This window comes from Micrasema longulum, unplaced genomic scaffold, assembly GCF_059751315.1.
Source record: "Micrasema longulum isolate JH-2025_06_02 unplaced genomic scaffold, ASM5975131v1 h1tg000409l, whole genome shotgun sequence".
Taxonomy (NCBI): Eukaryota; Metazoa; Arthropoda; class Insecta; order Trichoptera; family Brachycentridae; genus Micrasema; species Micrasema longulum.
Window position 1 is genome coordinate 8,333 of NW_028277609.1, and position 140,042 is coordinate 148,374.

The following is a 140,042-nucleotide window of genomic DNA, read 5'->3' on the forward strand; positions in this document are numbered from 1 at the left end:
AAATGTCTGTTGGCATATTATTTGGAGTATCGCGCATTTCAGTGCGTGAAGTCTCCCCAGAGGCAATTATAAGCGTAAACTGTAATCCTTGTATGGTGAAGCTAACTGACAGAACTGTCATCAACTAAAATGAAAACATAATCTTCTGTCTCATAACATTATTGTGACACAACGCCAACACGTCACGTAGATATTTTCTAATATGATGGAATTACATATTTTCGTGTTAAGCCTACTAAGTATTTATTACTTTAGACGTTACTTTTCCCCGTTGACTTGTACAAATACATCACGATTTATACACAGCAATTTTCATGATATGTTACTCCTCCAAACCTAATCTAAACTACATGATAAGAAAAGCAATTAAATGGATGCAAATAATACAAAACACGATTCTTTAAATTAACTCTTGGGAGAAGATAGAATGAAATGGGAGCCGTCAGAGCGTCATATTGGCAAACGAGCCATCTAAATTTAATAACCTTAGTACAAGAATTCCTCAGGGTAGTGTACTATCTCCACTTCTATTCTCCACTTCTATTCTCCATCTTTATAAACTCAATATCTTCACATTGAGACCGTTTGTTTCATCTCTATGCCAATGATCTTCAGATTTATGTGCATACTGAAATAAAAAATATCAGCAAGGCTAATAAAACGCTAAACTTTAATCTTAATTCGATTTATTGTAGGTCCAAAGATAACGGCTTACTGGTCAATCCGAAAAAATCTCAGACGATTATAATTGGTAGCCATAGACAAATCTCCTTTCGAAATTTCTCAACCTTTCCGAACTTAGCAATTGACCAAAAAGCCATTCCTTTAACAAAAAAAGTTGAAAATCTTGACATTATTATACCAACACTTAACGTGGCAAGAACGGATGAGGAAAATGAGAACTCTTCCTACCTATGACAATATTCCCATGTCAAAAATTTAAAAAATAGGGCAATTTCTTTTCTGCCTTTTCAGGCATATAATGCTTGGAACAAAATATATTTATCACGCGATACTAGCAAAATAAAAAATTGTTTTTCAAAATTTTTATTTAATTTCAATAATAATGTATGAACTTTTCTCTCAGGACGTCCTCCACGGGTGTTACACGAGTGTCCCATGTTTGACGCTAAAAGGTAAAACTGCATCAATTATGCGCACAATATAACCTCATTTTTGAAAACCTAGAGGGCGAAATAAAAATGAAGTCACCGCGGGAAGATATAATATACTAAATACTTTCTAAAAACCTAAGTAATAAATGATTTAGATAAAATTATAAATAAAATTACAAATATAACTTCTTGGTTTAGTTTTACAAACAATTTACCAGTCCTGAAGATGCCTCTTTAGGCGAAAGCGCTAGTTAGCATTAAACAAAAGTGATACTAAATCTAAAAGTTTTACCGACAATTTTATTTATAATATTATCTTAATCATTAACAATAAAGTTTTCAATAGAAATATCTACAAAAAACATCTAAAAAAAAAATAATGAAAGAAGGAAGGAAACCTATAAAAAATAACGGCTGTACAAAACATATTTAGTATGCATATACTGGAAAAAAGCTTTGTATGCATAAGCAAAGTAATAAATAACCGAAACAACAGAAAAAAAACACAGAGTTTTTGAAAATAATAAAAAAACTATGGTTCTACAAAATAACCACCAAAACAATAAACCGTAGCTCTTTGTATCCAGGCGAAGCGAACAATATAATACCTCTGTGCGTAAATTGTGAGTATTAAAAAACAATTATTTTATTTTTTTTAAGAAAAAAAAAAGAAACACTCGAGTTCTTATTATTTACTCAAATATTTAAATATTCAGACCATTTCCAGGAAAAATAGAAATCGAGTTGTGGCAGAGTGGGATTAAAACGAATATTTACCGATACTCCCCAAGGGGTGAAATCCAGTATTTTGTTTACAAACATTTGGATAAACTCAAAATATTGTAATAAACCAACTGGCCCAAGAAAAAATATAAAAAATTGAAAATCGTTATAAGGCTTTGTAATACTAGGGTATGTGAGATGATTTGATCAGAAGAATCTCTTCACAACAATTAAGGTTTCAGCTCTTTAACTTCAACAAAAAATCAACAGATGGAAGAATTGAAGAAATATGGATGTTCAAACATAGGCAAAATGGTGAATGTTACACAGTGTGTAAATTGGCCACCCAATGATCATGAGCCCTGTAAATGCCTAGACTTCCATATTTCCTTCCATATGTTCTCCATCCCTGTTGTACGAGTAATTTGTTAACTTACCGATAAGTTATTTGGTATCAGTAAGGCGGCAAATATGTTTTCAAGAGTTAGTTTGTTAGTGCTTTGTTACATGTTTATAAAAATATTTTAGTGTATGGAGGAAGTACAGTGGTTTTTTTAAAAAGTAAACTAATCGAAAATTAAATTTTTTTTTTTAAGCGCTACGATTTTTTGTATTTCCGAAATGACTCCGCGTGTGACGTCAGAGGATCTTTTCCGTTAATTCTCGATCAGTTCTTTTCATTGGTCCATCCACAGCAAACTGGAAGTCTTTCATAACTCTCATATCATAGGTTGATTTCTAGGAACTAGTGACGTCAATCAAACTTCGTTTATATTAAAATGTTTTTCATTATTTTTTCGTACATTTTCAGAAAACTTTGCCGTATAATTTATTGCTCTAAAATTATCTTTATCTCTGTTGTAACATGTTATTTTATATATATACCGGAATCAAACGTGGAACACATTTGCATTAGGCAAGCGTCTTAGCCACAATGAGTCGTTTTTAACCAAAACGGTTTCCTGTTACGTTTATTTTTAAAATATGCTTCCAAATCTTCCATCATTGCGGGTAGTAATTCTCTTCATCAAACGTATGAATATTAAATGATGGATTTAAATAATGTCGGCCTCGTGGTTGAATAGTCAGCACGTTTCAAGAGGTCTCGGGTTCGATTCCCGACATGATTGACGTGAAATATTTTTTTAAAAGGGTGTTTTCACACTAGAATAATTCATAGTCCCTGGACTGGTACCTGAAGCGTAAGACTGATCATCTTACCTTTATGTAACAAAAATTATCAAGATACGCTGCAATTGGTGGACCAATGCAGTGCCCTATGCACCATTAGATGCGGAAAGGAAATAATGATGATGACATCAAATAAAATAGTGTTACACAGTATATAAAGTGGCCACTTTAATCAGACAATGACATGTCATAAGCCCTGTAGATGCCTAGAATTATATATTAACTTCTCTTAAATGTTCTCCATCTTTGTTGTAATATGTAAATATTAACAGCTTCCCAGGGAGTTGAATCCAGTCCTTGTCTACAAAAATTTAGACAAATACAAAATATTGTTGATAAATCCACCTGGTCCATTAAGAAGTATAGAAATTGAAAAAATACAATTTTCAGGCGTTGCCTAGTATGTAGGAGTAATAATTTTACTACACGAATCTCACCCGCATAAATAAAGGTTTTAGCTCTTTAACTTCACGAACATCAACAGATGAGAGAATTGAAGGGATATAGATGTTCAAATACGGGCAAAATGATTAATGTTTCAGTGTGTAAAGTGGCCACTTAAACCAGCCAATGGCATTTCATAAAGCTTGTAGATGCCTAGACTTCTATATTTCCGTCTCTAAAATGTTCTTCATCTCTGTGGCAATATGTTAAAAATAAATGTGTTTAAAATAAACATTTTGCTGTAACCCTTTTATGCATTACAAAGAAGAATGCATCATCAGAAATTCAATCCATTAAGCGATGCCTAGAAAGGAAGCAGCTGCAAAATATGGAAACTGAAGATAGATCGATGTTGATAGGATCCGAAATAGAGAACGACGGAAGAGAGAGGTGTTGTGTTGTCTCACGTACTGCCTCAAACATATTAGTATGTATTGGATATTAGAGAAAACAGTTACATCTGCCTTTATAACTATGCAAATAATGTTAAATATTGAAGGAATTATTTTAAACACTCATCATCATCATTCCCTACCCGCACCTAATGGTGCATAGGGCACTGCATTGGTGCACCAATCGCAGCATATCTTGATCATTTTTGTTACATGAAAGTAAAATGATCAGTCTTACGCTTCAGGTACCGGTCAAGGAACTATGAAATATTTTATTGTGAAAACACCCTTATTAAATAAATATTTCATATTAACCCTGAGACCTCTTGCATGGTAGGCAAATGCGCTGACCATTACACCACGAGACCGACGTTAAATATTGAAGGATTTATTATAAACGCTGCATAACTTAAATTGGAATATTTTCCCACTAACGGTAATTTTTTTGGATTTTATACAAACATTCTAATTTCAGTGATAGAGTTTTCGTAAAGAAATATCGATTGTCCTTGCTTGGTAAATGAAAAAAACATTCAGATCCCATTTAAGACCAACGGACTCAGATGTATTTTCCACACAAAATCCTTTCAAACCGGCTATTCCCAGTTCTCTCGATTAGCGCGGTTTCATCTAAATGCGAACGAATTTAACGATCTCTTTGATATAGTCAAAAATGAGCCAAGGACAATATAATTAGTACTCAGCAAAAACAGTGTTTTATTAATAAGTCACTCATTTATCAGGCAGTGTACTTTTGTTGGTTTATTAATTTTTATTTATTGAAAATGTTTTATAAACAGAAACGTAAAAAAATTAGACTTTTTAGACGAAAAGTAAAAATGAAAAAAAAAAACGAAAAGAAACAATTGTTCATACTCAAAATGTTTTGTGGATATATGCATATGTAATATTTCAATTTCAATTATTTCAACTATCCAACGAAACAAAAATAAATATTTACAAAAAAATATGAAATTATAATTTTTTTTTAATTATTAATAAAACATATAATACAATTACATATTATACTCCCAGGAGTTATTAGAAACTCATTTGGGACCGTACATAAGAAAAAACATTTTTTTGACAATACATAATATCATACAAATTAATACAGCTGAAATAAAAAGAAAACATTATTGTATAAGAAACATAAAACACTGTCTTATTTAAACTACATTAATAATTATCAATATCAAAACGATTTAAGAAATATTTTTTAATTCCGACACTTCTGGATTTTTTATTCAGTTTTTTGTGTCTTAGCTCATCAGGCAGTTTATTATATTCGGAATGGCCAATATTTTCCAAGGACCTACTGCCAAACTTTGTTGAGCGAAACTTAGACACATGAAGATTCCTTGAATAACGCGTATTGTAATTATGAATATCATGACCAAATGTGTGTTTTAAATTTGAGTGAGCAGAAAAGTCGATGATATTTAAAATAGTATTGGTTATGTCATGCAGTGGCATTACCTTGAAAAGAAGTATATTTGTTTGTCGGTAGATATCCTTGACATGGGAATCCCGTTTAAGTCCCGTTTAAGTAATACATGACATTTAATGATTAAGATAAAATTATAAATGAAAATATGAATGAAACTTATTGGTTTGGCTTAACTTTTATTTAATTTTGACTAACAAGCGCTTTCGCCTAAGAAAGCATCTTCAGGACTAGTAAATTGTCTGTGAAACTCCGGTCCAGTCCTGAAGACGCCTTCTTAGGCGAATGCGCTCGTTGGTCAAAATTTAATAAAAGTCAAACTAAACCAAAACGGTTTGTTGATAATTTTACTTATAATTTCATCTAAATCATTAACTATCAAGTGAAATCTACCAAAAATAAGAATTTAGCTACTCTACTGGCCTATAGACACATTCTAGAGTATCGGGGTATTATTTGAAGTCCTTTCACATCAATTATAGTTATAGTTTAATATAAAGGCAATTAAAAGAGATCAAAAAATTATTTTTTTATAATACGTACACAAATAAAAATATAAAAGAAATAATCTAAATACATGTATATTTTTTCCTTTATTTTGAACTTTTACCGATTCATGATAACATCGGCCTGCGATAAGTTAAATACGTTTACAAATTACGATCATATTTTCTTCTTCTACTTTTTCCGCTCCTACCGGAGGTTGGCGATCATCATTCTGAATTTATTACGATCTTGGGCCAGTCTAATCAGCGATGTTGCATCCGGCACACCGAACCACAGTCTAAGATTTCTGGCCATGATGCTCTTTTCTGTCCCATACCCCGCCTGCCTTCTATCTTTCCTTCCATAATAAGTTAGAGAAGCGCATACTTATCATTGTGGCCAAAGTATAAGGCTTTTTTTTCTTTTGAGAGTGGTCAGTAACTGACTGATGAGCGTATAAACAACAAAAGCAGATAGAAAACATAAAAAAAATGTGAATGTACAAAAGTATTATATTATAGTCTAAAAAATTATACCAAAATGTATCATAATTTTGATCTAATATTAATGATGAATTTGGACGAATTTAAAGAACAAATCCAAGGGAACATTAGCAAAGTTCTTATATCTCTTAAAACTAAAAAAATAGAAAGAATTTATTTTTTTAAATATGGAAAATATATTTTTTTTTTGTAAAACCCCTCTGGGCATTAAAATGAAATATTTTACTTAAATTATTTATCGACTATTTTTGATGGAATAACATTGTAATGATGTAATAACTTATATTTAAATATAAGTTATTAATTTTAAAATACTTGGTACACTTCCACTCACTTATTTGACCAATTAGCGCTTTCACCCTCTCTATGTAAATATAAGTGATTACATCATTAAAATAAAACAAGTTATCTAAAACATTTAAGTTTGTAAGTGAAAATTCTTGATGGAAGTTTATTGTAATTTATTATATAAATAAAAGACGAGTGACCAGTCTCGACGATGTCGCGAAAGCGATGAAACCGGTCACTGGATTTTACAAATTTGTGGATTAAAGTATCACTCGTCTTTTATTTATATAATAAAAATAAGTTACTGCAAAATATTGAAGAAAATTACAATAAGAAAAAGCACGAAACTTTATATTGTAGATAGTCTCGCATCTGAATTCTTTAAATTTCAAATTAAATGCATCGAAATAATCATGTTATGTAGTATTTATTACAGAAAAAAATTGACTCTAAAATTTGGCTGCGTACAAATTGTGTTTTATTTAATAATACAATAATTATTGCGGCACCTTACTAGAAAATAAGCTTTTTTTGTTTTTTGTGAATAGATGCCTCAGATTAACCCTGCCTGTACTGTGGTTTGATCTAGCAAAGTATAAGGAAATGAAACAACGGGCACAAATAGCATCTGAAGACAACCACCACCAAGCGGAGGTGAAGCAATGCCATTTAATTATTGTTTAAATAGACATTACAGCATGACATCCAAAATTTATTAAGCCATCCAAAATAAAAATAATGTATTTTTAATGTTTCTACCTTAGTTGACATTGAACATAAATTTTAGTCATATAATAAAACCTTTATGTAGGCACTACATTATTGTACATATATATATTTATTTGTAACATTGTCTCATTCATAATAGATGAAAGTTATTGAATATAAATATTAAATTCATTTAATTCATAATTCAATAAAACACAAAAGCAGAGTAGAGTTTTATATATTTTTCAAAATAAATCATTATGAATTTATTTATTTATTTATTATTTCACGTTTTACATTTAAAAAAAAAATATGAATACCTCACTGGACACAACCCGTGTCGAGGCATTCATTTACATGATTTAATATATTATACTTATAGTGTCATACAATATATATATAAAATACATATAAAACATATTCACATTTAAATCCACACAGATACATATATAATAGTAAGAGGAAAAAAATAAAAAGAAAGAAAAAGAAAACAACATTATATGATTAGTACAGCTCAAACATGAAATCAATATTAAAATATTTTTATTATATTAATTCTAAAACAGCACTCCTACAAATATTTTGAAAATTGCAAGGTTTTCCCAATAGAACCATAATAAACGTACTAAGTACATATTATATCCTAACTGATTTTTAATTTCGTTGTTGTTATCAGTCGATATAAAAATCCTTATTACTTGTTAAATCCCCCAATAAATTATTAACACTATTTATACAAGTATAACATTAAACGGCAATTATTGTGAGTATATAAAGAAACTTTGTGGGGTGGCGATTATAATTTTGTATGGATATTTTTTTTATTTTTTTATTTTTATTTTATTTTATTTATTTGGATAACCAACAGCTATAATTATATCATATTTATATAACAAAACAAATAACAAATAAGCCAATTACAGGTTTTCACAAGTAGCATCACAGTAAGTTAAAAAAGATTCTCGAACATAAAATGAATAGTAATTAAATGTAAATTTAAAAGAAAAGAAAAAAAATACTACGAGTTATTTTGAAAGCAAACGCCGCACGTTATTAAGATTATTTTCAAATAAATCTATGTTAAATGATTTATTTAGTACATTAAAATTATTAAAAGTTCGCCATAAATATGAATTTTGCCTATAATTAGATGAAACAAGAGGTATGTGAAGAAGAGGGTTATTTCTTAAAACTTTGGAAGGAACATTGATAGAAAGTTTGCAAAGTAGTTCAGGACAGTCAATTGAACCAGAGGCAATTTTAAGTAAATAAATTATATCCGCTATTTCACGACGTTTTTGCAGAGGCAGTAGGTGATGTTTTTTACATATATGAATATACTGGTCAGATTTAAACTCAAGTTTCAACCGGAAACACATGAACTTTACGAATTTTTTTTGAATATTTTCAATGCGTGATATCTGCACATTGTACATAGGATTCCATATTTGTGATGCATATTCTAAGTTGCTTCGCACTAATGTACAGTAAAGGATTTTAAGTGTCTTTGCCATAGTGAACGACGTAGAGCTACGCATAACAAAGCCAAGCGCACGCGATGACCTTTTTATGATGCTGTCAACATGGGCGTCAAAAAGTAATTTACTATCATGGAAGACACCTAGATCCTTTACACATAATGAGCGTTGGAGGTTTTGACCCTTAAGCACATAGTTAGTACGTAAAAATTTTACTTTGCGACTAAATGTAATAACTGAACACTTAGAAGGATTAAGGTCCAAGCAGTTGGAGTTGCAGTAATCCTCTAGACGGTCGAGATCTGACTGCAGATCAAAGACGTCAGCTGGGGTCTTGATTGTTGCAAAAATTTTCATGTCGTCAGCAAAACAAAGCAAACGCGAAGAGGTAAAGCATTTATCAATGTCGTTAACAAAAATTATGAAGAGCAAAGGTCCCAGAAGAGACCCTTGAGGCACCCCGCTGGGGACCCGTACCCAACTAGAAATAAAATTATTAACCACTACCGCTTGCGACCTGTTGTCTATATAAGATGAAAACCATCTGAAGAGGTCACCTCTAATACCGATTTTAGTTAATTTTTTTAATAGTAATTTGTGATCGATTCGGTCGAAGCATTTACTGTAATCGGTGTAAATAACGTCTACCTGATGACCACCGTCCATTGAATCAGTAAGGTAATCATTAAGTAAGATTAAATTTGAAACGGTAGATCTCCCTTTTAGAAAGCCATGTTGAGATGGACTCAGTGAGTTTTTAATGGCGGAATATAGTTGGTTATAGATTATTCTTTCAAATACTTTAGACACTATACACAGTTTAGAAATTGGTCTATAATTGGCAATATCGGTTTTAGGCCCTTTCTTGTGGACTGGTGTTATAAAAGCGGATTTCCAAATATGTGGGATTGTGCATTCTTTGAGAGATCTTTTGAATAGCAAAGTGATTGGTACACATATAGTACTAGCAGAATTTATGAGAAAACATGCGGGAAGGTGATCAGGTCCAGCTGATTTTGATGTATCTAGCTTTAAGAGTAGATTTTTTACATAGTCTGTGGTAATCACTATGGAATTAATATCTGAGGTATACACATGAGACGAAGTAGATGAGGGATTAGTGGAATTTCTCGATTGGATACTAGCTGGATTTAGAAAAGTGGAGTGAAAATATTCAGAAAATGCGTTGCAAATTTCTATACCAGTGTTTACTCGCATATTACCTAATACAAGACTATTAGGAATACAGTTAGATTTGGATTTGGACTTCACATACGACCAGAAATTTTTAGGTGAGTCCTCGATGGACTTTTCCACGAAGGCAATGTAAGAATCGTGACAATCCTTTTCAAGATGTTTGATTCTATCACGTAATAATTTAAAAGTTATTAGATTGGAGTGATTGCCGTAAGTCTTATATTTTCTTAAGTATTTATCCTTTTCTTTAATTGCTTTTATTAGCGCGGGGGAGTACCATATAGGATATGAACTATTCAAAGTCTTAACAGCGGGTACAAATTTATCTCTCAGATTTGTAAAAGTATTGTAAAAAAAGTTTACGGATTCGTCAAATGATCTAATTGAGAATTCAGTATGCCAGTCGATGTCAGAGATTGTACTATTTATTGAATCAAAGTTTGCTTTATTAAACAAATATTTAGTTAGCGGTGCAGGCTTTAGGTAAGTAAGTTCAATAAATTGTGCATTAATGAAGAGAGCATTATGATGCGGGTCAATAGGTACCAATGGGTCCATACATTCACTAACATTAACAATGTCATTAGAAATTACCAAATCTAGGATCCGTCCGTGTTTATTAAAAATTCCATTAAATTGCGACAAGTTATGTGTATCCAATTCATCGATAAGTAGGTACTCATCGTGACTTTGAGCATTAGAAGGCAAGTATGAAACATTATCAGTTGAAAGCCACTTAATACCGCTCAAGTTGAAATCACCTATTATCAAATATTTGTCAAGCGGGTTATTAGAAATTGTCGTATTTAACTTAGAGAAAAAATTTATCAATTGGTCGGAAAAGGAATTGCCTGATTTTTGTTTACATAGGTATAGAACACATAAGTGTAGTTTGGTGCGCGTACGGGTACCTGCGAGATTAAGAGATAGTGTTTATTATTATTTATTATTTTACTGAATCCGTTGATCTGTGTTAAAATTTGCGGGGAAATAAGAGATGGGTTGCGCGGAGATGGAAAATGCGGAATCGAACAGTATGCGGCTAAACGAACAACAGTAGACAAAAATCCTACCTTTAGGAAGACAGGAAAGGGAATCAGGGACAGAAATCCGGATGTTCTCTCCAAGTCCTGGCTTCTGGGTAATATTTTCCCTTTTGATGAAAACGGCACTTCCACTGAAGTTATTTGCAAAATATAACGATAAATGTGGCGGAGCGGCGGTCAGATGATGTTAAAATGTTCAGATGCGGGCAGATGATTATAGGATGAGCAGATGCGGGCAGATAAAATGCGGAAGTTGGCAGAAAACAGCAAGAAGAGAAAAATGTGTAATTGTTTATGTTGGTTGCTATGGATATGGAAAATTGTTACCACAGCAACCTAGCTGCCCATAGCCAAAGAGACGAGGAGAATTATAAACATTGAAAGTTGGGAGATCACAGGATGGGTATGATAGGTGGACTTTCATTAACTGGTGGTCCATCCAGCCACAAACCACTCAATCCCATCAACCATTTTGAAAATATTTAAGTTTGTTTGTTAGTCCAAGCCACTGCAGGGTGGATCCATTCACCGTTGTTCGAGTGATGGCGCGATATGCTAAGACCACCATAAGTGCTGCAAATATAAAATTTTATTGTATGTTTATATTTATTGTATGTTTATATTCATGTTTATTGTCATATTGATGTTTGTTGTTATATTTTTGTTTATATTTATGTTTATGGTTATGTTTATAATTATGTTCATGTTTATATGGTAGAATTGGCTATGCACTTTATGGCGATTTTACGGGAATAAAATAAAATAATAATTATAATAATAATGTTCTTACAAGACAAAACGAGTGAAATATATTTTTTTTAAATAAAAGTAAAATTAAATCCGATAAAAGTATTTTATTTTAGATACCTTATCAAATTTTAATCTAGAAGTCTACCAATTATCTGCATACAAAATAAATAAGCACGATGTACATTCATTTATTAGACACAAAAATATTTTTCCTGAGGAAGACAATTTTTTGTTAAAATATATATAAATATATATGTATATTTAAAAATGGCTGGAGGCCTTTTATCTAACAACTCGCGAATAACGTGTGAGGCACTTACGTTCTATCATAGGTTGATCGATTATCCTTCAAATTCAATTTGAAAACAATGCTGAATAATACATATTTGATAAGTTCATGAAAATGTATATTTTTCAAAAGCCATGTTGAAAAATAAAATAATGTGAGATATTTTTAAAGGAAATATGCATGAATATCAATTAATTAATTCAAAATATGGCATTAATCATTCGATTGCTTCAGTGCTAATGGCATGGTCCTAATTTTATTATATTATAAATTAAAACGTGGCATTTTTAAATCTACAAAAATATTCAAGAATGAGAAAAATACTTAAACCCACGAATTAGTAATAACCAATGAACGATTTCATCATCGATATCTTTGCCTTTTAAATAAAGATACATCTGGTATCTTTATTTTGAAGGTATATGTTTAAAAATTTAATATCAACTTTTTTAAAATTTTGAATTCTTTTTATTTACTTACTTTGTATAAATATATATCATCGTCATCATCATTCCTTTTTCGCACCCAATGGCTCATAGGGCACTGCATTGGTACACCAATTTCAACGTATCTTGATTATTTTTGTAGGTCAGGGAGTATGAAATATTCTAGTGTAAAAACACCCTTTTATATAAATATTTCATATCAACATGTCGGGAATCGAACCCAAAATCTCTTCCGTGGTGGGCAAATGCGTTGACCATTACACCACGAGGCCGGCAAAATACATTTGATTTTATAAAATACATATCTGTTTCAAAAATGCCGCATTTTTACCAAAATCCTAGTAATTATTTTTTATACTTTTTTGAGAAACTACACCGTACAATTAAATTCTTTAATTAAAACCGCGTGTAAGAAAACATTTTTTATATCCGATTTCCCGTAGCTCTTAACATACTCATTAAAAGGTTTTTTTTTTATTTATGGAAAAAAATGTTAATGCAATAACAATATACTCTTGATCGGGTTTTTTTTTTTTCAAAGAATCTAAATAATACGAACCAATAACGAAAGGACAAAAAGTCTTCTAGTTTCGGTAATATTTTTTTGAAAGTATGTATTGATAATAACATTGTATAAAAAATCAAACCAAGTCATTTTTAATTTTACATCCTCTCTCCTCCCTTTATAGTAAAGTATAGATTTATGGCCAATTTTCGTTTGAAATTTTGTAAAAAATTATAAGATTCTGTAATACCTAGAATATTTCCATTGGCTTAATGTCCACGCACTTGTTATTTTCTCAAACTGAACGGCTTGGGTAGGTAGGAAAAAATTACATTAAGGCAATATGCCCGCCCTTATTTGGATATAAATTGTATATCTATGTAAATAAATAAAATAAATAAATGCACGTATCGACATAAATATAGAGGCGGCTTTGCAATACTAAAATAGATAGACGTGAACGAAAAGTTAACAGTCATATAAAAATCATAATTGCGATTTATTTAAATTTTAAATATTTTTTAAAGTGGCTGCTTTTTAACGCAAATATACAGTAAAAATGCCGCTTCGATATGTATTGTTAAAAACAGCGTTTGTGGTTACGTTATGGGTGGAATATTGATTTTAATTTAGTGATTAACGAAGTTTTTCTTAAAAAAAACAAGACCCTCTCTTTGCAAAATTTATTTCGGTTGATTACAAAATAATATGAATATTAAAAATAACGCTCGCATAGGTAAGCTAGCTTTTGCGGAGAATGAAAAAGCATAAAGTAACTTCACATATTGCACATTTCATAAAAGCGCTGATGTTTATTTGCCCGCCTTGGATACAACGCCAATGCCTTAAGTAACAAGCAGACCATGAAAGCAATGGTACACGTGACAGCTAGAAAACAAGCAGGGGGGAGGTTTTTTTGTATATTTTCCACTGCCGTCGAACGATGTTGCTCTAGTTATAGTGAAAAGCAAAAGGGAGACGTGATAACATTATTTATTTTTAAAAGCTCATTGGTTCCGTGCAGCTGAAAGAAGAAATGAAAAAAGCTTAACGTATTTTCTTGGCAACTGTTGATTTTACACAGTCAGCTCAATACAAGTACATAATAGGTACGTACACTACGTACGTGTATTTATTTGCATTTTCTATTTAGGTGATTCCCTTCAAGTATTTCACATTACGTTGTTTGTTTTATTTTTATTTACTGTAGAAGTTAAACTTATAATGGCACATATTAAAATGTTGAACTAAAAGTAGCAGCTGTTAAAATAAAAATTTTACTTTGAAAAGTAATTGTTTGTGAATCATAAAAATCAGAAATGTTGATTTTTCTTCGGCCAATTTTTTGGCGGAATCGCTTTTATTTATTTGTTTATTGACCGACTTATTCAGTCCATTCTAACAATAGTAAAAACAACTTCTTAAAATAAATACAAGTACTAATCAAACAAAAAAAATCTGAATATAATTAAAGATCAGAAAAAAATAAAAAATTATTGTAATTTTATTACGGATTTGAACTATTTTTGTTTTTATTTTATTTTTTATAATTATAATTTTAACTTTTTGTTTTTTTTTTTTGCGGTACACATAAGAAGTAAAACAGAGTATTCAAAAAATAAATAATTACATAGCAATGAAATACATATTAAGGTACAAGAAATGTTAATGAATTTTTTGCTCCTATAATAAATTGACAGGTATAATATTTTTGCTACGTTGAATTGTTGTAATAATAATTGAACATTAAAAAGTGATATATCAAGATGCTTATAAGCAACATTATAAAAAAAATAAGGATTACTCATTTTATCTCTTATTATGTAATGATGTAATAACTTATATTTACATATAAGTAACTAATTAAAATACTCGGTACACTTCCACTTATTTGTTCGACTAATTAGCGCTTTCACCCTTTAATGTGCATTTTCAGACTGGTAAATATTATACAATGTAAGGATAATTGACATAAAACTAAATATTATCTTTAGTGTAGGTACATTTAAAAATAAGTTGAAAGAGATACAATATATATATATATTTCAAAGAAACAGAGAGGGACAAATTATTGAAACATGTGTAGGCGGTGTACTGTAAGAGATGATTCTATTCTAGGAAAGTTTTATTTCAATGTACAATGTTACCATGTACTTGAATGTGGATATAAGTGTTACATCATTACAATGGAATTCCATCAAGAATTACGAATAAATAATTTAAATCTTATCATGTAGTTTACATTAATTAGTAGAGTGATCTTAATCTCAGTAGTAGTAGTCAAGGGTCGGTAAAGTGTCATAGAAAAATCATGATATTTCAAACAGTTCTTGAAAAAGATTGAGGTCAATGTGATTGTTAAAATTAATAAAATGCATACTGAAAGTTATTTATTTATATTTTTTAATAGTTTATAGTTATTTTCATGGTAAGAGAGCTTTGAAAAAGTGAGAATGGTATTGACTTGTATTAAAAACTATTTTTGTCATTTAATGTTCTATTCGTCCTTATGATTAAAAATGCGTGTAGATGTTTTTAGTCACATTTAACAAAATGTACAGGTAACAAGATATGTGATTGTGCGATTTCCGAAACATTTGATCCATATGAATTATTTTTTTATTGATATTTTCATTTATTTAGGTAAAACAACAGTTGTTTTATAAGAATATAAAAAATGGTATATACATCCAGTTAAAGTTTACTTCAATCTATAAAGAACTTTCAATGTTTGAGTTTACTGTTTACCATATAGATGTGCCATATATCTGTTTTAAATAAAATATATTTGTGTGTCTAATCCAATTTTGTTGGTGATATACTCATGTGTCTGTGCCAAGAAATTGCTCGTCCCAACTCAACACAAGACTTTTAGTCCCATAGAGTTGGAACCTGTGAGTCAAATAATGTGTAACAATTCTATTTTTTTTGCCTCCTTTTTCACAGTAGTAGTCGCTCGATTGTGGAATAATCTACCCACTAATGTTAGAGACGCCCCTTCTTAATTTACATTGAAGTCAAGATTAAAATGTCACTATCTAAATATTTAAATTGTTCCTTTATCCTTCTTCTTTCCTTCCCATCCCCTCTCCGTTCCTCTCTTCATAGAATAGTGTTATTTTTTTTAAATATATTTTTATTTTGTTAATCTTTGTTTTTAATTTTTGTATAAAATTGTAAGATTCAATATGCCCCTGTATTTATAATTTTCTCAAACTGAACGGTTTGGATAGGTAGGAAGAAGTTGCCTTAAGGCAATATGCCCGCTCTTATATGTAGGTATATATATATATTGAATAAGTATATAAAGTGTCAAATAAATAAACAGGGATGGAGAATACCTTAAAAAAGGGAATGTGGAAGTCCAGGCATTTACAGGGCTCATGACCTGTCTTTGGCTGGTTGAAGTGGCCACTTAACACACTGTGTAACATTCACCATTTTGCTTATGTTTGAACATCCGTATTTAATATTTTTAATAAAAAATCGGAATTTAAAAATTCATCACTAATTTCAAGTTAAAAATTAATGTACTTCAAATTTTTTTTTCGGACTCTTTCCAGAGAATTTCGTTACCATGTTACCAAAGTCAATGTCGCTACCGATTACATTTATGAAGTAAATTAACTTGGTTTTTATTCCATTCTGTCGAGTGGTTTTATTCGTGAATACGAAAAAATGGATAGTGCTAGTTCACTGCTGTAACCAAATATTAGAATGTAGGGGAAAGGGCTGTAAAGCGGATACTTTTTAAGTCTTTTAACAGACATATCGAAAAAAAAACTCAATATGGAAAAGCCGTTTTGTACAACATACATTTTTGTAAAAGTTGCTTGACAAATGAATGGGAAATAAAGTTCTTTCTTAATATGATTCAATATTGGTGAATTAAAAAAAAAACTGCATCAGCGGACCTTTTTTTAAAGACTTACAGTAGCGAAACTAAAAAAAAATTAATGTATATTTTACGCATGTATTCCAAGGTCCAGTTGCACCAAAAATGATGTAAAATGTTAAAATAGTTAAAACCTAAATGAATTATTGCATTTTACCGAAAATTGACAAAATAAGCCGCATAAAAAAATAGTCGAAACAACCCATTTTTTTTATTTTGACATTGATGGATTTTAAAAAAAAAAAATTCTTAGTTTATCTGTTGACACTTACCTGGGCGTGTATTTCTATAAAAAGTTAACAAAGTTATCTTCGACTGTTTATAAAGCAAAATTAAAATTGATGTACGTAAATGTGTATATTTGTGTGAAAATTTGAAGTGGGACTTGTGAAGATCTATTGTGAAGGGTGAGCTACGTAGAATCAAAAGATATTTCAAAAACGAAAACATAAGTTTGGACAATTACAGGTCTTGTGACCTGGCATTGTAAATGTTGTGTCATTACCAAAATGTCTATTTTTTATAAAGTTGTAAACCAAACTCATCGAGAGATCCAGTACCTATTGCTTTCATATATTTGGATACACTAGACAGAGTATTGTTATGCAGAATATGTTAATCAATAGCACTAGCAATTAGTCGATAATCCTGTCAAGAGACAAAAAATACAACGTCAGTTTCAATGTACGTCCATTTTAAAAACGTTCTCCCCTACATATTCTGTGCAGTCTGTAAAGCCACTCTTTCGACGTTATATCTGAAGCATTCGTTTCATATCGCAATGCAAAATATTTCCAATACAGTTTCCGCTTGTTATTTTCTCTATGCATTTGTGTATGACGGGCGGTAATGATGTTGGTTGAGATTATTATCGGCCACAGATGTCACAAGAATCGAACTTCCAATTGCTCCATACAAGTCCTCGTTTCCCGCCATATTTCTATTCAGGCAGCAGAGATTTTGACACCCACTAATGATATGGACTTTGTGGTTCAAGGAAAAAAGGCGATTTGTTTAGATTTGAGAACAATAAATTGGTTTTTAACAAAAAAATAATAATTAAGGTTCGTGAAGAGCTATTTATCTAAATAGGTGCAAAGGTTTTTACGGTCACTGTTATCAATACGTTTCTTTTATGGGTGATACCGGGTGTATTGGATTTTTTCCGACGTTTCAGCTACCATTGCAGGAGCCATCTTCAAGATAAAGTGTTTTAAGTGTTTTGTAGAAAAAATTGTGTGTTTAAGTACTAGTAAGTTTACCCTGAAGACGTAATGGTACCCAATAGTAGCCGAAACGTCGGAACACCGGAACACACACGGTATTACCCCAAAAAAAAAACACATTAATTGTTTATCTATTATTATTATAAAGAAATCAATTAATACATTAGATTTGATAAAATTCACATGAAAATATTTCCGTTTTAATTTTTTTTAGTCGCTTTGAAAAAGTAAAAATGCAAATAGTAAAAAGTGGTATTTATAAGCGCAAAACTGTTTTGACATCGTTATTTTACCAAAAAAAAATTTCTACCTAAAATCGTTGTAAAATAAAAAATACATACAAAAACGACTTGGTGTAAAATCTCGAAAATAAATTCAGTTGATCAAAGAAAACAATAAACAAAATTAAACAGTAGCACATCTTTAAGATATCTAAATAATTTGAAACTAGCTGAAAACAGTCGGTTGTCGCCGACTGACATGATGAAAAATTCGACCGTTCGGGTCTCGTTTCATGAATCGATCAGTTGATCGGCCCTTTGGGCCTCTAAATTTATTTTTTTGCTCGTCGGAGCACTTATGTCATAAATAAGAATCTGTTACTGGAAATAATGCTACCAAAACGACACAAACGTAACAGATAGGTATATTAAACATCTACGCAAAATGTTTGATTAGTATGCCATTAAAATTCAATAGTGAATAATCAGTCAATTAAAATAATAACAGTCAGCTATCTCTACTATTGCATGCTACTAAATTTGGCCTATCGGGCCTCATTTAATCGACCATACGGGCCTTGATAAATCTGTTTTCTTGGCCTAAGAAAATCACCCCTAGGGGCCTTCCATTACAATATTTATGATAACAAAAGACATGTTTTATTTAGAATAAAACTTGATATGATAACTTCAGCGATTCGAAAAATTATCAATGTAATCTATTCTTCCGAGTCATTGAAATTTTGAAAGAAATAATTAACATTCCTTAAATATTACTAAAATGGCAAAAGTGCCATAGATGCGTTATCCACTATAATGATAATAGTAAAAAATAAGGAAACCGCTCTTTCATGACATTGGTCGTAGGGAGTCAGAGAGTTTGATGCATGCCGCGGATTCATACTGGAGGTTGAAAATAAAACATGAAAAGAAAGAATAATTTAAAAAAAAATACAAATTGCAATCATGAAGTATCGCACATATTAAATAAATTGTCTTTCTTTTATGTATGTATGTAAGTGTATGCGCACGGGTATATATATATATATATATATGTGTGTATGTGTACGTAAGTGCGTATGTATAAATGTATGTATATATGCGTATATATATATATGTATATGTATCAAAATTTGTATACGAGTAAATTTTTATTTAATTTGTCTGTTCTTTCTATTAACTTGTAAATTATTATTATTAATTAAAATGTATTTACCTAGCTTGAAACGGGGTATGCACCCTTGTTAGCTAGACAAAATGAACAAAAATTGTATATATGATAAAATGTATAAATAGATTCGGCCCTTCGGGTCTCATGTTTTTCATTATATGTGCACTGCGACATCACCAGATGGGTCTCTGATTTAGATTAATAAAATAAAAATAGATTACCGAAATCTACACTTAACAATTCCAATTACATATATTTGGGCATGAAAAACTTTGATAACCTCCCTACATAAATCAAGGTAATAAATAACAAATAAATTTTAAAAAAAACAACGTTATCTACAAGGGACAATAAAAATATATCAGTAATTTATTTTTTAACTAGATGAATTCCAATTATATAAGAATTGATAATTTAGTATAAGTCCCTTTCCTTTTTGGAGAGCGACAACATAGAAATATAATGCTTATAGTCCTTAAAATATAGCTTTATTAGAATGACAGCTGTCAAACTAATTTCATAAGTGATGGGAAATTACTGATCAATGATCAAATCAATTTTGTCAGTTATTTCATGCAATTATGAAACTCTGTTTCCGAAAATTGTTTCCACAATTATTCACCAAAAAATGAGACATTTATGCTTTTTTCATGAACAACATCAAATCAATTATTTTTTTATTCGATCAATTTACATTGATCAATTTGTCCCATCTCTAACGTTTTTGCAAAGTAATGTTACCTTGTAAGAACGTCGTTAATAATTCGATTTATTTTAGTTTTAAAGCTGATTTTATATATTAATGTTGATTTATATTTCAAGCATTGTGTTAAAAAAATTAATTAACACGCCAGATACAAATGATTCTTCGTGTGTCAATTAACTCAACTCTCAACTCCTTTGACGTTACTACAAAGTTATGTCGTCACTTTTTCTGACAACTCTCATTCTGATCATGTAACATTTTAAGGACTATAAATATGTACTGTAAATATTGAAACTGAAAATGTAATACATGCATTTTCCATTTATCAGCCCGTTGGTCTCCACCGCGGCATTTTCTCCAGGGCCAATCCTATTTTTTTCACGTCTCTCTGTCCCGGGGACTCTGTTTCCACCCATGGCCATCGAGTTCAACGATGTCATTAGTTCATCTCCTCCGTAGTCTCTTTTCGTAGGATTTCCAGTTGGTAACATTAGATTTCCAATTAAATGTATAAAAGACAAACATCTTCCACTGATGCTTTGACTGGTGTAAGATAAGGTCAACCATTTTCGGCTATTCAGAATAAAACAGTAACGCGTAAAATAGCAATAAAAATACAGTCAAATAGCTAAGCACATTAAATAACATTTTTCAGCAAGCCGAAACTTTGAATGTGTCACGTTGCCATGCAGGCATACGGTAAACGATGATTAATTGTGAATTCTCTCCCTTGTTCAGTGAATAAATGGCGCAAGTTAAACCTAGTTTACATCCTCTGTGTAAAATGTAATTCATTATAAAACGCTGAACTCATTTTTTCAAAACGAAAACTGTAACATGTGAAATCTCTCACACACCTGTGAATGGTATAAATATATGGCGGTACTTACATACTACTGGCTCAGGGCAGGGGCGAGACGTGTTTGTGGGTTAAAAAACGGACTAAAAATTAGGTGAGACTTTCCATGCGATTTTTTAATAATATGCGAATTAACCAAATCTTTATTGCGTAAATTATATATTTATATACGTATACAGTATACAAACGTATTCTCAAATAATAAATATACGACGTATGCACACGTTAAAAAAATATAATGCTTGGATTTAAAACACGTGATTTCGATTAAATTTTTTACTCACGAAATTATGCGCGCGCCTAAAAATAAATCATAATGATCGGAAAAACGGCTGCCATGACACATTTGTAAAATATTGGATTCTAATGAAAACGGTTTTCATAACATTAGAGCAAGTTTTTTTTAGAAATGTGTTTCTCTGGATGTCGTTAATTATTAACCGATTTCTAAAAGTGTAACTTAAAACACGAAATAACAAATAAAATCATATAAGTACCAGGTAATAATACTAGGTTACGTATCATCAATCAAGTGTTAATACTCTAATGAGAAAGTATCAACTGTAATACAACAGACGTTCGTTTTTTTGGGTTTCAGCGTTTATTTGAATAAAAAGTAGGTAATAAATACAGACAAAAATGATATATTTTTTTTTAATGTTATATATGTAAAATGAGTTTTACTCTTCTGTTTCGAATTGATTTTTTTCATCATCTTTTTTTTTTCTTTTTCTGAGAAAGCTGAGAGCAGCTTTCTCAGAAAAAAACGCACGCCTCTGGGTATCTCTTCTATCCCTTGACTCCCTTGGAAATTTTATATTAGAATACTTTTAGTAGAATAGTTCAGGTTGTAAACAAATTGAATATTTAGAAAAAGTGTTTCTGTTCCCCATCTGAGTCTTCCAGTACGTTGATGAAATTTTATGGCAAAATGCCGCAAATATTATCACCATAAGAATAAGAACTACGCCATTTTGAAAAAGTAATGTCCGTTTTTTGGCAACTTCCTGGTTCTATAGGCATATTCTAATATTTTTTAAGTAGGCATGATAGCTTTAACATTGGTAGAATTCGACCGATATTTGTGATGGGTTATTAAATTATTGTTTATTTGCAAATTTGTATAAACCACTTTAAATTTAAAGTTATGCGTCAATCAGTTTCGAGGTTACTTCCTTATCATCAACGCGGGTAATTCTAAGTTAATTCAAGTCTCTAAAGTTAAAATAATTAAACAAATTTATAAACAAATACGCGTGAAATGTCATTCCACAAAGTAAAAAATGTTTTCAATATCAAAAAAGGTTATTTTATCACCTGTATGTATAAAGGTGTGAGTGTAGTATGTAATTAGTTTATTTCATTTGTAAAAACAACATTACAGAAAGCCTTCACGTATTATTATTATTATTACTCGTATATATAAAATTATATAAACTCTTGTAAATAAATAACTACAACAGTGTAAGTCACTCGCCAAGCACAAGAGTTTGTCTCTTTATTTGGAAAGCAGTGATAACTTGTACTAGATGTATAAAAGTAGATCTGTATAGAATTTTAAAAAACATGTTCTTTTTATAAAATTTTCATGTAAACTAAAAAAAAATGCATTACAATTTTAAGGGTCATTTATAGTTTTCTACTTATGGACGTATTTTTTTAAACAAAGTGTAAATTATAAAAACTAGGAATTTAGCACAAAAAAAAAAAAAAAAAACGGAAACAAAAAAATTTAAGCAATAGTTTGCATATTTTAGCTACCTACACGTATATTATAGTGTGTAAAGTATACGTTAGCAAAAAAGTCACTATATCAAAATATTGGAAAATTAAAATACAAAATTACATTTCAATAAACAATAAAAAAAACATCATATAATACATGCATTGCGATTGTCAATGTAGGTTCTTATATACTCGTATTAGCTAAAAAATACTGATATAAATGTATTTTGTAGATATTTCTCGATAAAACTCCATAGTTAATGATTTAGAACAAATTTGTAAATAATTTACCAGTCCTGAAGATGCCTCCTTAGGCGAAAGCGCTCGTTGGGCAAAATTGAATAAATGTGAAACTAGACCGAGAAGTTTTATCGATAATTTTATTATAAAAAAATCTAATAGGCATTTATAAGTTACATTATAAAAAAATTGTAAAATTATAAAACAAAGATAATATACAACATTGGGACTACCAATGAACAAAATGACTCGCCTACAGTCTCTAGTAAATGCTGCAGCGAGACTTATTTTCGAAATCTCTAAGTTCAGTCATATCACTCCACTACTTCGAGAATTACACTGGCTACGTTTTCCACAGAGGGTGGAATACAAACTCTGTTGGCTTATGTATAAATCACTGCACAACTCTGCGCCCGAATATCTAAGGGAACTATGCATTCCAGATGAACTAGCTGACGTCTTACGCTTAGATCAGCTACGTCTACGGTGAGAGGAAACGTTATTATACCTCTACGCAAACAGCGCACTAAGTTTAGTGAACGCGCATTAGCGGTCGCAGGCACTATGACATGGAATGCTTTTCCAGCAGAGGTGTGAGGCTGTGAAAGTGAAGTGATGTTTCGGAAAAAAACTTAAAAACCACTTGTTCTCTAAATCATTTGAATAAATCCACAGCATGTGATAGCAAAATAAATCGTTTTAATTTAATTACAAATTTAAAAGATTTAATTTATTTATTTATCTATAGAATCACTATGTAAAGCACCCTTGAGGTATTATATTACCGAAATGGCGCTATTTAAGTTATACATAATAATAATAATGCATTGAGATTTTCAATGTAGGTTTTAGCAGTGCATCAGTATATGTTTGTACTGACACAAAATACATTAATATTGACAAAGACTTGATTATAAAAGTATAGCATTCTCGGGATTGCCACATATTTATTATTTCTCATACTAATAAATATAAATATCGCAACATATTTTTTGCGTACTATTTATTTTTATAAAACACTTATATATCTGAAGTATTTGGCCATGAAGAAATTGCGTCCAGCTTCACAATGCTCCAATTTTTATAAATATTTTCGTAAGTTATTTACTTCAAATTAACAACTAATTGGCCGTCGCGCCGCTTCACGTATTTACTGCAGTTACTAGATAAATACTTTCATCTTTTTTATTTTAGCTTAACATATGAGCAGATCGAGAGTTAAATAGGAGAGCACATAAGTTATATCAAAACAGTAATTATTAAGAGATATGCAGATTTCAAAAAAGTACATATAGCAAATAAATGTTTTAATATTTGTTCAAATTTGTTTGCGCAATACTGTTCGTCAGGCGTTCATCGACTTGTGTATTGCTTTAATACTGAAAGGGTGTTTTACCGAAAGTAATGAAGATAAAGAAGATAAATGACTGAAATAAGGCTGTAGACTCCCTTAAACCAAACGTCTTTATCCGCGGCAGATGCTTAACAACTGGCTCAAAACATTTCATCTCAATCAACTTTACTTGCGCGAGAACGTCTTTCTGTAGGTACTATAAATTAATTCAGTCGTTCCTTTCGGATCTTAATTATACTCCCAATGGTTATAATTGACTAGCCGCAAACGATTTCTTTACGTTCATTTGGAATTTGTTCAAACTTTAATAAGTTTACTTAACTTTGCGAAGATTGGTATCATTTAACTAAGCCTAATAGGATTACAGAGAGCTTAATTATTATTATTATAGATAACTTACATAGCGCCATTTTTCTAATGTAATACCTCAAAGGCGCTTTACAAAAAAAAATTACGAATATCAATTTAATTAGGCGAAACAATTTATTTTATCTTCACATGCTACGGATTTATTAAAATGATTTAGAGAACAGGTGAGTTTTAAGTTTCATTTGAAACACAACTTCACCTTCAAAGTTTCGCACCTCTGCGGAAAAAGCTTTCCATGCCATAGTGCTTGCCACCGCGGATTTAGTTCGCTGGTTGCGTACAGGTAGAATAATTTTTCCTTTTGCCGAAGATGTAGCTGGTTTAAGCGTTTAAGACGTCCTAAGACGTCTGTTATCAAGATTAGAAATATGACAATAATTGAAAAGATCTTCCACATCTAATTGTGATTTTTTAAGTGGCATTACGTCGCTTCAGTTCGTATAAACGACATAAGTCCAACAGAGCAAAACACAAATCTGCAGAAACAGAGCTTTACAGTGATCTTTACGATACAGGAATACATAATGACCACAATTAAGACTAAATTCGCTACAAAACCCCTTGAACAATTTTCAAAAATACTTTCTTTCATCTAAATTTCATAAATAAAGGTTTTCTCAGAACTCGTGCACACTTAAATCGATTTCGTTAAAAATAGTCTGTTGGACAAAAACGAACTAAAGCGACGATGAACTTTATGGCTTTCGGAACAACGCTGCGCTCCAAAGATGTATTGAGTAAATCTTTTCATAATGAAGTAAATATGTTTTTTTTAAGGCCATGTTGGAATCGGATCTAATATGCATGGTTTGTTGAGTAATGCCGAACTATCATTTTAACCATAAACATGTAGATTTTTTTTATATATATTAGCAATTAATATATATAAACATGTACATATATAAGAGAAACAATAATTATTTCTGTAGTTTTTATTTACATTCACAATTAACTTCCCAACTAGTAGAGAAACTGTTTTAAGGTTAACAAATAGAGGATTTACTGGTTACAGAATTAATGGAACATATCCATGTAGGTATTTAAAGATAATATATATATAATTTGTTAATTGCGTAACTTAAGTCTTGACCTTTTTGTAGTCCTGTGAAGCAAACTATTTGGCTATATTGACCTTGAACGTATTGGAACTGTCCTGGAATCTAAATATGAAAGTGTTCCGTGATAAAATATATACTGTTTTGTACTGTTTGTTTTTTTTAATTTATTTATTAATCATAAAATTCCATATATAATACAAATGAATTATATTCCCAGGAGTTATTACACATATAAATAAACAAATAGCTAAAAGTACGACTAATCGATGATAGATAAATGATCACCAACAGCAGGCCTTTGTTGCTTCGCATATTTAGACGACCGTGTATATTTCTGATTCGCGGCGAAGTAAAAATACAGATATGAAAAATTGAAAGCAGTATTCAATTTCTAGCGATATTTTTATGACTTCGCTTTGCATAAGAAATGGATGCCGAGCATTAATTTGAATAGGATTGGAAAAGAAAAAGCGACTCCGCGAAGAAAGAAAATTAAACAAGATTTAATCAAGAGCAAAATGTGTTACGGAAAGATCGCGATTGTTAACTGCCAACAAACGGACTTATGATGAAAGAAACTAAAATTGGCGAGTAAGCCGGAATAACTTTAACTCCCCACCAATTTTACACGGTGACTCGGAAAAGAGCACATAATCATCACCGGTTGCGCCGATATTATATACTTATTCATTTGTATTTATAATTTAATATATATTTATTTTACCCACGTCAACATTAATATTCTCACCCGCACCTGTATCTATGCACTTATCCGCCCAGTAGTTTAGTTAAGAATTGACCACCGAGTCGTCTTGATCACCGCCGCTTACCGCTCCGCACCGCGTAACCGCTCCGCTACCGCATAACGCAGAACCATCAAGAATTATGTGAGAAGTGAAGTGTCCCAGAGCCATCTCCAGCCTCCAATAAAACCACAAGATAGATCCGGAAGGGAAGAGATTCTTACAACTTTCTGCTGGGATCTAAGCCCGTTTCCATAGTTCCTTTCACCGCACCGCTCTGCATGAACACATGGCCCCTCCAATCACTGATTACAAATGTTTGAATCATGTGAAATTGCAGAAACCACCATCACCATTCATACCAACATTATACATACGAAAGGGTGTTTGTTTGTGTTTCCTTCGCGTATCAACGGAGCGACCGCTTGACATCATTTTTTGCATAGGGATAGTTGGAGAGGTGAGAAGTAAAACACTTATTTTTCATCCCGAATTTAAAGCAACATTATTTGAAAATGGGTCGGCGGTAAGGATGTCAAAACTAATCAATTTAAAAATAATTCTTTCGATTTCTTTTATTTACTTGCTTTAGCTTTGGTTAGTTGAGTTTTTTTTTATTTTGGTTTCGTAGTAGGATTTTGAATTTGTAAACATAATGACTATGCAACTTCGCCATCAACTAACGGACCGTCGTATTTTTTTCATGGCGATAATTAGAGAACCGGAAATCGAGACAAGCTACTTTTAGTCCCGAAAAAATACATTATTCCATCGGAAAAATCTTATTGCTAAATGGCATAGCAAATTAATTACCCAACCTGAGCGAAGCTGTGGGTAAAAGCTAGTATCTCATAAAGTATTCAAATAAAGGTGCTGATCACGCATAGACGTTTGCTATCATTTTCTTATTTTTGTTGTCGTCTTTGCCTCAAGAAATAGGAACCTGACCAATCAAGCGATACCAATCTTGGAGGTTTTGCGTTCTTTCGGATATCCTAGATAATACTTTGCGCTTTTTACACTTTACCTGGTGCGACAGTAAAGTTGATTATCTAATTCAATTTAGCACAATTTTCAGTGCATTCTATGCAAAATACCAAAGGGTAAATCAGTCCATAATATTGAAACATTATTGAAAAAACATTTAAATGCTTACTTCATGGTCGACCTTTTTGGAAACGTTACCCAGGGCCCCGATTACAACAGGAGGTTAACATTTATCTTCAATTTTATCTACAAAGTAAAAAGTTTTCAGTAGGAAAAGCAAAATATGCGTACATTTTTTTCTTTTAAACATGTTCAATTATAGGTTACCGAAGAAGATACTTTAAATGTTTATGCAAATATACTAATTTTCGTATACATCGATTTTTCTTTATAGTAGGTCGAAGATAACTCTGTTAACTTCCCACTGTAATCGAGGCCCTGGACCTCATACGTGGTATCCAAAGGCCAACTGTGAAATGTAGTATTACTGAATGTGAATGTGTGTATGTGAATGTAGCATCGTGCTGTAGCACAATGTATTAATAATAAATAACTAATTAAATTTCAAATAACTATCTAAGCTTACCACGTGGCATAATGACTAGTGGGTACAATAATGTAACCTCTTAAATCAAAAGCGCACCTTATTGTCCACGTTCGAATCACGGTGGAAATATCATGATTTGATTTCATGATTTCTCTTTTCTCTTCTCCATTTCCTACTGTTACTCCTTCTTCTCATAGTAATATTTTTGTAAAACCACACTTTTTGGGTAGGTAGTAGAAACAGTTTTAATAAAAAAAATGTTTTCTTTTATTGAGGAAACATACAGTAAAATTATATAGTTTTAAAGTACATAAAAATAAGACTTAACTTTAATGGCTCAGTAAAGTTTCCATAGTATATTACATGCAAAGTTTATCAATTAACTATTTTTATTTTTTGAAGTACTATTGTTGTTGCGGAAGGTGTTGACCTCGCTCTTCCATGACATTGGTCGTAGGAAGTCAGAAAGGCTGATGCATGCTGTGAATTGGAGATGCTTACTGAATGTTAAAAATAAAATATAAACAAGGAGTAATTTTTCAATTATATATATAAAAATGGGAATCATGAAGTTTTGCATTATATATTAAATAATTTGTCTATGTTTTATGAATGTATATATGTGTATGCGCATGGGTAAATGTACATGTGTTTGTATGTATGTGTGAATATGTATATATATATAAATGTGTATATATGTATATGTGTGTATGTGTATGTATCAAAATGTGTGTACGAGTAAGTTTATATTTTATTAGTCTGTGATTTATATTAACTTGTAAACCATTTCATGTATTAAAATGTAATTGCCTAGCTTGGAACAGGGTATGAACCCTTGTTAGCTGAGCAAAGTGAACAAAAAGCATAATTATGATAAAATGTATAAATAAATAAATAAAAATAAATAAATTTGAAGTAATCAAACAGAAACGAATATTGTTTTTCTTTCTTAAATTAAAAAAATATGTATACCTGTCTATTTATTAAAGGAGCAAAAGATTCATAAACCTTTTTTGTATACCCACGAACAGATCATGCTTTTGTGGTTTTTTGTTTACTATTGATTTGTATTTCATTGCTATGAAATTATCCTTTTTTCGAAAACTCTGTTTTACCCCTTATTATTGAAAAAAAAAACAAAAAAATATAATTAAAAAAATAGGGACTGTAAATATTTTAATGTTCTCCAGTCTCGGACATCATATCTTGCTTCCCCCTTTCTAGTAATGCTCTTTTTTTTCTCTATTGTTATTTGCTGTCAGAAGCCCGATCTCTACATTGTAAACCCCCGCCATACTTACACCGTTTTTCAGCCAATGGGAATAATAGGAACCAGGTATTCAGATCGCACGGGTTGATCTACCCCGATACGGGATTTGTAAATATTTTTAAACATCTTTGTGATCGCAGAGAGGGTAGATTTCCTACAAACTTATAAATCTCGAATATATTATACAAAAAAGACCGCTTTTTAAAAAGTAAAATGTAAGTCTCAGTATAATTTCTTCTAGGTTTAGTAATTTTGTGGACTCTGAAATAGAGTCCAACTAGTACAAACAGATTTTTTTTCTACTCAACTCCTATGAGTAAACTATTTTATCCTGAAGATGGCTACTGCAACGGTAGCCGAAACGTCGAAACGATTACAACTTAAACTGGATCACCCAAAAAAGACGATAGATAAAGAGAAATAATTTTGGCAAAGGATTGAGCCCTCAGAAGATCAAGGAAGCCTTCAGAAAAACAATTATTGTTTGACAAATTACAACAGGTATGGAGAATACCTTAAATAAGGGAATATGGAAGTCAAGGCATGTACAGGGGCTTATGACCTGTCATTAGCTGGTTTAAGTGGCCACTTTACACACTGTGTAACATTCACCATTTTGCTTATGTTTGAACATCCATATTTCTTCAATTCTTCCATCTGTTGATTTGAGTGAAGTTGAAGAGCTGAAACCTTTATTGTTGTGAAGAGATTCATCTGACTGAATTATTTCACATACTAGGCAACGCCTGAAAACCATTTTTTAATTTTTAAACTTTTTCTTGGACCAGTTGGTTTCATTACAATATTTGAGTTTGTCCAAATGTTCATAGACAAAATACTGGATTTCACCCCCTCGGGGGTCATTAAGATTAACAAATTACAACAGGGATGTAATTTGGATTGGAATTTGACAGGATTGTAATTTGTTAATCTTAATGACCCCTGAGGGGGTGAAATCCAGTCTTTTGTCTATGAAAATTTGGACAAACTCAAATATTGTAATTATTGTTTGGTTTATTTAAAAGAGGTAAATTGGAACCATGAATCTAAACAACGCTTAAAAAGCTTTTGATAATTAATTTGTCTATTTTTTAGGCTCAGCAGACGTATATTTTTTTAAGGTATTTTATTAGATCCTAATTTTCGAGCGCTAAACAATTGAAAGCAGTCACATCTACGAGTATTAACACGTATGGACAAATTTGAAACACCGTGTACATTGGCTAGTGGTAGGGCTCCAATGGGAAATTACGTAAAAGGGCGTACAATCCAACCGAGTATCCTCATTAGCGGAGCACCTAACACTGTCCCCCCTATACCCCTTCCCACTTATCAGCCCCTGGGAAATTGTTCGGATGACCGAACTGCGTGAAGATATTCAAGGCAGAAATGTTCATGCTTATTTGTGCTACGTTTACTCGGAGCCGAGTACAATACAATCCTAATTGACTTGCAAAGATAGAAGGTAGTGCTGTTTGCTTTCTTAACGCGCTGTTTATCTGAGTGGGTTGGCCGTAGCGTTGGGCTGCGGACTAAGCAATGGCGTGGTTACCCCCAATTTTGAATTCACGTACATTATCGGAGATGTATTTCAATGCGGTGGAAATGTGTTGATCTTTATATTTACATCTCCACCGGCAAACATGGCAATGAGAACGGCACTCATGGATATTTATATGTGTGTATATGTTTGTTCATGTGTGTGTATGTGTATATGTGTATGTATGGATATGTATGTGTGCATGTACGGGTATATATATATATATGTGGATATGGATAAGGATATGATATAGATATAGACTTGGATATAGATATGGATATGTTAAGAACTAATGTTTTTAATAAAATGCTTTGTGCCTATTAAATATGTACACACTTCTGTTTTAAATTTTGGTACTCCGGTTTTTGTAGTTATTTTTTATCTTATAATTGCGATATCGTTTAAAACATAACTTATATGTACTTTTTTTCGCTCCTTATATTTAAGTTAGTAGTAATTATTATTATACAACTATGTAGTGTTATCATATGATTATATGTAAAGGATCTTTAACGACAAGCCATATTAATTGGCTTGGTGAGTCCTGTAAATAAAAATAAAAAATGTTTTAAAAAAATAGTAAAATGTTATATTGTATGCAAATAATAAATAAAAAAAAAATAAAAAAAACTTAGTTAAAATGATTACCAATTCCAATGGAATGATATAAGGCATAACGACTTTAAAAGTAGACAAGGACTGGATTCAACTCCCTGGGGAGCTGTTAACATTAACATATTACAACAAAGAGGAAGAACATATTAGAGAAGGTAATATAGAAGTCTAGGCATCTACAGGGCTTATGACCAGTCATTGGCTGGTTTAAGTAGCCACTTTACACACTGTGTAACATACACCATTCTGCCCATATTTGAAAATCTATATTCCTTCAATTCTTTCATCTGTTGATAAATCCACCTGGTCCATGAAAAAGTATAGAAACTGAAAAAAATATACATTTTCAGGCGTTGCCTAGTATGTAGGTGAAATAATTCAATTAGATGAATCTCACCCGTATAAATAAAGGTTTCAGCTCTTAAACATCACAAACATCAACAGATGAAAAAATTGAAGGAATATAGATGTTCAAATATTGGCAGAATGGTGAATGTTACACAGTGTGTAAAGTGGCCACTTTTTATTTCTTTTCACATAGATATTCTTCTAAACATTTTTTTTTAATTCCCGCCAAACTGCATAAGCAGTTTTTTGCAGAGATTTCTCTCTTTAAACATTTTGGTAACACAATATAATAATGTTTACATAAAATATTAAAAAATCTTAAATATATCAATAAAATAAAAAATCTTAAATATATCAATAAAAGTTTAAAAAAATTAAATACTTAAACCAGCCAATGACAGGTCATAAGCCCTGTAGATGCCTAGACGTCTATATTACCTTCTCTACAATGTTCTTCATCTTTGTTGTAATATGTTGACATTAAAAGTCTTTTCTTTATACCTGTTTTATTCATTAGAATCATAGCGGCCTTATTAAATGCAGTAATATAACACAATAAACAGTTTAGTAATCCCTACAGCAGAACATACTGTGCACTGGATTTAAGGGAGTGGAATAGCGGCAAATGTGAATGATAGGGGTTTTGATACAAATGAAGAGAGTGCAAACCTTACGTTTTAAGGTGGATCATTCCACAGTCTTACCTGTAGAGAGAATGAATCGTATGGATCGAATATTTTTTTACAACTGCCAGATTTAATTCAGGGTTCAGAGGGTTAACAGTCCACTGCGAACGCCTGTTAACCAGCTAAGTGAATCCGGGACACAACATTCGTAATATACGTTGGTCACTACTTAACTTTTCACGGAAGAATTCATTAAATTTTAATTGTTCCCAATTTGGGCGAAATTTGTTAAGACGATGTTTTAGGGTTCATTACAGAATTTAATCAAATTTAGATTGGATTCAGTGAGCTTAGCTCCTAAAATAAAATTTTTTTGATAATAAGATTATCACGCAACATTTCAAATTTCCTAACCACTATTATTATTATTTTATTACGTTCATAAATATAAATGAGAAAAAGTATTAGTCATAAACTTTTAACTGTTTTATGATCTGTCGTTATAACTACACTGTAGGTATTATACTGTGAAACGGAAACATTTCCCTTAAAAAGATGAGTTTTTCGTATGAATTTATTCACAAATTATAATAATATGTACAGACACAAAGTAAATTTTATTTATCGTGCAACTCCAAATATGTATATTTTTTGTAATAAGGGAACTCTACATTCTATGCATAGTTTCTTCACAAATCCTTTCACCAATTAGACTCCGTTGGGATTTCAACTCTAGGTGTCCATCGGGAACCTCGGGTCCTATGTCAAACTCAACTCCCGCGACTTAAAAAATTGTACCTGAAAAGCGTTAATATATATTTTTTCAATATTACCTGTTTTTTTTTAATTTTATTATTTAGGATATTTTTTCGAGAGACAGTAGTGGGTTTTTTAATGTATTGCATGTTTTATTATTGAAATTGACGGGTTTTTCTGAAGGAAACGCCACCCCGTAACATAAAATATTTTAAATATAATTTTAAAAGACTTGAGGGATTTGTGATTTTATTTATAGATCATCAATTTTTGTACCAACTAAAGTCAATATTTAACAAATTACAACAGGGATAAATAAAGGAACTTAAATAATGGCCACTTAAACCAGCCAATGACAGGTCATATTCCCTTATTTAAGGTATTCTCCATCCCTGTTGATTACAACAAATTATTGTTAATCTTAATGACTCCCGAGGGAGTGAAATCCAGTCTTTTGTCTACGAATATTTGGACAAACTCAAATATTGTAATAAAGTCAATGAAATTTGCTTTACTCGAATTTGGGTACGTAACTCAAATATTTATTTTAAAAATAAATATCAAATACATATTTTTTGCGGTATTATACTTTTTTGTTTGTCTATTGACAAAAGTATGCAATAAAAACGGGTGGGGTCTGATAAAAAATAAATAAAAAGCTGGTGTAATTTTCTCTTATGCAGAAATTTCTGCATAAAAACTATATTTCATCATTCTCTGATATACATAGGTAGTAACAGTGCACATCAAAATATCGGAGACTTATTACATTATATCATTGAATATTTTAAAAATTAAAATAATCATGAGAGACGACTTAAACTATTACGGTATATAATATTATATCTCATATTGGTCGTCTTATCTGTTTGAAACATAATGTCGAGTTATAAAGTTGCTAAAAACATCACACAACATAATATGAAAATCTAATACATACATACGTTTGCGCGATGATAAAATAAAATGATTCAAGAAATAACGACATAGAAACTTAAGTTACAAGGTTCAAAAAAATAACCTGTTTTATTTATTGTAAAAAGGTACAAAATTATTTATAAATTTAATAGTAAGATATTAAAAGTATAACTATAATATAGAAATGTGAGTAAAGATAGTTCTAGTTAATATTATATAGCTCGCTATGTCGAGTTATATACGAGTGTGAATCTACAGGTCAAATTATAAGAATCATTTGGCATAGTCTTTTACAATGTTCATTTTTTTTAAAGTCTCGATATAACAGTTTTTTTTTATATAACCTGAAATTTACATTTAAAAACACATTACAAATATTAAATTTGAGATTCTAAATAATATATTTTTATCATAGGCAGTCTAAGATACTAGCGAATCCGTATTTTTTATTTAAGTCAAGTTTTATAATGTTAAAATGATAATTGCTTTTTTTTAAAGTTGATAAGAGTGATTTTTTTACAGAAAATAAAGCACCGTAAAATAGTTTTTTATACATAAAAAATTTAAATGTATGATTTATTGCGTTCATTTTTATCCAAATATGCCACATTGCACAAACTTTCTTTAAAACAGCACATAAAACTTCAATTCATATAGATTTTATAATTATAAAAACAACATTTATGTGTAAAGTAAAAAAATCCATACAGGCAAGCTCACGAAAGGACAAGTAAAATAATTTTATAATTTTACCCGAAAGTTGAAATTCTCAGAAAATGCATGTATTACAGTCGAGTTAACCCTTCATTTTTTAAAAACTAAATTGATTCTAATAACATTTTATTTTATCTAAATGGACAGTCAATACACTAACTCATGCAAGTTCGGGTTTAGATTAGGATAGCAGGGCGTACTCAAAACATAAATCATCGAATCCAAGAATTCTCACCTTCAATTATCTACACAATAAAAAATATTTTTATTAACATTCATCGATCCTTATGATATTTTCCCGATATGCACTTACACGTAAATAGTAACGCCGAACATCCTATCAATACGTTATTAATTCATAGCAGTCACTACTCAAACAATACGTTAAAATGTGTACAAACGGTAATAATTGATAACTCGCTCATTTCTACCTATCTCCCCGCGTATAATTTGTTCTATAAAACATTAGACGACAATTACAAATAATCACAATTATATTTCTTATAATATGATCTCGCTTTTTTATTCATATACTTGTTATATCGATAAATTATGTTACATTAAAATACACGCTTATCTGTTATGCTCCGTGGCGAAGCGCGGACCTCGCTTCGAAAGTACATATTTACATTTCTTACACCAGCGCCAGCGGCCTATTAATCCCTCGAAAACACGTTGGACTATATAGAAAGCTACCCATATTGCGCACGACGCAATTGAGAAGAATATCCCACAATTACTCGACAATTTTTCTTTTCGTTTCACTAAAAACACTTTCCTAAGTATCGTAATGCCGAATTCAAATCAGGCGCGGCAAAACAGAAAGGATATCGGAATGCTCAACGAGAATCATAATCATTTATTATTAATTAAGGAAGTGTATAATAACTATAAATAGATTATTTCATTTAAGCATAAAACAGATTTTTATGAAGGAACCTAGCCATTTCACATTTTTATTCTATTTGATGATTGTGAAAATATGTTGAAAGATGATGTGAATTATGTACACCACTGTGCGTCACACTTTCAAGTTTGGACTTGAAACTCATGCTTTGATCAATTTAGCAAATAAAGCGTTGCATGTATGAAAATAAAATAAAAAAATAAACATCCACAATTAAAGACAAAAATATATACCTACAAGTTAAACATTCTAAAAAATCAATACTGGACGCTAAAAAAATAATTGCACATTAAATCACCCAAAAACAAAGAAAAAACATAAAAATGGACGATACCCAAATTGCATTACTTGGATTATGGCAGGTACCTAAGAGTTGAATGAAAATTGAACAAGTCTAAAAGAGGTTTTGTAATTTAGGATATCATTTCTCATAAATTAACAACTGAATCGTTAAACATTTACAGTTTTGGACATCAATTCCAATATGCAGAAATGAAATAAATCGAATTATTTAACACGAGAACTTCAAACGCGGCTATGTAATCTAATTAAAAATATATAAACTATGTTATAGGTACACAGCACAATCTACCTAAAAGGTAAACGTAGGACAAGCTCCAGACGACAATTAAAAAAATATATGGCAAATAACGATCATTACATATTGCATTCTCTGTATATCCCTTCATAAATTGTCAATAATTATTTAGCTATCAGAAATACCACGAATCACTCTAATAAATGTATTTTTGTAACAACTTCGAATGTTGAATGAAAATATTATCTAAGTCAGACAGTACATAGTAAAGTTCACCGATAATTTACAAGCTTAATATGACGCTATTAAATGAATCGTAGGCACTACTTTAATAATTGTTTTCACTTCACACAACTGTTCAGTCCTTAGAGGAACGCACTAATTTGTTTTCCAACTCAGTAAGCTGCATCCGGATGCGCCGGCAAGACGAAGTGACCAACGGGTTGGCGCTGTTTAGGCTGCAATCTTTCGACCGACACGTTTTAAGTACAAAGGCAAGGTTCGTCGATCGGTTCACCCTTTTCATCACATGATTACACTACTGTAACGAACGTAAAGCGGATAAGTGCGGTCGATAACAAGAATAGCCAGTCAAAACCGACCTACATCGAAAAGCGAGCTAAAGCTAAATAATAATTATAAGAATCCATATAAAATCTCAATAGTTGCTTAAAAATAATCACAATCAATTATAGTTAACGTCGCATTTATCGTATTGATACCTGCGAAAAAAAAACATTAGAAATTAAATTTTTATCGGAAAAAAACTCCGCTAAAGGTTTCACAACAGTAAAAGCGATAAATGCGACGTTTTAACATAGCTGTACGCGTATCTTTATTTATCTTAGAGGAAATTCTCTTAGGAATGTAACGTTCGAGGAAAGGCGAATATAGAAGATAAAATCTCAGCCGGAGCATGGAGCGAAAGGTGGAGGACGTGTGATGACGGGTCAGCGGCGGTCAGATTAGACCAGCCTATCTCAAGGGTGTTGTCAGTTGGCGTAGTGATCGAATGATCCTAAATATTCTAGGGCGGCACGATAGCAGAACTGGTATTGGTCCTAGAGAATATCAAAATAAAATAATGTAAGCATACAATTACTAACCTCGAAAGAGATAAATTGCGAAATTTTTTCGGCATATTTGACATAAAACGATTTAATATAATCTAAATCACACTCACCTCAGTCTGCACCATTGCCGGCCTTTGCGTGCGAAGAACTCTGACGGCTTGGAATACATCAACAACTCCTTCGTATTGCATCCTTTCCAACACAAGAGACAGGGTAATAAACACCCCAGTGCGACCAACGCCGGCACTAAATAAAAGAAGAAAAATTAAAGTTTAAAATACCCGAAACACATAGAAGGTAGGCTGAACAGTTCGTAGGCCTACACTTAGATGGCATTACTAGAATTAAATCCATTAGATTTTTAGTTACCAACCCTGAAAAAATACGTGTATAAATTTGACAGCTGTCGGACAATTGGTTCGTGCGATATAGCATTGTGAGTTAACCAATTTTGTTATTGTGAGAAAAATGGATAAAGAAGAATTTCGTATGTTAATGAAGCATTGCTTTTTGGCGAAAAAAAAATACTGACGAAGCCAAGACTTGGGTTGATAAACATTATTCGAACTCTGTTCCAGGAAATTCAACCGTTGAAAAGTGGTTTGCTAAATATAAACGAGGCGAAATGAGTTTTGAAGATGATGCACGCAGTGGACGACCGAAAGAGGCTGTTTCTGACTAAAACATCAAAAAAGTCCATAAAATAATTTTGAATGATCGTAAAGTGAAGTTGATCGAGATAGCTGAGACTCTAAAAATATTGACGAAATGTGTCGGACATATCGTGCACGAATATTTGGACATGCGAAAACTGTGTGCAAAGTGGGTTCCGCGTGTGCTCACAATCGATCAAAAGCAACAACGTGTTGATGATTCGGAGCAATGTTTAGCGATATTCAATCGTAATAAAGACGAATTTTTCCGTCGACATATTACAATTGATAAAACATGGCTCCAGTACTACACTCCAGAGTACAATCGACCGTCAGCCGAGCGGACTGCACGCGATGAACCGAATCCAAAGCTTGGAAAGATGCAACAGTCGGCTGGCAAGGTTATGGCATCAGTATTCTGGGATGCGCATAGTATAATATTCATCGATTATCTCGAAAAGAGCCAAACCATCAACAGCAATTATAACATAGCGTTATTAGAGCGTTTGAAGGATGAAATCACGAAAAATCGGCTCCATTTGAAGAAAAAAACAATGAAATTGTGTCCCAAATCAATGAAAACGATGGCAAAATTGCACGAATTGCTTCCCTATCCACCGTATTCTTCAGATCTGGTCCCCAGTGACTTTTTTCTGTTTGCAGACCTCAAAAAAATGCTCGTCGGGAAGACATTCAGTACTGATAAAGAGGTTATCGCCGAAACTGAGGCTTATAGAGAAATCGTACTATAAAAATGGTATCGAAAAATTGTATGACCCGTATAATCGTATTATGTGAGCCTACGAACTTTTTAGCCAAACTGTTAAATGTACCTAAAATAAAAAAAAAAGAAAACCAAAGCTACCTGCAGTGAACAGTAATAGGACCATCTTGTCCAAATTGTTCTTTCGTTTTGTGTACTTGTCCCAAGAAGTCGATGAAACCTTCTCCGCTTTTAGGAACGCCTTGTTCTGGCCAATCTGTAAATTGGAATTGACGAACGGTTCTCGACGAGCCGTCTCTGGCATCAGTTACCTGTAATTCAAATTATAAATATTAATGAAAAAATAAACAAGAGGACTTCAAATACACCCATAAAAAATATAAATAAATGTTGACTAAAAATACCTTGAACTCTCTCAGAATATATTGAGGCATATTGTATTCAGCAATTGGATCAACAACGAAACATTGATATCGCACAGATCTATCGGAAGGCCAATATTGATGACATTTTTCCTAAAATGCGAAATATTCGTAAGTACATTGAATATTGAAGTATTATAGAAAACAGCATTAAAAAGAAAACGTCTTACCCGACCCATTTCCTTGAGTTTGGTTAGCATCACAACGATTGTGGAATTGTGTTCCCACAGCATTCTCCAAAAATCATCAGTAGTATCCACAAGAGGTCCTTGAGTAGCGATATAGGCGTTTCTGTACCGGTAACCATCGACAAAACTTGCGTTGATATAATCTGATCCCTCGATATTTCGTACGGGGGCAAGGCATACACGAGAAGATTCAAATGGTAAAATGTGAACTAGGCGATTTTTATGTTTGTTACAGGGCATATTTGCCGACATGAAACGCGTAGAATCTGCTTTGATGTTGGAGAGTTTTTTGAATTCTAGTTCCATGCCAGATATATTTTCACCCGGTTCATTTTGCATTAACTTTTGGATGTGCGAATGTAAATTTCTTGCTGCTACTTCGGTACTTCCACAAATGACGGCTTCCAAAAGAGCATCGTGAATGAAAATATATTGGTCCTCTGTTTGCACCATGTAATTGCGTTGCGCTCGCAAACATGTAACATGACCGTAAATATCAATCATCTTCTCGTGTCTCATTCGTTCAAGCATAGAATCAATGACAATGAAACAACCAGTTCGCCCAACTCCAGCAGAACAGTGAACGACCATAGGGCCAGCGTCCGAGGGGTTTAAATTGCGTACACGGCGAAGAAACTGTAAAAATGGTGCAGGATGATCTGGAACTCCGTGGTCCGGCCAAGCAGTGAACTGCAACTGTTTAACTTCCCTTCTTTCAGGATGTCCAGCGCGGGACACTTGGAATGTTCTGATACAATAAGTAGCGAGTTCTTGAACTTCTGATATAGTGATAGTCATTTGTCCGTATGTGTCTGTTCCTCTTGTTGGCCAATATTGATCACATTTTATCCGAGTTCTTTCTTCTAGTTTAGTCATCATTACAATAGTTGCAGTACGAAGTTCCCAGCACATTCTCCAGAAATCAGCAAATGTATCCTGTAATGGTCCTTGCGTGGCGACATAGGCATTATGTTTTCGGTATCCGTCGCAATAATTAGCGTTTATGTAATCTCCTCCAAGAATACCATCTTGCGGTTGGAGAATGACCCTGCTATGGTCGTATGCAATGACGTTAGCGTATCGGTTTTTTGGTTTATTTACTTCCATATTCGAATGATCCCATGTGAATTGTTGTCCGGGTTCTATGCTCTCATATTCTTGAGAAAATTTAAGATTGTCATTTGTCTTCAGTCTTTCGATATGATTGGATAATTCTGTGATAGGTATTGGGGGATGAGAAATCATACCAGGAGTTTGGAAATTCAAACGGCGCATTTCCACAGGGTCAGTTGGAGCAGAGCTCATACCAATATCTGCTGCCATAAGTGGTCGGGTAACGGCAGCCTGATCTGGCGCTTTACAGGGTTGTCTACGTTTTTTAATAATAAAGAAGCAAACGAAACAAATCGACAAAAAGAGTGCAGCAATTATTGGCCCGATTACCCAAAGCATGCCAGCTTCTTCAGTATTTTTGTTAACAGAGACATCTGGGTCGTTCGGAACATTTGAATTTGGTCGCCTTGGGGGATCGCCAGGGGGAACTTCTCTCATATCTAATGAAAGATATTCTGAAAATGGACTTGAAGTGTACAAGTGTTTTTGAGGTGTGTCGACGACTGCTCTGACAAATATTCTATATCTTTTTGTGGGATCTAATTTTCTATTCGTAAAACCTTCATAAACTTCGCCACTTCCTAAATGAAAAGTGTACGGGATGTTCCGTTGGGGAAATTTCGCTGTAATATAAGGAGCATTTTCTTTTTCAGTTTTTCCATTTCCATTAATCATATCGTCTGTTAAAAATTGGTCCGGATTTTTATTGATGTTTGCTTTGTCTTCGGGAACGATGAATAAATAATAATGAGATATTGGGCCATATTCTTCGGACGCCTGTGGTAAAATGACTAATATTTCTTCACCGTTTACGACCCCGTAAAAATCGGGCTTAACCATTGGTTGAGGAGCAGCCATTTGCGTTGTAACTGAAATTTTTGTTGGAGGACGATATTGATGATCGCTAGGAACTGCACTTACATTGACTGAATAAGTAGTAAAAGGAGAAAGTTCATTAATAGTATGAGATTTTATGTGTTGTTTTAGAATTATTTCTCTTCTGGGAATGGATTGCATTTGAGTCATACCTTGGGAATCAACGAATTCTTTTACAGCATCAAAATATATTTTGTAACTTATTGGATTAAGTCTGATAGGCGGAGACCACGACAGAGTCATAGAATGCGTGGAAATATCGTGGGCACGTAAATCTAAAGGCACATCTTCTGGTTTGACTTTGACGGTAACTTTATCAGATAGTCGTCCGAAGCCTGATGCTGTTCTACTTGCGACAGCAATAGCATACTGAGCAAATTTTTCTAAGTTGACAAGGTCAGCCGATTCAGTAACTGCCACTAATTTTTGTTGCCACTCATCAAGATCTTCTACAGGCATCATCGTATAAAATATTACATAGCCTATAATCTTAATTCTAGAGGGAACAGGTTCCCACCAAACTTCTACACTCGAGTCGGATGTAGCTACCGCGCGTACCGACATTGGAGCTCTACCGATATCCCTTTCGGTATGGACAGATTGCTTTTCACTAAACTGACCAGCACCCTGGTTTGTAAAGGCCTTAATTTGGTACACATAGTCTGTGTTTTCTTCTAGGTGAGTAAATACCGATTTTGTTATATTCGTGGTACGTTCGATCATTGAGGATTGATCATTCCTTTTCATAAACTGAATATCATATTTTGTTATTTGACCGTTTCTATGTTCCCTGATAGGAGAAGACCATGTAACGCATACAATATCAGGTGTTTGAAAGTTATGGGATATATTAGTTGGTGGTCCAGTAGGAGGACCTTCTGGAGTTAGCCAGTATTTTATTGTTTCTTGTCCAATTCCAATGTGATTTTTTCCAGCAACTCTAAACTCATATTCAACTCCTCTTTCAAGGTCATTGATTCTATGTGAAGTTATTTTAATACCGGGTAAATTTTCTTCTTTCAGAGGTTGATCTTTGACACCGTACCGTAATCTATACCCTTGTAATTCACCGTAAGTTTGAGTTGGTCTAGCCCATTCAAGTTCGATAGAAACTATTGGTTCTCTTTCCAAAACCCTGAAAATCATAATATATCAACAGTGTGCACCCAGATACTCTATTTTCATAATTCAATTACGCTAAGCATTCATTTTTCACTACTTACTTGAGGTTAACCGTAGGTCTATTTGGAACACCACCTGGAGTGCGAGCAGGAACAGGAGCACTACGGTCACCATCGCCTTTGCGAGTGAGAGCTGCCACTTGTACACTGTACCGCGTGTCCGGTTGTAGACCGGTAACGTTAAGCTCGAGAGACATTGAATCCACAACATCGAAGCGCATCGGTTCGTTTAAAAGACTTTTGCTCTAAAAAAAGGTTACGAAATTGAAATGATTCGTATTTCCAACTGTATAAAAAAAGCACGTGCATGAAAACAAACCTCTTCTTTCGTTTCTTGTACATGCACATGGTATCCTCTAATTATCCCGTTTCTGTCTTTTTCCTGGGGAGGTTTCCAACTAACATGGAGAGCAGTAGAGTTGATAGGATTTACCCTAACGTCTTGAGGTTCTCCAGGCACTGTAATATATAATCAGATTAGAATGAGGACTGAGAAAACATGCGCACATACACGCACGAGAGCACACTAACGCACGCACGCACAGCATACACACTTACGTACGACTTACTACACAACAAGGCACCGCTTGAAGATGCTCGGTAATGTCCCGTCACAACACGAATTTCGAAAATTTGACATTTGAATACCAACACATCGACAAGTTATTTTATGAAGTGAATATACTGATCAAACTGCCCTAGCGGCAGTCTTCAGTGGTCATCATTTTACCAACAGCTATGATAATAGTTACCTGCTTGGTCCATGTTATGACAAATGTACAGAGAATTGCTTCAATATTTACAAATCGTTAATAGTATTAGTATACATAATAGTAATCAAAATAAACATTCTATGAAAGTTTAAAGAAACAACCCGATAATTAGGTTAATAAAACAATGCCCAAATCCAACTATGTATTATCCGTGTGGAAAAATGATTTCAAGAATAATCTTTGTATTAGCAGGTAGGGCATTATTTTATTTAGGCGATATTTATGAGTATTGCAAAAATGTTAGGCATCAGGCGGAATCAAGTACAAGGGAAAAACACATGTTATCAATACTTATTATTATTACTATTGAGCATATTTACACACTACAAGCAACACTTAAAAAATATGAAATGTATACTTACTCTTGACGGCTGTACCGTAGTTACCCAGCGAGCCAAATAAAGTCAGAGAGAGAAAAAAGAAAAAATCGCATTGAAGTAATTGGCGACAACGGTATCGGAGTGATATGAATCTCAGGGGCGCCTATCATATAGAGCCAATTTGGGACATCACTCACACATGTATTGATTCTGGCAGTAGCCCGAGGACCGTTATCAGAGAGCGCAGACGCGAGGATCGGTGGATGGATCAACATATAGACCATCAAACGGTTCTACAAAACAAAATGGACGAAGATCTGTAGGCTGTAGTGTGTGAACGTTATCTTACGGCGGCCGAGTGGTCAGTTAGTGGTGGCATGGTGGGCGGGTGTGATGAGGCGGCCCTTCCATCCTCCGTGTGGATCTTTATTTACAACGGTGACTTTGTATGTACAATTTTATTCTAGGACATGCAGTAACAGGATCAAAAGATAACAAGAAGGGGGAAGAAGGCGATAGGTCGAAAGAGCGAAAGATCGAAGGAGATAGTTGACAAACAAAAGAAAATTTACACAGACAGGTGGAAGAGAGTATAATGTAAAATATAAAGTTCTAGAATAGAAGAGAGTAATAGTGAATACATCGAGCCGAGCCAGTTCACAACTGAGGTGTGTGAGTCGCGACCGACGCGACAGTCTAATACTGAGTATTAGAAGTACTGTACTGTATGCAATATTCCACTAGACAGGTAAGTGTGGGTCTAGTCCGGTTATGTGTGTTGTGCTCAGTTATGAATTGACTGATATGTACAAAAGAGTAAGTGGTACGTACGTCAGGTAATAGCGGCGCGGACTAAGACTGCCAGTCCGCCCGCTCGAGGTGTTCCTATTGCGGGTATTGGTATTCAAATGTGATTCCAACGTACTAGACGAATCGTGTTAATTTTGTTAGACCGCCGTATTGGTGAGATAGTGTGGTGTGGGCACTAGCCCCTTGCCTGCATACCCAAGCATCCGTCTCCACGCGCTCGGCCTTGTGCATAATGTACATCACACAGTGCGAGTGCTAGTTCAACCAACAAGTGCGGCAATACCCTACTAGTGCCAGGGGTGGTGCTGTGGGGAAAACCGATACGGGAGGGGAGAACAAAATAAAGCATGCAAACATCCGAAGTCTAAATACTTAAAAACGGTGCGTCAACTCAAGAAAAACGGTGCCGTCGACAATCCAATAATACGGTGCATAAAAAATTGCATTTCAGTGAGTGCCAATACATAATGTATTAAAATGAGCCGATTAAAAAGACTCGAAATAAATCATTACATGTGATCGTGAGTGGAATTAAACTAAACATATATATGATTTAAATCAACATGAAAACAAATTATAAAACGATTGTTTTAATTTTAAAAAAACATATTTTAATATACTTTAGAGCGGAGTGGCCCGCATTATTTCTAGTGCAACTTACAAGAAAATATTTTAATAACAAAAACCTCTCCTCTTAAACATTTCCTGCTATAGCTTCGTAAACAGAAGAAAAACATTTGTAGATTAGTACAAAAGTTGATGCCGTTCTTCGATGTCGATATTGTTGAAATAAATCAACCAAGATAGATATACATAAATAAACAATTAGAATCAAAATTAAATAGGTAAGGGAAGGTGGTTATTTCTGGAGACACGAGACAATACTGCCAAGTGATAAAATGCTTTTATTTCTTAGGGTAAAGAGATCGAAGAAGGAATTATTACAAATGCAGAGTAAAAGATATTTAAATTTATTTGATCATTTCAAATGGTGTGTATATTTAATTTTAATTTTTAAAACATGAAAATTTACAAAAAATCTTTCACCAAATCAATTACAACATCATCATAGAAATCCCAATCACCTTAGTGGTAAAACATAAGCATTGCAATTAGAAAGTGTATCCCTTGAGTTAGCAGAACAAAAAACAGTATAATTAGTATGTTGTATTTTCAAACAATCAAATAGTAATTAATTTATTATAAATGCAAATATTAAAAATGTTAAGGATTAATAAGTGTTAAGAGTTACAAATATGGTAGATATACCAGGAAAAGTAGAAAATGGTCAGTTAAATGTCTTAGAAGGTAATAAAAAAAATACCAAGCCCGTTTTGGTTACCAGTAAATATTACAACTTACAGATACCCTATAATACAATATAATTTTTATGGAAATCGAAGTTTGCGGGGCTTGATAAATTTTGAAATAAATATCCAAGTGCCTCATTATTATGTTTAAAAAGGTAAAATAATATAAATTGAAGGGGTATAAACTTAGAGACATACATCAAATGTGTTTAAATTATTTTATTTTCAAAAGCACATGATTGCACATGCTCATCATGTGCAAAACTGTCATAGAGTTCGCCGTCCCGGTACAAACTATTTTCCTTTGTAGCACTTTTATACTGTGATTTAAAAATAAACTTGTTTTGATATTTTAATTAAAACTTTTTATAAAATAAACCATGCTTTCGATTGTTAAATGACCACGGTGTAAGTTTCTCTGATTATTTAAGTTTATTATGATAAGCAAAAAAAAAAACAATAATAGTGAATGTACAAAGAAAAAATTGTTGTACTTTGTGATCAGGAAAAAAAAAGCAGTTCAGATATAAAAGAAACACTTGCTCGTCTGACTACGCGGTACTAACCCTAGTTAAACTGGCAATGATAAAATAAAACAATACATAGATTTAATACATAAATGTCCTATTTACCTGTATTTATGCATGATTATCTGGGGGTTTGTTTTTTGTGAACTTTGTAAACAAATAAATATTCTTAAAACTATTTTTTGTTAAAATTTTTAAATAATAATTGAGTACCTGGTTTTTGGTTTGTTTTTTCAATTTTTTTACTAGAAAATTGTTTATAACCCCTGGATATGGAAAAGCTATTTGAGCGTTAATAACAAAATAAATATCGCCTGAAAGTGATGAAGAAAAAAATGACATAAATACGTTTGTGATTACAAAATGGCTGAAGAGATTAATTTGCAATATACTTGTTTTCACATCGTAATACAAAGAAGTATAATTTCTAGGGATGGAAAAATAAAAAAAGCAAAAAGCCCTGCAAATATTGTTTGTTTGCAAAATCCTAAAGCAAGTTATTAAAAATAAAAAAAACAAATAAAATTAACGTTGTGTACTACATTCAAATTAAAAGAAAGGTGGCTTGGATATTTATTTATGTAATTTTCAGTAAAAAAAATTCCGTGAATAAATATCTTAAAAACTCAATTTTGAACATGATCATTTTTTAATATAACCTCCTGAGATATTTAAAAAACCCCACCAGATATAAAGTGGAAATTGAAATGGATTTCTATGTTTTGTCTTTGAAAAAATATCAATACCATCATGATTATACCTACCGAAAGATTTAAAAAAAAAATTGGATGAGATTTGCATTCCTAATTTCAAGAGTTTACGGTATGTACCCCTAAGTGGAGCAGAATAATATTTTTTAAAAAAAAACACAAATCAACAAAAAAAGGACGTTTTATTTAGAATTTATTAACATTAAGCTTAAAATAACGAGTTTACGATTAGTTTTTTTGCTGTATTCACTGATTTCTTTATTTACGTAGGTACGTACTGCGTATTTATTTATGTTTATAATAAAATGATTATTTTACAGCAAGTGAAGAAATAAAGTAAAAAAATCTATCAAAAATACGAGTTTAAAAAAATATTTGCGTATGTATGTATGACCGATAAATATTTCCAAATGAATATGAACATGACCAAAACTAAATCTGCAGTGTTATGGCAAAAGGGTATTTCACTTTTTCCAAAATATAGATTTTTGCACAAAACATACTAAAATCTAATGCTTTCTTTTCATGAAAAACGATGTATCTCTATAGTTTCTTTCAAAACGGCCATATTGAAATATGGGGTCATCTGTTCTTTCATACTTTAAGCTATGTGCGAAATGAATGATTTGTTTGTCCTGAACAGTTTAGAAAATGACAGATTTACCTACTTTTGCTACCGCATTACCGAAATATGAGTGATGTTTAAGTCGCAAGTCTGTGTTATTGTTATGTATTTCAATTCAATATTTCAAATATACAAGAATAAATACATTACAAAAAAAATGAAGAAAAATTTTCTTACATAATTAACGTTAATTGTATTTGGAAAATAACATGTTTATATGTGCCTGTGTATATAAAAAAATATTTTTAGTTTTATATTATCTCAATTCATTTAATTGTTTATTTATTTATTCGTTTTTATTTGTCACGCATTTTTGTTTATTTTTTATATTAATTTGTATACTTGCCAAATACAAGAGCCAGACTCTTTTTTGGCAAGTTCAACCTAAAGAGTTCTAGTCCTTCTTTTGTGTATTGTTTTCATGCTAATGAAGGTTTACTAATAATATTTAAAAAAAAGTATTCTTGCATTTACATAAAAAAATATACTTAGTTTATAAGATTTCTTCCGTAAACTAATATTTTTTTCGATTACGTATCTATCTACTGATGATAAACTGCAGTCGGAACACATTTCTCAGAAAAAAAGATAATCAAAGACAAAACACAGTGGTCCAAAACAGCCACCGATGGCGAAATAAGTGTAACGTTTTTCTAGCAAGAACTTACCGTCTTCGTGCGTGCGCACGGTGATGGGGTAGCTGGGCGGGCCGTCTCCCACGCTGGTGCCGGCCAGCACCCACACGCGGTACTCGGTCCAGCGCTTTAGCTCGTCCAGCACGATGGTGGTGTCGTTCAGGCGGATGGTGGCCGCCTCGCTGTCGCTGCGCCCGGCCTCGACCAGGTGCAGCTTGTAGTACACGATGCGGCCGTTGCTGCGCTCCGCGGGCGGGGGCAGCCACGACACGCGCACGGTGGTGGGCGACAGCGACTCGCCGGTCACGTTGCGCGGCGGCGCGCCCGGCACTGCTCATACAGCGCGCCGTTAGCTCGAGCCGGACCTCAACCTCGTCCGAGCCTCGCCCATCGCTTACTTATCGCTCATTATTGACTACCCTTTCGTTAAGTTACTCGATTTTTATTTAAAAAAATCATTTTAAAAAGAAAAGATCCTCGGTCCTTAACTCTTAAAAGACTGCGCTAATAATACCTTCGGTAATGGCACTGTAATATCGTGTTACATTAAGAAAAAGACAAGATATTTAGAAATACGGGTATTCATAAACAGTTTAACACAGGTTCGACAATCCATATTCTAAAATTTATAAAAATTTAGGCTCTTACGAGCTAAATACGACTTCATATTTTTTTTTAAAGTTCGATTATAAACGCTCTCGTGGGGGTAGAAAAAGCGTTGCTAGCAGCTATTATCTGTGTTTTAACCATTTTGTTAATACACACGATACGCAACGAGTACCTCTATCACTATTTCTATTTTCGGACCTTCCATCTTCATATGATTATTATAAGCAATCGAATAAAACAAGAATTCTTAGTTTTTCATAAGAGTTGAAATACGTAATTATCATTGGATAGCTAAATATTTTTTTCGTTGGGTTTTAGACCCGCGGTAGTGAAAAGTAAAGCGAACTCCGAATCAGCGATCCGAGGTTCGCCCTCCGGTAGAAAAGCACTAATTCTATTTTCTAACGGTTATTTATGAGACTTTTTATTTTATATTAAGTTATAAAATAAAATATTTGGTTCGCTCCTACTAATTTATTTGACCACTAAGCGCTTTCAACCCCCAAGGGGCGTCTCCAGATTTGTCCTGGTTCACCAGTATGAAGATTCTCGTCAGAGGCGGAGAGCGCTAATTGGTCAAATAAATCAGTGGAAGTGTACCAGTAAATCAGTGGAAGTATTTTAATTTATAAATTGTATGAAAATATCAGTTATTATTAAAAAACAATTGAATTGTATCAAGAACCGTCAGTAATAACGCCAATCTTAATGTAAATATATTAAAAAGATATACCTTAACGACGTACGCCAAAAGAAAATGATAAAATGTAACAATCTAATAAAATGAGCGAGGCATGGAGGAAGTTGAGGGAAACCGGGTTATTTGCAGGTCACATAAACTTATATGACCACCATCTACATATATATTTATATGGTTCGACTTTACCATTTAAAACATCCTTATCACCCACCGGTAGGAACTGCAGCATGTATATTTTATAACAAGAAACAACATAATCCAACCATAATATTCGACAAAGATTTATATATATTTTTTTAATATATGTATTCTGGAAGAGAATTATAAATTTATTTCTGCATAGTGCATCCACTGAATGCACAAAATAAAATTGTGCTGATAAAACAAAACCATAACAAATAAAATGTGCAGTGCGTTCAACGGATATCAGTCATTTTCCATATATAAAAGAATAATTAAATTACACAAATTACACATTCCTTTTAATAATTAATTACCTAGAGTATTGAATAAAAAACATGCAAATAAAATGAAATCTCATATCTTTCACTCAACTTACATCCAGCACCTAAATATGTTGTGTGTGTTAACAAACATGGCCTAAAACTTTGGTTTTATGGGTGTACAGTTCCGAAAAGCAATCGTATAAATTTCTTCGTGGAACTCGGATTGTTCCCTTAACGACTCTAAAATGCGTAGAAACCTGTCACCGAGTGTGAACTTTTATTTATACACAAAGGAGATGGCCTAATGTATCGCTATCTATGGAATCCAATTTATTGCCCTAACGACTTCAGAACGTTTTCTAGTCTCTCTCTAGTATTTAAGAGGTTCCAAATGGCTTCTGGTTCACCCTTTTGAATATAATCAATTTCAGATAGTGGAAATATCAGTGGAAATATCATAATATAAACAGCGACAAAGCTAGCGGCGCATTTCTTATGATCAAAAATTACAAAACTAGCATGAAATACATCTGTGTCGATTACCTTGGCGAAATTTAGTATTGTTATCAAAAAACAAAGTAAATGATTTATTTTGAATGCATACAACATACAGACAAGATAAATTGTATTTTAAAAACATATTTGTCGAAATATCGCCACGGTAATCACAAAAATCATTTACAAATATTTTCGAAAAATACTCAAAGTGAAGAGCAAATCGTTGAGTTAATTTTGAAAATAATTTAAAATAGATAACAAAAGTCACGATTTAAGTAAACGCGTTTTATTTAAAAAACAGAATTGCTTAAAGTCTCACCGATTCGCCCATTCGTTACAATGCTTGACAAGTGAACATGGATAAACTGTGTGTATTTGGAAGGATTGTGCAGATCTATGTATTACACGGTGCTGGGTGCGGGACGATCACAAAAATACATAAGTCTTGATTACCTACCACAATGTGTATGGTATGTTGTGTACCTATCGTGTCCTATTTTTCCCGAACCCCTCTTAGCGATTTCATTATTTAAATCGTGTCCCGTCACAATAAACTTTCCAAGAAGTTTTAAGAAAACATGTTGCCCAAAGCCGGTGATAATATTCCGTTTCTTTGAATTCGAAAAAAATAAACTTACAGAAGCCCCCATTCCTAAACTGAGGATACGAGTTGCGAAAAATATAAATGGGCGAAAAGTTTCGTCGTGAAAAGGGCCTAGTTAAATAAAAGTTGGGAAACAAAGGTTACGACGGAGGCCTTAAACGATGGAATGGTAATTCGTACGATCAAAAACCAAGCAAAATGATATATTCTGTCATATTTCACTCGCATACAACTAAACGTAATTAAACTATGTATCTTATGTGCGCGCATTTAAACTTATATTTTCGTAAAAAAACCTAAGGGATAAATATTTGCAATTAAAATATAATAAAATATATGAAATGATCCTATTATAGTGAATCGGGAGTTGCGTGTAACAGAATCACATAAAAATGAAAACATGTAGTAAGTATCGATCAAAATCCAACATTTTTGTGAACGAATTTTCTTTACTCGACGTTTGGAAAAATACATTTTCCTCACCATTTGCTGATGTATTCGGAAACGCAGTGGTAACGAACGTTTAATAATATATCAAAAGGAACATTATAAAGTAAAAAAAACCATAAACAAACAGACGATGTTTAAAATGAAAACGATTTACTATATAATTTAGAAACGTCTAAATAAACAGATAAAAATATTTTAAAATTAATTACATCACTCAGAACCATAAGACTTAATGGTGAATACTTTAACAACGCTACATTGTTTTTAGTTGAAAAAATCCTCTTTTTAAATAGTTGCGTTCTTATGATTTATCCAAATATTTTAACTTAGGGGCCCATTTTCAACGAGTCGAAAATAACTCACTATCAGAAAATTAGAATCAGTTGTGGTAGAGTGGAATTCGAACCTCAAACATCTGATCCGCGAGTCTGCGGGAATACACCCCGGTTCGTTTCGTAAGAGATAAAAAAAGTAAAAAAGCCCTTGAGGTGATTTTCACAAAAATGGCGCTATATAAATTATCCAAAATTATTATTATTATTAAATAGCCTTTTAATTGATTTACTTTAAAGCTTCTACTTTGACAAAATAAAAAATCACTGAATAATTGAAAAAAAAATCGACACGTCAGTTATAATTTGACTGGTATTTTCCTCATCGACGAGACGACACTGAAGACTTTTCTCATTCGTGAAACTGTCACCACGTCAGTAGCTCGTGATGCTGTCACGGGGGATTCACGACCATGCCCTTATACGTCCGTCTCATTCTTCCCGCTGCCAAATAATAATGGGAAGAAGAAGATGGGATAAGTAAGCACGTGGTGTATAGATAGATTCGAACAGGAAAATTGAATAGATCGGATGGAATAGAATATGGAATAGCAATGCGGCCTTCGGTATTATTTACCTCGCTGTATTCCGAGGATATACATTATATTTACCGAAAAAAACAAAGAACGAAGAACAATGTTTCTCGTAAACAATTCGAAATACGTGGGATATTTCAGTTTTAAAATTTCACTGAATTATGTATGGTGTGAAAAATGTTGCGCGAAATACTACCGAGTGTGAAAGACAGTCGAGGCGCTGTGATCGATCAGGGTAATTCGTATGTTCCCGAATCGACAAATCGGTCAATTCGCAATCGCGAAAGCGTTTGCAGTTTTATTCAAATCAGAAGCTAAAGAAAATATTGGCCATTAGATGACAATTTGGCTGCACGTTAAATCCGGTTGGGTATAGAGACATGGTAATTAACTGAATATAAATACTGTTATTTTAATTAACAGCAAACTGTATTCGAAGTGTTTTAACGTTCTTATAATTTGCAATTAAAATACGAATAAGTATGATTTTTAGATTAAGTTGACCCTAGAAATAACAAATTCAAATTTGATACAGTATATGAAATAACAATTTACTGATAGTAAACATTGATTTGATATTTAAAGCAGAGTAAAATATAGCACAGAAAGCATCATAATTATGTATGTTTAACACGAGTACTCACAAGACAACGACTTTAGGCAACATCGAAATTAGAAAATAAAGTTATTATAACGAAAAGAGGAATTAAAGAAAGTTATCGAAAAATCGCTTAGAGGAGAAAATGCTAGGAATATTTTACTACCTCACGCAAATGATGATTTAGTCATTTATTTATACGTTTAATTTATTGGATAAAAGTAAACTCCAGCGTGAAATCATCCTACACGTGAGGGTAGAATAGTCCGATGCCGATTAAAATAAGGCAGTATTAGGTCTGGCGAGATGCGACGTCACAAAGAGTGGAAGATCAGGCCCATGTCAATGGCGGGAAGCTTTCCAATCGGAATTCCCAAGCGTACGCGGGACGGGCGGATGGAGTTTGCTTTGCATTTGGGGATACTACACGTACTTGAAACCTATATTATTCCCTGACAGAGACATACTGTCTGTCAGGAGACAAACAACGCCATACTGATTCGATACGTACCGACTCGAATAAAAAGTAGAAGAATAACATTTAAAGCGACCCAGAATAAAAACAAACTCAACCTAAAGACGTCCCAAATAATTTATTAAACGTAACTTTTTTTATGGAATTCTGTTATTAGGTTAAAAATAATTAGACTCGATTACGATTCGGTAGAAAAAAAAAACATTTGACCAATGTGCGCAGCACTGTCGCGGAGTCAAGAATTTCAACCCTTTGGACATGAAGTAAGCGAGATCTCTAGACCTGAAGGTGTTTCGTGTCAGTGTGGTGATGTGTGTAAGTGGCTCGGATAGTCGCCGAGAGCAGGTGGTGTCGATCCTTACCGTACTGCTTGGTGCGCACCGGCACTGGGGGCGTGTTAGCGCCCTCGCCCCTCTGCGAGCGCGCCGCGAGCCACACGTAGTACAGTGTGTTGGGGTAAAGGCCGCTTAGGGTGTAACTCTCCGAGATCGGGATGCGTCTAATGAGGGAAGAAATGTATTGTGGGGAAAAATACACATATGTATGGTATATAGTGTAGTTTCTTTGCAACATAACAGACCAAAAGGACTATTGTGGTGAAAAATAGTACCGTTTAGAATTAGGGCTTAAGCGTCATTTTTTATAAAGCGGCATCATTTGACATCGTAATGGTGGGCTCAAAACACTTACTGTGCAACATTAAGATTTTAGCACGATAGGAATGTATTTGACTCGTTTTAATTTGTAGAATACTACAGTAAAACACTAATATAAACAGAATGATAAAGACTTCCTAAAAAATTTTTTTTTTTTTTATTTTAAAGAGGGAGTTTGAAAATGTCAATTGAAGACTAAAAGCATAACATAAAAATGTGAAAAAAAAATACTTTGAAACTTGTAACAGACTATGTATAATCTTTAAATAAACAGTATTTTCATTTGATCTTATTATCTAGATATCTGAAAATTAATTTTAAACCTATTATACACAAAGATTTCGAGATTAGCGGTAGTCAAAGTTAAGGCTAAGATGTTTGTCTCATGCCAAGGGAGTTCCGGGTACGATCCCCAGTGAAACAGATCACAATTAATACATTGAGACTTTACAAACTTGGATGTTTACCGCGTTCACCACTGTGATAGGGTCTTTTGGCCTGTTGTGGCGCACAGATAAAAATATATAAGGTATGGGAATTATTAAAGAAAATGAAAAAGCTCCCATAAAATATACACTGACCTGTGGTGTTTCTCCTTCGCGTAAGTATCGTTCCAGTAGAGTTCGTAACTGACAATATTCTCTCCGGAGTGAGTCGGCTTGCTCCATTGCAGAGTGACTGACGTTTCGCCAATATCTGTCGTTCTGAGGTTCGAGGGTTGCGAAGGAACGCCTGAAATCAAAACATTTCAAGCAATCACGAAATCCGAATAAAACAGAATCGTGTAATTTCACAATGAGGAAGTTCAGTACTACGGGAAAGCGGATATAACAAATTTATGTTTTCTTGCGCGGTAAAAATTAGAGCGTTAAATTGTTCGGCGAAGTTTCTTGAAAATGAATGGTAAAAATAATTATTTATTTATTTAACTTTTTGTACATAATGATTATTTGTACATTGGCGGGCTTATTGCCAAATGGCAATTTCTTCCAACCAACCAATAAAAAAAAGTTTAATTTTTATAATTCAAGTTACAGTACATATTCAATAGAAAAAAAAGATTAAAAATTTAAATATATATAAAAATAGAAATAAACGCATTTGTTTATAAATTACCTTAAATCGAAACTATTACTCAATGGGAAAAAGGAAAAAAGAGGAAAGAGGAAAGAGGAAAAAGGAAAGGAGGAGAGATTAAGGAAGAGAAAGGAGATGTTTCTTCAGACGTGATTTAAACAGAGATAATGTAGTAACATCTTTGATGGTGGATGGGAGATGATTCCACAGTCGAGCCGCATGGACACTATATGAGTTAGAGAAGAAAGAGGAATTGTGTATGGGTATTAAGAGAGTGCCTTGAGAATGAGAACGAAGAGGTAAACCATGAACTGATAAGCGTTGAAATTTTTCACACAGGTATATAGGAGCGTTAGGACTATGAAGTACATTGAACAGAAGTGAGAGGGAGTGATAGTCTCTCCGCTGTCTAATTTTGAGCCATTTCAGTTGCCTACGATAATCAGAAATGTGGTCATATTTCCTAAGACCAAAAATGTACCTTATGCATGTATTCTGAAGTCGTTCAAGTTTATCGAGTTGCTCACAGCTTAAATCAGTCATGGAAACATCAGCGTAATCTAGAATGGGTAGTAGTAATGCTTGTACAAGAGTGCATTTAGTACTAATGGGTAAGAATTTTTGCAACCTTCTAAGTGAGTGTAGACTGAAAAATATTTTGCGGCTTAATTCATTAGTATGAGCTCGCCAGCAGAGATGTTGATCCATTAGTACTCCTAGATTTTTTACGGATTTCCTGTACTGAATATTGGTACCATTGACAATAAGAGGATTAAGTGAAGGTATGTCTAGCTTACAGAGCAATCTTTGACTACCTGCAAACATAATTTGTGTTTTAGACGGGTTTATTAGTAAACCATACTCTTTTGTCCATGTTGACACGCAATTTAGTGTTTTAGACATCGATTCTATTGCTTTGCTGGTGTTTTCAGGTCTGCAATGAAGGTATAATTGTAAATCATCTGCATAGAGATGATATGAACAATTGAGACAATCTGCAATCGGATTAATAAACAGGGAAAATAGTAATGGTGATAAAACTCCACCTTGAGGTACTCCAGCGGCAATATCGACCCATTCCGATTGATGATCTGGTGTTTTGATGCACTGTTGTCTAGCTCGTAAATACGATCCGAACCATTTTATAACCGGTTGTGTCATATTTAGTGTTTTAAGTCTAGCCAACAAAAGATCGAAATCCACAGAGTTGAAAGCGCTACTGAAGTCGAGTAATGTTTCAAGGTTATCATTTTGTTATTCATTGCGTATCTAATGTCATCTGTAACCTTGATTAAAGCGGTAGTTGTACTATGGCCCGCACGAAAACCTGATTGATTGGGATCAAGAAGATTATTTGACAATAGATAATTATTTAGCTGATTATATACAACTCGTTCAATGACTTTGGAAAAAATTGGAAGAATAGATATGGGTCTGTAATCTTTGACAGAAACTGGTAAAGAAATTTTGGGAAGTGGTATAATAAATGCTTTTTTCCAAGCTTCAGGAAAATCTCCAGTATTTAAAGAAAAGTTTATAATGTGAGTAATAACCGGTAAGATAATAGGAAAAATAAAGTGTATCAATCTCATACTCAGCTGATCACTGCCCATAGATTTGGTTTTTATAGAAAGTAAAATACGTTGTATATCAGTTTCTTGAACGGAAGAAAATAAAAACGGTGGATAATTGTAAGAAGCTGCCATACTTAAACGTCGGAGAGTGTCGGATTTAGTGCTGACATCCAGTATTAGTGGAGGTGTAGCAAAGTGAGTATTGAGATCGTCTAGTTTGACAGTTGAAGATAATGTTATCTTAGGTTTACCGGCGCCAAGAGATTTTAAAAACGACCAGGATTTACTAGTAGAGTTTTGTGATTTATGATTTTAATAAAAACTAACTATTCAGAACGACGTCACCGATTCTTCCGAATCAACCAATCAGTAGAACTCACCGAAGAGAACTTGTGACGTCACACGCGGAGCAATTTTAAAATTAACTTTAAAAAATCATAGCGCTGATAGTCGATAACGACGATTTTAGTATATAAACAAATAATAAATCAATATTTTTAAAACCGACTGAACTTCCTCATTGAAATAATATTTTTTTACCTTGCTGAGTTTTGACCTGAACGGGAGCGGACAAAGGTCCAGGCCCGACAGAGGTAAAAGCTTGTACGCGAATTGTGTACACAGTTAGTGGGGTCAATTCACTTATAGTTGTTAGCTGGTTGTTATCGACCTGAAAAATAAAATACATTCGAAATAACATCACACACGTCAGTTTTGTATTTTAAATAGTGTGAATAAATTGCCGTGATTTTAAAACCTACCATTTGCGAGTTCCAGGATTGCATTTGCTGTGTTGGGTTTGTCGTGTAATAAACTTTATAGCCCTGAAAAAAAAACATAATGAAATATGTGAACAAATGCTGTAGTGTTATTTAGTTTACCGCAGAATATGGCTTTGCAAAACGTAAATCATTCGAATGGGGAAAATGAAACGCGTTCCATACGGGGATAAAACCCGGAAAAGGCACACTCAAACTTGCTTGCCACCGCTAGTTTGTTAACTTTAGCAATTATTTCAAATTCTTTTGTTACGAACTATCATCAGTTTCCGGGTGTAATCCGGGATTTTAATTGGTCAAGAACGGGGCGAAAATGAGATGAATTGTTTAACTTCAGGTTGCGCAGATATTTCGGGGTGAAAAAAGGGGATATTTTAACTCGCGCTTACCGTAACTTGACCGTTAGGAGTTTCCGGTTCATCCCATTGAATAACCATGGTGCTCGAACTCAATGGTCTTACTTGGACGTTTCTTGGTGCAGTTCCGGGCTCTGCGGAACATAATTTATAATTTAATACAGGGTTAACAACATTAAAATGAATCGTAAGATCCGTATGCGAGAGGTAAAATACAGTATCTCTAAAAATCCTACTTTCAGGAGAGACAAATTAGTTTTTTTTTATACTTTAAACATTAGGTATTTTTAATGAGAAGCTTTAAAGTAAATTTGTTTTCTAGAATATGTTATTTTTATGTGTTCTAACACTAAAATATGTTTTTTTAGACTCTAGACTTTTTTAATGCTCGACACGGAGATACATTTGTTTACCCTTAAATATTTTTATGGTACAACTTCAAATGTTGTACGGAAAAACAAGAGTTAATCTAAAGGATTTTTTAATCCAAGACAGACAAAAAACAATTATTTTTAATTAGTAAAAAGTAAGTGTTATTTATTAATCATTATCAATGTTTTTTGTAAGGATAGTATAGTTGAATGTTTTTTTAATAATAAATAGTTATAAGGGTGCGTGTAAATCAATATTGGGTTTTAATTTTCATGCATTTATTATCATACAAAATTAGCATAAACTTTTGATAAACAGTAAAAATTTTTTTTTCAAGAAATTGCTGAATCTTTTTTTTTTTTTTTTTTTAAAATAAGTAGATGAGTGTAATAAATGTTGTTTTTTTTTTTTTTTTGCAAAACAAATTATTTAGAGTTTTTTTTCTAAATACTGTATGTTTTCTCACTGTCCCTTAAGTGTAATGTGGTGTGGAGTTATAATAAAAAAAATCTTTGTTATCAAAGAAATTAGGATGTTTACCTCCTAATAGAGGACGAAAAATTTGGTTTCGACATAATCTCAAATTCGTGATATTAGATGTTACCGCAGTTTACCTCCCGCATGAAAGCCAAACACTTCTTTCCGTCTGCTAATTTCTGTTATATATATATATATATATATACATATATGTATGTATATATATATAAATTTAAAACGCAAAGTTGGATTACAATTATTTCGCTTTAAGAGGGCATTTTTAAACGAGCGCGTTTGTTCAAAGTAAGTTTGAATAGATTTTTATTTAAAAAAATACAAAAAGAAACGAAATTAGTAGACTCGAATCTTTGTTTGATTTTATTATTAAAGATTTTAATAACGAGTTCTACAAAATAAACGCAAACTCAATAAAAACATTAATACGGGTATTTTTAAAATGTTCAATATAAGATTTTAAATTGTAACACGAAGGAAAAATGACCAGTCCAGCAGTCCAATATGGGAAAATAAATTATAATGTATAAATTAAATTAAATATAGCGTAATACGAATTCAGGACCTTAAACGTGGAAGCCAATGCTATCCACTACACTACAAAATAATAATATTGTTGAGTATAGTAACTAGTGAATAAGAAAAAAATCTGCAGGGATTTTTTTATATAGGCGTAAAAATCTACTAAAACCGTTTTTGTGACAAATAAAAATATGATGGTGTTATCTCCGCACGATTGACTTTATTTCAAATTACGGTACCAATGACGTCACGTGGCGTATGGTGTGTATAATATTCTTATCCGAGTTTTGGTGAAGATGAAACCCCGAAGGCAAATTATCATACTCAAATAAATCACACGGTATTCAGAAATCTGTTTCCATTTCGGCAAACGCCGAATTACGTACATATTGGCTAGAATACTGATCATCAAGATTTAATATAAAAAGAAAAAATATCGTTTAATAAAATATATAATAGAAATAAAGTGTTTATAAAATCGGGTTTAATTATTTAAATTTTATAGTGGTTGGTAAACTTAAAGAAATATTATATGATAATATATTTAGCAACGTTAATAAAGAATTCTAAGCACTTTTATATTGTTTAATATCTGGTAGATATTATTCAATTGACATCTGTGTAAAATTATTTAGAAATTTTCAGCAACATTTTAAGCTTGTTCAAATACTTGCAGACAAGGACTGGATTTCATCCGATCCGACGATTGACACATTACAACAGAGATGTATTACATTATTGCGGGCAGAATTGTACGAAAGACATTCATAAACACAAGACAAAACGAAAATAACAGCCCGAATCATCTTATGAAATTGTGAGAAAAATGGCGTCAAAATATAAATTGAAAATTATGAAAAGCAAAACAAAATATTTATAAAAAGCATACGAAAAAAATATCAGATGATTAAATAAAGGAGTTTGTCAAAAAATACCATTCTGAAATTGCATTATAAGTCTCAAGAAATATCCATATTTTTCGCTGTGCAGCTTATACTGCGAACATATGCACGATAGTGCTTACAAATAAACTCGACATTTGACGATTGACATCTTGTTGCAGCTTGACGATCTAGATTTGTCGCATCTAGATTTGACGATCGTCAAGCTGCGACAAATCTAGATCGTAAAGCTGCAAAAAAATGTCAATCGTCAAATGTCGCGAGTTGTATGTTAGATTTCTGACGATCGTTAAATGTCAGCAACTAATACCGAGTATCTTTGAAGTTACATAGATATTGTTTGTATTCGGAGAAAATAATTCATTCTGAATACGTCCGGATAACTAAGTAGTAGGTAAGGTGTTTATATACATTTTACTAATAAGTGACATATTAAGGTGGTTTTGTATAACTAAGCATCGTGTGATGCATTACTTTTTTTTGAATCTTTAAAGTTTGATAAGAAAATACGACTTGTACCTTGCACCGTGTATTTAGAGAAAATTAAATATGTATTAGGATACAGATAATAAGGAAACATTTTAGTATATATTTATTATAAAATACATTAAACATTCGTATGAGTAATTTGTTGAGTGTACACGTATAATAACAGAACTGTGGTTAACTTACTGGCACCTCCATAAGACGAATCCACTGCATGAGGAAATGGAAGAAAGAAAACACGTGTTAGTGACAAGCAAGTTAATTTTTAAAGATCACTAATCACATTTAATATATTAATCAAGTGCTAGGCACCTGTAAGTTATTAAGCATATGTACATTACACTAGTAAATAAAAATAAAATTGTGCATGTAAATAATAATATGAACCAAACAAACACCTATGCACGTATTGTGAGATTTATTCAAAAATAGGCACAAGAAGTATGTGAAAATGTTTTTTTATTTAATTTTCTACATATATATATAATGTATTCAGTATTTCGTAATAAAAAATACAATTCATATACACACGTTGTGAATGATAGGTTGATACATAAAGAGGCGTTGGTTTTATGAAATTAAAAGCCAAGTTAAATTAGTTGAGTTATACATAGATATTTGAGATTATTTATTGAATTATATTGACATGATTCAGACGATATTTGTTAGAGAAAATGTGAAATTGTAATTGAAAATCATGCATAGGTGTTTTTTTTGTAACTTGCAGTTAAAACACATTATGTACAACAAGAACATGTGCAAAACGAAATATAATAAGAACTTAAATACGGCCAAACCCACATAAATGAAAAACTTACATCAAGCGTAGAGACGGTGGCGACAGCCCGTGATAAAACAATCAATCATGATCGCGATTGAGTTGCATGGAAAAGAACGATATCTCATCTCAAAAACATTCCACTTCTTGGTCATGTACAAACAGAGCTGGGAAACGATATGTCCACTAGACCAAATGTAGTGCCTTTTACAGAATAATCTCCCATATAATCCAAATTTAGAAAAAAACTAGAACAAGTCTTACGGTGATGTTCGTTGTTTATAGTTAATTGTATGAATGTAGGAGTTTCCCAGTTCTGTATGTAAAATAAACAGGCACAGACCAGTTAGTAAAGCGATGCATTGTCATTTTATGCGAATGCATAATTTTAGCAAAAAATACATCACCCGAAATAAACGAATGGACAAAATATTAATATTTACAATACACGCTAAATGCGTGTGACATAAAAATATACGTTTCCAAGCATCGAGGAAATAAAAATATATAATCATCAAATTTAGCATGCTTTTGTTTATCGGAGACACGACTCGATATCAAGCGCTCGGAACAATATCAGAAGCAACACAAAAATATCATATGTCCTTACTTTCTCAAGATCTGTAAACATGCATTTCATACACCGCAAGATCTGCATTCAATATTTGTAAAGAACTTTTAATATCCATAACCAAATTATTGTTTGATGCATCGTACGAAGAGTAACAAGCGACGTTGAGGAGAAGAAAGCGTATTTATAAGCAATCATAGGGTTAAATACCATATCATATATAACAACCCTCGAAACATACTGAAAATAAACATTGTTAGGTGATACACATGGAGATGATATTATTTACAAGATTATAGTGAACAGGTTAGATAAAACTTATTTACAAAAATGCAGTTAAAAGCATCGGTCACTGGTCTGAACGGCCTCAATTAAGAATTCGCCCTGTCGGATAAGGAAACAGTGAAGGGGAAGAAAGATCACGCGGGAAGCTACGATATTTCGCTTAAAATGAGATTTCGCGAAGTTCCTCTGGCGAAGATAATGTTTTACTAACTTGGCAATACTACAAGTCCAAACTTTCAACTTTTCGCGTTGGAAGAAAATGGCTCGCAAACGGCAAAAACTTTTTGGAATACAAAAATTTAAGGGAATAGAAAAATTTAAGGCCCGGTTTATACTTGGAGACATCAAGTCTCGAAAATTGAAAATGTGAAATATTGACTTTTGTATGAGAGAAGAGTAATATTATTTCAAGGAGTTGGAATAAAACCACTGGGAAGATATATTAATTCTAATAACAAATTAATGGAACAGTGTTGTAGAAGATTAGCACGAAGATATTCAAAGGTTAAGTGTGTTTGTTGAAGGGTTTTATTCGGAGCCGAAACCAGTTCAGTACTAAAACAATAAAGAAGACTAGCGTAAAGGTCTTTTGAATTACAAAGTCAAATGAACAAGTCTAAGGTAAATAAATAGCTCGCTAGGTAACATTTGTTTGCCTTTCATTTTAATAAAATATACCACCTATATTACGTAGAATAATTTAATAACACAAAAGGATTAATAAATTTAAATAAAGTGTTCTCGGATTTAAATATGAAATTGAAATTAAATAAAGAAGACAACATAGATGGTAGTAAAATTAATAACAAGATACCTTTATTAGATTCGTATACAAGGAAATAACGAATGAGAGAATATACAAGACAACAACTCTCGTAATAATATATGCCGTTTGATAGGAGGAGAAATTGGGAAAAAATAGAATTTACATTATAGAATTTAACGAATTTCTAAAAACATTTCGGGGACATAAATTTCATGTATTTGGTAAACACACTTTTCTGCATTATCAATAGACCTACGAATTGATGAACAAGAAAGAAATATGGGGATTTTTGTAGAAATTGATTTTGAGTTTTCAAAAAGAGAGCGATTATTAATGTAAATAATCAAATAAATTTTATGACAAAACTAATTTTACTACTGGTAACTTGCTGATTTAGTTTCCAGATAGAAAAACTAAAATTCCGTGCAACCACAATATAAAATTTGTTTATTCGATAATCTTTTACGATAAAAAAGAATTCGATATTTTTTGGGAGAAACGAGAGTAAAATATATAAAACAATTTGAACTCTGTGAGAATATTTCACCGTATCTTCTTAGATAGGAAAATAGGATATCAACCAACTCAGTTTCCATTCGGTCAGCGTGAAAATGTAATATTAAAAGTTAGCGGACAGGATCGAAATAAGTTAGAAGGACTTACCGGTTTCGCCAGTCGTGACGATGGCCGGAGCGCTGGGAGGTCCCCGGCCGATGTTGTTCACGGCGATGACGTACAGCTCGTATTCCGTGTACGGCGACAGGTTCCTCACGGCGTAGTACATCGTGATGATGCCGGATATTTCGCTGTATGCCTAGATTATTCACGGACCGATGAACTTCGCAGCCGGTAATCATTCGCCGGTACGAGAAATTAGCGCTGGGATGGCCCCACACTAGTTTAGTTGCCAAAAGCCCACGCGAATTCATAACTGACTTTATGCCCACAAATGCATGTAGAATATTTAATGAACACGTAGCGATTGAAGACCTCGTTCTAAAAACATCGAATGTCCAAAATTTTCCAAAATTATATTTTGTGATTTTATTATTCTGTCTATGCTTCCATACAATCGTTTTTTTCCGAATATTAAAAAAAAAATATAGGTACCCAAAATTCGCAAGTATCTCAAATGTGGGAAATTAATGCAATGGAAATCAGGGTTACGAATGATGAAATCAGACGAGTGTAAATCTGAGTCAGCTATAATCGATAAGATTACTTATATATAATTGATAAGTTCTAGATAACTATTTGTTACTATTGTTAAAAATTTGTGAAAACTTCTCTATTAGTGTTTTTTTTTCGTTTTTCGTTTCTTTTCTTGAATTTATTTATAAGTAAAAAATATTTCTCTTCATCATTTTTTTCTTACATCATTATATACTTTTTACCTAAATATTAGTTTTAAATAATAATACATAGATTTTTTTATCATTTAATATTATTCAAAATTGTTTTCTTAGTTTTTTTTTTACTGGTTCAAAGTATTTCTAATACCAAATTATCATTTTTTATCGATACTTCCATAATTGGTAATATATATTTTTTTAAATAAAGTTTATCTTTTTTAGACTTTCTTAATTTGTTAATTAATAATATTGTTTTAAATGCTCTGTATTATTTATAATTATGCTTTCATGTATGTCTATTTAAAAGGCACTTAGTGCCGTTTATTTCAATAAAATAAAATTAAGAAAGAATCTCTCAAAATCTTAAGTCTGTTCTTGTCAAAAGCAGGCAGAACCGAAGACCATGCATATAAAGATGTACGAATAAGGAAGAAGCTAAATTTGTAGGCCAGACGTGTGTGGCGGTCCATTCTCTCTGCCCACCCCTACGGGGATATGGAGTGATGGTAATACTAGTACCTCAAAGTCAGTAAAAAATAAGGTGTTTTTGTGAACAGCACTTATCCACATCAATGTGTATGAATAAACAAAAAATATCCTTTGATGAGGAAGTTCAGCGGTTTTTTTTATTTTTTTTATTTGTTAATAGACTATTAAACTCAGCTAACACTAAAAAAATACATATGGTATTATCAGCGCTATGATTTTTTAAAGTTTTGGATTTCTGAGATAACTCCGCGTGTGACGTCAGAGGTTCTCTACCGATTATTCTCGACTAGTTCTGCCCGTTGGTTCGTTGACGACAAGCAAACCGGAAATCTTACTTAATTCTCTTATCATCGGTTGATTCATGTGACGACGTTCAAAGAAGTTTGTTTTTATTAACAAACATATAGATTTTTTCGTACATTTTTAGGAAACTTTGTTGTACAGTTTAATGGTTCAATTTTTATCGCGGGCAAGAAAAGATTTATTGTATTCAATTTCCCGTAGGGCTGAAGTTCCTCATTAGCATTTCTACCACCATGTAGCGCCAAAATCACTCATTGTTTAACAGCTCGGAGGTGTTCCGGATATTATTTTATTTCGGTTTTTAGCAGTGTTGTCTGAATATTTCTACACATTAAAATACTGCGACTTCGGCTACTATACGAGTTTTTGAAAACCCGGTATTTTTATTTCAACTATTCATGCTTATTTTTTATTAGTTGGCGTTAAAAACCATAAAGCCCTTACTTTTGTCTAAAAACAGAAAGTGTTACACTAACATTTTATTTAATAATTAATTATGTTTAAACATAATATTGATAACTTTTCATATTCTATACAATGCACTTTAAATATATTTATTATTTTATTTCATTGAAAGCCATAAAAACCATAGTAAAACCGTGGTATTCAGTCTAAACAATGTAGAAAAGTTGTAGTTTTGTGACATTTTAAGTTTTTAAAACAAGGTCTTCAATTTAGTTCATCTGAGTAAAACGCAGAAATGGTGATATGAAATTTTTAAATGATAGGAAGAAAAACAACTTAAATTTTAATTATTCTGAATAATTATAATATACGATTAAAATATGGGAACAAATGTTTAGAATTGCGAATTGAGAGTAACTGACTTTGTAAAAAAAACATGTAAACTTACTTGATTGGCGTATTTAGGTTTGAACTGTATCACGTAGTATTGAGGATCTTCGGGTCCATTGAAGGACCACGTAAGTCTTACAGAAGTGGCGGTTATTTCTGAAGCTCTTACGTTACTCGGCGGACCGGGCAGAGCTGTAATATACGAGATTACATTAACAAACTTTCTGAAAAGATCTTCAAATAAAACCATCGTTTCCAGTAAATAGCGCGGTACTTACATTGCACTTTAACAGAGGATGTCAGCTCAATAACTCCTAGAACACTTGCAGCTACGCATGTGTAGTTGGCCGATTCTCTAATATCAGTCAATTCTAGAACATTCTTCCCTATGGGTAGCTTGTCCTCCGGGGTCAAGTCTTGAGCGTGCCCTAAAAAGGAATACATAAAAAATGAAAATTCGAGTTTGACTTCGGTATCTGATGACATTTTCACAGCTGTTGTGTTTCTAGTAATAATTATTCCCATCGTGCGTTGTTTCTAACTAGCGGAAAACGCTAACTGAATACAGTATTTATTTCATAAAAGCAGTAAAAGAAACAGAATGTTTTCGTATTTATTGCCTGTACCCATGTCAAATTAAAAAATAAGGCACGTTTTATTTGAAATTCGCGAAGAATATTTCTTTGAACCTTAGAAAACTTTCTCGGTCTTAAAATATGACCTTGCGTAAAAATACTCTCAATACACTGATCACAAAGCCGAGAAGTTAGCTGTAAGGGACCTTATTCGTTTAATAAATTTCATCGAATAATATTAACGTTTTCTCGGAGATATGATACTCAATTTAATTTATAAGATTTAATCTCCATTTTATGGGACCATTTCCACCATTTTGCTCTAATGAAAATTGAGACGAGATCAAAAGTAATGATTTCAAGCGATGCGAGAACAAAATTATGTTTCATTAGAAATGAAACTTTATTTTTACTTCCAATTTACGATCAAAGGTTGACGCGAGGTTTAAAATTTCAGAGATAATATTGCGTGGGTTATGATGGACCTTAGCAGTACTGCACGAGCACAATAATCCGTTATTGAAATGCCAATATTAAACTATGGCGCACTTTCGTTATCTGCGAAAGTTTAGTCTTAGATGGCCAAGAAAGGCAAAACAGTGTATAATGCGTATAAATTGGAAGGTGTTGTAAGAGGGCGAACGAGTAATAATAGGTATCATTGTGTTATCTAAGTTACCTTTTCTCCATTTAACGTGTGGCATGGGAGACCCTACAGCGACACACTGTAGAGTAAGGTTGCCGCCCAACATCACTTCACTCAAAGGTGGCGGAGGAATGGAAAACTGAGGAGACACTCTGCGAACTGAAACAAAAAACTAATTATTAATACACAAAGTTCGTGAACATCCACTTACAGTTAATATGTATCAGTAACCGCTGGCGTTAAAATATTATTTTACAACTAATTTCAATTTGATACAAAAGCAATCACGTACCTACATCATTCTTATTTGAAAAGTAGATATTGATATCATTCAATTATGAATTGAATACTCGAAAGCATTTTCGCTGATGCATTTGCATACTAAAATGAAATCTACATTATATATCAAAATGTATACAAGGGATAGAAATACTTCGGCTAAAACTCGGATATTAGGTAATATAAGGTGGTGTCAAAACAAATAAACTTTTGAAAATGATTTTTAAGTTGAATGTATTAGTAAAGTAGGTAATCCGATTTTAATTAGGTAAAAAGAAAAGTAATATCTACGACGAAAAAAACAACGAATGGTCAGGGTAGATTTTAGGGTAAAGGAATTTTAAATTAATAACTTCGAAGCCATTATTTAAAAACGAAGTGACTGTAAAAACATTCGCAGCACCGATTTCTGTTTAAATTATTCAGAATATAAGAGCCGTTAACCCATTTTTAAGTTTCGCAAAACGGACAAGGCGAAGGAAGGTAAATAGGTGATGCATTCGAGAATCCGGGAATACTGAAAGTAAATCCGTGTTCGCAGTCGAAACCCCGAACATTCAAAGTTACTCCAGGTCGTTCCCGTGATACGGCCGAAGGGAGCCATCCATACAAACGGACTGAATTTTGTATGGGGGCATTTAATATTTAAGGAAAAACTGTAGAAGCCAAAACCGAAATCGGTTTATAGTGGCGACCCGAAGGTACCGACGAATACCCATTACCGAGGCTACTGACGAAAATTTTTCTAACTCAAAGCGAATCGCAGAAAATCTGTTCCATATTGCTTGAAACACTTAAAACTATTCAATTATAAAAAAATAAAATAAAAACGGAGGAAATATTTTGTGATATTTTCATTTATTTTTTGTACGCCGAAAATCAGGGAAAAATTTTTACATTAATTTTTTTGTACACATTATAAACAATAATTAATAATAAAAATAATGTGACCTTGCTGGGGTTATCCGTGACGAGGACACTAAACAACACACTTTTTAAATTTTTTATTATTCTTTACATATAAGAATAGGTAGAGAAAAGCTTCTTTAAAAAATCAGAGGACAAATCAGTAGCGAAAAATAATTGAAGATACATAAATTTTTCATTCCGATCTTCTAGGGGGCTGCCAGGCATAGTATTTATAAAACTGTAGAAGCGTTGTAACTACCGGTTTGTAGTTATATAAATAAACATTTATGTTTGTAAGCAAAACTCTTGATGGAAAATATAATTTATTATAGAAATAAAAGATAAGTGATATCTACCAAATTCTCGAAGAGCAGTCTAGAAGATGTCGAAGATGACGAAACTGGTCACTGATCACTCCAAATGCGTGAATTTAAATATCGCTCGTCTTTAATTTCTATAATAAAGTACTTTTCTGATAAAAATACAAAAATAATAAAAAACTTATTACATGATATATATTTTTTAGAAAATGGTGGACGTATTAAATATTCAGTAATTCAATAAAATTCTAATCATACACAATCACATAAGTAATGATGTGTTTTATTTATCACTGATCATAAACTATGATTAATGAAACGGATAAATTGTATTTTAATAATAAATTTATTATCTGAAAATAACGATCAAAAATAAGTCGTTAATTAAAATAAAATATTTTCAAAATAAAGAATTTTACGGTGAGAAAAATAACTAAAGGTTTGCATATAAACAATTGTACCCAAATATTCCTGAATGTATTATTTTAACAAAAACCAAAACGCTAAATTACTTTGCATTGTTTTTAAGTGGCTAATCCCAAACATTACAAAGCTCTTGCGCAGCTTATCCATATGAAAATTTATATGATTCTCGTGCACTATGCAGCAGCGTTAAATAATAGTATCCGTAACCTGCGCCAGTGGTACTGCAGTGAATAAAGATTGAAAATTATTTCACAAACATATATTATGTAAAAATAAAATTAATATAATTAAATTTGATGATGAACACTCAAAGAATACATAAAAAATCGTTCAATATTGTTTTTATGATCACAATGATTCTGATTTTGTGACAAAACCTGTTTGGCTTTATTGTATCATCATATTAAATTTAATAAAAGAACGATGGTAAAAAAGTAATACTTTAACTTTATAATGATAATAATTTAATGAATCAAGGAAGATTTGTCTTCTTGATACAGTAAGAAAGTAAAATACTAACTAGGTGATAAAAGAATTGAATACGATTCGATAATTTTTTTAGTCGTTGATTTGAAATACTCAATAGTATACGAATGATTATAATAAAATTATAAATAAACTTATCAATGAAACTTCTTGGTTTGGTTTTACTTTTTATTATTTTGACCAACAAGCTCTTTCGCCTAAGTAGGCATCTTCAAGACTGGTGAATTGTTTACAACATTTACAGTTTTTATACTATTCTTAACATATTTTGGAGATAAGATCAAATAAGTATTTTAATAGGGGACAGAAACAAATATTTACAACTAGTTTGCTAAACAGTTCATTTTTGGGAGTTTTTGTTCCGAAATTGGGATTAAGCTTTTATTATTTAAAGGTGGGAAAAGAACACATGGCGAAATACAACAGAGTGGGAAATACACATTTTAACAGACAAAGTTAGCACAATACTTGATTTTTGACAGTCTAAAACAAGAAGTTTCATTGATAAGTTCCATTATAATTTTATCATAATCATTAACTATGGAGTTTTATCAAGAAATATCAACAAAAAACATCAATATTAATAGTATACGAGTTAAAAAATATGATTTTCTTGAATAGCGTTGCGTGAGACGTACAGTAAAATTTATTCTTAATAATTGCATTCAAGCTTAAGTATCTTATTTCAAACTCTTTATTATTTAAATACTTTTTCATTTCGTTTCATTTATATTTATTATATTGAACATAATTTAAATTATTGTATTAAGTGTAAACAATTCTTTTGGTGTGTGCATGAGTTTCTTACACTAATATACAAAGAAATTGGCAATATATATGTACATAATGTTTGTTTACCTAATAAAATAAATAAATAAATAAATAACCAAGTCTGAAGCGGAAGGTACACCATAGTCAGATTTTTTATTTGTAATTGAAATACCCCTAAAGAAAATAATTATCTTACCATAAAAGGGTTGTGTATACGAACCTTAAAGGGGGCAGCAGCAAGCATAAACTGAATAATAAATTTACGAAAATATTAGCCCGATTGACAGGTAAGATATAAAACAGAACGATCTGGTTTTAGGGGAAGTGAAAACATTCCTAAATGTTACCCTTCTATCCACCCGTCAGGCAGCGGGCCGCGGGCCGCAGGCGATGGAAATGTTAAATTAATAGGCTCAGAATCACGCGACATGTGTTCTTACACAAACTGCCTCCATTACGGAAATCAAAGAGAAATGATTTTTATAATTCATGTGTTGATAGAAAATCAATAGCGGGTAATTAATAAATCTGACAATTTATGATATTTATTTTTTAGTAAAATAAATACGTGCAATTATAATTTACTAAAATATTAATTTAAATTTTGGGACCATTTTCTTCTGGTCGTAAATAACCGCGTTGGAAAATGGCGGTTTATCAGAGTTCGAACCTCAGACTTCCTGATTTGGAGTCCGCGACACTACCTACGAGATCACAACTATGTGCAGACACATTTTAAAATAAATATTACGCATTACACTACGCTGCAGCGGGCTTATTATATGAATATCGTTTTATTATTGACAATAATGAGAGTTCTAGCTAATGAAAGAAAAAAAAAACTATTTACAATAACACAAACAAATAATCACAGACTGAGAATGACTACTTAAGTAAAAAAAAAAAATTTTAATTTAACAAAAATAATTGTTCAGATATTTAACGGATAAAAACAAGTTACGTATTTCATTTGGTAAATGTAAAATTAACCAACAATTTTTAATATCATAATTTAGCTTTAAAAGTAACTCAAAATAAATACAATTACACTTAAACCTCTTTTTACACGGGGAATACGTTCCACGCAGTACCGTGTAAAAAGTATACTAAAAAAAGAACGATGCTGGATGGGTTTCCTCGTATAAAAATCAATATGGGATTTCAAAAAATTAAATTGTTTACTATTTACAGCGCACTATTTTTTTTCTTCAATACAACATAACATCAAAATATTTTCAAAAATCTTGACAAAGGTTATTCACTCTCATATTTTAGACGCCAAAGTAAAGGAGCGATGTAGGGCATTCCAATAACGAGCAGTATAATTATAAAATAAATGAGTGATTTGTATTTTAATATTTATATCTGATTATTTTTTAAAAATGGTCTTCTTTGGAATTTTATTATTTATACTTTGTTTTTTTGGGTTGTTATTCTATTGCATCACATGTAGTTATAATTTAATTTAATTAATTCTACTATGTATTTTTTATTGTTAATTATTATAGCTTGACACGGCCACGCCCTAAAAAGCCTTAAAAAGTTCATTAATATTTAAACGAGAGTAATTTTGAATTAATAAATGAATAATTATTAGAACAAACTATGGCCTTAATTCTTCAATGACCCGACCCGTCTTTGTCGTATTGTTAACTCAAGATCAAGACTTTTTTCGTTTAAGTTTACAACGATTTAAAGGAGCACTAAATAAATAGTCCAGATCTTGTATTAATGTCCCTTATGTTTGTCAATGCTTCTTTTTTAATGTTTCAAACTATTCTTATATTGTTATATCAATACCCTATGAGTTGTATAAATGGACAATATCCGTAAATAAATAAATAAATAAATGACACATTTTCAAATGAATGTTTTTTTAAATTTTTATTTCTATTTTTGGACCATGTTGAAACCGCGTAAAACAAGGTACCGTCTTTAAAGAAGAAATACGACGAGTAACCTTCGCCATACGACACAACGCAACATGTTTTCAAAATTTAAATTAGCTCTTACAAAATAAAGCTCGAGATTTAAAGCAGACAATATTAAAGGAGTAGCGTAATTAACTTCGTAGCGTAAACCGACAGCTGCATCAAAGCTTCTAGTTCTCGCTTCATATTAAAGCGAACCGAGTTACTTTGAAGAACTTGTCATAGGTGTGAAACAATAAGTGACTGAAATGAAATAAATTCTTATTAAAACACACACATTTGCATAAATATCGTCAGGATATTATGTGACCGTGAATTGTGTTTGATTATAAAAATAGGCTTGGAAAAAAACACGGTTTATTATTTACACAATTGTAACAGACGCGGCGGATCACTGCTTCGTCCGTAGCAATCGCGCCCGTCACAAGAACTGTATTTCTATAGGTGCTGGTGTCAAACGCAGAGTGGCCGGGCGTAGGCGGGCCTCGGCCGACGAACGATAAGCTCCGGGGGAGGTATCGTCGCCTAGAGATCCCTTGCGGGGTCGCTAGCGAGTAGCGCTGGCGGCCGCAATCCTGAGTCAGGCAACCGGGTTGTAAGGCCGGTATCTCTCCGTCGGTGGGAACGGCGGGGTGTGTTCCGGGGAAGTATCCAAGGGTCCAAATTATCCGGGGTCCAAAATCCAATCCAAAGAGTATCCGAGTTCCAAGTCCAGGGGGGTAGCGGTGTTCGAATCCAGGTGGCGATGAGGTCCGGTTTGAAGCGAGGTAGGGAGGTGAAGTGGAGAGTAGAAAGCCTTAGTAGTGTGGTGAGATGACTGACTTTATTTTTCCCCGGCGGGGCTATATATACAACATTTTGCCGTGCGGCGGTGGGCTAGGCCAATAGCGGGCGGTGCTAGGTTGACCAATCACGCGGCGAGAGAGATAGCGAGCACATTTGCCGGCTCTATCGGTCTCTCTCGCGCCACGTATAAGGTCCCCACCCTCCCGCTACCGGCCGCAGTTCCCCGCCGACCGCGCGGCGATCAACACTTATACAGAACAACATAAAAACACATTATGGGCATACAAATATTTTCATGAATTCTAATCTATATGTGGGCTTCAGTATGGCGATCACCACCCCCGAAAGTGACAAATACTAGTCTTTATTGAGGAGGTGGTAGATCGCTTACACATACTGAAGCCTCCTATGCTACATTAAAACCCCAGGAAGGGCCGCCAAGTTGGTGCATGTACTTTTACGTCGGCAACACTCCCCCCTGCCGAGGAGGCATCTCTGCGCCGACGTCGTCCTTGATTTGCAACACGGCGAGCTTGACGGCGGGTCGTGTGTAGGTTCCGGTGGCTGTCTGGACCCGGGCGCTCCTGACTTGTCCATCCTTCCCTGGTGTGACTGCTATGACGCGTCCCCGCGGCCATTCATTCCGCGGGAGGGCGGCGTCCGTTATTATGACCAGGTCATCGACCATGATCGGTGTGGCGGCCTGTTGCCACTTCCGTCGCTGTGCCAACGTCGGGAGATATTCCCTCATCCATCTTTTCCAAAATGCGTCGGCTAGTTTCTGCGCCACCCGCCATTGTTTTCTGAGGCACAGTTCGGGCGGCGCGTCTCTGTAATCGGCCAGATGCGGCTGGGCCCCGCTCGACCCGATGAGAAAGTGCATCGGAGTCAGCGGAGCGTCGTCTCGGCTATCAAGCGAGACGTGGGTTAGGGGCCGAGTGTTTACTGTGTACTCGGCCTCCGCTATCGCTGTCATTAGCGTTTCCTCTCGGGGGGCTTGTTCCTTTAGAATCACCATAAGCGCCCCCTTTATCGACCGGACGAGCCGTTCCCAGGCTCCCCCCATGTGTGGCGCCGATGGCGGGTTGAACACCCATTTGATCCCTCTCCTTGTCGCCTCGTTCTGTAGTTCGGGATCGTGGGCTAGTTCCTTCATGGCGGCCGCCATCTCTTTGTCTGCGCCTCTGAAGTTCGTCCCGTTGTCCGAGTAGAGCGTTGTCGGATGTCCTCTGCGGGCCGCCATCCTTCTGAGGGCCTGCACCGTCGAGTCAGTACTCAACGACGGTGTAATTTCAATATGCACGGCCCTCGTAACCATGCACGTAAACAGGGCCCCGTATCGTTTCTCCCGGCGTCTTCCGATAGTTACGTATACGGGCCCGAACATGTCCACCCCACAGTGGGTAAAAGGCCTTACGTGATGATCGAGTCGGCCGGCAGGCAGCTGTCCCATGAGCGGAGGCTGCGGGCGGGCCTTCTGTATTCGACAGTAGCGGCACTCGTATATAATTTTCCTTATATTTGTCCGTAATCGTGTTATAAAGAACTGTTGTCTGAGTTCGCTGAGTGTCCGCTCTGTACTTGCGTGTTGCCGCGACTCGTGATAATGCCTTATCAATAGACGCGTATAGGCGTGCGCTCCGTCCAGTATGACGGGCGCCTTTAGTTGCTCGCTCACCGCGGGGGCTTCCATAATTCGCGTCCCCATTCTGAGGACGCTATCTTTATCGAGGTAGGGAGTGAGGCCCAGCAGGCGGCTGTTCCGCGGGAGGCACTCCCCCCGTCTAATTGCGGCTATCTCGGCGTGGTAACTGTCTGTCTGGCTTATGAGTATCCACGCCCTCTCTGATGCCTTGAGTTCCGGGGCGATGAGTGTCGCGCTTCCTGTATTCTTTTTCCTGCAGCGGTTTATGAAGCGCAACACCCACGCTGTAGTCCTGATCAGTCTCCGCCAGGAGGAAAATCTTCTTTCGTCCGGGAGGGCTGTCATCACGATGGCACTGTTCGCACACTTTATTTCACTGCTTGTATCCGGGGTCGCCGTTATTACCTTGAGCGGCGGCCATTGACTTTTATTTTTCTTTATGAAACTCGGCCCACTGAACCACATGCCGGCCGGGGAGATGTCTGGTATCTCGCCGTCCCGCGTCCCGAGATCAGCGGGGTTCTTCTTTCCTGGTACCCACCGCCACTCTTGAGCGTTCGTTAGCTCATCTATTTCCCCTAGGCGGTGGGCTACAAATGGCGTGAAGATGCGCGAATCACTCTGGACCCAGCACAGCACCGTAGTAGAATCTGTCCAGTAGTAGGTATCGCGTATATTACTTCCGCATTCTTTCTTGATTGTGGCCGCCAGTCGTGCGGCCATGAGCGCGGCTTGTAATTCCAGGCGTGGAATTGATAGCGCTCGTAGCGGGCTAACTCGGCACTTGCTAGCCATGAACGTCGCATTCCTTCCGGCGGCGTTCTCCTCCACGATGTAGGCTACGGCGCAGCTCGCTTGCTCCGAGGCATCGGAAAATACGTGCAGCTCTACTGGCTGGCCATTGGCGCTCGATACGCGCCGCGGTATAGCGCACTCGGTATTGCGTAATATGTCCACCCAAGTGCGCCATTTCTCTGCGTGTTCTTCATTCACTTGTTCGTCCCACTCTATGTGGGAGCGCCACACATCTTGTAGCAGTATTCGCGGGCGTATTGTCAAACACCCTACGAAACCGAGTGGATCGAAAATGCTCATAACTTCACTTAGCATCTGCCGTTTTGTAGGCCTCTCTGTTGGAACCTCCCGTGACACTTTAAATTTAAATTGAAACTCGTCTGTCACCGGGTCCCATTTGATGCCGAGGACCCTCTCTGTCACGGAGGTTCCGCTAATTATTTCGCGTGCGCTTTTCCCTCTCAGACTTGAAGGAATCGCTTCCATTACGGAGGGATCATTACTCGCCCAATTCGCGAGGATGAATCCGCCCCGCCGTAGTAGTTCGCTGACATCGTGGCGCAGTTGTATCGCCTCTGTTGCACTGTCTACGGCATCCATATAGTCGTCCATGTAGAATTTATTTCGCACAGCATCCCTGGCGGCGGCCATCTCTTGCCCGTGATCTTCTGCGACTTGATTTCTCACGTACTGTGCGCTGCTCGGTGAACACGCCGCGCCGAACGTCATCGACGTCATAATCATTTCCCGAATTTCTTCTTCGGGACTATCGCGCCAGAGGAACAGCTGCGCCCTCTGGTCTTCTTTTCTTATTTTAATTTGGAGAAACATCTCCCTTATATCTGCTGCCAGCGCGATCTTTCCCTCGCGAAATCGCATTATATTTCCCATAAGCGATGAGAGAAGGTCCGGGCCGTTGGCCAACATGTCGTTCAATGACTTCCCGTTGCAGCGGCTGGCGGCGTCAAATACTATCCGTATTTTATCCGGTTTATTCACGTTCGTCACTGCGAAATGCGGCAAAAACCAAAGCCCACTCGCAGTGTCTTGTCTTTCAGCCAGCGTCAGTTCCCGGGCATACCCCTTGTCTAGATATTCTTTAATCTTTAACTTGTAAGCCGCGGCGAATTCACTGTTTTTACTGAACTTTTTCTCTATGCTTAAAAATCGATTCAGCGCTGTACGGCGATTATCCGGTAAACATATTCGATTGTCTTTCCACAGTAGCCCTGTCTCGTACTGTCCTTGCGGTAGGAAACGTGTCGTGGCTCTCATGGTTTCTGTGGCTCGCGCCTCCTGACGCGATATCTTGGCTGTCGAACTTATACCTAACGCGTCGACGGCGTAATTTTGTTTAACTAGATTTTCTAGTCTCTGTTCTGTACTAAGCGCCATTAGTATGCTGGCGTTAGTCTGGCGTGTCCGCCCACCGTGTATCACCTTTCCTAAGGCTGTCACTGAGGCGATGTATTCCCCGCATCTCCGTGCCTCTCTCGTCACTATGAGAGAGGCGTTATCTTGGCCGATGAGTAACTGCGGGCACACTTGTCGCATCCTGCCTTCCCCTTCAATCACGGGCTGTAGCGGCAGACTCAGCTTCTGTATTGTGTTTGCGCGGAGAGTGAATAAATCTTCCGTAACTCCGCGCACTTTAATTGTGACTTTTCTTGATGCACTATCTGTTACGCACATTCCGCCGGCACCGTGGATTTTTAATCCTCGAGTCTCTCCCGGCGCGCCGATGTCGTTTGCTATTTTTGCGTCAATCAATGTCACGGTTGATCCCTCATCTAGTAACGCGTACGCGTTCACTCGTCCTCGCGGACCACTTAACATGACGGGAATCACTTTTAGGAGGACCGGTTCCTCCCGAGCGTAGGTGCTCGTCACTATATTATTCGTCCGCGAACTGTGGCCGTAATCGTAGTTTCTTTCATTTGAACTCGCGGCGCGGGTTTCGTTCGCGGTCGGTCTGTTTCCCCCGGCGCCCGCCGCTGCAGGCGTGTTGCGGCGGGCATTATTATCTGGCGCTCGTATATCGGCGCTAGACCGAGCTTCACTGATATCGGCACTATTTCTGTCGTGTAATGTCTTGTGATGTGTTCGGCGACATCCATCGAGGCCGCACTTTTTTACATTTCTACACTTTATCGCCCGATGAGTGTTCGATAAACACGAAAAACACAAATTCTTTCGCTTCACTATGTCCCATCTTTCCGGAATACTACACTCTATGTATTCCTGGCACGTTTGTAGTAAATGTCCTCGTCCGCACAAAACACATGACGCTACACTTTTCCCGTTTCCCTCTGTTGAAATCACTGTATGCACTTGTTCTCGCTTCTGTGGCTTCTCGCGTTGTTTTCCGCTGTACACTTGCGGCTCTATTCCGCCGCCTATCATCGAAGATTCCGTTAAATCTTCCAAGAAGAGCGCGAAATCCTTCGCGGAGGGCCTCACCCGGTTTCCTCTTCTGCTGTACCACCAGAGAGACTTCATGCACAGCGGTAACTTGCTCACTAGTTCACTTAGTAGTTGTGGCGTAGACATGTAATCGCCACCGAAGCCTTCTAAGGTCGCTATCGCGTTCCGAACTGCGCTAGACAGATCTACTAATGCTTGCGTAGATCCGTCGTTCTGTATGCAGCGGAGCCTTCTCACTTTTTCCAACAAGGAAGACGCTACAATGTCCGGCTGGCCGTAGTGTAGCTCCAACGTCTTCATTATCACCCTCACTTGGCTTGGATCCACTAGTAATGACGACACAGATTCTCTTGCCCGTCCTTTTAACGCACGCTGTAGACGCAGGAGGTTTTCTGGATCCGAAAGGCAGCACATCTCCGTCGACTGAGTGTACTGCGATTTGAAAGTAGCCCATTCCTGCGGCTCTCCGGCGAAGGCGGGTAGGTCCTTGGCAGTAGATTGGCGCGCTATCATGGCGCCGACTCTGCTAACGTCCTCTGGGGCTGAAGTCGGGCTTCTTCCTTGCGAAGCCTCTAGTAGAATCGCCATTTTTGACAGCACCGTCATGATGCCGTCCATATCCGTAGTACGCGGCGCGGGCTCGGGATTCGTCTCCAAGGGCACGCGTCGGTCTTGATCGTGTAGTGAAGCACGGAGCGTTCGAACCTGCGTCCTCAGCCGCTGGACTGTATCTTCGGATGTGTCCGACTCGGCTGAGTCCTGATCTGTAGCAGGGTCTTCTCTCGGTTCCGTGCCTCCTCGACCCGAGCGGAGTGAAGGGGTTCTCGAAGTCATCTCTAGGCGCTCTGCGATGAATATCCGGCTCGAAGGACCAACTTGTAACAGACGCGGCGGATCACTGCTTCGTCCGTAGCAATCGCGCCCGTCACAAGAACTGTATTTCTATAGGTGCTGGTGTCAAACGCAGAGTGGCCGGGCGTAGGCGGGCCTCGGCCGACGAACGATAAGCTCCGGGGGAGGTATCGTCGCCTAGAGATCCCTTGCGGGGTCGCTAGCGAGTAGCGCTGGCGGCCGCAATCCTGAGTCAGGCAACCGGGTTGTAAGGCCGGTATCTCTCCGTCGGTGGGAACGGCGGGGTGTGTTCCGGGGAAGTATCCAAGGGTCCAAATTATCCGGGGTCCAAAATCCAATCCAAAGAGTATCCGAGTTCCAAGTCCAGGGGGGTAGCGGTGTTCGAATCCAGGTGGCGATGAGGTCCGGTTTGAAGCGAGGTAGGGAGGTGAAGTGGAGAGTAGAAAGCCTTAGTAGTGTGGTGAGATGACTGACTTTATTTTTCCCCGGCGGGGCTATATATACAACATTTTGCCGTGCGGCGGTGGGCTAGGCCAATAGCGGGCGGTGCTAGGTTGACCAATCACGCGGCGAGAGAGATAGCGAGCACATTTGCCGGCTCTATCGGTCTCTCTCGCGCCACGTATAAGGTCCCCACCCTCCCGCTACCGGCCGCAGTTCCCCGCCGACCGCGCGGCGATCAACACTTATACAGAACAACATAAAAACACATTATGGGCATACAAATATTTTCATGAATTCTAATCTATATGTGGGCTTCAGTATGGCGATCACCACCCCCGAAAGTGACAAATACTAGTCTTTATTGAGGAGGTGGTAGATCGCTTACACATACTGAAGCCTCCTATGCTACATTAAAACCCCAGGAAGGGCCGCCAAGTTGGTGCATGTACTTTTACGTCGGCAACAACAATACTACTTGTATCGCAGAAAGCGCAAAGTTATGAATAATTTAAAAATTACGGCTAATGTCATATTGTTTAAACGCATTGGGTGTCTCGTGCCAAGAAACGTTGGCGGCGTTTAATTTCTTTATCCGCATCACAAAGCCAACATTGCGATTGGCAGTAAACAATGACATCCGTGTATATTCACCGCAGAGAAAGAACATTCGCGGATACCCGACTTAATTAATCGCCCTCCACGCATGCGTTGTGCCCGGAGGATCTATTGTGCTAGGAATTAAGGGATCCGCCATTGTTCCCGCTAAAATCGGGCATAGTAAAAAAATACGACCAGTTTTACCACTACCGCTAGAACTGTTAAAAATATCGCGAGAAATATTTCACCCCTCCTGGCCACGGCGAGGCTGTATACTGTAGGGGTCTTTAAAGCGGAAGAATCTAACTGCCGAAAGGAAACACTTGAACAGATCAACACCCTCGACACCAAGAGTTCCAGCATTTATTTTAAAATTTAAATAAAAAAGAAAATTTTAGTTTAGCGCCTAAATCAATATAATATGGAAAGTTCTAGCAATCTTTTGGATTATGGAAATGATTTACAGATATTCTATTAGGCAACTAGAACTTCAATACAGTAAGGTGTTTTTTAAATTTCAGTCAATTCACCGAAATAAACCGTATAAAATTCAAATTAAGTAAAACAAATATAGACTAGCGTATTTATGATATTTTTTTTAAATCATTTAAAACTTAAGTACCATTATTCTTTACAGTAAAAAATCATGTCAATTTACTGTTTGAGAGGCCAGATGTTAAATTATGACAATATTCGAGATAAGATACTAAATTATTAGTTGATCGGGGTAAATACAATCCTGTCGTAATTTGCATAGTTTAGCAGAGCAATCGTGCTGACTCAGTATGCGCTGGCGAGATAGCCAATAGTATATATTGCGTCAAGCGCTATTATTGTTTAATATCGGCATTAAAGCGGTAGGAGAAACCCATAAAACAATCAATTTTGATAACTTTTCTGAAAAAAAAAATTTGCCAATATTCACTAGAGAAATTAGGATAAGCTGACTGATATAATTGTTTTATCAAAATACAATTTAAATAAAACTTTGGCCAATAGCATCGTTTGTTCTTATCAATAGGGTCTTTCAAATTTTTTAATTATTTTTATTTTAAATAAGCAAAAAAATACGATAGTAACGGTATTATTTTTTTTTCATATTCCCTTCTCAGTGATGTTTTCCTTCGCCCAACATCAACAGATGAAAGAATTGAAGGAATATAGATGTTCAAATTTAGGCAGAATGGTGAATGTTACACAGTGTGTAAAGTGGCCACTTAAACCAGCCATTGACAGGTCATAAGCCCTGTAGATGCCTGGACTTCTATATTACCCTCACTTAAATGTTCTTTGTCTCTGTGGTAATATGTTAATATAAACAGCTCCCCAGGGAGTTGAATTTAGTCCTTGTCTACAAAAATTTGGACAAACTCAAAATATTGTAAATAGAGATATTTTAAAAATAGATTTTACGGACATATGTAGGTAGTCATTACGACTCGCGAAATCGACAAGCCTTTCTTTGCCACGTGTTTTATTTATGTTTAACCTTCATTACCAAACATTCACGTTCTAGTGAAACGAATCCCATTACTATTCTCTTGTAAGAAAACATATTTTGCAGTCAGAAAACATCACCAGGCGCGTTCTAAAACCCGAAAGTAATAAAAGACCTGTTCCGATACGAACGTAGTTTTACTCTATATTTTTATATTTCATAAATTATGTGGCTCTCCACCGAGCTATTATTAAATCGTAAAAGAGAAGTTTCCTCCGTACGGGGAAAAAAAAGTCATAAAAAGGTAGATGGTACCAGCAGGAGGAAGTTTAATGCATAAAGTTTTAAAGCAATTGAAAACCCTTAACATTTATTTCGATATACAATTTAATGATTCTTGTTTGCAAATATTTTTCTACCTGTAGTTGGTCTGGGCCCAGGTGGTTGAATAGTACGGTTCTGGAGGGTTAAAAAGAACCAAAACCCTGGACGGCCGTTATTGACTCGATAGCTACTCTCAGGTAAATATCCTGAAAAGGGTAATCGAGTGAAGCTCCCCCGTTGTAAAGTGGTTGACGCGTTCGCCTATTAATGTTCCTAGACTGGCACCTGAGGCGTAAAGCTAGGGTTTCCTAGGACAGCGGTGCCCGTATTTTAACGGCCGTAGTGAACGGTGATGCAGTGGACAGCCGTCGTAAAGGTGACTAGAGTGTGGTTTTCTGGGAAAACGTTGTTATTAACACCATTTAACACCGTTTTCCTAGGAAACCACTCTCTAATCACCTTTACGACGGCTGTCCACTGCATCACCGTTCACTACGGCCGTTAAAATACGGGCACCGCTGTCCTAGGAAACCCTAGCTTAAGACTGATCACCTTACCTTCCGTGTATATGATGATCTAGAAAAATAATCTAGACACGCTGCGATTGCCGTGCCGACTCGGAAATGATGATTGATAAAGTATGGCATTTAGAGTTAGATAGAATCCTAGTATTATCTGTGTGCGAGAGGTAAACTACGGTACAGGTAAACGTCGTTTTGCGCCGGTTCAATTTACGCAGATTTACAATTACGCCGGTTGGTGCGGCCGACACCAAACGACAGTGGGCGCCGCGATTCTAATAGCACACACTTTTACGCGTTGTTTTATCTATTACCGTGTACGCGAGCAGCGTATTGTGTATGTGAAATTGTTTCCGAGTTAGCTTTCGTTTTGTTTTTAAGAAAAATAAAAAGGTATGATTATATTTTTTACACTATGATTCTGCAAGAAAGGAAGCAACAATCAAAGCTAATGAAATTGGACGCATTCTTTAAAAAAGTGTGATAATTTAATTTAGTACCGACGAACTGATGAGTTAGTATTTATTATAAAAAAATCGTAATTTATATAAAGAGATTTTTATTTATTAATTACATTTATAATTTATTTGGATTATATACAGGATATGATGTATCAAATAAACATGCTAGATTGTTCTTATGATTTTGACACGGAACCTAACATTATATCTTCCGTCATATTTGTGTTCGTTTTACGCTAATTTTTTTTACGCCGGTGTCTCTCCGAACGGAACCCCGGCGTAAAACGACGTTTACCTGTATCTCTAAAACGACGTTAAACTGTATCTTTAAAACGACGTTTACCTGTATCTCTAAAACGACGTTTACCAGTATCTCTAAAAACCCAACTTTTTAGGAGAGACTATTAGTCATTTTTCACACTTTCAGCATCTTGTATTATCAAATTCGTTTTATAAAATATATTGATACACATGACAAAAACACACATTTTAAAAATCATAGATAGCGCTGTATGTTTTCTTACTGTCCTTAACTTCAAATGTGACGTGAAGTTACAATAAAAAATAATTATTTTGCCATCTTTATAAGAACGACATGACAAAAACACTGGACTTATTTGCTCCATGTGTCGATATATTTAGAAATCACGGTTAAAATAAAATATGATAGAATTCATTAGTTAATTATACCTTAATAAAGAAGTCTGTTAAGCTAACTAGTCGGCAAAAAAAAAAATAAGGGGGTAAAAACAAAGTTGTCGTTTATTTATTTAACTAACAAATTATTTTTAATATTAAATAAATCAGGAGTTCAAGTTATTTACCATGTAACAAGAGGACGAACAATGTGGTTTCGACATGGTAATCTCTTAATTTTTATCATTTTATTTGATTTTGTTTATTGGGAAAAACAATAGCAATACACAAAAATATATGCAACATTATGAAAAAAAACATAAAATAAAGCCAAATAAGTTTTCCACACAAATACGAGTGTAAAAATCCAGTTCAGTTAGATATTAATAAAGATGTGCATGTGTGCGAGTTTTAGTGTGTGAGGATACGTGGGTAAGGGAGGGGAATATGGTTTTGGTAGGTATGTGAATATGTGTGTGAGTGTATATGTGTGTGAGGGTGGGTTTATGAACAGGGTGTGTGTATTTTTTTTATTTATTAATTACATTATACATACATTTGTTAAGGACAGAGACACAGTTTATAGCGACACAATCAGGAACGACCCATGCCTGTGAACTTGCTCCGACTCGCTAGAAAATCCGTGTTGAGTCAGGGCACTTGTAATGCATTCATAACCATACATTCACACACATATATACCTATATATTCGCACATACATATTTATATTATATTTTATACATACATATACATATATATTAAGTTTAAGTTAAAGATTATACACATCATTGATACTTTATACATTATTACACTTTACATTTGTAAATACATATAAATCATGTTTATACGAGTGAATAGAAACATCTTAAAGTTATAATTTAAAAACAAATTTAATAACGAAAAATAATTTTGTAAAAATAATTGCTTTTGAATTCCTATTTTAAAAGTGGGTTTCCTACAGCTAAATATATCTATGCCATTAATAAATACATTGCGATTGCGCGCCAAGCGAATCAAAGGACCATATTTGGGGTTACCGCAGTTTACCTCTAGCATACAGTTATAATGTTACATTTTTTTCGTAGATAAACGAAACAAAAATATTTCAATAGAACTCGGATAGAAACACTGCTAGTCTTTCTTATGATTCTTAATCAGTAAGTTGGAAAGCATAATATTGAACATCAAACTATGTTCCGGGCGTAAACGACTAGGTATTGTCAAGGGAAAATTGCTCGAAAGCGGATTAATATCAAATTTTAGAACAGAGAAGCGAATAGTGGTCATAATAATGCAGCGATATTGCAATGCTAATGCTCGAACTTTCGTGTTTCATTTGAATTTTACATTTATCGAATTTATGGAGACTTCTATTTTTTCAATACCCTAATCATTTTAAGCATACCCTTTGGATGTGTAAAAAAAGATATATTCGGAACGGAAAATGATTGAACATTATAAAATCAATAGAATCACAAGGATTGATCTCGTAGACCCGGAACAAGAGAATTATAACTAGTCACAGCAATACTAGGAAGTATAATTAATCTAAATAAAAAGAGCTAGAATGCATAGGTATAATAACTTTGCGAGGCAATGGATAAGGCAAGCATACAACAAAGGACAAAGGACTACCAACGCCTGTGAGACGCCTAAACAAACCCAAGGGCATAATTAACTTTGGAGACGCAGCTGAGACTAGAAACGTTTCTTAGAGTTAGTCCGGATCCTAAATATAATTCCGAATAGACGATGATAACGTGATTTTGCGTCAAGTAATGGATTTGTGACATTGTTGCGAATTTAGGATCAACATATATTAAACAAGAAGTAATTCTCGCAAAAAAAAGAGCACGAAATCTAAGTAATTTGTTTAATAAATTTAATTGTTTGATCGGATTAATTTATACAAACAAAAACTGTTTGATCTGACCAATTTATACAAAATCTTAAATAATATTTTAGACTGTCCCTTGTTGTTGCAAAATGACAAATCTTTATGCTCTAACCAGAAATTCGAGAAAATATTGGCCGGACAGTGTCTGGATTCAATACTCTTACATCGAATGCAAAACGTCAGTAATAAATTTGCAAACCATATCTAAAATATGTCATTTCCCAAGTATAAAGAGATAATAAACGCAATATTTCAGGCTAGTGAATCTTAAACTACTATGTAAATAAAAAAGTATAGGGATTGACAATCATGAGCTAAAATGGTTAAGTGATTATTTAAACAATAAAACACAAAAAACATGATTTGTAAATGAACTATCTTTCAAAATATTTACTTATTTAGGAGTTCCGCAGGGATCAGTTTTGGGGTCGATTTTTTATTTATTTATATAAATAATATTCAGCTTAAAATATTATTCTGTGAAAACTTTTTGCTGATGACACTCAGCTCTTTGTGGCTAAAAACAATGTAGATAACAATATGATGCAAATAGATTCAAATCAAATATCTTATGGGTTGAATATAAATAAATTTAATGTTTCAAAAAGTATATACATACATATTTGATAGTAAGGAATAAAAATTAAAAAATGCATGCAATAAACTAAATATTCACGGAGAAAATATAGATGAAATAAAAGAAATGAAATATTTAGGGGTAATAATTGATAATAAGGTAAAATTTGCATCACATTTTGAGTACATCAACAACAAAATTTTTAAAAAGGTAGGATTTTTGTATTGAATAAAAAATAAATCTCGGTTTAAATACAAGTAATTTGATTTTGAAGGAAAAGGGGTATTTCCACATGTCGGGAGTAACGTTAAAAATATCATGTTTATTTAGAGCAGATTCTAATGATATAACTATTAATGTATTAAAAACAAGTTTTCATTCATAATTTTCAAGTTTAAAAATGAGCACATACAAAACGGCTCGCAGTCGGCATCACGTCATTTTGACATCACGCGTTATGACCGCCGACTGCGCTTCTGAAAAACATTACGTACACGTTTGGCGCTAAAACGTCATATAATCTGTTTATCCCACAGGACGCGAAACGTCTCATTTTCGGGTAATCCAAAATATGCATACAAAAAATATTAATATTGTCTTGCCGCATTGTAATTATTGTTCTAGTATTCTCTTTTTAAGCACTGAACGATATTAAGATGTGGCAGATATAAAAATATATAAAATATGTAGATGGTCCTGAAAATGCTGTCGGTAAAGCAAAGAGTAATTTTAAATACATTATAACTGATATATATATATTTTAATATTGCTGCCCGAATGCATGTTTAGTGATGTTTACCGTATTAACGAAATTCCTCGCTATCCTACGAGAAGAGGTGAAAGTTTTAGACTCCCTAAAACAAGAATCTAGGCAACTCAGAAGAATCTGTATCGTAAGGGACTTAAAATTATTAATGAGTTGCTATAAGAGATAAGGGTCTATCGCATCGTTTCGTGGGATGTAAAACTAAAAAACACTCAATTATTTATTACTAAACGACCACTCGACGACGTTATTACAGACACAACAGTTGGATTAACGTTTTATAATATTTTGAAAAATTGTATTTAAAAAGGGAAGCAAACTTGATAGTTCATTTATTTACTTAAAGGCAGTTTATTACACATTATTTTAGACATAAGTCCCAACTCCATGAGACGAAAAGTCAAGTGTAGAGTTACTGATTAACACATGTAAACCACAAATGTCTTGGACAACTAGAATAATTTGATTGTCCGGGAAGCATGTTTTCAAGAGATGAAAGAGTAGAAGATGTTGAAAATAGAGTGAATGCGGGTAACTAAATGAACGGCGCACTAACCACAGTAATTGCTAATAAAAATATGTCAACCGAGGCTAAACCGACAGTGCACAATAGAATTTTAGTCCTAACACTTATGCATCGAAGAGGAACTTGGAACTGGCAGAGGAAGGATGAAAGCAGAGTGAACGCGGTCAAAATGCGATATTTTGGACGAATGTGTGGGAAAAATGTATGACAGTATTACGAATTATGACAATAGGCGACAGCGCTATTCTGGGATTGTGGAGTCATGTAGAACGAAAGGATGACGAAAGAATGGTAAAGCAGATATATGTGGCGAGAATGGTGGACGAGGGCGATTAAGAAAGACGTGGCATGATCAGACAAACCAAAATCTTAAGTCTGGTTATGTCAAAAGCAGGCAGAACTGAAGGGCATGTATGACAAGAAGTATGAATGTTGAAGAAACTAGGAATGTATCCAAGGATAGAAGTGTGTGGCGGTCCATCCTCTTTGCCTATCTTTAGGGGGAAACGGCGTGATATTAGCAATTAGTTAGTTTTGAAACATTAAAAAGTAAGAAAATTCGTAAGACAACAATACGTTTATATTACTTTATTATTTATTTATTTGAATATTTAAAGGGCATTTTTTCTCCGTCGTCAAATTAACTCTAAAACGGGTGTGTTGAAAACCTCTACACACTACAACTCTCTACAACCGACGTGTTACATTAAGGAGAAGAGAAGATATTTTGAAATACGGGTATGTAAAAACAAAAATTGAACACATAAAAAAAAAATGTTAATAAAATAAATAAAACAACTTTATTTTTAACCACTACTTTTTTATTTTTTTCCACCGACCGGTTTCAAAGCAAACAAGCTTCTTCGTCAAGGTTTACGTAACTAATCATTTCTTTCCTATTTTATTTTACCCATGTTTACTAAATACTACATGTGGAGCTTATAAATCAAGTCTTCAAATAAATATATTGTTTTCCATAATTTAAAAATTAATCACATAATTTAGGCCTGTTCGAGCAAAATACGACTTCATTATTTCAAAGAAATAAGTTAGCTATATCAAGCCTCGTATTCTATCTAGACTAGTGTATGTGACATCATACAACACAAACGTTAATGATCAATAAATTGAACTGCGTCGAACGATATTTGAATATTTTGCGATTTTTTTTTCTTCATCAAAACTTGCCAAAAACAAGTTACATAAATTTACAAATTAAAATAAACATAAAAACAACACAAAAAGAAAGGAATAACAATAAAGACACAAACAATAGACAACAAAATGTACGTACAAGAATAGCGTAAAATGATAATTGTAATAATAAGCATGTATAACTTAACTAACTAAATTCCAACATAAATTGAAATAGGCACTAACAGAAAAAACCCACCAAAAACCCGATAAACCAAATTTAACAGAAAAGAGATACTCATTACACATTACCTTATATTTAAATTGAGAATTCTTTTACTGTTATTTCGCCTAGCATTTTAATCAATTACATATAAAAAACAATTAGCACTAAACGACACAAAAAAATGTAGCGGGTATTTTTTAGTGGGGCCAAAAATATTTTAATAACGACATATCGTTTTAATTGAATTCGAAGCACGCTACAGCGACGTGTTAGAACATAGCTCTCCAAAAATCAATAATATCAGACACAATTTCAAGTTTTGGGCACTTGTGAATTTTTCTTTACAAAAACCTAACGTCTTGTTCACACGCAATATTTCCCATCGATTACATTTCTAGCCAGAATAGTTAAACGTGTACTTGGGAAATAACGAGACCGATGTTTTGCCGTGATAACACGTGCGCGGTTATTATAACCCGATGTCGGGGCTGTTCAGTCCGTACAAGGCGGATCAGAAAACTGAACAAAAATGCTCAAAACTGAAAGAATTCTAAGAGAGAAATTAAATCAACAATTTCCAATTCAGTTTATTCGAACTCCAGTCATCCGGATTGCCAAATATTCAAAGCGTTATCAGAAAATAAAGAAAAAAGTTTTTAATTTTAATTTAATTGCGCAAATAACTATGCTAGCCAATTAAGTTTTTAATATGATTCCAATTCGCTGTATTATTTCAAAAGCAATAAAATCTGGCAATCGTTAATACGGATAATTGGAGTTTTACTTTAATTGAATTCATTTTGCATTTAAATTTTCCACAATATTTATGTACATTGGCGGGCATATAAGCATTACTTTCCAACCAACAAACTTAGACTTAGACTAAGTAGTGTAACATTTTTAGTCAGCGGTTTTTAAAGCTTCAAAAAAAAATTTGCTTTCTTATAATTTCCTCAAGTATTCCGATTTTAAGGGCTATTTTCACTATAAGAAAATGATAATCGACAGTGCTCAGACAGGCTTGATAGTGCTTGGACATAAAGAAGACTTATTAGAAATACTTTTATATGATAAGGTAAGGAATACATAAGATTATATCGTCGGGTTTCCGGCATAAGTTGGTAATTACAATTTTTTTGAAAATGAGGTATTTTCATAAATGGTATCAAATAATCTTTGTTTAAAACGTAAATTAAAGTATTTAATATTTTATAAACACAAAAAATAATATTTTATAATATTCAACTTGCAGTTCAATCTGTATAATTCATTTGAGATGAATTTTTAACTTTAAAAGTGCAATATCGTACAAGTAGTGAAATGTAGTTACCAAATTGTGGCAAAAATTAGACGGTGTCGGATAAACTGTTTGGAAAAAGTTATGTAGAGGATCCAAGAAAAAAGAGGTATACCCATGTTGACAGTATATCTAGCCAAAATCATGCACGTTCTGACTACGAAAATATATGTATTCGATGAGTCAGAAATTGAATAGTTTATTATACTTCATTTATTTATTATATTCACCCAGAAGGACATGTACATACTTCAAACGTTTTATAGTATTATGAGAATCGGTAGCATTAAATGTGTTATGTTGATCGTAACTAAGTATTTGTATAATCGCGCAGAGTCTGATAATTTTTTTGCCAAATTATGGTCGTATTCTGATCCGTATAGTACAGGATTTAACATTGGCGTTGGTGTGTGTGGCAACGCAGTAAAATGGTGGCGAGTATCCACGTGTTATACTATTTTAATACCATTAAAGTACGGACCGTATTAAAGGAGGAAATGCCGTGTAGAATAAATAAAATTATAACAATACGATAGCACGAATTAATAAAACCTACAATAATACGATTCCATGCAATGCCGTTTATTCGAGTTTTTTTCGCTATAGAAAAAAAACAATGTAATTGTGTTGTATAGCATTGTAAAAACAACAATTTAATTTAATGGTAGTTGTTTAATCCGCTTTAAAGCAAAAGTTTTTAAATATTTAAATATTTTTTTAAAAAAAGTTAAAGGTCTTTAATGGTTGATTTAAATTGTTCAAGTAATAGGGGAGATGGCTCGATAAATTAATCAAACACAAAAAGTGGGTCGATAAATTATTATTTATTAATGTTAATCAGTCTTTTGTTCTTGTGAATGCAAATTTAATTTACTTTAATCAAACATTAAAACAAATCAGAATTAGTCGTATGGATTAATGATTCGTAAAGAAGTAAAATTAGTCGTATGGATAAATTATTAATTGAAAAATCTAGTACCTATAATAATTAAATAACGGCTACTGAAATAATTTTCAAATGTATAGTAGTAATTTTTTGCATAAGGAGAATTTCATTCCCAACCCTTAATTTCTACCCTAATCAATCCCGATGTTGACTATCTAATAATAATACAAATATTTGCAGTATAACTTTTCCGAAACTTTCGGTTTCTCGCACGTTTTTTTAGGAACATTCTCCAATAACATAATATCGATTGTCGGCTATGATTAGAAATTACTTGTGATTTATCCCAATAAATTATATTATTGGTAATGAAAATAATTTATTATAAAACTATCTGAAAAAATCTGATAATTCGATTATCATAATCGATTTTACGTATTACATCACTAGTCATTAAATAATGTTGTTAAAATGCAAATCTTGATATTAATTTATTTGGCAAATAAGTTGTAGATCTATAGCAAACTTTATATACGGAGATGAAATGTATTTTTGTGCAAACGTAAAAAGCCGTACCGATGTTAGGAAGAAAATACGAATGCGCGATGTACGTGGAATTCTAGAGACACAAAAAAATAAATTGTAAACTTGAGTGCACAAAAGTGGAAAGAAACACTAAAAAGGTTTTGAACGTTGGTTTCGTTTGAAATAACGATCAATGTATTTTGATCTAAATGACTTGCGGAAGTAAAAAAATAAATAAAAATATCGTCCAACCCAATTCTGATTATTGATTAATGACTTTTGGTGTTTGGCTTCCGCATAGATATAGAGGAACAAATTAAATTATTTTACTGTCACGGGCACAGTATCGCCGTTTCGCCATGAAAAGAGTCGTCAAATATCAACATTTGGAATTGACTCTGCGAGTGTTTGAAAATGTTCAATATTTGTAATGATAACATGAAAACTTGACGCTTTGTTTGTTTTACTTAATGTATCGATAATAATTGGTTAAAGAGTAAGTCTATTCGTTGACATACACAAATACTAACGCATGTCAAACACGCGATTAATCATTTCATCGGGTAATAAATATTAAAGAGAAAATAAACGGAGTTGTGAATATTCCAGCGGTATATTTTCCCATACATTTTGTGCGGCGGCTAAGCGCGTGCGAATCATTATGCCATTGACGCGCGATGACATTTCTTTTAATACGAAGTTACTCGGCAGATTTTCCAACGCGTATTTAGGGATAATCTTGCAAGGTCGAAAAACATGAGCATAAATAATACGTTTATTTTCGTATTCGAAGTAAGGTGTAAATAAAATAATAGGCGAATGAATATTTAGGTAAATCGTATTGAAAGCAGTACATTGATGCATAAGACACTGTGACTGGAGGAATTCTCAGTAAGGACTCTCCAGCTACACATAGACTGTAAACGTTGGGTAAATGTTCGCACTCACCTTTGACGTAGAGTATAGTTGGTTTTGAGTACTCTGTGCCGATGGAGTTATCCGCCACACACTCGTACTTCCCTTTGTCCTCTTCTTCGCTCTTGGTGATCTGGAGGGCGCCTGTGGACACAACAGAAGGTCAATATGTTATGTTGGGAATACTATATAGAGACAGGGGTTTGCACGTTACTAGAGATGCTCCGAGTACAAGTTTTACCGAGTACGAGTTTTACTCGGTTTGATGTTTTCCAAACCGAGTACTCGGCCGAATAACTCGGTTCAATCAATCAAATGCTTTGTTTGGGGCGCGAAAACAGGTTTAAACAGGTCCGCGGGTGCTTCCCCGTTGCGCACGACCGGCACGCGGCACTCCGCCTCCCGCCCCGTCTAGGCTAATCAGTGGTTTGTTATTTTACAACAAAATAGCATTCGGTGCGCGTCAAATTGCATAAATAATTGATAAATATTATTCTTCGTGTACAGAAATTGTTTACAAGATAAGTTCACACAACAGATCGCAAATTTGGAAATTTCACGACGAGATTGAAGAAGATAAAACCGAAGTGAAATGTTCCCAGTGCAATTTTTTGATTTCACAAAGTAGTGTTGGAAGTAATGCTTCTACGACGGCGATGTTAAAACATATTAAAATTAAACACAAAGAGGAGTCAAAAGATTTACAGAATGAATCTCTATCCGAAAGATCCCAAAATCGAGAGGCGGCTGCTTCAACTTCGTGCAACAAAGGTGCATCAAATCCTTCAGAAGTCATTTGCGGCAAAGTGGGATATAAATTATTCGCGGGCTAAAGAAATCCACAAAGCTGTCGCTGAAATGATTGCTATTGACAACCAACCGATTTCCATAGTGAAAGATAATGGGTTTCAAAGATTAATGAACGTTTTCATTATATTTCCCAAAATATTATATTACTTTAGTTAAACCGAGTATACTCGTCATATAAACGTCATTTAAACATTTTAAAGTTATTCGGCCGAGTACGAGTAGTAAAAAAACGCCGAATACGCCAAGTACCGAGTATTAAACGAGTACTCGGCCCATCTCTACACATTACTGATCCAATATACACTATATGAAATGCATCAAATCGGAAGCAGCAATCTGTAATTTCAGAAGGCTTGAAATTTCGTCGGCTTAGAGTGTAAACCTTCTACACTTTTTAGGTGAACGACGTTTTTTTATATCGTCGGACAAAGAAAAACAAACCGCTAACAATACGAAAAACAGATGAATCGATATCAAAATACAAAATACGTGTTTTGAACAAAACGAAAACCCGCTATGTTAAGTAAGTACATGCTATCTACATGTTAGTACGTCATTTTGTATTAGGAACGTCGTAATTAAAAAAAAAAAAAAAATTGATTCCTTACCTGTGATGGAATCTTACTAAAGCCATGATACACAGCCAACAAAAAATATTTATTGCCAGAATTGTCCTCAAGTGTTTAGTATGACTCGGGTTATTTCACCGTAAATAAGATTAATGAGAAAAATGTTGAGCATGTTCTGTAGGTAATGTTTCTGATAAGGACTATTTATAGAAATCACGTATTTATTTAGTCCATAGGGCTTTTTACATTTTTAAATATAGAGGAAAGCTGAATCCAGAAAACAAAAAGAGAATAATAAACAATCGGAATCAAATTTATTCACAACAGATTTGCAAAAAGGTACTCACGGGTCACGAATCTAATGTAAGTAATTTTTACTACAGAACAAAACTGCAAGTTCACAATTTCACATTCTATAATTAAAATCAATAAAAACGGGTTTCGTTTAAATTGGAATGAAGTTGAAGGCTGGATTAACGCTGAAGAGTTTGCTAATATTTGATAAGTTTTTATAGAAAATTATACCTTCCGGTTTTTCTTTATAGACTGTCGAAGATAACTCTGTTGACTCTCCATTGTAATTAAGGCCCTGATGGTGAAATAAATTTCAAACTAACACCAACAAGCTACAAAAAGTGGCTTGGTGGGATTTTAGTTTTAGTAAAAGTACAACAAGTAATTTTTTTTTTTAAATTGTAAAAATGTATAATTATGCTATTAAATAAATAAATAAACTAATTTCAGCCATCTTGGGACACCAGAAAAAAACGAACAATTGGAACCATTATTAACCCGGATTCAATTTTTAAAAAATGTAAAAAATTGGTTACCGGGCTTAGGTCGAGAAAAATCGGAAAATTTACTCAAAATACATTCTTAAATAATAAATAGTATAAATTAATATTGGATAGCTGTATAGCAAATTAACTAGTAGGTAGTAATGTGATTGTTTATTTTTGCATTAAAATGTCTGCCTTAAAACAGGTTGTACCTAGTTAGGCAGACTAAACATGATCCAGAGATATCTACTACCTGAGTTTATATGTAGTAGATAAAGTAATTGTTATTTTGTTAATAAACTATGATTACTTTTACAATTATTATTATTATTAGAATCGAGATATTTATTAATATTACAATATTCCAGAAGACAAATTTATCATCATTCCCTTATCTGCACCCAATGATGCGTAGGGCATTGGCATTTCAATCGCAGCTTACCTAGATTATTTATGTTACGTGTAAGATAGGATGGTCAGTCTAACGCTTTAGGTACCAGACCAGGGACAGAAAAATATTGACCACCGTTAAAACAATCAAAAGAATGGCGGGTGAATGCGCCAGTCTTGTACTTTTTAATGTTAACTATTGAGGTAGGAAAACCTTCTTAAATGTGAAAAAGATCATTAATAAAAAATCTCTAAATATTTAAACTTGCTAATCAGCTTATTTTATTTGTCTTACTCTTATTTTAGGCCGCGAGGTGTAGTGGTCAGCGCGTTTGCCTACCATGCAAGAGGTCTCGGACTCGATTACCAACATGGTTGATGTGAAATATTTATTTAAAAAATGAGTTGTTACACTAGAATATTTCATAGTCCTTGGACTGGTACCTGAAGAGTAGGACTGATCATGTAATCTTCATATGAAGGTAATAAATACTTAGTCTTTATATAAAAACCCAGATACCTAAGTTTAGTCTAAATTTAAAATGGCGTTATCTACCGGTCTTAAAGAAATTATATTTTAGTAACATTAGTATAATTTAAGTATATTTTTTAATAGAAATACCTTTAAAAATAATGGTTTTTATCTAATTTATGTTTTATTACTATTTTTATTATTGCGCGATTAAAAAAATTAATTAAATTTATAATGGCAAAACCGTATGATTTCCTCATTATGCGTGCGTTTACCAGACTACACCCTTAAATATTCATTTCATTTTGTTGTTTTTTTTTACTATGGAAAAAAAAACAACAAAATGAAAAACTGAGTTTTAAAAAAATGGAAAAACTAAGTTATTTTCTGAAAACTGATGGTAATTATAAAAAAATATCTATTGGATCTAAACGCCTGATTTTCTGAAAATGTCTCTGTATTTCATTTCATCTACAGCCAGAATAACAAATTCACAATCGCAGCAATGATCAAAAGAAAATAACGTAATTTTGGTTCGGTAGAGAGTAATATAAACCGATAGCGGAAGGCGAAGTAATGAAAACGGCAAATCTTTATAATGAAAAATAATATTGTATCGCCGCGCCGCGGAGACGCGGAGACGGTATAGAGCGAACACAGGCGGGAGAAACAGAATTCAATAAGAAAGAAATTAAAAAGATGACCTATGACAAAAGTTTTCCTTCCGCGGAAGAATCTCTTACGAAATAAGATAGGGAAGGTCCCGGTGAGATACACGGGCGGTCACGGGAGAGGAATGAATTTTCCATTAGGGGCAAATAACACATTATAACATTGTTGTAGAAGAACTTTTGTTCCAAAGAACAGATTAAAAAGTAAGGCCATTCAGTATTATTGCTCGTTTCGCTCCGGAAAGCGACTGCAACGTCACCGAACACGAAATTTCACGTTTGCCGTCAGAAGATGTTTTCGTTTTTCAATCGAGAACAGGGAGGAATTTTTCCATCGAGAAAGAAACTACACTGTGATATATATTCGATAGCCTTAGGTACACATTTACTAAATCAACAAGTCATTTCTGCTTATCTAAAATAAGATATTCTCTCGCATAAATAAAATAAAAATAAAGAAATCCAATCAGCGAACTATAAAAAAACCGGTAATCTAATGTAAAATTTGCAATTCAGCTGATACAACATAAGAATTGTATTTCATGTAATTTTTTTACGTAAATCAATACTCTTAAGTCGATTTAATTTTTTTGAGGTATCTCATCATCAATGCTACGATTTTTCAAAGTTTTGTAGTTTTTAAATTACGCCGCCTGTTCTAGACGGTGAGTTCTAAACAAGTTCTAGACGGTAAGTTATCGGCTCGGGAGATTGGCTTCCCGTAAACCGGAAATCTATCACAACACTATTATATGCTGATATACAAGAACTCATGACGTCGTTCAAAGTAGTTCATTTTTATTAAAACCATTTTTATTTCATTTTTCATACAGTTTCAAGAAACTCGCGGTACAATTAAATGCTCTAATTTCTAAAAATTTTACTAACTTTTTGTACATAATGTTTTTTGTACATTGGCGGGCTTATTGCCAAATGGCATTTTTTTCCAACCAACCGATAAAATAAAAGTTTTATTTTTATAATTCAAGTTACGGAACATATTTAATAGAAAATAAAGATTAAAAAGCTAAAGATATATAAAAACAGAAATTAACGTATTAGTTTATAAATTACCTTAAATCAAAACTATTACTCAATAGGAAAAAGGAAAGGAGGAGAGATTAAGGAAGAGAAAGGGGATGTTTCTTCAGACGTGATTTAAACAGAGATAATGTAGTTTTTATCGCGTGTAAGAAATCATATTTTATATCCTATTTCCCATGGCACTGAACTGTCTCATGATAACATTAACGCAATAACAACATACTCTCGGTCTGTTTTTGTTGCATTTCGCGAGATCACATACTACGGGTAACACAATGACGCGACTGAAAAAGCCATTGATTGGGGCTATAAGTGTTTACATCATTATTTAAAACAACAACGAGACAACGTGTCCCCGAGGAACGATAGAAATCAAGTTTCTCGGAGCGAAGGACGGTCTAGAAAGAAATAAAACAATGGCGCTCTAGGAAATAAAACGATTGTCAAAGCTGTAACAGCGCAAGTTAGGAGAGTTACTTTCTCTATTCTGAAACTTCACGGGGCTCTCCTCGGACACGATACAATAATGCGGAAAGTCCTCCTAGTTCTCACTACGTGCTGGATAGTTAGAAAGCGCAATATCCTGTCACGTAGACTTATTGTTTCATTTGTTATCCGAGTATTATTACTCGAGGCATTAGAGGAAGCAATAAATACATACAATTTATTGCAATAGTCACAAAAACTCGTCGCGGTTAAGGGAGAAAAATTACAGTTATTATAATATTACGCGAATTAGTGAAAATTGTAAGTGACAGTTCATTATTATTTTTCAAAGAAGTTGCGAACAATATTTTGAATTGGTGGAATTAAGTATCACTTGTCTTTTATTTCTGTGACATAATACATTTTTATTGAAATAAGTGGTAAAATAATTAACGTATTGCAAAAAAAATATGGAAACTTTTAGAAAAGAAATATGGAAGACATTTACAGGGTTATGAAATGTCATAAGCTGATTTAAGCGGCTACTTTACGCGCTGTGTCACATTCAGCATTTCGCAAATGCCTTGACTTCTATATTTCCTTCTCTATAATGAATGTTCTTCATTTCCGTTGTAAAATGTTAATTATTAAATCTTAATGAAATCCAGTCCTCGTCCACAAAAAAATAGACAAACACATAATATTTTTCGTAAAATAATTATTTATAGATCAAAATTGTTTGGTAAAATTTTGCAATTATCTGAGAAGAGAAAAGATATACAGGAAAATTTTACATAAAGTTTTTTTTTTTTTAATTTGAAAATTCATTTATAAACCCATATGGATTATTAAATTAATTTTACAAAAATTATATACCTAAACATTTTTCATTCATACTCTGTTGTTCAAAATAATTTAATAATTTCGTATTTATTCAACTTCAATCTCGCTATTTTGAGTCTAGTCATAAATAAACTGAAATATTAAATAAATAAATAAAACAACTTTGTTTCTAACAAAAAAAAAATAGTGGTCTAAAACAAAGTTGTTTTATTAACTTTATTTTAATGAATAACCACAAAGTTAGTGCTTCAAATATAAATATTATATGAAATATTAAAATTTCTGCAATTTTCAAAATAAAACAGTAGTATGTACGTTAATTTACAAAGTTCATAAATAAAATATAAAAACAACTTGTGTGATCGCGATCAACAAGTAAATGGTCAATGCTATCTGTAAACAAAGTCCTGATTAAATATTTATCACGTCTTATTATGAAAGCAAACAAAACTCAATCAGTAATATAAACAACGAAAGTACATTTGTCTTGGCCTACAAATCCGCGTCGACCAGTGTTATGGTTGTATGGTAGTTCTTTATAAAATTGAATTCGAAAAGTTAAGATAAGAAAAATGGAAAAATTATGACCCAAAGAATATAGAATTTTAATAATTCTGGAAGTCTATTTAAAAAAAATTAAAAAGAACAGTGAAATAAAACAAGAAATAAAATAGGACAAACTGAAATGGCTTAAATTCAAGCAGCGGAGTGATTGTTAAAAAAAAATAAAACACAACAAAATATTAAAACAAGACATTATGCAATGAGCATAAACTTCGGGATACCTCAAAGTAGAACAGCCTTTTTTCAGAGGCATTTCAAAGTATAGGGCCCAGAGTTTTTAACACGTTGAACACTGCCACGAATGCGCATGTTAGTTACAATGTTTATGAAAAAAATGGTGAGCAGGTGGATAAGGAGTAGACCTTTTTATTTCCTGTAAATTATTTATTTGACTAAAAATTGTGTCTGTTCTAGTTGTAAAGTATCTCCTTGTTCTTTTTATGAATGCATATTTTTTAAGTTTAGTAATTAATATTTGTTTCAATTTTCTTATTATTATTAGCATTAAGGTTAACGATTATGATAGAATGTAAATAAGTAGGCATCTTCAAGACTGGTCTTGAAGATGCCTACTTAGGCGAAAGCGCTCGTTGGTCAAAATAATAAAAAGTAAAACTAAATCAAGAAGTTTCATTAATAAGTTTATTTATAATTTTATCATAATAATTAACTATGGAGTTTTATCAAGAAATATCAACAAAAAACAACAATATTATTAAGGTAAACGTTATTTTTTTTAACGGTACATTCTCTAATTATTACTTTCGCTTCCATTTTTATTATCACCGGAATGTTTTGTAATTTATATTTATTTTTTTTATGTATTATTATTATTATAACTATTAATTGTTTAAGCATAATTTAATGAAAAAAACACATGTTAAAAAGAAGGTCCTGCCTAAACACAGGAATTATCTAGCTAGGCGTGACCTGAAACAATGAACCTCTGTACGTTTTAAAACTGAAATAATTTGAAATATATACGTAAATATATTTCATTCCCCTTACTTCTGTTCACTGTACATAGTCCTGACGCTCCTGTACACTTGTACCTCCGTGAAAAATTTCAACGCTTATAAGTTTATGGTTTACCTCTCAGTTTTTATTTTCAAAGCACCACCTTAATACCAATACACAATTCCTTTCTTCTCTAACTCATAGTGTCCATGCGGCTCGACTGTGGAATCCTCCCCTATCCACTATTAAAAATATTTTTTTACAGAATCTCTGTTTAAATCACGCCTGAAGAAACATCTCACATCTCTTTCTTAACATTTCCTCTTCATTCCCCTTTCCCATTGAATACAGGTATTTATTTTATGTAACTTATATAGAAATATTCCTATTTCTATTTTGTATACATTCTTTAGTGTTTTATTTTATAACCTATTAAACACGCTTTGAAACTGAAATTATATTTTAAAAAAACCTTTATTTTATTGCTTGGTTGGAAGCCATTTGGCAATAAGCCTGCCCTGGACAAGTACTTGAAGCGTAAGACTGATCTCCTTGCCTTTATCTAACAGATAATAAACTACGCTGCATTTGGTTTACCAATGCAGTGGTTTATGCATCAATGGGTGCCGGAAGGGGATAATGATGCAAATTACATTCATATTTTCTCAATTTTTTCATGTTTTTCAAAAAAAAAAAATAAGCGATACAGCCCAAATCTCTGTTGGTGTAGGCGAGATTTTTTTTAATAGTAGGCACACACAATAATATTTAATTTTATATTATTAAATTCGTGAAAAACCACTTTACAGGTACTGCGAAAAACGAGCTTAACAAAAGGAACAATCTGCAAGCAAATCAGAACCAAAAAAGAATTAAGGAAATTCAAACTATTTTTAAAAAAAATGGGTATCTTTGTTCAGTTCGTGTCTATTGTGGCATTTTTAGTGTCTTGAATTGTCATTATATTTCACGAATAAAATTAAACTATTAATAAAACTATGTTACTGGTAATGATTGCTTATGCTTTCCCGTTTAACCAACTTTGTTTGTTAACTCAAGTTTGTCGATACGTTTGTGTATTATCCAACTTTGAATGCATAATTAAATAAAGGAACATAATACTGTTCTTGCTTTCTGAAGACCATTACCGCCTGCTTAAAACCGCTAAAAAGGACGATATAATAAAATGAAAATTTGAAAAAAGGGAACTATAATTTGTTAATGCGAAACATTGATTGATTTTATTTACAGTCAGCTGATTTTCAATTAAGTATTTAATAATACATGTAAACTAAACCAAATGATACCAGGGCATCAACTGAAAAATATTTATAGCATGAGCCGGCTGCGTAGAGAAAAAAATCGTGGGTAAAAAATGTACGAAGAAAATAAATCGCGTAGAGAAAAGCTACTTTAACTCGTTTTATGTCAAAACACGCCATGGCATCCGCTATACTGCCTCATAAGCATAAAGGGCAGCTATTTGCAAAAGTCGTATTTTGAGATATGACGCTTTTTAGTATTTATCAACTTTATGCAAATTAATAAAAACTGTAAGTAATCATAAGTAAAAACACAGTTCGTCAATTGCTTCCAAGTATAAAATAAGTGTGTGTCATATCTTCACTGTATTTTTGCTTATGAATCTCTGAATACCGTTTTATTAAAAAAAAACACGGTATTCAATAATATATAATATAATAATAACACAAGAAAACAATATCGTTTTTCGTAAGGAAATATTTTTTTATTACCGTTTGTTTGATATCAAACGGTTCGGAATTTCATGTAGAACATTAGGTACCTCATATTGAACTCATTTTGTGATTTTTGTCGTAAAGCTGACTTTTTGCTTATGACGGTAGTATAACAGCATAACCCGCGGGTAGCACGCAGAAACTGTGTTAGTATTTCTAGATAGGAAAAACACAGAAATTAAATAAGACAGTACCAGGCGGTAAAAACGCAAAAGTTGAGTCAGAATCACCAGGGGTGCTATTCTGAACCACGCTCGTGGCACGAGAAAACGGTCGTTCTCGTGTATGTTGTATGTTAATACACGAGATAATATGGCCACGAGAGCGTTTGGAATACCAGCCCAGACGATAAACGCAGAAATGAGCCCTTCTGGGCCTAGAGAGGTGAAGTATCTAGAGTGCCCCAGGTAGCACATGTTTTGCAAAACATCCAGGCTTGAGAAAAATCACATTTAATTTTTGTGTTCTCACCGGGAATCGAACCTGGAACCTTCCATGTTCTTTAGTTAGAAAGGGGTTAGTAAAAGCGTTGCTAGAACGCAAGGAGTACGTTAATTACGTGGTAGCAACGCTTTTTCTAACCCCCTACAAAGTGTTCGTGATCACACTGCTGGTCGTAAATAGACATTGACAGACCTTTAACAGGCAGACAATAACCAAAATAGCATTTTCCTGTGGTAAAAACCCATTTAAAGTTAATGCTACGCCACCTTAAAACGGTTAACAAGCATAACATAACAGAGATAGGAACAAGAACTCGGAGAAAACATTTTCAGGCGGTAAACATGCGGAAACTAACAAAACAGTGTTTGGCGCCTGTAAATGTCATCTCGGTTACATTTCTACCAAAACTAGGCTACGTAGGCGCATCCAACTTACCTGGCATGTTTCCGTCCAGCAGGGTGTACCGCGGGTTAGCGCGTATGTCCAGCGGCATGGCGTCCCTCAACCAGCGCACGCGAGGCGAAGGATTCCCGCTGGCGGCGCACAGCAGCACCGTGGCGTGACCTATCTCCACCACTTGGGTGCTGGCTGGTGGCATTATCGAGGGAAACCCGCCGGGAACCTTGTCAGCTGAAAAGAAAGGAAAATAATGTTAAACAATTTCAAATTTGCATCACATATCAATTAATTACGAATTTGTCTGGGCGAAAAAAGCATACAGTTATGTGTGTAAAATAGAACCAGAATCATGAACGAGTGCTTTCGACTCGATGGCTACTTACTATAAGGTAAAACATTTGAACACGATAATCGAGCGGAGAAAAGTCCACCTCGTAGGGTGGTGGCTGGCGTGTTCGCCTACTATGCTTAAGGTCTTTGGTTCGATTCTTGGTAGGGTCAACAAGAAAAAATTGTTTATAAAGAGCTTTTCGACGGCAATATTCCACTGTACCTGGATTGACACCTAAATCAAAAGACTTATCATCTTACATTCATGTCAAAGATAAGCATTATTCCAATGCATTGCCCTATGCACTATTAGGCGAAGGTTAGGGTTTGATGATGATATAAATTTATTAAACTGTAGCACAATAACGAGTTAGGGAAATTTAACAATAATCATAAAAGATTTTTTGTTTTTGGCAAAAAAAAAGTTTTTACTTGAAAAATATTTTTGAGTGACCTTGGTATGAAAAATCTTAAAGAAGAATATTTACGAGAATGACGTCTTCTTATTATATTACATTGACGTTAAAATAAATAAACAATGAAATAAATACAATAATTTTGGGACAGACAAAAAAGCTGGTATTCTGAACGTAATTGCGAGCAAATAGATCGCTCTGTTGGCGTGTATTTAGTATGTAAATACGCGTTAACAATGCGTTTTCTAATGCGCTCTTTTGCGTTCAGAATACCACCCCAGATCATTGTATAAATGTAAAATTAACAAAAAATAGTACAAAAGGTAGTAAATAGTAGATTAAATATAATATTCGATAAATAATATCATAAAAATATTATTTAATCGCCTCAAAATATTCAGTAGGTGATGATGATGTACTCGTAGAATTACAGGAGAATCAAAATATCAGTAACTGTGTTGAAGGTGGGGTTGGTTAAGGGAGGAGGTAATTGTGTTAAAGGAAGGGTTAGACGTTATAGGAAATATATTAAAAATAGGACTTTAACTTAAGTTAAATCGATTATTGCATTTATTTATTTGAAATGTGATTTGAAACAAAACTAAAAAAAACAGTGATACTTGGACGAGTTTATTAGAAGAGCAGAGCAATGTGTCAAAACAAGCTGTCATTGTTTTACTTCCGGTTTTTTACAACTAATTTATGCGAAGTGGGATTTTCTAACTATGCTGAAAGTCAAAGTGGAATATATGATATGAAATTAAACTCACCAACTGCCTGTTATCAAAAAGATTTGCGATCCAAAAATTCAAAATTATCCGAGTTATCGTTCACTCATATTTTTATGTGAATTGCTAAAATTACTAAATAAATTAAAAATGTTTTACAACACTCCTAATTTTTATTGGTAATATTATGAATTACCTAACGCAAAAAATAAGCTCATTGTTCCATTAAAATTTTCGGATTTGCGTAATGTTCCGTTCCTGAAAAACTTTATAAACCCTGCTTTATGTTATATGTAAATTTTTAAAACTCCCTAGGGGATTGAATCTAGTTCTTGTCAACAAACATTTGGACAAACTCAAAATATTGTTGATATGACTATTTTTATAAACTATGGAAAAAAGATCATTAAAATGTACATATATATTTTTTTTCAATAAATATTAGCGATTTTATAATTTACCCAAATATCTTAATTTTGGTGGCCATTTTCAATGAGTTATAAAAAGCTCACCATTAGAAAATGGAAATTAAGTTGGGGTAGAGTGAAGTAAATAAGGGTTGAACGTCGGACCTCTGATTCGTGAGTCCGCAACACTAGCCACGGGACCACAACCCGATTCGAGGTGTGTTATATTTTTATTTTAAAATACCCGTATTTCAAAAGTTAGGAATAATACTAATATTGATATGATAAATAATTTTATCAGAATAATAAATATACAAGATGATACGGCATACATATCGTCAAAGGCTATTAAGAAAACTTAAGTACCAAACATAATAATTTTGATGACCTCGAGAATAATATTTGTCGACTGAACCTAAGAATGAGGGGTGCGGGGAATAAATTCCGATAAAAAAAATAACGGCAAGTTGTAAATGTCCGAATTCCGTACGGGGTGGACTGGTTGTGGCATTAAAAAGTTAGATATAAATGTCCCAGGTAGAAAAATAACCTTTGACCAGCGAAGGCCGACATATTGTATCGGAGTTTTATGACTATACACGATATGGGCGGTGTTCTGCGATAGTCAGCCATCCCATGATACATGGGAAGCTCTAAAAGAGCATAGGATAGGATTACAAATAAAATTAAAATTAACGATAAATATTACTATTGTGTGTTTCAATATTATTGCGTTCAACTCGTAGACGAAAATTTTGATAAGGCGTTTTCAATCAGGTAAAATAACTCGGAAATCAATAAAGGTTTTAACTCTTATTCCTTTTAAATAAATTAACAGATAGAAAATTTAAACATTTGGATGTGTGTGTGAATGACAGGTCTAAGCCTTATTATCCCTACCAGGTCTAAGGGGGAAGCTAGAGTCCCCTAGGTAGCATATTTTTCAATAAATTTTTCATTGATCATTATATTGATTTTACTTTTTACATAATCCTATCCCATGGATGTTAAAAATGTATTAAAATATTTTTCTGCCAAATTCTATAAAAAATCATTTATATTTGTCTTTGCTTTCCCCCCGTGCAAACAGCAAACATTACAATTAAGTGTTCTATAGTTTAATAATCTTAGATATATTATTCAGTTTGCAAGGATTCTTTTTGCTATTTGGTGATTTTTCCAGCCATAACCATAATAATCCGGATTTCGTGTTTTACATTCTCTTACAGTATTTTATGATAAAATGCATGAATTTCGCAGAAAACTGGAAACAGATTATTAACACTACCATGACAATAATAATGTCATTCAAAAAAAATCATTTACAGCATTTAAGCTGGGTTATTCTTGGTACCCTCCCCCCCCCCACGATCCACGGATTTTTTTCACGTTCAGGCTCGGAAATGTTAAAAATTATATATTTTTTTCTAAAACTTCTTTTTACACGGTTTCAAAATTACATGGTTAAAATTAATTCATTTTTTAAACATTATTTAACAATTATCAATAGTAACATACTATTCGTTTTTGGGGTTCCCTACATCTCTCTTTTGCGTACTAGTCACAGAGAGGTATGTGCAAGGGAAGGGTGGTTTTTTGTACGATTTTGAAATAACACGGTACGAAAATTCAACAATGAAAAAATATTCATTGATTTAACAAAACGTGCGGGAAATCTTTACTTTTTTGAAAAAAATAAATATTTAAATTATTATGGTTTTTACCCAAACATTTTAACTTTTGAGGGCACTTTCAACGAATTGTAAATAACTCGTAGAGCGGGGTTAGAACCTCGGACCTTTGATTTATAAGTCCACGACACTAGCCACGGGACCACGACCCGGTTTTTTCACGTTGTTGTTATGATTATTCTAAGTAATTTTGTTGTCATCTTGTGGTTTTTAATAAAAAGTAAGATACAATAAAAATTTTACTTTTTTAATCACGAAATGAGGTTCCGTGTATACTCGTATCTGCTTTTGGAATAAAGTGACCAATTTTCAAAGACTTTTTTTTCTCCGTTAAATCTACAGTAATTATTTTAAAAAGAAACATAACTATTGTTTAAAGTTAATTGCTTCATACAAAATTTATTTATCTCATCGTTTACTGATAAACAAATCATTGTCAAAGAAAGTTGATCAGATGCAATCACCTAAACGAGTGAAAAAAATAATTTTAAAAAAAAACCCTAAAATGTACATATTTGTTATTTTAATTTGGGCATATGAATTATTATTAAATATTGGTGTCTTTTTTTTAGCCATATAAATTGGCTTGGTAAGTGTTGTAACTAACAATAATTCGTCAAGTATTTTCGGTACCTTAAGGCTAAGTTCAGATGACCACGCGGCGCTGCGCGTCGACGCGCGGGGGTAGCATTCACATGACAGGATATGTACGCGCGGCAGTCTGGCATCAACATTGATAGAGATAAGCAGATCGATAGACACAATATCGTCTTCGCTACTCATTTTTCTTTGATCTAAACGTACGTCCGTCTCGAACCGCGCAGATCAACTGAAAACTGGACAGGTCCATACAAGTTTGTAAAACTTGTACCGCGCGCTACCGCGGCAGCTCGCGGTTATGTAGATGATAAACACTGTTTAGTTTGATCTTGTACCGCGCGGTCAGTAGTTCCGCGCGGTACCGCGCGGTCATCTGAACTTAGCCTATGTTTTAAATTATATTTGATTTAAATATTATTTTTTTTAAAGCATGAAAACTTTATCTACAGTTAATTGTAGTGTGTTAAATTATTTCATATTTTTTTCCTTATTAAACACAACCAAATTTAAAACGCAACACATAACATACATACATACATATAATGATATAAAAATACAATTGACTGTATTTCGCAAAACACAATCCACGTGGAAGCTGTATCTCATCAAATACATATTCAACCCATATATTATAGGCAGTGGGTACGGGAATTCGGCGGTGAGGACGAGCGAATAGCGTACGCAAGGTATAAATTGCTAAGCTCACGTTTTTTTTGCATAATTCAACAGTCATAGGAAGACGGGTGGAATCCGTAACAGTTCGCTATAACATAATACGTGGGGAAAAATTGAACCGTAATTCCACGGTATTTAATTTCATAACCCGCTTCTGTTTCGAGTATTATAATATACTCAAGTGTTAGGTCAATAAGTTAGAACGTGTGTGGATTAAAATGATGTAAAGCGGCTTAGACGAAATACAACAAAGCAGTCTCTTTGATATTCCTGTCAGCGTTAATATACTTGATATTAAGGGGTAGGTACGCTACGGAGAGGGCGAAAAGTGATAGTGATACTTTATCAACGTCAAATATTTAAGGAATACCTTTATATTATTTGAAGAGTACAACATAATATACAGTAAAATGAAATTCATATTTCATATTTTCCTATTTGGAATTCCCGCAGTACACGAGTCCCAATTCCGTGGGCCTAAAGTCCTACTTGAAATTGGGACGAACAGAGCACAACACAACAAAACATCATTAAAAAACAAATACAAAAGCAACATCATACACAGTATGTCTAAATAGAAAGAACGAACGAACGTAAATATTTTATTCATATCAACATCATCAAACCCAAAACGCACCAGGCGGTACATAGGGCACTGCATTATTAAATCAAATTCAGCGTATCTCGATAACCTGTTACAGGAAGGTAATATGATCAGTAAAACGCTTGCGGCGTCAGTACAAGGACAATGAAATACTTCAATGGAAGACCAAGTTTAAAAATAAATATTTTATGTCCACCTTCCTGAAATCGAACCCGGGACTTCAAGCATGGTAAGTGATCGCGCCAACCACTGTGCTACGACGCGAACGTTTCTCCACTCGATTAACTTTTTCAGGGTTTTTACCCGAGACCAGCTATCGAGTCAAGAAACGTTTGTCCATGATTCTGGTTTTATTTCACACACAGAACTGTATTCTTAATCTGCACGGACACAGACCAAATTTCTATGTATTACTTACATGCTATCAAAAATGTCACCGATAACAACGATTTTATGGATAAAAACCCTTTTTTTTTTTTAATTGTGAGTAAATATAACTTTTATTGCATTATTTTGAAATGTTCGATGGGAAAATTATAAAAAACGAATTAAAATATAAAATTAATTATATTCTATCAATTGAAAAACCACATGAGTTATTTATTTTTTTATTTTGTTAAAAGCCCTAATTTCATATTATTTTTTATTTTTATAACACTACGGGTAATTTGAAATTTTATAGATAATATCTGGAAAATATTTTTTTCATTCATGAGTATGTCCTTTTCATTATTATGGAGATCATGATAATCATATATCCGAAAAATTCTTTGATTTACAAAAGATAAGAAAGACCTCTGTAGTATCATTTCCTTAAATCGTTTCTTTCAAATTGAACGGACAGAGGTACCTCGTCCGTTTTCATAACCCGCATGTATTCATCGAGTTTAAAAATAAATAGATATACGATCTTCCAACTTAAGGTTCGCTAGTAAAATGTTCTGCATTCAAGTCAAATATATATATTATAGGAAAATAAATGCTGGATGAATATTACAAAAAACTATTTTTCTAAATTGTCTCAATTAAGTTTTTTAGATTAAACGTCGTGTATCATGTTGATAATCGCATGCTTGAAAACAACCGTTATTTATTGAGACCTTTTTGGACTGATACCATGATGAATTTAAAGAAGTTAAAATTACAGATTTCGTAACTAACTATTAATAATAAGAGTAGTTAGGTTTTGCTTAATTGTTGAATTTACTTAAGAAAAAAAGAGGCATTCAACCCAGATTTGGAAAAGTAGGGTGCTTCAGCTAGTAACTCAACAAAACAAACTGTGCCGGTGTAGGCATAGAGGACAGAGCACCAAACCACTTTATCTTTGCATACGAACAACGTATTTTGATGTGAATGCAAATTAACATCTGCCGGGAGCAATATTTGTGTACTTTCAAGGGCCTCGTATGGAAAAACTATAAGAATTACAGAATATCTAAAACTCTGACTGGATAGCCCATTTCTATTACCGGAAAAGATTTGTCGCGAGGGGTGGAGCGGATTGCGAGGTGACGTCACAGCGTTGCGCCTGGGGGTCTAAATTTGGGCTTGTGTGGGCACGGCGCGCGCTCAGCTCAGTTGTGTCTCTGGAACGAGTTAGTCGATTTTAGTAATCGAGGTATCTACGGAGAGCTGAGTTAGACGAACATTGGAAAGCAGAAAACATTGAGATATTGTGAAAATGCGGCGTCCTCAGAAGAAGGTTGTAATATCTGAAACTCAAAACAAATGCGTGCACCGGACTTTCAAATGCAAAATGTTGTAGGCTAAGTCAATTACTACAAAATGAATTGGCAAGAAGATGCCAGAATTTGGATGGTGGAAGTGGAGCGCCCGGTACAAGTGCGTACTGCGTTTGGAGCAACCTAGCACTTCGTCATCTTGCCAAATGGATTTGGAAAGTGGTCCAATAGACGTAGAAAGCAACGACGGTTCCATTGGTACGCAGGATGACAATGCTGAGACTCATACTGACGGTAAAATCGGTCCGTCAATGGCGCGAAAAGAATCTCCCATTAGCGAGAGTTACGTATGTAGCTTCGCATTCACGAAATAAAGATCCGAAGAGAGTATCAAGAATACTCCCTGAATTTATGTTTTACATTCATAAATCTTCACCGCACGATCGCCAATTACTTCGACTTCGGCATGTCCATCATCGAGTATTTGAAGAGATAAGTCCATGTCTTTTTCGGTCTTATTCGTTTTTTGCATTCATCAGAGTTCACATGGTAAATTCGTTTTGGTCGATCTTTTACTGTCCAACATAGCAAGTATATCAACTATAAATATAGAGGCGTGCAATGGTAAGAAAAAAGCAAGCGGATTTTTTTTCGAACGCGCAGGCGCATTTGTAACATTCACTATTTTTTATTTTTTTACTTATACCGACATAGATAATAACCTTCTCCAATCATTATGATTTCCGTTCCCTGGCCACAAGGCTTCGTTAGCATTAAAACATATTATACAAGCCCCTTGATGCGTCTGATAAGGTTTTATAGCAAACCTATAATAATGCTGATCAGATTGAGAATATTTTCCGGGCCATATATTTATATACGTTTCGGGAGGAAAGACAGGGCCGCACTGCTGAGGCGACTTTATGTTGAATAAGAAGGGTGAATATATCCGAGGGAGCCAGAAGAAATCTGGGTCGAAATATCCCGGAATTACGGACGAAATTAAAGCCCTTTAAAAAACGAGACACTCAAAGCGAAAGATAATAAAACCAAAACATTTAAGGGAAAACATTAGCACAATAAATAATGATTCTGTGTAGTTTGGGTGAAATAGGTCAATTTAAAAACTTTTAAAAAGTACTTGTAAAATAAACAATATTTGGAGTTTGTCCAAATGTTTGTAGACAAGGACTGAATTTCACCATCAAAGGATAATATTACAAAAGATATGGAGAACATTTAGAAGGGAATATGAAATAATTGAGGGAATATGAATGTCTAAACATGGTAAAAATTGTGAAGGTGAAAAATAGCTTTTATTTCAAATTTGATATAGTGCACACATACAAATATTCTTAGGCGTGCTCGAATAATAACAATTTTGTATAAACGACGCATGTTTAAAAAGGAAGTGTACTAGATTAAAAAAAAATACAGGATATTTTTGATAGACTTGTTGATTATTTTTCCACATAATTCCCATTCCGTTCAATGGATGTGGTGAGCCTTGGCACAAGCTTCTTTATGCCCTCTTCCGCCAGCTTCTTCTCCGTCGTTCTCCGCCGAACTACGTATAGAATTAGCGATTGATTATTAGATTTTTTGTTATAAACAAAATAAATCGTGTGATTTCTTGGTTTAAAACAAACGTTTTTATTCAAACCTGCAGTACTTTTTTTAAAACGGTATTTGTAATTTCCGTATGTAGTTCTATGGCTTTTTGTATACTTATATAAAAAAAAAACGTTTTTTGTTCTAGGTTAAAAATTACTGAAGAAATCTTTTCAGCCGCGGAACGCTTTTTTCAAAAGATACTCTGCGGTTTTGGGCTCTGACGCCGATATTTTTTATCAACAAATTACACTTCAAAACCATGTTTAATACATTTTTCCGATTCAATTTTGTATTGCTTTCATTGTACTCTTTAAATTTGAAGCGCTGGAGTAGCTTTAACTTCACTCGTACAGTACCCAATGCACAAAAAAAAACAAAATATAATTGTTGCCGTTATTCGTCGTCACAAGCGAATATACTCGTACAAGACTTTTTCCACCACCACCGGCTTGTACATTATCTAATATGATTATTTGTACGTTCAACAAGTAGTTTTGTATATTATATTAGCGTCCGTATTGTGGGGTCCATGAGATGGGGCATGTATGTGATCGCAGTCGGCTCATCTAACAGCGGTAATATTTCTCTATTTGGTCGGAGCGAGCCACTAAATATTAATAAGCGGCGCACAGCACTGCCGGCTGCGGTCGAGAACGGACACCGCCGGCCGACTGGGGCGGGGTGGGTAAGGCCGGATAAGGGAAGTGACAGCATCTAGATTCTGGATTCTGAAACACGTGGCTGGCAATTCCGGGAACGAGGCGGATCTTGGAACTTAAATGAATTACGGCGTATAAAGAAAACTGTATTTATTACTTTGTGATATATTTATGTACATGAAAATAATCTGGTTAATGGTAGCAACTTAAGAAAATAAACCTACCGAAGTCCCTTCGTCGAACGTGCTTAAAAGTATTGATTTTATGTACGTTCAACCATTGACGTATAATAAATAGACACATTACTTTCTAACTTCACGCATCTCAGATTTAGCTAATATTACGTTGCCCCCAATAATGAGGAACTTCAGTGCGACGGGAAATTGGATATAAAAAATGTTTACTTACACGCAGTAAAAACTAAAGCATTTAATTGTACAGCGAAATTTCTCGAAAGCGTACGAAAAAAATAAACTTTGTAATAATCAACCAATGATAAGAGTTTTGTGATACACTTCCGATTTCCAGGAAGCCAACTCACCAATTAACAAACTCTCTGACTAGAACATGTGACGCCATAGGCGGAGTAATTACAAAAATTACGAAACATGGTAAGTTAAACTATCAACATTTTTATTTTGAACCGCAGAACTTTCACACGCAAATATTTATATGAAAAAGAGACGCAAGAAAGGCAAATACCCACAAACTGAAATGAATAAAACTTTCCGATTGTATTTTTTTTGTAAAAAATAAATATTTGCGTTCCTATGATTTACCCAAATATGTCAATTACGGGGCAATTTTCATCGAGTTGTAATAACTCACCATTAGAAAATGGGAACCAAGTTGTGATAGAGCGGGGTGCTAGAGAGCGTACCCCGGACCTCTAAACCATGAGTCCGCGACACTAGCCACGGGACCACAACCCGGTTAAGTGCCGAATTTTATAATTATGGGTCATGAGTGATAATGAATTTGTGACAAATATACAAACATCGAACATTTAGTGATTTCGTCCAACTCCCTTTAATCATCAGTGTACCGTTTTAAAAATAAAAACGGATTATTTTGTTGGAGAAAAAATTTGTAAGCCAGCTAAAAAAAAATGAAAAAATGAATGTTGCATTTAAGTTACAAAACGATTTTTAGAAGATTTCATGGGTGCTAACTGTACCTATTTTCGTTATAAATAATTTTGCTAACCAAAAAACAGAACATAAACATCCCTCTGATTAAAAAAATAATAATCTATAATCGTTGCTCGAACATTGCTCCTAAAGCGTTTTGTGTTTTGTATTTATAAAATTATTACTTTCTTTGTTTGTAGTTACCTGTATTTTTTTTTTTTTATACTTATAAGTATATGAAAATGTATTTTTTTTTTGTTTGAATTCTTTACAAGTTACTTACAATTACTTTTATTATATCCATTTATAATTATTATTTTCTTTTTTACTATGTAAAGTTTCACTTTTTATTTTGCATGGCAGTATGCTTCTTATTGTTTCTAAATGTATACAAAAAAGCATTGTTTATCTTTTAAATTTTTACGCACTATGTTTGTACTTAACTGTATATTTTTTGTAAATGCCCCTTGGGCGTATTGTAAAATTAAATAAATAAATAAATAAAATAAATAAGCAAATAAATAAAGCCCATAAATGAGATGAACTGGATATCCTAGAAATTCATAATTTAAAAAATAAACCTGATGTAGAAATATTGAATGAACCGCTAACACTTAATTCCCCAATAATGTTCCCGTTTTAGCAAATTAACTAATATATTTTTTGAACGGTACTTTTCAGAGATCCTAATTGACCATCATTTAGTTCGCCAGAATAATCAAGTAGTTGATAAAACAAGAGCCACAAAAACAAAAGGTATGTTTTTTATCATGTAATAACTTATATTTACATATAAGTTACCAATTAAAAATACTTGGTACACTTCCACTTATTTACTCGACCAATTAGCGCATTTACCCTCCAATAGGCATCTTCAGACTGGTATATATTAAATAGTATAAGGATCATTGATATACTCTTAATCATTCCAGATGAACTAGCTGACAGGCGTCTCACGCTTAGATCAGCTACGGCGAGAGGAAAAATTATCATATCTCTACTCAAACAGCGCACTAAATTTAGTAAACACGCATTTGCGGTCGCAGGCCCTATGGCATGGAATGCTCTCCCAGCAGAGGTGCGAGGCTGTGAAAGTGAAGTGATGTTTTCGAGAAAACTTAAAACTCACTTGTTCTCTTAATCATATGAATAAATCCGTAGCATGTGACAAAAAAATAAATTGTTTAAATTAAATTACAAATTTAAAAGCTTCAATTAGATTTGTTTATCTATATAATAACTATGTAAAGCGCCCTTGAGGTATTATATTACGAAAATGGCGCTATATAAGTTATCCATAATAATAATAATAATCAGAACTAAATATTATCTTAAGTGTAGGTACATTAAAAAAATAAGTTAAAAGAGATACAATACGTAATATTTCAATGAAACAGAGTGGGACAAATTATTGAAAACATGTGTTTTCAATAATTTGTCCCAGCGGTGTACTGTAAGAGAGAATTCTATTCTATGAAAATATTTATTGTTTTATTGCAATGTACGTGGTCAAACTTAGGGGACTAATAAGGGCGAGTTTTTAAATTCCATGGGCAGATTTATTAAAATTCAATGGCTTTTATTTTATGTCCAATTGATTTCTAAAATTTCTAATCTATCTAACTTTGGACCTTTATGTCCTACATGCAAAATTATTATGTCTTTTGATTCGTCAAAATTATGTTTTAATTTATTTTAAATGTAATGCGTAGATTGATACATAGTTATCTATGTGAAGCAAAATATTATTTCAGTCTATATTTAATTGCTCTGTCCTATATATGAACTAGGTCAATGACATGTTAGTTCATGTATTCCGCTTTTTTCAAATTTATTGACCTGATCTTTACTATTAATTAATGATCTACCCATAGATTTTTAATTGAAAAACGAAACTTGAATACTATTTTTCTGAAACACTAGTTTTATTTTATTGCTAGTATTTCCAATACAATTTAATTTTACCCACTTTTTATTCTTATTATTATCGATAGATATAAGTCCTGCACATGAAGAGACATTGTAATTTTATTTTGTTTTTTACATTATGTTTTTTAAATTATTAACTAGAGATTATTTGTAATCATTGTTACGTGTTAGTGTTTTAATAAGATTAAGTTCAATTTTATAATTTTTGGCTGACAATGGTATATTTGATAATCTATTGATGAACGAATGAAATGTTGACATTTTAAGAGAAATATCATGACTTCAAGAATTACGGATAATGTTATCGCTGAATGTGGGTTTTCTAAATACACTGAAATCTAGTTTATTGTTACTTATTTCTAGAGTTACATCTAAAAAGTTAATTTTATTTCCGCCTAATTCAAATGTAAGATAAACATATATATCTAAAGAGTTTATTTGATTTAAAAATATATCTAAAACGCGTTTTGAACTATAAACAAATGTATCTAAAATACCACAAACCATGTTTAAATAAGCCAAGTTTCGAAACTTTTTTTTCTAAAACGTCCATGGAAATATCAGCTAAAATTGGTGATAAATGGAGTGGTATGTTTTTAAGTTCATTAAAATCACATTATATAATATAAACTATAACCCCATGTTTGTAGAAAGGTACTTCACGCAAAAATGATTAAAATCCTATTATGTAACTTTGTGTTTTTTGTCGTTGATTTTACACGAACATATTTATTTATTTAAAAACCGATACGAGTCTTTAAAATGTCGCGATAGTGTTAAAACTGGTCACTGTTTTTACAAATTTGTGGATTTAATATAGTATCACTCGAGTTCTATTTCTATAATAAGTAACAATTAATTTGCACCAAGAATTTTCAGTAATAATCTTGACTATTTTAAAAGCTACGACATTATCTTTATTCACACACTCACTGCATTGAGGAAAAATATTTTCGGTTTTTAGTCGCTTCATTAATCAATCTTCTTTGTCTAACAAGCGGAGCGCTGAAGTGTTTGCTCTAGAAGCGAGAGTCTCAGCAGCGGACTACCGAAAGTAAACACTCTCGACATAGTAGTACCTACGGTGTCTCCAACTTGTTAACCGCGCAAAGTAATCCCGTATAGGTGGAGTGGAGTACACGTTATTTGTTCGAACACTACATGTAAGCAAGCGTACTTGCTAACACTATAACCGACCGGTTGCCCACTTGCGAGTCTCTTGTTCATAATGTCTGTATGACTCGAGTCGAGAACGTCTTCTTTGAGCGTCGATTTTACTCAAGAAGTTTGTTCACAAAGAATAAGGAAGAATTGATGCACATTTGAAAACCAAATAAAAAATAATAAAATAAAAATAAATTCACGATATGTAAATTTATCCGTGCCGTGTCAATTTTTACAATAGTCTGATACGACAAAAGCAAATTCTCATTTATTGATGATGTTATTTTAAAAACGCACGGTCTACCATTTTTATTTTTATTTATTATTATTAAATAAAGAAACAAAAGATCTTTAGGTAAGTTTGCTGTTTTTAACAATTTTTTTAGTTCATTTTTTAATTTCTGTATTGTCGCTGTTTTAATATTGTGAGGTAAGTCACTGTAAATTTTCAGTCCATTGTTTATAAGCCGGGATTGGCCTATTCTTGTTTTGCCTCTTTGCATGTGGTAGTGTTGTGATCTTCTCGAGTTGTGATTGTGCATGTCAGTTACCCTTGTCAGCGAAATGTCACCGTCGTTGATGTGTCCTTGTGTAATTTTGTGGATAAGCTTAGGTGTTTCTAGTTTATTATTACCAAAAATATCAATTTCTGCACTTCTAGTGTTTTTCTAAGTGTTTTGTAAAGCAGCTTTTAAAAATCTATCTGAAACATTATTAAATACCTTGTTATAAAAAAAAATGTTTTCTATCCATAACACCATTATTTTTGTTCTTAAAAAAATACATGCTCGTCAAATAAAATAATTGACAAAGTTTAATTCACTGCTATTTTTCCTTTCCATAAATGTCAAGTTAATTTAAGGGTAAATATCTTTAGTTATCTATATAAACATTTTTCCACAATATCCATATCGATTTTGAAAATACAATTATTTATTCTAAATCCTTTTTATCTATTTTTATCGGTATTCGTAGAATGTGATATTTCCATATTATAAGGAGTAGTAACCCCAGTAAAACTGTCAATCAGTTTAAACACTCTCGTGAAAACATTTTGATTTAAGCCATCTGAAGTCATCAAGGTCATTAATTTATTTAAATAATATATAAAGGCTTTATGGACTGCAGAAATCACATGGTCAACTAGTTCAATATTCATCATAATTCCCTTTCTGCACCCAATGGCGCATAGGGCACTGCTTTGGTGCACCTACTGCAGCGTATCTTGATCAATTTTGTTACAAGAAAGTGAGATGATCAGACTGATGCTTTAGGGACTAGTCCAGGAACTAAGAAATATTTAAGTATAAAAACAAACCACCACGTCGTTTCTCTGTAGGGGTAGGCAGAGAGTATATAACGCCAAATCACTCTGTCTTTGCATGCATACCTAGCTTCCTCTACGTTCGTGCATCGTCTCATGCACACATGTCGATTATTCCTAATCTTGGCATGTCCATCTTCAAGTATTTGTTGGATTTGGTCGTGAAATGTCAGTTCCGTAGGCGTTTTAATGTGGGTCCAAGAGTATGAGTCCCAACTCACAATTATGGAATACTTCCTGATCCCTGAACTTCAAATAAATTGTTTAGTGCGCAGGGGGACGTGGTTCAAGCAGAATGGGGAAAATGCCCATACAGCCAATGAGGTGATGCTGAGTCATTCCGCGTTTTGGGGACATTGCAGCATTGATTTTTTTCTCGGGGGAGGTTAAAGCGAGAGTTTTTACAAACAAACACCGCACACTGGACGAACAGAAAGAAGCCATATGCCAAGAAATCGCCAACCTGTCTCTTGTGATGTTAAAGAGGGTATTCGAGAGCTTCAGTGCAAGACTGGAAGAATGCTTTGTCAAAAAAAGACATCGATCAAAGAAGGTTATCATCAGATCTTAAACGGATGAAATCGGTTGTTCGGTTGTTATTTTCTTTAATTTACATTTACATCTTTCTGTAATGGGCAATAAAACATTTTGAATCACTTTAAATTTTTGTGTTATTTTGACTTTAAAACCGTCAGATCATTTTACCGCTCTCTGTATAACGTTCCATTTTAAAATATTTTTATTTGTCGTGTTTTTAATTGTGAGTTGACATAAATAAATGAAGTAATAGTGAATTGAGTGAAACTGAGTGCACTCAGTTTACCCTGAAGATGGCTCCTGCAATGGTAGCCGAAACGTCGGAACAAATCTAACACACATGGTATCACCCAAAAAAGAAACACATTGATAACAGTGTCCGTGAAAACCTTCCTTCGCACCCATTGAAATAATACATAAATTGTAAAATTACAATTATTTGTACTTGAACAAATATAATTTTTGACGTAAAATTATTCTGGCTACGAAAAATATTTTATTCTTTAAATATAATAAGTACACATAAACGAAACAATTCCGCATGTATTAGTATGTATATCATCACACGAGAAAAAGTAAATTCGTAATACAGTATACTGAAGTTTCTTCGGTAGAAATTTATTAGCGATTAGATAGGGTCACGCCCAATCTCTCAGGATTCAGGATATAGAAGTGCTTAAATAGTGGGGGAGGCTCAAAAATATAAATCAGCAAAAAAGGGGTTCGAAATTGTAGTAACGTTTGTTATACTCAATCGAGTGCGGCGGCTGATAAAATAGATGAAGTAAGAAAAATAAAAACCGCACAGGGTGTACAAAACTAAAGGCTAAACAAGAAATGTTAGTAGCAGAAATGATAAGAAGCCAAACTATTGATAGTACGAGTATTGCAATAAAATCAAGCGTAGTCAATCATAGTGCTGTATCAGTTTAGGAATACTTATTCTTATTCTAAGAGGTGGAGGTCAGTGCTTTACAAGCTCGTGACGTCACTGCGACCTGTGAAGATCTATTGGTCCCCGTGAATAGTTCTCGCCCTCCAAGTCCAGGCCCATAACGAGCCTGGCTACTGTGTGGAAGGCGAGAGATTGCATTTTGATAAATCTCCCCCTCCAAGCCCAGATCCGTAAAGTACCGGGCTACTAGGTAGGGGGCGAGCTCTATAGCATCTTCAGGTTTAACCAGTGATTCCCCAAGGATGAGGGTTCTTTATGATGCAAAGCATCACATTCACATAGAATAAGCCTAGGTTTTTCCTTATCTGCACTGCAGAACCTACATCCAGAAGTTTTGGAAAGGTTCTTTCTAGCAAGGTGTTTGTTCAATCTGCAGTGCCCTAGGGTTTTAGTGATAACCCTCATTTGATTTAGGAATACAGAAACAATTTTTTTTTAAATAGATGAGTTCAATAGATTTGAATAAGTGTTATGAATTCATCATTTCACTTTCTGCACATATTGGTGAATAAGGTACTGCATTGGTATACCGATCGCAGCGTACCTTGATATTTTTTATTGAATACATGAAGGCAAGGTAATCAGTCTCACGTTTCAGATGCCAGTCTAGGGACAAAGAAATATTCCAGTGAAAAAACACCTAGCTAAAAATGTCTCTTGCATGGTGGGCAAACGCACTAATCACTTAACCACGAAACGGGTAATAAACTTTTGTATATATTATTGTCGGGTTTCTGGCACAAGTTGTTTACTAACATAGTTGTGAGATATTGCACCTTTAGAGTTAAAAGCTCATCCCAAATCAAAAATTCTAATAAAAACTAAAGTCGAATATTATAGAATATCATATTTATAAAATATGAAATATTTTTATTTTTATGCCATTTATGAAGACATGAAGACGGTGGCAAACTATTTTTCAAAAAATAAATATAAAACAACTTTATTTATAACCACTTATTTTTTTTTTTCTACTGATTTTCGAAATTTTGTAATTACTATCTTGTGCCAGAAACCCGACGATATGAAGTATACGTTTTTTTACCTGGTAATTAGGACATTTTTTTAACAATTTTTAAGGCCTATCATCGTACTTCGACATTAGATACAGTAGATTCTTCTAAAAGTAACAAATGTAAGTATTAAGAGGTATTAAAATATTTCAGAGATTTAATTTTACCACCATCTAAAAATTTATATAGGAAAGAAAGGTAAACTTTATTCATAATCATTCTTGACGTTTTTTACGTGTACGAATTGGGCATCTTCGTATTCTAATGCCACGAATATAAGATGCGTTAAGTTTAAAATGTTTCATACGTAAATAAAATTATTTTATGGATATTAAAAGACATAATCGTGTTGGTCGAAGATTAGAATAAAATATGTAATAATGTTTTGCAATTTTCAGGTTAAGTAAGTATCTTAGCTTTCGGGCGATAGAATGGCTAAAGTGTTCTGAACCCCCGAAACTTCTAAGACTCCCAAGTACCCATTAAATAACGAGATGACAGGAGGCATTAGGGTCGTTTGTTCAGCCATTAAATAATGGAATCTTTATAAAGCCAAAGAAAATGAACACTACTAAGCGAGTGTAGATGATAATCTTGCAAGGTTCTAAAGGAAATCACATATTCGTATTGTTTGTGTCACACGCGTTTTATTGTATTTAGTATGTTTTAAAAAGCAACTCCTAAGTCAATTTCACGGAAAATATATTATTAATCTATTATATTTTATTAAAAACATTCATTACTAAATCCATCCATCATATATGATAGAAACCCTTACAATAGCGACGCAACCTGTTATCAATAAAAAACAATACTGTACAATTTGAAGAATTTTTTTACGTATTATGTAGACGATTTTGTACAGTTGTAGAAGTTCAAAATCCCTGCGTTGTTTTTTCTCCAGTACTTGATTTTACGGTAAAATTGTAAAAGTCGAAATATAATGTATATTATAATAGCCAAATCTTTTACGTTATTTCTGTATGCATTCATTGTTTTGTTGTTTCTATTGTTATTTGTGTACATATTGTTATCCATCGTATTTTTCGTTATATTGTTTTAAGATAGTTACAAACATATCTTATTTCATAGTTTGTAAAAATGTAACATCTTTTCGGCCGATATCATGTTTTGGTATCGTAGAAAAGGCCTCAATAAAAAAAATACAAGTATCTAAGTCGTTTTAGAAAATGTGCGCATTTTTTCAACTATGGCCAAACGAACTTTTATAATCATAGAAATAAGAAAAAAAAAATGTCGATATAGGTATTTGTATTTGAAATAGGTTAAGGTTTTCTATTATTGCGAACACAGATATTCAGTGATCGCGAACATGTAAGAAAATATGCATTTTAATATAAATTGTTATGTGAAAGAAAACATTATAAACCCAATTTCAAATAGAGTTAAACTTCCACTAGGGCATAAGTACTTTAGATCAGTGAAATTTCGTGTTTATTTTTTATCACCATGTAAATAAAATTTCGTACTTTCGACAAATTTCGGATATAAAAAATAAGTAACATCGATAAAGTGCGACAGGTTCAGTAAAAGCGCGCCTGTTCGGAAAATTTTAGTTTAAAAAAATTTAAGTTAACCAAAAAATAGTTTTTTTAATGAATTAATAATTCCTAATATCGATTTTCCTTGTAGAATCGACAAAAAGGGATTGATGGAGATAATAATTTATTTATTTATTAAATGTTAGTCAATAATTAAATAAAAGCGGCATTTCTATGTCTACCGGTTTCGAGACGTACCCATCTCTTTATCAGGACACAAATTATTATAACTCTTATGAGTTTTTAATCGCGTATTTAGATTGAAAAACTATAAAATTATTTGCAGTATTGGTTATAAATTTTGCTAATTTACAGGACGGGGAACTACAAGAAAATACTACAGGTCAAATGGGAATTTTTATGTTTATGAATTTGTATTAATTATGTACAATTATTTATTAACAATTAATAAAATGCTCGACGACTAAGTTAGCGCTGCAAATACGAATAATAATTTATTTAGTTTTCCATAACCGAGAATTTGTATTTCATTTGCGAAATTCATACGAAATAATCCAATACGATTCGATAGGGCAGTATGAAATAATTATTGTCCCTGTGCGGTACGCCGACGCCGGCGTGGAGGATATTGGTAAATGAACGAGGTGAGGCGTTTGGGAGAACCAGTCGAGTATTACGCTCAGCAGCGTGGATCGGGAAACGGGTCGGTAATGGCCGGCAGTGCATTAAGATCCCCCAATACTTCTCAGGTGGACTAACGTCTGGCCGGTCCCCATTCTCCCTCGCCGCTAAGGGTATATCACTTCTCCAATTCCCTTTTATGAACACGTAGTAACCGCAAGATAGCGATATATATGGACTAGCTTGGGGTCCCGGGGATATATAAAACGCGGTGGCGATACCGCCGTAAGCTAGAAGCTATGTGCTTGATAGATCTGCGAGCGGGCGAACTCCAGATTCCCAATATAATAACGGAATAAAATACTTTTTAAATCACAAGAAAACGGAAAAAAATTGCGAAACGTTTATTATTGAGGCTGTAGTCTGGTAAACCGAAAGCAAAATTAGGAAATCATACGATTTTACCATTTTAAAACGAATGATTTTTTTTAATGGCGGAATAATAAAAAAAAATAAAAAAACATTAATTAGATAAAAAAATTTTTTTTTAAAGGTATTTCTGTCAAAAAATAAACTTAAAAGTTGCAAAAACAAAAATATAATTACTTTTAGACCGGCAGATTACGCCATTTCAAATTTAGACTAAACTTAGGTATCTGGGATCACAATAAAGACTAAGTATTGAACTAAAATTTTTTGTAATCATTTAAAGATAATAAATTTTACATGAAAGTGGCCGAAGCCAAATTTATTATTTTTTTATTTTGAAACGAAATACAAGCATTTTAAATCACATACATTTTTGTGACATTTTTCTTTATTTCTACTTAAAATTATGCTTTTGATAATACTTTTTAAAAAAATATATTGAAATACTTTAGTTGAAACCTTTTTTTATAGAATTATATTCTTATTTCTTTTTTTTTTTTTAAATATAAGATAATTCTGGTTGTAATATTCAATTGAAAACAATATCTTATTGACTTTTTTATGACCTTCAGACCAGCCCTTACCGAAAACGATTAGGGCTGGTCTGAAGGTCTTAGCCTTTATTGAGATCCCAGATACCTAAGTTTAGTCTAAATTTGAAATAGCGTAATCTGCCGGTCTAGAAGTAGTTATATTTTAGTTACATAAAACTTAAAAGTATATCTTTAAACAGATATACCTTTAAAAAATATTGCTTTTATCTAATTTATGTTATATATTTTTTTTATTACTGCGCGATTAAAAAAACATTAGTTTTTAAAATGGCAAAATCGTATGATTTCCTAATTTTTCGTTCGTTTTACCAGACTTAATGATTTCCTACAAATGACACATAAAAGATAACTTGATATTCATTTATCGATATGTATCTTTTTTGGGTGGTCCCGTGTAAGTTGGATTCGCTCCGACGTTTCGGCTACAATAGCAGGAGCCATCTTCAGGGTAAATCGTGTCACACAGTTAACATCACATATAGAGTCGGGTTGTAGTCCTGTGGATAGTATCTCGGACTCACAGATCAAAGGTCCGCGTTCGAATCCCGCTCTACCCCAACTTAATTCGCATTTTCTAATAGTGAGTTATTCACAACTCGTTGAAAATGGCCCACAGAATTAAATGTTTGGGTATATCATAAGAACGCAAATATTCATTTAGTAAAAAAAATAAAAAAATAACAGTGACTGAGAAAATCTATGCACCTATAAATTAGTAATTTAATTACATACCGGTTTTGAAGCATCACAAGCTTCCTTATCAAGGCGCAATGGAATAATTAATAGGGTCCTATTTTATAATTTTAACGGTAATACTAAGTCTAACAATGTTTTGAGTATATCCAATTGTTTGCAGAACCACTCGACCACAAGTTTAACAGGCCAAAAGAGTAAAATGTTTCGACAAATTTTATGTTCTAAGTAAAATCATCGTAATGAAGAATTAACCCAACCATCAACTGTTATTAATTCAAAGCATTAGAAATGAGTATGGTGGATCCTAAATCTGAATTTGGTTTAACTACACGGCGACAAGCTACAACAGACACAGAGCAGCCACCACGTAACCCACTAAGTAGTAAAATTGCAGCGATATTTCGTCCAATTCGCCAAAGCAGAGGAGCCGACCGAATGGAACAAAAGCGGAGTGGTCGGGTAATAGAGAAATATCACCTCTGTGGGAGTGGGAGGGTGACCACTAGCCGGACATAGAGATGGAATGCGGCGGAAAATGCCATGTTCCGGAATCCGAGACTATGGAGGTAAAAAGATTCCAAACGGAAATATTAACACTTAAAAAATATGTTACATACACGATACACCCATGATCTCCGGAGTCGCTTTATATTACGAGTAAAGGAAATAAGTCTACACGTTTTTTTTTCAATGGAAAAGACTACCGAGCTTCCACAAATACAATACAGACGTTCAAATATCGTATTCTCGACTGTAAGCTTATGGATAACGTAAATCAATATAAGGATATGCAAATTTAATTTGTTTGAATTTTTTTATAAGAAAAATCGGTCATTTTTTTTGTTGTAAAGGACATTTTTAAACGAAGGTGAACATTGCTCAGATTAAAGAGAGTTATACAAGTCTAGGTACCCAAATAATAATTCAACGCAACATACGCGACGTGTACATAGATAATAGTTATGGAAAAAAAATGTTCAGTAAACTGCACAACGGCGCCAGTCATAATTGTCAATACAAGATGTAATTTTTTTTGCGGTATTTGAATAGCTTATCAAACGTATGTAAATATTTTGAAAATTTTCTTATCGGCTTTTGGAACGAGATTTTCCAAATCGAGTTATTGTATTTGATTTTTTGTAATTCTTATTTTGCACCACTTTTGTATTTAATTAAATATATTTATTTAAACTTATGGATATTTTAGATGCATATATTTTTTATAAAGTATTTTTTTTTTTTTTAAGTTATAGAATTAAGAGATACGCGCCTACTGACGAACTGCAGTTATGTTCAGTGGGACTTGCTAAATTGTATTTATTTTTATACATAAAAAGCAGTTATTTTTCTTGCCATGGCAATTAATTAAACTGTGCAAGGTGTTTGCCAAAACGGATACCACCATTTCGCTATCATTACGTTTAACGATGCATGTAAAAATCCTCCAACGTCAGAAAAACTCCCGCAGGATAGTGTGTTCCAAATTAATTACGGCCAAATTGCTTCCAGGAAAGGTAAAGTCCAAAATAAAAGAAAAGTAGAATGTAATGGACCAATTCCGTAGTAATGAAGCGAGACAACGGGGGAATGGAAGCTGAGAATAATAAAAGTCGGGCGCATCTGCCGGATGTTATAGGAAACATGAATCGCTTAATACTCGGCGTTGAGTTAGATCTCAACGCGAATATGTGTTACACCTGGGAATCGTCGTCAATTCCGTTAATAGGTGCTACGATTGGCGGATAGTCGCACACGGGGGAAATGATCAATGTGTTATTCTTATCGCGCAAAAAGTAGCTACTAAATAGAGAAACAGATACTTTCGACATTAACGACGATAAAAGAAAGACGGAATGAAACAATCGTGTGTCACGTAGGTACATTACCGTAATGATTATTTTTAAATTAGCTAAAGCAACTCAAACATCAACACGTGCCTATAGACGGGGGTTGTACGTTCAAGGCGCACGAAAATAAGGCGGTAATGTGTTTTGACGCTTCTCGGTCGCGTTTCGATAAAAATTTACGCCTTGATAGGGTAAACCAGGGGCAAACGGACCGTCTTAAGGTTTTTTGTTATGCACACGGCAATTTACAGTTAAAATATATAAAGTATAAACCAAAAATTAAATAAACTATTACAGCATCATACTAAATGTTCGCTTCACACATAAACTTAACGACTACTACAAAATATTTAAAAAAATAAAAAAGAAGCTAAGGTCCGTTTGCCCCTTGACACGGGGCAAACGGACATGACATTTTAGTCATCATTTTTACATTGAATGCATCTGAAATCTGAGTCTTCTCCATTTGCATCACACTCTTGATGATACCAATTTCAACATTCAGTGCACTGCACTCATTCCTCTTCATCAAAGTAGCACTTCCTACAGAATGCGCAAAATTCAGATTGAGATTGTGTACTGCGGCAGTTTTTTTATTGTTTTATTTTATTTTCCTTGTCTTTACGGGCTCTTTTTTATTTTCGACTTTCAAAATGAAATCTTTTGACGTTGAAATTATTGATTACGTTTTCTTGCACCCTCTTCCGAATACGCCGGTACCTCTAAAAGTGCTTGGTTAAGGGCTGGTATGATCAAATGATTGAAACACACTTTTTGGTTTAGTGGACACTTATAAAGACAGTAATGGTGAAGCAGAAGTGGGCAATGGAGAGATACACGGTGGTGCAGTGGGCACAAGAGCATTAGGTAAAGGTGTAAAAGAAGAAGCTGCAGTACACAATGGTGTGCTGGGCACGGGAGGGTAGTTCCGTCATCATCTCCTTCAAACTTAATTGGTCTTTTTATGTTAAAAAATTGTTGTTTTTAAAACTTATTTTGTATGACTGTATGTTTTCTGAATAAAATAAAATAAAATAAAAATCTGAGAGAGGTTATCATAGAATTTAGCAGCCGCAGCGCCTGTTAATTATTTTGCCCGTACGTGTGATTAAACTTCAGCAACACGTACACTTAGGCGACGATTCCTTTTCATGAAGTTCCTGCACCATTTTTTTCCATCCATCTGATCATCATTATTGAATGGGTGCCTGATTTCGTTCACCAAAACAAAACGATAAACAAGCTGGCGCAAATCCCGAAAGTTGAAGACGTACCCGATTTTATCCAGATTTATTAAGTATTTTACCATTTCGATCTCGTTATCTACATCCCAGGTAGTGTGCAATCTTAATTTTGGCATATTTTGATCAGTTACCACTCGCTTACGGAGTGTATTCCTTAGCACCACGTATGTGGTCGCTGCTGTCTTAAGAGGCACTTTGTGAAGTTTTAGAGCCTTTATGGCTGCTTGCATTGCCTCATCATCCCAAGAGCAGCGATAAGACGTCCTTGGTCTATTATAGACCATATCTTAGAAAAAAAAAAAACTTTTAAAAAATCCTTACAAAGTATGGGGTCCGTATGCCCCGCCCCGTTTTGCGATTGTCCGTTAGCCCCGTGAGACAATGTTTTATAAATATGTAATATTTAAAAAAATATTGCGCTATTAGTCACGTTTTTGGTACCTGCCTAAACGTTAAAACGTTCCTTCAAGCTGCAAATACTATAACCTCAACATTATTCCACCAATTCTCTAACACTTCATGATGCATGAATTTGCAAAATTATTGCTAAATCCAATTAGTACTTACCGATTTCAACACACGTAGCTCAATAAACACGCAATAACACACCTAATAAACCACATTAAGGCTGATTGTTTGCAAAGAGGTTGTTTGAAACTGCAACAATGACGAAACAATGGCGGATTGACAACCGTATTTCACTCTACTGACCCAAACGTTAAGATGGGGTCCGTATGCCCCGGGGTCCGTATGCCCCGGGGTCCGTATGCCCCGGGGTCCGTATGCCCCGGGGTCCGTATGCCCCTGGGTTACCCTATTCCATATAATATATTCGTGAATATCGACCAGCTTTACCGTGAACGTAGATCCCGACTATACGTACATACTCGTATGTAGGTACAGAATAAATATTCCATAACTAGTTAAAAAAAAAAAATAGACTTTCAGAGAAGATCACCTTTGTTTTAAAAACGTTTAAGGTAGGCCTGGAACCGCTCTGCGCTGCCTGAGCGATATGTTTTTTAAATATTTTTAATATACAGGTCTGGTTTGGCAACTTGGGGATATTTAAAATTATTAATATTTTTAGTTATTTTATAATCTCTAAGCGCTCCTCTTCAAGGAAAATCTAAAAGAACCCAATGAGGTATAGTCTATTAGTATGTTTATTTATATCAGTGCCAGAAAATCGTTTTTTGGGGTCGTAGAGAACATGAAATATTTACTTCTGACAAAAAAAATATAAAAAAATTAAATGGGGTTAACTTAAATGAACTGTCAATAAAAACAAAAAAAAAGTGAAATGTGAAAATGCAGCGAATTGAAAAGGAAAGAAATGACATGTAGACAAAAAGATGATTATCTTACATTATTAAATGTTAACATACTACAACAGAGATGAAGAACATTTAAGAGAAGGTAATAAAGAAGTTGAAATTGAAAAAGTAATATTTTCAGGCGTTGCCTAGTATGTAGGTGAAATAATTCAATTAGATGAATCTCACCAGCATGAATAAAGGTTTCAGCTCTTTAACTTCACAACCATCAACAGATGAAAGAATTGAAGGAATATAGATGTTCAAATATAGGCAGAATGGTGAATGTTACACAGTGTGTAAAGTGTCCACTTAAACCAGCCATTGACAGGTCAAAAGCCCTGTAGATGCCTAGACTTCTTTATTACCTTCTCTTAAATGATCTTCATCTCTGTTGTAGTATGTCAACATAAACAGCTCCTCAGGGAGTTGAATCCAGTCCTTGTCTACAAAAATTTGGACAAACTCAAAATATTGTTGATTATTAAATGGTATTTATTTATTTATTTATTTTTGCACCACAACAGGCCAGGAGGCCCAATTACAGTGGTGAATTACATCACAGAACACCCAGGCTTGAGAAAAATCACATTTTTATTTTCCGTGTTCTCACCGGGAATCGAACCCGGAACCTTCCGTGCATGAGTCAAGCGTCTTGACCACTACACCACGGAGGCCGCCACGTTATGTGAAAATCGTAATTAATTCCATGATTCTCTGTGCGAAAAATTTGATTCTGTCTCAAGATTGTAAAAGGCATGTGTTTAGTATATAACAGCATTTATCGATATATCATTCCTGGCCGATTATCTTTATTTTCCATCCTTTCCTTGACTCATTAGTATGGTACCTACAATACATCAAGAAAGAAGAAATACGAAATAAGAAAACTTGGATTTGGAACAAAACAAAACAACATTTAGACATTACATAAAAGATAGCATAAAAATTTGGATTCGTCGCGCGTCGTTGTAAACGTTATCATAATCGTTACATAATTCAAAGTAAATTTCATCATTCAGTGCCTAAAATTGAAGAACATCCTCATCGTATCAAAGGTAGGTCCATATTCCGTGTTCCTTTCCTTTCTTTAAATATTTCCAACCTTTTACAAAACTGAATGAAATGAACCCGTGTAAGGAAAAAACCACTTGATTTATTGGGTCCACGTGTAGTATTTAGTGAACATGAAAGAAAAAAAAAAAAAAAGGAATCAATTCAATGGTTACGTAAACCTTGACGAAGAAGCTTGTTTGCTTTGAAACCGGTCGGTGAAAAATAAAAATTAGTGGTTAAAAACAAATTTGTTTTATTTATTTTATTATGAATGAAATTCGTTTTTTTCGCCACAGTCCGCTTTTCGTTAACAGTATGTTTAAACTGAAGGAGGTCATGACGAAAACACGTTGTCTTAATTTTTGTAAAACTTCTATGTTTACGATTTGCCAAATATTTTAATTTTAAGGTTATTTTTAAGTCATAAATAACCGTTTAAGAAAACGGGAAACAAGTCAGGATAGAACGGGGTTCGAAGTTAAATATAGAAAAATTTGCAATTTTACATAGTTAACACGGTCTCCAGATAGTCGAAAATAGTTTGCAGCTCGTGGAGCGGGTCCTCGGGGGGTAGCAGGTAATTGATATACGAGCGGGCGGCTTCGGACCATTATTCACATCGAGAATGATTAAGGGGCGGCACGCCGAGACGCGGCTCCTGACCGTGTATCGTCCTGCCGCCTATCCGACAATGCGCGGTCGCGTGAACGAACATCAAACGGACTGTTTGAGTCCTCACTTGACGCGACTGAAATCTGTTGTGTTCTCGCGCACTTATCGCATTTACCGAGGTGACGGAGAGATTTTGAATACGTAATTAGCCACTAGCCACTCTTGTCTCTGCTGCGCTCTGTCAATGAAAGACCACTTGGCACATGTCTTCAAAATAAGTATCTTTTTCACGTTAAAGTTACAGACTGAAGTGATCACTTGAACTAGCCAACAACAGGCAATTATTGTTTTTCTTTATTGCAATAAATACCGAATTTGTTAATTTACCCTAGACTAGACGATATAATCGTGTAGCTGTCTACAAAAATTTGGAAAAAAAAATCAACGTACTTATAACTCGTACATATAACTATAATATATAAGAATTAAAGTGTTTTATACAAATTTATCAACGATTTTTTTTTATAAGAACAAAGTAATAAAAAATCTGTTCTTATTGATTTTGAGGAGATATTATGCTTATTTTTTATTCGGGTATTCAAATAAACATAAATTATAAAAAAAACAAAAACACGATATTTTATAAACATTATTTGGCTAAATTTAGGGGAAGCAATGGTTTCATGCGTTTTGTTAACGGACCGCGCATGGTATGTATAACTAGTATATGTGAAGTATAGTGAAGCTATGAAGACTCGCAGTCATGCAGGCATGTACCGCGAACAATGTAAACTGGGCTAACTAAATACGGTTTCATCACATCAATGATCATCCACAGACCTCTTTGTTTATTGTTTCTTGACCGCCGGCATCATTCCCTTTGTGGGACTGGCCGACCTATGTATGCATGTGTACTCTGGCGCGGCCGATTAGCGGCGCGGCGCGGTGCGGCGGAGTACCCTTGTTTGGCCGGGGCTACTGGGCGGCGCGGAGGACAATTAGGGATGGAACGATACATCGACGATTTCAAAACGTCGATACATGGTTTAAAAAATGGTACAAGTTTTTGTCGAAGTGAAAACATAATAGGTCGGTCCATTTATATAGAAATCGCATCGCATCACGATCATTTGCTACATGGAGGCAACATTTTAGGCTTCAGGAAACATTTACATTTGGGAAGTTAACAGATTTATCTGAAATAGTCTATTAGTAAAATTGAATTTAAAATTACCGACGAAAATGCGTTAAACTGTAATAAAAATACTATCAGTTTCAAACACAAATTACCTGGATAACTATGATAACTTTAACTTTTCACTGTAATCGGGGCACGGGTGCCAGTTCAGAGTCTAGAAAAGATTGCAGTGTAAAAACACATTATTATTTTTTTTTTTATTAATCTTTGCTGTAGGGCCACGAAAAGGAATAATCAGCGTGCGTGCATGAGAAGATGTATGAACGAAGAGGAAGCGAGATCTGTATGCCAAGACATGGAGTGATATGGAGTTCTATCCTCTCTGCCTACCCATACATATTACATACTAATTTTTTAACATTATTTTTTAAAGCTATCCTAATGTGAAATATTTCAATATTATTTACTTTTAACCCTTTACTATTTGTTGCATGTTGGTTTAATTGGTGTCCTGACGAAGAGACGGGTACGTCTCGAAACCGGTAGACATAGAAAAGTCTGTAAGTGGTTATATACAAATATTTAATAACATTTAGTAAAATGTTTGACCACAAAGATAAGGCTTTAATTATAGAAAAAAAAAATAATAAACACATATTTAAATAGTGTGTGCTCATAAATGTAATCAAAACAAGATATAAAATAAAACAAAGTAAATCGAAAATTTTAATTCATATCTACAGAAAAAATAAAAATGATAAGAAAATTAAAAGTACCCATTAAAATTAAGATCTAAAAAATGTAAATTAAATAAGAACGAAATAAAAGAAAAGGTTAACCTAAGAAAATAACAAAAATGTATTCAATGAGAGATAAAAAATGTTTTACATAAATAATAAATTAATATAGGAACGTTCTGTCTACTAACCACTTACGTAATAAAAACATAATTTTATTTTTATCATGACATGTTTTCATGTCAAGTGGCAACATATTGAATATTTTTGGAACAATATAATCCAACGTACGTTGTCCATATTTATTTTAAAATTTTGGTACAATTAGGCCATCAACAGATGTAAATCTTGTTAGATAGCTGTATTCTTATTTATTTTTATACATCGAGCTGAACATCTGTTGGATAATAATTTTGCTCCATAAAATCCCTTAACTGGTAAAACATTTAATTTATTATACATGAATGGAGTATTATTTCTCTGATTGTATACATAATTGGGTGCAATCAATTTGACAAGTAAATTTGAAACATTTTTATATATTTAATGTTTGTTGCACAAGAATGTCCCCAAGCGGTGATCCCGTATCTTATTATGGATTCTCCCAGAGACAAATATACAAATCTTAGTGTGGAGAGAGGAACTAAAAACTTTAATTTGTGCAGTTGACTAACTACGGATCTTAACCGTTTGCATGTTTTCATAACATGAATATTCCACTTAAAAAAGCAATCAATAGTTATACCTAAAAAAACATATTCGTCCACAATGTATAATTTATCGCATAAGCAAACTCTATCAAAGGTAGAGTTATGGAGGCATTCCAAATTATGAGGTTTTACAATAGGTAAGTAATTATTAATAAACTAAGATATTTAACCTGTGTTCAAACGGTTAAGTATTTACGCTTGGCTTAGTACTATTAAAATAGTATATTATGCACTTGTACAGTCATCGCTTTCCTTTGGAATAATTGGATGGGGGGGGGGGAGCTTATAACAACCATATTAAACGATTAGAAACTGTTTAAGAATTTATCTTAAAAATAATGCTTCACAAAAACCACACTTTTCCCTCTTTCCAATTGTTCCAAGAACCTAAACTTTTAGAAATAAGACAAATATATTGTTTTCAATGTTAAAAATATATATTTATTAACCAAAATGTATTTACAAGTAATTCAAATAGATCAAGTCAAAAAAGGAATCGTGGGCTAGAAATACCACATTGTAAAAAAAGGCTAGCACAGAGACATGCATATTTTATAGGCCAAAAATTTTTTACTGATAATATTACATTGATCCCAAACTTTCAAAATTTTCCTTCTCTTAAAAAACACGAATTTTCCTGGATTCAAACTAAAGACATTTACTTTTTTTTCTGATATATTTTGTTGCCCTTTAATAATATGGAATATTTTCATGTTTTTTAATAATTTTTATTTCCTTTTTCATAAATATAAAATAAAAAAGTACCTTATAATCTTTAAGAATATTTTCTTTTCTCTTTCTTATATTACCCACGAACAGGCCATGCCTTTGTGGGATTTTTTTATTTACTATTTTTACTATTAATATGTATTTCATTGCTAAGTCATTTTCCTTATATTTTAATACTCTATTTTACCTCTTATGTATATTGTTAAAAAAAAAAACAAAAGAGAAAATTAAATCAAAATAAATATTTGCTCGCGCTTTTCCTTACTGAATTTGGTTAGTAGATGAAGAAATATAATCAATTCGCATTGAAAACAAATTGTTTGATTGTATGACTGAATCCGAAGAATGACATTTAGTCTTTAAAACGGATTCGTGTATGTGGTGGATTCTTTCAATGCCTACCCCTACGAGGAAACGGCGTAATGTTTTGTTGTTGTTAGAATTAAAGCATAGACCTCGCGCATACCAATTACCGATATACCTTTAATCGATGATGAGTCACGATGAACATGTGGATGTCTCGATTTATCGATGCGCAAGGCAATGTTTCATCCGTAGCAGCTATACATTGCTGCCATTACTGTTGTCCGCCCACAGACCGTGGGAAAAACTATCGATGCCACTCTTTCTTAACGCTGACCAATACGTTCGCCAGTATGCTGAGAAATATGTATTGGCAAACGTGTAGAGGGGAGTATCTGTTGCTGGCAGCGCAGACACACGCGCTGGCACACGCACTGGCACATACGCTGGCACATGCGCTGGCGCGCGAGCTGAATATTTTCGGTATCAAAACAGATCAAAGGTCGAGTTCAAACGTTGGTTTAGCTTTTAGTATGCTACGAATTAGCGGAGAGTGCGCACATGATTTTTTGTGCGCTTTAGACGTCCGCACGTTGCGCGCACGGACAGATACTGAACGACTCGCGAACGTGTGGGCAATTTGGCGATTTCGTTGTCAATACGCGTACCAGCGTACCAGCCGACGTATTGGCCATCGTGTAGAGCCGCCTTTACAATCACACACCGCATGCAATACACAATTGTACAATATTCGACTTGCAATAATGACATTAACGCCATTCAAAATGAAAAGCATGATGGAGTTTTCATCGGTTTTTATTTTATTAGACCTTTTCGTAAAAATAAATACTTCCATGTCCGCATGATTGGGGGATTGGGTCTAGTAAGGTCAACATAAAATACTAGCTAAAATATTTATTATTTTATTTGATTAATATTAAATACATGTAGCTGGAAATATTCTACACACGCACATATTTATTTAACACTTCATATGCATATACAATATACATATAAGGGCGGGCATATTGCCTTAAGGAAATTTCTTCCTACCTACCTAAACCGTTCAGTTCGAGAAAATTACAAGTACAGGGACATATTCCAAGGAATTATACCGAATCTTAAAATTTTATACATAATTTATACAAGCAACAAAACATAATAAACAGCTTAACCGCTTTTTTATTTATTTTAAATAATCTGACCACACCCTCGTATTTATACACCTACATAAAATAATTTACATTGCGTATTTTTAATAACACTTAAAATAGAAGTTATATAGTTAAATATGGGTGAAAACGTTGGGTTCATAAATATACTAAACAAAATAACTCCTTGCGGTAAAAATACAGGTGTAACAAAATTCCTAAATTAGGGGCGAGCTGAAATTGTCTATTTGTGGATTATTTACGTACTGTCGATACGTGGGGGAAAATAAACGCCTAATTGTCATACATTTGTTCTATTTATAGAGTTACACAAAAACATAAGATTAAATTTACAATTCCTTTTTACGGATTTAGAATTTCGAGTTGTTATTTTCGAATCGTCGAGTCGCTTTGATAAATGTTTTTTAAATAACTTTAAGTAATCTCCGACGTACCAACCCACTACCCCAGCACCGCCTTTACCCCAGCAATTCTGTGAACATTGCACTATTTTATTATTCATCCAGCGTCGTCTATCTGCTACCAGGTCACCAGCATTACGTAGTAATCATTACACATCGGATGTAGTAATGCAGCGAAACGTTGAGAGTAAACCTAGTCAATACTGTTTCTACGAAGTAAAACCTAAAGTAGTATAAAAATCTAAAAGAAAAACAAAGAAAAGAAATTTAGGTTATAGGGCGTTGTTAAACAAAGTTGAGGCACTATTCTCGAGGAAGTGTTAAAGGTTTTTACGGTTCATACACTTGTCTGAATGACTCAATCTAAATAACAGTCTCGGCTCTCAAACGGTACGAAATAAGACAGCAAAGCTCTACCTTTTGTTCGTGGTGGCTCCCATTTATATATCCATTATAGCGGGTGGGCCAGAATGTTATCGCAGTAGGCCGATGGTATTCTCCATAAGAAACAATAACAATAGCGACTACAGACGGTGGAGGATTGCAACAATGGTTGTCAGCAGCAGGCACATGGAAATATATAATATTGTCACCGCGCTAAGAGTTTATATCTAAACTGTATTCGTTGGGGAGATACTGAGTTGTAATCGCGCAACAATACCGCATACAAATCTCTGATGTAAATAAACATCATATTTTAAAATCACAAACAACTGTCGACTTTTATGGCGGCATTGTATATCTCATAGCGAAAGATAGCTATAAAATATACATATCGAATCCTATGTACATTTACAATTGAGATATAATAAAACTGCGATAATATGCCTAAACATATACGTGCTACGAACCATTTAAGCGGCGTTAAATAACGTTGAGCGATGCAAATGAAAAATACATTATAAAGAAAAAGTAACGCGCACGGAGTAGGGAAACATTTAAAAACAATATACAGAATATAAACCAAGGAAATATGTGGAAAAATGTACAATTTAATTGCCTCACGCTTGCCACCATAATATGTGTCAATGATACCGGAATAAACCGCCGAGTTGAAAGGGGAAGCGAAGTAACTTTCGACATCCTCTCTACGAAGATTTTCGCTTTATGATTTAACACGTACCTACGTTGACGTATCAAATTGGACAAAACGGAATTCTGAAAGAAGGATTAAATAATGAAATGAAATTTTAATAAGTGTGCTGATGTTACTCCTTTCAAGGAAAACGTGCCTTATATTGACAGAAAAGTACATAAAATTACGTTTGTATGTATAAATAACCGTACTCATTTTACATTTACTGAGAATTTCCAGAGGGGAAAAACAAAAACCGAATTTAAATGAGGTTTTAAAAAGTAGGCTCGGTGTATTATTTTACAATGTTATATATCGCCAGGAGTTGGAATAGCTGACAAATTAGATAAAGAAAGCCATTATCCATCGCGATCATTCATCTAACGAATCAATCACTGCCAGTCCGATATCCCAAAAGTGATGGCAATCGAATTTTATATCTTTCAAGAGAAGGCTCTCTCATGCCCATGCAGTATTGAATTTGGGGCCTATTATAAGGCAAATAAAATGAACCAAAAAGTTAGTTATTGTTATGTAAAATATATTTCTACGTTAAGCGATGGTAAAATTCAACGTAGTTCATACTGCGATCGTGGCTTACGCAAAAATCGTAGTTAAATCTAACGAGTTTTATTCGTTTGAAATGTCGTACGGTAAGCCACCGGTTTTCGATAGAAAATATTGGCAGTAAGAGGATTAGGTATAACTACTAACAAAATAATTTGAATGAAATCCAATAAGTGATGCACGGCGTGGCGTGGTGGCGGTAAATGCACGAAACAAAGTAAACTTTGGGGATAATTCAGGATAAAACATTCTGGTTACCCAAGAGTCCCGATCATTTACGATTACGGTTCCTACGTGGCAATGGGCCAAACCATTCGTAGGATTAGTCTAACCATTAATACCCCCATAAATACGTGCATTATCTAATCCGATCTCCCCATATATCAGGACTCGCAATATCTACCAACGAATTTAATCTACGGACGATTGTATTAGCAAAGATGGGCCATCATAATTGGAGCCAAATTTGTGGAACACATTCAAGGTTAAATATTGGACAATAACAATTCAATATAAGTATTGATACGTGCTTGATAAGAACTAATGATAATAGGTACGCTCGTCTTAAAATGTAAGACTGACTTGGTAGTATTCCACTCATGTTTATTGACTTGCAGAGTGCTGATTAGAGAAATGAAACTTGAATTTTATAATGACAAGCGAAAAAGTCGATCGACGAATTATAATTGCCAACATTGATCAAAATAAATATTTTATTCGATTGAAAAAGTGAGGCAATAGTTTCGTAGAAATTATATAAAATAATAATATTGTACGATACATTCGCAAAATGAATTTGAAATAAAAAGCTACGTAAAGCAACAGAGGGGTGAAAGGCAAAAATAAATATCAGAATATATCACATTGGACTGTGTGAAAATCCAGGCCAGCTGAGCGCTCGACACTGGCAAAATATTGAAATTCGGTGTAAAGGTCCGTAAAATATTTTAACGCCACGGGGCGCCATCTGCTCTACCTCCGCATGATTGAGAGTGGCTTTATGTATGGTCCGCGCAGCAATGCGAACAAACAAAATCAACGCCAGGATCGGCCACCTAATACACGGGTATGAACATCGATACATCACACCGCCACTCCCGTCGCGGGCGCGGGGCGAATATTCTACTTCTGCAGGCAGAGTAACTTGTCAAATGCCACGCGAGACAGTCGGTGTATGACATGAGATTGCTACATTCTCCCGTCATATGAACACGACTGGATTTATGGTGCACTTTGGCAGATTACTTTTATCGAGTGAAAAATGTTGGCATTATTTACAGATTCTAGGCTGATGAACAATACTTTATTTCCCGGTTATATTTTGCCTCGAGGTCGGATGAGAGATGGGGATCGCCTAAGTATCGCCATTTATAATTCAAATGAAGACATACGTCGCGCAGAAAATATTTTGATCTGCCCACATGCTTGATAGTAAAATATTAATAATATTTTCGCTCTCTACAAGTGAGAAATAAATTTTATACTTTGAAGCACTACTCCTTATCTTTATAAAATAGAAATACTGAAATAGGCATAGATTTTATTCTTTATGAGAATAAATGAACCGCTTAAGAATGCGTATATCGTACAATACTGGTATTAAATATGTTTGTGAAATTTTCAGATACTAGAATATACAACACATTTTACCCCAAAAATATTAGACCAAAAATAGCCATAAACATCAAATGTTTTATATCCAGGTGATTTTTAGTACAAAATATACCACCGGACACCCTGTATAATAAAATATCTCAAGACGCAAGCGGAGGAGGGGTGGGGAGTTTTAAGTAATAATTAAGTACCACATCTAGAACACATGTGCAAAAAATCTGCCGGTTATAAAACATTTTATGTTTAAAACCTAAAATTAATGGGCTATTTTTTTTCCGTAGAACGATTACTTAAAATGCATGTACAGTTGAAAAATCTTAATCATTTGAAGCATGAGGGCTGAGACGTTTAAAAATACTTTTACTTTTTAGCGTTTTTGAAAAAGAAAACTTCAAAACTGTATTTTTTTACGAAGATTCATTAGGATACATTTTTGCGACCAACCGAGAAAACTAATTTTAAAAACAGGAAAGCAAGTTATGGAGAAATTCATACGTAGTATGTTTATGATATTACTAGCGGTAGGATGAAATATGAAGGTACCATAAAAATAAATTCTAAATAAAACAAAGCGTGAAGTTTAGACGGATTATATGATTATACAATTAGATAAAATGAGTTCCAAAGGGAGAAGAACAGGAAAAAAACAAGGCCATAAAATCGGGAAATAAAAGGTTAGAAAAGCAACGACGCTACACAAACCCAGGGGCGCTGCGGGAAATAGAGGACAGCAATGATAAAAAAAGTATAAATAAAACTAACCCCTTGCGGCGATAGCTGGAACACAGTTGTTTTCGAGCTATTCAGCCATAATGAAAATCATTTGCGAATAAGTTTTCTTTTTAGTCTATAGTCTATATGAAGACGTAGGCAACGGAGATTGAGAATTTCTCAAGTCAAGCAATCACAAATCGTAATGTAAGATAAGTCTACCTTTGTACCGTTGAAAAATGTTTACACGTTGGAACCAGGAAAATTCCATAAGTACCTATGTATGAATACAATGATAAATTAATGTCATTAATAATAATTCACTAAGAAACAAACACCTAATATAATGAAATTAGATATGAAGGATGTTTATAAATTAAGGAATGAAATAGCCAATAATCATTTTAAATCATGTCTATTAAAACACGTCTTTTAGTTCATAAATGGTTAAAAATAAAAGTATCCGAGATACAAAGATATTATTAATACAGAAACAAAAAACGAGTGATAATTAAATCCAAAAAAACTAAATAACCGGTGAACGGTTTTATCGCTTTCAACCGGTCATTGGTTATTCTAAATTTGTGGATTTTTGACTCGTCATGTAACTATATTAAATAACAGAAAACTTACAATAAAAGCTTTCATTAATAAACTCGAATGTTTTACTAAGATATAGGTTTATTAATTATTTGGATTTAAATCTACTTTTATTTGAGAGTTCTATTCCATGCTAGTCTCTAGTTAAAGTGAATTTTTATTTATACATAAAAAAAGATATATCCATCAAATGGTACGCAAGAAATACATTGGTCGAAAACCTCATATTAAAATTATACAACAAATATTAGTTTTATACTTATTTAATGCGTTAAGAGGTGGTACGATGACTCCAATATAAAATACTTTTTTTCAAAGGAATAACCCGCTTAGCCTCTATTTTGAGGCTTGTAGCAGGTGCGATTAAGGTGAAGTGGAAGAAGGTAATGAAAAATACACCGCAACACCTAGACCGATTGAGAAAAAAAAATTCTTTGATTTTTTCATGCAACTGGCGGGAATCGAACCCGCGACGCCAGTTTCACAGTTGGCCGTCTAACCAACTGCGCCACGGCACTTATTCATTAAGTACAATTACAAACCGTAGGAAATTAATTACTTGCAAATATTATTAAGTATTAATAGTAAACGACGATCGAATACGAGTAAGACAAAAAACACGAAAGGATAAAAAAATATTTTTAAATACAAAAAAATAGTAATTATAATCACAAAAAGTAATGATCTAACCTTGACTTTCAA

The 140,042-nt window shown here is 33.8% G+C and overlaps 1 protein-coding gene across 4 annotated transcripts; it reads right to left on the bottom strand.

Moving 5' to 3' along the window:
- Positions 1-35,643: 35,643 nt before the first annotated feature.
- Lar (tyrosine-protein phosphatase Lar) lies at positions 35,644-102,449 on the bottom strand. Of its 4 annotated transcripts, XM_088226117.1 has the most exons (20): positions 102,261-102,449; positions 92,133-92,243; positions 67,339-67,464; positions 66,363-66,512; positions 66,143-66,276; positions 63,809-63,959; positions 60,932-60,955; positions 58,005-58,105; positions 57,598-57,660; positions 57,377-57,506; positions 54,767-54,917; positions 53,892-54,028; positions 48,315-48,611; positions 42,891-43,030; positions 42,614-42,816; positions 39,384-42,525; positions 39,196-39,306; positions 38,933-39,102; positions 37,525-37,660; positions 35,644-37,402 (listed from the first exon to the last, which is right to left on the bottom strand). In XM_088226117.1, exons 1-20 carry the CDS (start codon positions 102,421-102,423, stop codon positions 37,334-37,336), a joined length of 5,709 nt encoding a protein of 1,902 aa, XP_088082243.1. In that variant the 5' UTR covers positions 102,424-102,449; the 3' UTR covers positions 35,644-37,333. The 4 variants fall into 4 exon arrangements, with proteins under 4 accessions (XP_088082243.1, XP_088082244.1, XP_088082245.1 ...); XM_088226118.1 differs by lacking the exon at positions 60,932-60,955; XM_088226119.1 differs by lacking the exon at positions 48,315-48,611.
- Positions 102,450-140,042: the final 37,593 nt, after the last annotated feature.

Bases quoted from the DNA above. Each gene is read 5' to 3' on its own strand.
- Lar (XM_088226117.1), bottom strand. From the start codon at position 102,423: ATGCCACCAGCCAGCACCCAAGTGGTGGAGATAGGTCACGCCACGGTG. The intron at 67,465-92,132 runs GTGAGTGCGAAC...TTTTTGTTTCAG, and splicing joins AACTATACTCTACGTCAAAG to TTCGCAGAGTGTCTCCTCAG. The intron at 57,661-58,004 runs GTAAGCGCGAGT...TTTTTTTTTCAG, and splicing joins CTCCTAACGGTCAAGTTACG to GGCTATAAAGTTTATTACAC.